This window comes from Primulina eburnea, chromosome 6, assembly GCF_022965805.1.
Source record: "Primulina eburnea isolate SZY01 chromosome 6, ASM2296580v1, whole genome shotgun sequence".
Lineage (NCBI taxonomy): Eukaryota > Viridiplantae > Streptophyta > Magnoliopsida > Lamiales > Gesneriaceae > Primulina > Primulina eburnea.
The window spans coordinates 33801810-33943234 of NC_133106.1; the positions used below are offsets into that span (position 1 = coordinate 33801810).

At 34.3% G+C, this 141425-nt stretch overlaps 16 protein-coding genes, 1 non-coding gene and 3 pseudogenes across 33 annotated transcripts; 11 read left to right on the plus strand and 9 right to left on the minus strand.

Moving 5' to 3' along the window:
* The first annotated feature begins 1806 nt into the window (after positions 1–1806).
* On the plus strand, positions 1807–8600 carry LOC140834526 (bZIP transcription factor 16-like). 6 transcript variants are annotated; one of them, XM_073199469.1, is made up of 14 exons: positions 1811–1975; positions 2090–2173; positions 2590–2692; positions 2786–2839; positions 2916–2990; positions 3948–4037; positions 4134–4193; positions 4304–4473; positions 4943–4997; positions 6330–6366; positions 6450–6715; positions 7552–7629; positions 7721–7846; positions 8131–8600. In XM_073199469.1, exons 3-14 carry the CDS (start codon positions 2621–2623, stop codon positions 8206–8208), a joined length of 1161 nt encoding a protein of 386 aa, XP_073055570.1. In that variant the 5' UTR covers positions 1811–1975; positions 2090–2173; positions 2590–2620; the 3' UTR covers positions 8209–8600. The 6 variants fall into 6 exon arrangements, with proteins under 6 accessions (XP_073055573.1, XP_073055574.1, XP_073055572.1 ...); XM_073199470.1 differs by having other exon boundaries at positions 2095–2173; XM_073199472.1 differs by having other exon boundaries at positions 1807–2173; positions 6450–6708; positions 7551–7629.
* Positions 8601–8910: 310 nt separating this feature from the next.
* Positions 8911–12113, minus strand: LOC140834528 (26S proteasome non-ATPase regulatory subunit 8 homolog A-like). The gene is made up of 6 exons (XM_073199474.1): positions 11879–12113; positions 11182–11260; positions 10972–11074; positions 10237–10500; positions 9453–9564; positions 8911–9255 (listed from the first exon to the last, which is right to left on the minus strand). Exons 1-6 carry the CDS (start codon positions 11981–11983, stop codon positions 9115–9117), a joined length of 804 nt encoding a protein of 267 aa, XP_073055575.1. The 5' UTR covers positions 11984–12113; the 3' UTR covers positions 8911–9114.
* Positions 12114–13176: 1063 nt separating this feature from the next.
* On the minus strand, positions 13177–17905 carry LOC140834529 (auxin response factor 9-like). Of its 2 annotated transcripts, XM_073199476.1 has the most exons (15): positions 17629–17905; positions 17333–17404; positions 17083–17201; positions 16812–16907; positions 16559–16615; positions 16296–16448; positions 16116–16200; positions 15834–15924; positions 15323–15487; positions 15121–15234; positions 14969–15041; positions 14725–14878; positions 14100–14638; positions 13778–13965; positions 13177–13681 (listed from the first exon to the last, which is right to left on the minus strand). In XM_073199476.1, the coding sequence occupies exons 2-15, from the start codon at positions 17382–17384 to the stop codon at positions 13573–13575; spliced, it is 1995 nt and encodes a 664-aa protein (XP_073055577.1). In that variant the 5' UTR covers positions 17385–17404; positions 17629–17905; the 3' UTR covers positions 13177–13572. The 2 variants fall into 2 exon arrangements, with proteins under 2 accessions (XP_073055577.1, XP_073055576.1); XM_073199475.1 differs by having other exon boundaries at positions 17333–17905.
* Positions 17906–26200: 8295 nt separating this feature from the next.
* Positions 26201–28743, minus strand: LOC140834530 (abscisic acid receptor PYL8-like). Its single transcript, XM_073199478.1, has 3 exons — positions 28468–28743; positions 28142–28357; positions 26201–26745 (listed from the first exon to the last, which is right to left on the minus strand). The coding sequence occupies exons 1-3, from the start codon at positions 28600–28602 to the stop codon at positions 26533–26535; spliced, it is 564 nt and encodes a 187-aa protein (XP_073055579.1). The 5' UTR covers positions 28603–28743; the 3' UTR covers positions 26201–26532.
* Positions 28744–31188: 2445 nt separating this feature from the next.
* Positions 31189–32430, minus strand: LOC140833517 (ethylene-responsive transcription factor ERF061-like; annotated as a pseudogene).
* A 2294-nt stretch (positions 32431–34724) lies between these two features.
* On the plus strand, positions 34725–38353 carry LOC140834532 (uncharacterized). 4 transcript variants are annotated; one of them, XM_073199479.1, is made up of 5 exons: positions 34725–34866; positions 34993–35098; positions 35198–35525; positions 36269–36396; positions 37644–38353. In XM_073199479.1, exons 1-5 carry the CDS (start codon positions 34844–34846, stop codon positions 38100–38102), a joined length of 1044 nt encoding a protein of 347 aa, XP_073055580.1. In that variant the 5' UTR covers positions 34725–34843; the 3' UTR covers positions 38103–38353. The 4 variants fall into 4 exon arrangements, with proteins under 4 accessions (XP_073055580.1, XP_073055581.1, XP_073055582.1 ...); XM_073199480.1 differs by having other exon boundaries at positions 34993–35095; positions 37644–38351; XM_073199481.1 differs by having other exon boundaries at positions 34728–34866; positions 34966–35098; positions 37644–38352.
* A 10756-nt stretch (positions 38354–49109) lies between these two features.
* On the plus strand, positions 49110–53646 carry LOC140834533 (endoglucanase 6-like). Its single transcript, XM_073199483.1, has 9 exons — positions 49110–49544; positions 49630–49842; positions 50091–50291; positions 51342–51431; positions 51519–51683; positions 51850–52134; positions 52219–52567; positions 52663–52725; positions 52834–53646. Exons 1-9 carry the CDS (start codon positions 49332–49334, stop codon positions 53127–53129), a joined length of 1875 nt encoding a protein of 624 aa, XP_073055584.1. The 5' UTR covers positions 49110–49331; the 3' UTR covers positions 53130–53646.
* A 1042-nt stretch (positions 53647–54688) lies between these two features.
* On the plus strand, positions 54689–58709 carry LOC140834534 (uncharacterized; annotated as a pseudogene).
* A 10331-nt stretch (positions 58710–69040) lies between these two features.
* TRNAA-CGC (transfer RNA alanine (anticodon CGC)) lies at positions 69041–69113 on the plus strand. The gene has a single exon. It is a non-coding gene; the product is annotated as a tRNA-Ala (tRNA).
* Positions 69114–69156: 43 nt separating this feature from the next.
* Positions 69157–74255, plus strand: LOC140834535 (uncharacterized). 2 transcript variants are annotated; one of them, XM_073199484.1, is made up of 12 exons: positions 69157–69697; positions 70308–70477; positions 70991–71068; positions 71872–71951; positions 72210–72294; positions 72402–72821; positions 73085–73192; positions 73402–73469; positions 73593–73680; positions 73768–73839; positions 73927–73980; positions 74071–74255. In XM_073199484.1, exons 1-12 carry the CDS (start codon positions 69289–69291, stop codon positions 74158–74160), a joined length of 1722 nt encoding a protein of 573 aa, XP_073055585.1. In that variant the 5' UTR covers positions 69157–69288; the 3' UTR covers positions 74161–74255. The 2 variants fall into 2 exon arrangements, with proteins under 2 accessions (XP_073055585.1, XP_073055586.1); XM_073199485.1 differs by lacking the exon at positions 71872–71951 and having other exon boundaries at positions 72187–72294.
* Positions 74256–75652: 1397 nt separating this feature from the next.
* On the plus strand, positions 75653–78972 carry LOC140833518 (UDP-glucose 4-epimerase GEPI48-like; annotated as a pseudogene).
* Positions 78973–81659: 2687 nt separating this feature from the next.
* On the minus strand, positions 81660–82636 carry LOC140833519 (uncharacterized). The gene has a single exon (XM_073197854.1). The coding sequence runs from the start codon at positions 82370–82372 to the stop codon at positions 81767–81769; it is 606 nt and encodes a 201-aa protein (XP_073053955.1). The 5' UTR covers positions 82373–82636; the 3' UTR covers positions 81660–81766.
* Positions 82637–82897: 261 nt separating this feature from the next.
* LOC140834537 (uncharacterized) lies at positions 82898–85888 on the minus strand. The gene is made up of 5 exons (XM_073199486.1): positions 85792–85888; positions 85496–85656; positions 85255–85410; positions 84155–84452; positions 82898–83868 (listed from the first exon to the last, which is right to left on the minus strand). Exons 2-5 carry the CDS (start codon positions 85643–85645, stop codon positions 83069–83071), a joined length of 1404 nt encoding a protein of 467 aa, XP_073055587.1. The 5' UTR covers positions 85646–85656; positions 85792–85888; the 3' UTR covers positions 82898–83068.
* An 847-nt stretch (positions 85889–86735) lies between these two features.
* LOC140834538 (calcineurin B-like protein 7) lies at positions 86736–90051 on the minus strand. 3 transcript variants are annotated; one of them, XM_073199490.1, is made up of 9 exons: positions 90005–90051; positions 88938–89058; positions 88740–88822; positions 88115–88174; positions 87906–88014; positions 87690–87742; positions 87523–87603; positions 87340–87452; positions 86736–87035 (listed from the first exon to the last, which is right to left on the minus strand). In XM_073199490.1, exons 2-9 carry the CDS (start codon positions 89026–89028, stop codon positions 86966–86968), a joined length of 660 nt encoding a protein of 219 aa, XP_073055591.1. In that variant the 5' UTR covers positions 89029–89058; positions 90005–90051; the 3' UTR covers positions 86736–86965. The 3 variants fall into 3 exon arrangements, with proteins under 3 accessions (XP_073055591.1, XP_073055589.1, XP_073055588.1); XM_073199488.1 differs by having other exon boundaries at positions 88938–89073; positions 90005–90022; XM_073199487.1 differs by lacking the exon at positions 90005–90051 and having other exon boundaries at positions 88938–89997.
* A 6767-nt stretch (positions 90052–96818) lies between these two features.
* On the plus strand, positions 96819–104651 carry LOC140834539 (probable inactive ATP-dependent zinc metalloprotease FTSHI 1, chloroplastic). Its single transcript, XM_073199491.1, has 15 exons — positions 96819–97734; positions 97833–97917; positions 99110–99544; positions 99631–99684; positions 99789–99854; positions 100279–100374; positions 100455–100583; positions 101110–101162; positions 101840–102035; positions 102156–102270; positions 102382–102656; positions 102772–102855; positions 102947–103059; positions 103142–103391; positions 104117–104651. The coding sequence occupies exons 1-15, from the start codon at positions 97037–97039 to the stop codon at positions 104291–104293; spliced, it is 2826 nt and encodes a 941-aa protein (XP_073055592.1). The 5' UTR covers positions 96819–97036; the 3' UTR covers positions 104294–104651.
* A 513-nt stretch (positions 104652–105164) lies between these two features.
* LOC140834540 (SUN domain-containing protein 5-like) lies at positions 105165–108171 on the plus strand. Its single transcript, XM_073199492.1, has 4 exons — positions 105165–105592; positions 106185–107533; positions 107610–107695; positions 107809–108171. Exons 1-4 carry the CDS (start codon positions 105403–105405, stop codon positions 108041–108043), a joined length of 1860 nt encoding a protein of 619 aa, XP_073055593.1. The 5' UTR covers positions 105165–105402; the 3' UTR covers positions 108044–108171.
* Positions 108172–108307: 136 nt separating this feature from the next.
* Positions 108308–116338, plus strand: LOC140834541 (F-box protein SKIP8-like). 5 transcript variants are annotated; one of them, XM_073199493.1, is made up of 4 exons: positions 108308–108561; positions 108819–109083; positions 114892–115073; positions 115892–116338. In XM_073199493.1, the coding sequence occupies exons 2-4, from the start codon at positions 108868–108870 to the stop codon at positions 116175–116177; spliced, it is 684 nt and encodes a 227-aa protein (XP_073055594.1). In that variant the 5' UTR covers positions 108308–108561; positions 108819–108867; the 3' UTR covers positions 116178–116338. The 5 variants fall into 5 exon arrangements, with proteins under 5 accessions (XP_073055594.1, XP_073055595.1, XP_073055597.1 ...); XM_073199494.1 differs by having other exon boundaries at positions 108837–109083; XM_073199496.1 differs by having other exon boundaries at positions 108841–109083.
* An 892-nt stretch (positions 116339–117230) lies between these two features.
* On the plus strand, positions 117231–119604 carry LOC140834542 (probable WRKY transcription factor 53). Its single transcript, XM_073199499.1, has 3 exons — positions 117231–117960; positions 118061–118189; positions 118425–119604. The coding sequence occupies exons 1-3, from the start codon at positions 117653–117655 to the stop codon at positions 119056–119058; spliced, it is 1071 nt and encodes a 356-aa protein (XP_073055600.1). The 5' UTR covers positions 117231–117652; the 3' UTR covers positions 119059–119604.
* A 12948-nt stretch (positions 119605–132552) lies between these two features.
* LOC140835498 (uncharacterized) lies at positions 132553–133059 on the minus strand. Its single transcript, XM_073200990.1, has one exon. The coding sequence runs from the start codon at positions 133057–133059 to the stop codon at positions 132553–132555; it is 507 nt and encodes a 168-aa protein (XP_073057091.1).
* Positions 133060–136685: 3626 nt separating this feature from the next.
* Positions 136686–140960, minus strand: LOC140834543 (probable GABA transporter 2). Its single transcript, XM_073199500.1, has 7 exons — positions 140726–140960; positions 140198–140428; positions 139266–139363; positions 138822–139008; positions 137967–138097; positions 137520–137756; positions 136686–137403 (listed from the first exon to the last, which is right to left on the minus strand). Exons 1-7 carry the CDS (start codon positions 140808–140810, stop codon positions 137014–137016), a joined length of 1359 nt encoding a protein of 452 aa, XP_073055601.1. The 5' UTR covers positions 140811–140960; the 3' UTR covers positions 136686–137013.
* Positions 140961–141425: the final 465 nt, after the last annotated feature.

The window sequence follows — 141425 nt, forward strand, 5'->3', positions numbered from 1 at the left end:
TTAATCAGTATTAAAGAATTATTAACAACCATTTTTAATTCAGTTGGACTTATATGTGTATAATACAATCCAGTAAGAAACATTGATAGTTTTTCAATTACATATTTCTTTCTTGATATATATGTGGTAAGACACATATATTTTTTTTTATTTCATTTATTGTCTGACTATCATACCTATGAGAATATATGTTATTAAAACTCAACAAAATTCTTTTCGATTGTGGTGAATACGAAACATCATTTATCTAACAAAAAATGTGCTTTACCATACCTTTTATCAAGTCTACAGGACCTGATATTGTATTCATCATTGTTTTTGTTGGTTTTAGTTCCAAAAAATATCTTTTATCTTGGAGAATACTAGAATAGTGTGCATTGTACCACTATCAGGTATAAAAACTTCTATGTGATTAGTTCCTTGTTTAGCTTTGTTCATAGCATTTTCCATATTTATACTTTAAAAAAAATGCAATGAAAGAAATTACTTACAATACATATGTAATAAAATTCATATCATAATTATACAATAAAACATTAGCATATGAGCACATGAATAATAAAATATTTTACATTTTATTCCACTAATATACTGATCATTTTCAGAGAAATCATTCAAAAAATTTGCAGCATCAAAAAATGAGTTGAATCACTCAAACGATCATTGTATTCAATGAATTTCATCTATTTTTCTTTATCCTTTACCGATTCTTTATAGAGCTTACAAAGTTATTCGGGGGATCGACAAATACGAGACCAATGTCCTGGAGTACTGCATCTAAAACAAGAGCTTTCAAATCGTTTTGAGTGATTTTCATCAACACTCATGTTCTCATGATGCTTTTTTAGTGGATGATTTGTGACGCTCTTTTGAGATGAGTTATAGAAGTAACTATCTCAATTGTTTTCAAAACCAGCCGCAACCACGACCACTTCCGCGTCCACGTCTACGACCTCGACCAAAATCTTGTCTTTAAATTTGATTTTGGTTTCCAAATTTAAATTCATTTTTACTTATAACATTTACTTCTGGAAATGCTGTTGATCCAGTGGTCGAGATTGATGATTTCTCATTAACAGCTCGTTGTTCTTTTCTGTCACAAGGAGACATGCGATAAATTCAGAATATCTCACAAATCCACACACTCATATTGCTATTGTACAATTATATTTGATGTGTGAAAAGTGGAAATTTTTTTCAAGCTTTTCCGATTCTGTAACTTCATGTTCGCAAAATTTTAATCGCGAGATTATTCGATATACCGTTGAATTGTAATCACTGACTTTCTTAAAATCTTGGAATCTCAACATATTTCATTTATCACGGGTATAGCTTCCTTTATATGTTCAAATATTCTTTAATCCTTTCCATAAAGCCATGCGATCTTTTTCAATGAGATAATTACATTTTAATCTTTCGTCAAGATGTCGATGCAAAAATATCATAACTTTTGTTTTTTCTTATGATGATGAGATACCATTTTCTTTAATGGTCTCATTTAGACCCAATGAATCAAGATGCATTTCTAAATCGAGAGTTCATGACATATAAATTTTTCCCGTAATGTTGAGCGCCACAAATTCGATATTTACCAAATTTAACATGGTGGTTACTATAAATATAACAATACATCATCACACACTAATTTTAAAATTTACAATTCTTATTTTAACAGATATTATATATTTGAATGACAGAAATCTCGTTTCAAATTTAAGATATATAAGTTTTAAATACAAATGCTCCGACCCATGAAGATAACCCGGAGACAGGAAGGCAGCATTACGTAACACAATCGCGGCCATTAAATATTCCACGCATACGATAGACATTCATCAAATCATCCAAATCCACGGTGGATACCACATCGGCATTCTCTCGCTGCAAATCTTCCGAAAGGGGCCAAGCATGTCCACGATCTCACAAAAGAAGCCCTAATTTCCTGAATTCCCCGATTTTTTTACCACTCTAATTAGTTACGACTCAAATCTTGAGGAATTCCGTGAAATTGAGTTTTTCATACCCCAATTTTTTCACAGGACGTAATATTTTTATTCTAAAGTTTTTGAATTTACTTCTATTGTTGAAGGAAAGAAGGATTGGGGTTTGAGCTTCCTCGCAGCTGTGCGGAGTTACCTGTTCAAGCTTGCCGAGTTAGGGTTCATTTTTTGTGGTAAGTCTTTCGAATTCGGAAATATTAATCGGCTTTTTGACTCAGTTTATTCACGTGAGTTTATGGTGAAATTTTTCCAGGTTTGTATCCCATGCTTGGGCGAGTTAATGCGTCATGTATATTTTCCTTGCATCTGGCGTCTGATTGTGATTTGTGTAGATTTAATGTATAATTATTCTACTTGACGATAACAGCCTTTTTGCTTTATAATTCTCATATGGGTATTGTAGGTCTTTTCATCATCCTCACAATTTTATGTTATTGTATACAGATAATTTACTTTTGAATTTCCGTGTAACGTGAAAGATTTTGATTTCCTGTGTGCCATTTTTTCAATCAAGATCTAGTCATGTTTTCATTTTTTTTAGCTTGTGCAAAGCATCTTGCTAAATGTGTATGTGCTGGGATGATTATAGTGATATTGGAGGAGGTGGTGTATTGTAAAACATGGGAAGTAGTGAAGTGGATAAATCTTCGAAGGAGGGGAAAGAAGCAAAGGAACCAAAAACTCCTTTACAGGTTATCCTGCTGGTGGATCTTGGTATCATGTACTCTTACGGTATTTTTTACTAGCTTATGATTTAAAATATTGCATTTTTGGGAAATTTCCAGGAACATACTCCAGCTGTTTCAGGCATGGTTGCTACCGATTGGTCTGGATTTCAGGTTGCTATTTTTCATCTGGTTGTACCTCATTGACTTTGAACTTTCTAGTTATATGGCATGGATTGTGATTGTGTAGGCATATTCTCCTATGCCTCCACCTGGGTTCTTGGCATCAAGTCCACAGGCCCACCCTTACATGTGGGGTGTTCAGGTATAATATTTCTTTGTTTTTTTGGTCCAGGAAAAGATAGCATGTATAGATTTTTGAAGTAATATCTCAGCTTATATGCTCATAGGGTTCTTGGAGACGAGAACTTAGCATAGAATCAAATCGTTAACAAATCTAAATTTCAATATATTACATTTGAAGACTACAATAACTTGATGTCGCTTTACCATACTTATAAGTTTCTGCTTAGCTGTTGTATATCCCCTCCGTAGTCATGATATGATCATTGATCAGACCCTGTAAAGAAATGAAACGTGGTTCTTTATAAATTTCACAAGTTGCATTGCTCCTAAATTCTATGGTTTATTGGAATAATGACCATATAGCATGCTTTGAGTGCTTCTAGTTCTACTAGTGAATTTTCAGAAATTGTAGTGCAATCTTCCAATGAGATGCCAACAGAAACATAGTCTTGCAGAGTGAACTTAAGATGCGTCCAACAAGCAAGTATTAAGCCATGTGACAAAACATTTCTGCATAGCTAACTTATCCCAGTATTGGTTCCTGACTAGCTTTTCTGTAGTTTCTGTTATTGAGAGAAGGTACTAACATAAAGAATTGGTGATTCAGGGATGGTAAAAGTTTGATTAACAAAGATGGTTCCGAATCAGATTTGCTAAAATTGTAGAAACTGTTCTTGAGCTAGGTATCTGTGGACAAGTGAAAATTTTGAGAAAGAAGAGATTTATATCCATATCATAAGCAGGAGAGAAAAAAACATAGTATGTTGTTATAATGGCTTGTGATAGATTTTTGACTTTTTGCGAAACATGTCGTGATTCATGACTAAGCAAGTTCATCCAGCACATGGCATCTAAAAATGCATTTATTCGTGAACTAATATTCCCTCAATTATTTCTAATTTTCAATTTTGTTTTGGGCCTTATTAAGTGAAAATATATCATACAATTACCTATATTGTGTTTATGTTACTTGCAGCAATTTATTCCACCATATGGCACCCCTCCACATCCATATGTTGCTATGTACCCTCATGGGGGTATATATGCACATCCAACTATGGCTCCGGTATATCCTCTTTAGTTTCTGTTGTTGCATGTTTGTGATCGAGCTCATCTCGATGCATCGGCTTTAATGTTTCTTGGCGTCTTCAATTTTGTTTAGGGATCTTATCCCTTTAGTCCTTTCACTATGCCTTCTCCAAACGGTGTTGCTGAAACCTCTGTGAGTCCACATGACACTTGCGATTTTTTCCCTCCATTCTTCTTTTAATGTGATGTACACTAATCTTTCCCATGAACTAATTGGAACATAATGTTTATATGTACATAAAGGCCAACTCTCCTAGCAACATGGAGGTGGATGGCAAGTCATTTGAAGGGAAGGAAAAGCTGCCAATCAAAAGATCCAAGGGAAGTTTGGTCAGTTTAAACATGATCACTGGGAAGAATAATGAACCTGGAAAAATGTCAGGTGCATCTGCAAATGGTTTGCATTCTAAAAGGTATTGGTGAATGTGTGAACCAACATAGTCAAGGGACATAAATACACATCATTGTTTATATATATTGTTAATATATGAAAGCTCACTCATCCACAAATTTGTTGCTTGATGGGGTGGGGGTTAGGTCCCGGAGATGGAAAGTGACTTTGGCATAGAATTTATGTTTTCAATTAATTGTTCAGTTTTGATATCAGCTCTTGCGACAGCATTATTTTTGTTGTCAGATAAAATTCCTCATCCTTTTCTTTTTGTCTTTTGTTATTTTCTCCTTGGTTTTGAGGATTATCACATATTGTAGTTTTTCATGTTTTCCTTCACATTCCTTATCTTTGTTTGCCGGTACCTGTACTATCATATTTAATTATGAGGACGAATTTGTGTTACCTATGTCTTTTCTTTAAATAATCTGTAGTTGCTGAACATTGTGTTAAATTTCTTAATCGAGCTGTTTGATTGACAAAATCTTCAGTGCTGAAAGTGCTAGTGAAGGTTCAAGTGAAGGAAGTGATGCTGATTCTGAAAACGTAAGTTTTATGGTTGCACTTTTACAAGTTGCTAAAAATTAAGAATCCCGTGCATAAACTTTTTGCAGTTCAGGGCATCAATCAATGAATAATGTTACGTTCCATTTAAACATACATCACCTGAAAAGTTTTTTTGATGTTTGATCCTCACATCTCGAGACACATTTTTGTCTGCTATTGTATTGTTTGGATTATTCTTGAATCAGATGTGGATCCATTGAGATTCAATCAAAAAGAGTAATACTTTCTGTTCGAGTAACAAACATAACGAATAATGTCTAAACACAATAGACCTAACTTATTAGGTGATGTACTCTGTATTCAGAAAAGTAATCCACACTAAATTGTACTGAGAATATATATTGGGATAAGACAATTGATCCCATAAGGACACCACGTAATCAATTACAAATATAGAATTTGTGCAAAATAACTCTCTAGCTCATCTAATAAAAAAATATTAGCCGTCTGGTTGTCCCATGAAATTTGCACCATTTTAAACACGAAGATACAATTTTCTCACTTGTTGCTATATCAAATATCTGTGATTATCTGTTGAATTTTGGTTTTGGCAAAGGAAAAATAGATAAAGAAAATTCTAATATCTTCATTAGTCCATCTTAATAATGAACATGAATGTCATATTTTCAGAATGGTTCAAGTGTTGTTGCAAAGCAGCAGTTTTCATATATTTCAAGCAGTCAAGTGTGACTTTGGTATTTACTTTGTACATTTGGGCCATGTAGTGACTGACGAAAATGAATTGACAGACCATAGGGAATTGTTTTTTTTTATGCGATTGGCTCTCTTTGCACTATTGGTGTTAGTAAAACTCCACTGTAAATACCCAACCCGGTTACATATTTTTATATATTTTTTATAACATTAATTTTTAATATGTATAAAAAGAAATTGAGGGAAATGAAAATTTAGAATTCTCTTTAAAATGTAAGGTAGCACGTATTTTTTATTACTAAAATATACAAAATAATATTTTGAAAAAGGTACTGATAAAAATTGAAAAGTGTATTTTTTAATTACTGGTGGGTACCCGGGCTGGTCTTGGTTGCTCGCATATGAAAAAAGCCACACAGTTATAAGTCGCATCAGGATTATGTTGTCATTTAAGGCCCAGTTAATGACCGGAATTAAGTGGATCAAGTTTAATAGGTCTTGTTTTCACCTGATCGGATAGGGTTTTTGGTTTTCCTGATTTCTGTTTTCACCCACCTGTTAGAAAATCCTATGATGAGATTGCAAATAACCATGTGTGTTAAAAGAATTAGATCACACTGGTTTCTCCTTATGAACTTTCTTCTATTATTTTTGCAGGAATTGCCCGAGAAGTCTGGTGGCCAGCAAGATTCAGGTACTATTCTTGTAGATTTTACTTCTACTGCTGTCTTAATCTAGTTTCTGGACATTGTCATGACTCATGTTATCTTGCTACAGCTGAACGCAATTCTCAGAATGGAGGGCTGGCCACGCCTCACCCTATGGTAAATCAAACAATGTCTATTGTGCCAATGCCAGCAGCAGGGGCAGTAGGTGGTATTCCTGGTCCCACAACTAACTTAAACATTGGAATGGATTATTGGGGTACTGCTCCAGCTTCTGCTATACCTCCCATGCGAGAAAAGGTACCTGCTTCTTCAGTTGTTGGAGGAATGGTTGCTTCTGTATCACGGGACAATGCTCAGTCACAGCCCTGGATACAGGTGCCAAAACAGATTTTGATATGACGAGGATTATTTAGTTCCTTAAAGATGGAGATTATTCTAGTCATATGAAGATAATTTTTCATTTTTTAAGATGAATCAGTTAGCGTATATGGTAGGCGGCCCAGAGCCTATGAATTGAGTCTCATTGGTCACCTGTTCAAACCAGTCGAATACCCTCTCCAGATATCAAGTCAAAGATTCCTTATTTAACTGAATACCTGAGTTAAGGAACATATAGAGCCGTTAAAAAGTTGCATCAACAATGGAAGCAGTCGTATTAACCTTGAGTCCATGACTCTTTAAACTTAAAGCAACAATGATACTTTTGTACCGTTGCTTTGTGTGCTCTTTTACCACTTTCATTTGCGGTGCATGCAATGATAGTTACTTTTCATGTGTTTTTATTACCAACTTATATTCATTTACATCATCAAAGATTGCAAATAACATCATGCTAAAAATAAAAGGTCGATTGAGCGTCTGAAGAAAAGCAGAAAGGAAAATGGATTGAAGAACATTGAACTGCAATAAAACAAGATAAAAAAACGAAGATTGTTGGAGATCTGATGACAAATTCTGATTGTTTTATGACTTGATTCACCATTTATCATCCTAATTTCACAAATCTTCACTTGATCGATATGGTGTCCATTTCTTAACGATCGAATATTGGTTTTTTATCGCGGAGAATTTTTCTAGATTACATACTAAGCTGCCTTGACAGGGTCTATGCTGTTTCCTTTTTAACTTTGTGAGTGATTAATATTATTTCCTCTGTACAGAGAAGATATTTTTGTGTTTTTCCATCTTGACCTTGTTCGCTGTGAGTCCAGGATGAAAGGGAGCTCAAAAGACAGAGAAGAAAGCAGTCAAACAGGGAATCTGCTCGTCGATCTAGATTACGCAAGCAGGTAACTGGTCAATACTTCCATTTTCTCATTTTATTTAATCAGGCCTCCATGATATCTGATTGTATTGCTTGTTTTTTGTTGCAAAATTCAGGCAGAATGCGATGAACTTGCCCAACGTGCAGAAGCAATGAAAGAAGAAAATGCATCGCTCAGGACAGAATTGGCTCGGATAAGGAATGAGTACGAGCAACTTCTTGCTCAGAATGCATCACTCAAGGTATTGTCTGTATTTTTGCATGGAATCTTACTATACTTGGAGCTACGTCTATCAAAGTCCCGATGCTCAATTGTTGTGTTGGCATGTGCTCCTCAGTTGTCACTTTAGAAGTTTGCACTCACGGAACATTATTGATCATTGGTGATTTTGGCAATACTTTGACCAAGTATCAAAATCATTTTATTCGAGAACTGTTCACTGGGGCTTTGAGGAAGCTGTATTGTTCATTTTATGGTACACTTCACATTTCTTGCAGTAATAATTCTCCAAATGTGGTTTTACAGGAGCGACTTGGTGAACTACCTGATCAAGAAGATCCAAGGTGCAGTCTGGATGATCAGCGGAGATCACATGCAGAGTGAGCGATAAATTTTCTCATGCAAATTGAGTTCAATGACTTAACCGCTAGTGACTGGGAAACCCCTTAAATTACGTGGTACGATGATATAGTGATATAGGTGAGAGCTTGGTTGTCATTTTAGTCTCAGTTCAGTACTTACATGTCTAATACTATTGATCGTATTTGTTTTGACCAAATCTCCTTTTAGTCTCACAACTTACATGTCTAATGCTATTGATCGTGTTTGTTTTGACCGATTTCTCGCGGTCGACAAACACGGGTTCATTGAGCTTATGACTGGTGCCCGTGGCTCAATGACTGGTGCCCGTACCCTCGACTCTGTTACCACGTTGTGTTGAATTGTATTTTTATGTTTGGAATAGGTTACGCAATAAAACACGCCCTTACTCATCATTTAGCTTGATGCTTTTTGTTGGTTAATAATATGATAAAAATTTGACGTGCCAATTCAACCATTGTGATACTTTTATAACCCTCTATGTTGTGATGAGATCAAATTATAGCTCTAAACCCGAAAACGTGATGAATATGTGGATAAAAATAACAAAATCTCATGGTGTAAAGTTATGAATTTAATCTCGTTCAACAAAATAAAAAATGTTAGTTTAGTCCATGCCTCTCTCCTTCGGGGAAAAAACTTGAACCTTCTTTTGAGCCCCAAATAGACTAAAAGATGAAAATTTCCAAAGTAAGCAAGAGTAGGTGAAATATGGAGAAAAAGGCAAAGTTCAACTACAATCACATTTTTTATGAAGTCATTACAAAAAAATAAAATGGAATGGGGAGCACAACGATCAGGTTATGAGGGGAAATGATCAATAAAATCAAAACATGGTAATACAATGGTAGTTAAAAAGTACAGTTTAAGCAAAGGATCAAATGTAAAATGGCAGCACGAGAAGTCTCCTCACACAATCCGCTCCAATTCCCTAGCATAACTGAGTGTCTGGTTGATCAGCTGCAAAGATGGAATCTCCTTGCAAGGCGTCGATTCTTTAGATCTTTGGAAAAATACAAATCCATTCTTGATCTCCCACTCGGGATGCTCCTGCATATTCCAACATCATATACCAAGTATCACTGGCTTCAATGCCAAATAAACTAGATAGAAAATATAGTCTGCGATATAGTAAATAGGCATTTTACGTGGTTATATTTAGAAGCCAAATTGAATGGTAACATGCTAGTGTGTATAGCAAAACCGGGGGAGGGGAGTTTGGAAAAAATACGGGCAACAATTTTTACCTCGTTGATGTATTCAGATAATTCTTGATCCGAAGAAAACAGCAGGATTTGCCTTGCATCTTTTATTGAAAGGGAATCATATGCCTTTTCACTGCATCCAGCTATCTCATCCCTACCACCGAAAATAAATCAAGTTCCGAAAAGTGGAAATTTGGTCTTAGCATAATGAAAAACGCATATAATCACATAAATGGATATAATATAAAATTGTGTCGTACGATATATATGTGTGCACACACACACACACACATATATATCGTACGACACAATTTTATATTATATCCATTTATGTGATTATATGCGATATATATATATAGAGCAATGATACCCTGCACACTCTTTTCCTGCACACCTGTGGGCGTCTGCCTACGTGGCACGCCCACAACCACACAAATTTTTTTGTTTTGTTTATTTAAAAAAAAGCTGACCAATCATGCACCGCCACGTAGGCGGTGCTCATGATACCCTGCACACCTGGTGTGCAGGGCAACAAATTCGTATATATATATATATATATATATATATATATATATATATATATAACAAACAGGAACTACAAGCATGGAGAGAGAAGCCTGTCTGAAAAGATGCCTATTGTGTACAAAATAGGATGAACAAGTGGAATAAAAAGGATAAAGGAAAACATCAGTATATCAAATTGCATGATAGGACCAAAATACAGAAATGCTTACACTACTAAATCAGCTCAATCTACCAAAAACACACACAATAGGTGAGTGCCTTTTTTATTGATGTTAACTCCTGCATGATCAGGAAACATTACCTGACTGTCTTTGCCAGTAAGTCCATGAAATAAACATATGTTTCATGAGGTACAGCTTGTCTAGCACTCAACACACGATTATAGGCTCCTTCCATGAAAGATTGCTCCAACTCAACGGCATGCTTGATGCAAGGATTCTCTAAAGCATTAGGAGGAAGTAATTCCAACTCAGTGTGGAATTCAGCGATTCTGTTTTGCACAAGGAGTCTCAAAAGGTTGAGACCCAAAATAGGATACTCCTGAGCTGATAGTGGGAGACGGCCTCTGTTACATTACATCCAAATGGCAAAAACAAATGCCTAAGAATGTAAATACACCACTTCAAAGTGCACAATAGTTTATATATAAAAGAGTTGTCGACATATAATTCATCATGAAAAAGTGAAAGCATGGAACAAAATCAGTTTGATTATCAAATAAGACGCAGGAAATTAAGAAGCAAAGAATATAAATTTTAGATATAGTCAAATCATCAATTACTAAATTAGTTTTGTTAGGAATCAATCTCTAAAATATTTGTAATTAATATTCAGTGCTTCAACACTTGTACTGATCCATCAATATTCTAATGAAAGAACAAACACGTCCATAAAAGCTTGTAACGTTCAGGTGAGCCAATTAAGAGGAGCATGGTTATATAATTTTCAGCAAATAAATAAAAAACCAATCTCTGATTCACTGCTATCCAAATAACATGCAATAAACTTTTGTGCCAGCAAGTAGAAACAAAGTTACCGGGCATCCGTATAGTATGGTTTCAATTGGAAAAAATCCCGCTCAAAAGCATCCTGATCCTCAGTTTTCACACTAAGAACAACTGCATATTCGTATATGTCCCCTGAAAAAAGGTCAAAGCAGAAGACATACAAAGTATTGAGAAAATCAATCTGAATGTGATGACAAACATCCCAAACATATGAGTAATAAATAAAAGGACAGCAATACTTGCTAGCGTCAATTCACGGATGTTATTTGGTGTTTCCTGAAATAATGGAGGCAGACTCTTAAATTCTGTTAATAGAACCTGCAATAAAATACAAGATACACCATTCATTAGCAATATCAACCTGAATCAATTCCAAATAAATGATAATTCACAATGTGCTAAATTAAGCATATTCCAAATTGAACTTGTAAGAAAATCATTTTCCTCTCGTTTCCCTTAGAAAACTATCTAAAAATAATCTGTTCCTTGACCAAACTTCTCCAAATCCAATATCCGATTTCAGGGGACATATACGAATATGCAGTTGTTCTTAGTGTCCATACTAGCTTAAATAGATATTCGTATTTCAGGGGACATATTCGTATATGTCCCCTGAAAAAAGGTCAAAGCAGAAGACTAGCTTAAATAGATATTCGTATATCGAATTTGTCCATACTAGCTTAAATAGATATTCAGATCTCACTTCGTGTACCGATTTCAGCCAAAAGTTCTAAATAGCAAAGTACGAACATTAATTACGAAAACTAAAGCTCTCTCTATCATTAGATAAAGTAAAATCACATTACTTTAACCGTAGCATATCTCACCCGAGACAAGAAAATACACATCCAGAACCTAAAAAGTTTATTTGAAACAAAGAGCGATACATGTTTACAAAAATAGTTGAATTCCGAACCAAAAAAAAGTAATATTTACCTTGAGCTGCGAGAGGAGTCTAGCACAAGTATCATAATCCTTCCGCACGAAAGCCGCTTGGAACCTCTCAAACATTTGGGAAACCTCGGTGATTTTCGGATCCATTTCTGTCTTCAGCAATTTTCTTCAGAGAAATTTTAGGGTTTTCGGAAGAACGTGAAAGGACCCGGCCTCTTCGTTCTGCAGAAGAAAGAAGTGTGCCGCAAATGGGTCTAACCGGTTCCTGTGAAAGAATCGGGGTCGACCCGACATTCATTGGCCCATATATTTTGGGCCACAACCCATAAGCCTATTTCTTGGTGGCCCAAACCTAACTCCAGAATTGAAAGTTCAAGCCCACAATACATCATTACTTGAAATTCCAAAGTAATGTAGTTGGGCAAGCAATGCTCCGGTTTTACTTAACTTTTTTTAGTTGGGTTAATGATTTGTTACAATTGTATTTCGAACTCGATATATCATCTCAAAATTTAGACCTAATTACCCGATAGACTATAAATCATCGACGATTTTTGAAAACTTCTTTAAATTTTTGCCCAATTTTTCATGCTATGTTACATCACTATATCAATAACATTCCAAAAATAAATTGACCGAATTAAATTATATCGGAACCAGGTGGCAGTCAATAAGCACATTGTAATTGATATGGTCCAAGATATGCACAAATTAACAAGTCCCAGCTTCATGATTAAGCATACGCTTTCTCTGTTCTTTTTTCGAGTCTCCAGCATTATGTATCCTTTCACGTAGCTAGCAACTTTTCTTACTTTCCTAAGTTCAATTATCGTCAAGAGCTTCGTTTCCGCACGTAGGAATTAATTAAATTTAGAGTTTCGAAATTAAAATTCGAAATATAAAACAGAAATACATTTTATTTTGCATCTTAGGAGTGCCTACTTCGTTGAGAATTAAACAAACAAGTGACAACATTCAATTCTTTATGACACCAACAAATAAAAAACCAAGGAAAAGAACTTGTTCCCAGGCACATAAATTTCAACAGAAACGGCATTAAATGACGTACACCCTTATTGGTGCAGTGACGTAAACTTGGGTTTCATCCGATTGATTTCATCCTACATGTAGGGACACTACCTCATGATAGAATCAAAAACCCAAATTTAACCACACATACATGAGGTCCACTAATTTTTTTAAAATCACATATGTGTGTGAATATTACTCATCCAAATCATGTGGGGACAGTGCCCCCACATATAGCATCGAAGCAACCAGTTTCATCCCGTCAAATTTCACACCCTTGTTGCATTTAAAAAAAACGAAAAGGAAATGGCATTAAAAGGCACCATTTTACTTGTTTTAAATAGAGACACAAGAAATGCCTGGAGTCCTCGATGCCAAAGTCCACACACATAATCTATTTACATATGATGTAGGATGGCTAAACATTTTTCTCATCCATTTTCATCACAAACACCCTCCCTAACTGCACATCTTCTAATCCTCTTTTAATCAGCTGCCCTGATACTAGTACAGTTTCGTCAATACCTAAATACGAGTCCAGATTCGACAAAACTGTGTCACTAACTAAGCTAGTTTAGTGCACGTTACATGGTTTGGTCCATCAGCAAGAGACATCCCCTCGTTTCTTGGAATACAAATATATAAATACATTTAAATGAAGCAGAAGGGTCAAAGGATCAGAAACAAACAAACGAGCGAATTGCACTTCAATCTTTGTATTCTGCAGATGGAGGTAAAGGGATCTTGGTTTCTTCCATTTTCTTCACGTCTTGGCTAGGACAGATGAAAATTCTTCGAACCATGTTGCAGAATTCTCTGCAAAAAAAATTTATGATTAAGCGAGCAAGCCTGTGAAAAGATGGGTTTGATGGTAGGAATATGCAGAAATTGACAAAGCATTGGCAAACTTACGGCCACGGATCATCACCCATCAGCATCATATCCCCTTCGTCATCTGTGAACACTATTTCCAGCTTCTTTCGGGATCTCAGCTCTCCCTTGATTTCAAACATCTCTTCTATTTCGGTTATAAGCTCTTCATATCCATTCAATGCCGTTAAATCCACAGCACGACCAACAGCAACCCCTTGCATTTGTACCTAATCATATTATTTTTTAAACAAAGCATATAATCTTGATTTAACCTATCGATGCAAAGATTGTTGCTTATTTGGTAATAACTCGATGTCAAAAGGTGTTTATTCGACACAATATTTGTTTGTTCATCGTATACCTTGGTGCGACTTCTAAGCGGATGATTCTGATTCTGTCCGCTCTGAATCTCCTTGGTTGGTACTTGAACCTGGTCTTGCTTCACGTCTTTCAAATCCTTGAAACCACCGGATTTCTGCTCCGAGTAACATGATAATACCATACTTGGAATGCGCACTTCACCACCATATTTTCGTGTGTCCAATGATTTGGGAGGGCAGTTCTCACAAAGGTTCACGAGGGAAGGACGTTTCAAATCAATCCCAAATAACCGACATGTTACAACAGTATCAAATTTCTTTCCGTCATTCTGGGAAGACAAAAGACTGTTGCTTTGTCTTCCCAAGCTTGATGCTGAAGGGTTCAAAATGATAGACCTAGCCGATGCACCTTTACTTTCTTCCATTTCTTCAGCAATCATATTAAAAGAAGTATTCAGACGGGGTGGTGTAGCTTGCGGAATAGCCATGTGGTTAGTCCCTTGTTCCTCAAGATTGCGATAAACTTGATAGGATTCGTGACCCAGATTCCAGGCAGTTGACACAGTTGAAGTTGGTGTTTCTAAAATATCAATTATAAGAAACGACGAGGTTATGATAAAAATGTTGTCGAGAAATAAGGATGAATACGGGGAAGGATAATCTCACCAGGAACCGGAATTTCAACATGTGATCGAAGCCTTTTATGCTTCATTGTCTGGGTCTGAATAATGCTTGTGGGTGTTGACACCACGGACGGTTCGATCTCCCATGGAGAAACCCTTTCAGGTCTCGGAATAGATGCATGTTCATCCCATTGAACCTGGAAAAATTAACAAAACTTTAGAGAATTTCAGTCTCAGGGTGTATGAAATTATGAAACAGAAGCCAGCATACCACCAACAACACGAACCTTGAGTGATCGCCATTTAGAATCTTCCCAATTGGAAGATTTATCCTCAACACCAACTATTGTACCCGAAAACCTAATTGCTTAGAAAAAGAAAATTTTTAATCATTGGAAACATGCAATTCAATACAAGGTAGTTTATTCTGAAAAATAACCTTCTCTCCGGAGAATCCTCCCCCTCAAAACGCATCTTGAATCTCATGCCAACTCCAAATTCATGGTTTACAGCTTCAAGATATTTGTTGAGGCCAATAATGAACTGACTTGTTCTAGAAAGTTTTTGAAACAGAAAAGGAAAATAAGGACATCATGAGCTAAACCACATAAGCATTGTTGCAGGTGAACTTAATACCAGACCTTGGCTTGTAGTAAATAACAAACGGTGTTCGAGTTGAAACAGCATGAGATGCCGTGGCAAGCACTCCGAGGTGCATGCTCTGACTTGAAATCAGCGACGATGGCATCGAGCTTTGTTGACGGGTATGGCGTCTGACCCCAACACGTAATTCTCCATTCTCTCCCCTGGAAAGAAAAGGCCAGAAAATGACTAACCATAGAGCAAAACTATGATGTTCAAAAAAATATCTGGTTGCCTACTCACGACCATTATTCTTTGGGGTGTGTTTTGATAATCAAATGTACAAAATTTTCGGAGGGCTTCAGTGATAGTAGACTTTGAAAAAGGAAAAAAAACAAAAAAACAAACAAAAAGCAGCAACATTGAAATTGCCATCATCTTTACTAGCTAACTAAGTTAGGAAAAAACATGTTGGATTTTCAGCGGTAAAAGCAAGAAAAATTGAATTTATGGATTTTCAGCGGTAAAAGCAAGAAAAACTGAATTTATCATAATAATATGCATCAGAACCTCAAAAATACAAAAGAATCCCCAGCAACTAATCTCTTAGAAGTAACAAAGGTACTCCATCCCGTCGTTAGCAAATGCCTTCGAGGTTGACCTGATGAGTTTACATAGAATATATTTCAGTGTTGAATCAGGAATATTGGATACACAATATTTATCATATATATTTGGACCATTTATTACATTCATGAATCAAACAACTTGCTCATGAGTGATAACAATAAAAATAAATATATACAAACGCCTAAAATCAAGGAGTGACCAGTAATTGGAATTAGAAATCACCTCTAAAAATATGCTTAAAATGCCATTCGACCTCATGCAAATCCTTGGCTATCAGTTCTTGTGTTGGTGTCTGTTGGGACATGTCCTGATCCGAGAGCAATAGCAGATCAATGTGAAAATTTCTTCCAAATAAACATACCAGGCATGAAACGACTAACCAGGAGAAACCGAAATAGTTACCAGCGGAGGCAGGCATTCATTAGCATGTTTTCGAAGGACAGAGAATCCACCATGGGTACTTGTATCTGACGCAGTCAAAACCTTGCAGAATGAGTGCACTGCAGGTCTAGGAGGCTCCTCCGGAGAGTTATCAAGGCTTCTTGGCTCAGTTTGCTGCAAATATGCAACCATAAAACTTATGTAAATTTCACAATTTAAACCTCACAGCATTTTGCTGAATATCACGTAAAAAATAAAATGAAAAAATCCAAACACATTATTACATCTGTTTCTGGCATCAATGTGATCTGTGCATAAACTTCATCAGTGTCTTTTTCAGCCTATAAATTACAAAATTCCATAAAATTAACAAACCATCACACCGTTAGAATTAACAAGTAAAGTCTTTCATTTGCTAATTCGGCAAAGTATTATAATTATAATTATGAAAAAGAGTGTGTCTAATTTTTGAACACTCGAATTTTCAACAAATAAAGGAGCATAACACACTAAGAAAAGCTAATGAGGGGACCATACCAACAGCTGAATGTTGAAAACACGGCAAAGGATCTTTGAGGGCAGATTAAACATTGGTATTCTTTCATTCAGTTCTTGATTTGTTGATACTTCTAACTGGGAAAAAAAAAAGCACAAATTTAAACGAAACCCAAGAAGAATGCCACAAAATAAGTGAAAAAACAATTTCATTTTTAAAGTCCGGTATTCCGCACAAGATCCTAAATTTAAAGACACCAAAATCAATTTTTCTTCCAAAAACGAAATGAACATAAATTCAAACACAACTTACTTGCTCCATGTGACCCTGTGGAAAATAGTAAACTTTTTCCCCAACATTCGGAACATCCACCAAAGGACCAGCGCAAGCCTTCCATAATTCTACGAACAGCGTATCCTTTACTACAGTCCCTGCAATTCACACAAAAAATAAAATAAATTAACCCAAAACATAAAGCCAAAAAACAACTCAGAAAACTGACTGTTTCAGGAAGGAAAAAAGAAAGAAGGTGTAAATTAACGAATCGTTTCAAAAAATTGACCTTCAACTGAATATCTGCTCTGCTGCTGACAAAATGATCCCGTATTTGCCATAAATTACACCAAGAATTTCCCTTTTAAACAAGAAACCAACCTCAAGATCCTCGATCGAGGCTCAGGACCCGAAAATTTAGATCATATCACAAAGCAAATGTATCCAATTCTAACACATCAGCACCAAACCCACGACATCAAACACTCGCAAACACAACCTTCAACACAATGTACAGCAGCAAAAAAACAAACCCAGTAGATTTATACCCCCCAAAACCTCAGTAGCAGTTGAATAAAAACTCACCCACTACATCAAACCAGAAAACCCTGTTCGCCTTCCTCGGGAAAACGAAAAAAGACCGTAAATGTAACGAAGTAAATAAACATGGGAGCACGAGCAGTAACAGAAACGACTCGAAACAATCCAAGAAACAGCTTAAAATAAGCCCTGATTGATTGCTTCTCTCCTGTTCAGAAGTTATTTAAAAAAATTTGTTCATTCATTTATTAACTGTGTGAGTAATTGAGTTGTGTGAGTTTCACAGAACGTGGTTTGGTTGTCTCCTTTTCCACTGCACACACACACACACACACACACATTGCGTGTGGTGTGTTAACGCCAAGGGATTTAACCGTGGTTAGGGGGCTGGGGTTCAACCGGGGTTAGCCGGTCCCGGTGACGACATTTTTTTGGCGGATAATAGTTTCGTGGGGTTAGTTTCTTGTGTTTGGACATATGTCGTAACTGTGAAACAAGAAAAAAGTTGGGGACTACACAATTAATATTTCTTATTTATTTATTTATTATTATATTATTATTATTATTACTTTTCCTTTTATGTGACGAAAATTTATTTTTTTGAAAAAAATAATAATCGTGTGTAATTCCCACTTTGTCGAATAATTTGTCAAATGATATTAATGATTTTTTTTTGTGATTTAAATTTTATTTTATTTAAAAAAATATTAATTTAAGTCCAATTTCAAGTCAACAATCAATAACTAGCAAAATGTAATGTTTGGGAATATTGACATATTTGTCAATATTTTATAGCTTTATTAAAAATAAATAAGTCGATAAATTTAAAAATACAAATTGTATTTAGTAAAAGTCGAGATGAATAGTAATATTCGACTCAATTAGTACATTTCCAACTATTGATAGCAAATTTTAAAATAACTATATTGGTATCTCAATCTATATAAAATTTTTCTTCCCCAAAATAAAATTTTCCACTTTATTATTATTTTTTTCAAAAACTTTTATGAAATCGTTTTATGAATCGATCTCTTATCTGACTCGATCAATAAAAAAATTATTTTTTATGACAAATATTATTTAATACTCTAAATATAACTGATCAGTCTCACATATAAAAAAACACTTCGAGACAATATCACATAATATTTTTATGTGTAAAAAATAAAATAATAAAAGTTGAGTTGTTAGACTTCAATTGCAGTAATAAAAAAATTAAATTAGAAGAGCGGAGGATGTCGGCATTTGATTGGCCGCCTGTTCCGAGGCAGACAACAAGGTTGGCTCCACCCCACCCGGCAGCCCACTCGATTTCTTCCAAATCCGACATTTCGGTAACAGCAACAATTAATTAATTCAAATCATCAAGGCAATTTATAGTTAATTACCTCACCCTATGGTCCTACTATTTATTATTATTATTATTATTATTATTATTATTATTTTGTCACACTACCCTCGTTTTTTCCAACTGATCCTTGCCTCGTGTCTTCTGCCTATTTTCAAAATATATTTTTAAATAAAAGCACAAAAAAATCTTTTTTTAAAATTTTTTGGAGGTATTATTATTACTGAGGTACGAACATAACGATGATGACCATGATGAAAAATCACCTAAAAAATCCATTACATTTTATATTATAATAACAAAAAAAAACCTAAAAATTAAAATCCATAATTTTTGTCTTTTAAAACAGACATAACTTGTATGTCCGTTATTTGTGTGGGTAAATAATATCATAATTATTTAAATATTATATTTAAATAATATAATGTTTGATTTGACTCATTAAATTTAAAACGAGATGTAAAATATAATTTTTGTTTTTCAATAATTAATTGATGAATATAAATAAAATATAAATGTTAATAATGTAGGTTTATTTTGATGATTTGATTGATGCAGTATAAATAATCTAACACATAAAATTGCAACCAAATATTTGATTGGATCTGATTGTTGGTCGTATCAAATGAATCAATAAAAGGTTTCTTTTGAGAAAATTCTACATTCATGAAGCTGGTCGACTCGATCAATATCTATCATGAAAAATAATATTTTTGACATAAAAGTAATATTTTATCATTATTTTGGTCAAATTTGATATTTATATCACAAATTTGATTCGGCTTACAAGAGTTTTTATGGCGAATCAAAACAAACTTAACTGAACCATTCAACAAATTGTGCCTTTTAAACCATTAACATGTATTCTAAATTTTAACGAATTGATCAATTAATTACAGTGTTTTTAATTTTATCATGGTAAATCTAAAAGTATGATTTTTTGTTATGATGTCCGATACATATAATAACACATAAAATTGAAGAGTGAGATATGGGAAGTGATTAGGGTGACAACGAGACATGAAAAATGCAAGTTTTCATCTCCATATCAGCTTCTTTAAGGCTCGAGGCATATAATAACACAAAATCGAAGAGAGGTGGGAAGCGATTAGGAATGACAACTGAGCATAGTAGTGATGGGTTTATCATCCTAATCTCCTTTAGTTTTTCATTCCTATATCAACTTCTTTAATGTTCGAGGCATATTATAACACATAAAACTGAAGAGAGGTGGGAAGAGACTAGCAATGACAACGAGATATGACAGAAACATGTTTATCATCCTCATCTCTTCTCCATACTTGATTCTTTCAGGTTATGAGAATCTTCGAATCTGAAATCATCTTCCCAAAAAATAGCAATAGGGTGGGGGCAAAGATGAGTTCGAGAAATCTAAGAAGCCGAACTTATAACTATTATTATCATGAATATTAGTATTAATATTATTATTATCGAAACGGATTCGAGATAGAATAATATTTTTCTAGATATCTCGAACTTTGTCGAAAGGTGTGGGTCCAACGTATTTCTTATAACATTTGCCTGTTAATGTCTGGTTGGACCACTCCATGTCGTACGAGGCCGCACATGTGACTTGACCTACCATTATGCTTATAAATTATGGTTAATACTCTTTTATTTTAAAAAAATATTATTTATATTTATTATGAAATTCATATCACCAATGAAGGGATGACATTATTTAATATTTTGATTAAAAAATCTAAGCTATTTATTTTAGTGGAACAGTAACAACTTCGAGAATATTCCAAATTTGTAGTACATTGGAAAATGGGAAACTTGAGACACTCATGCAAAAGGATTAGTAGATCTACGAGGTCAAATAGAAGTGGTTGGGTGTCTGAATCTTGTTTAGGTTCGTTGAACACAGTATTCTCCACAAGCAATTCCTGGATTAAATAATAATAATAATTGATTATACTTTGGTTATAATAATGAAATATAAAATGAGAAATTGTAGCTGAATTCGTTGTTGTTATTTTAATATATGAAATAATAATTATTATTATTTTTTTTTGGAAGATTGGAGGCTATTCTTTTCCTTTGTATCGGGGGTGGAAATGGGTAAGGAGTCGATTAGACATGGGGATTTGAAAATGATGTGACCCAGAAGTTTTTTAAGATTTTTTTAAATAATAATAATAAAAAAATACATGTGGATAAGTTAGTGAAGAATCAAAATTAAAATTCCTATTTTGAACCGTTTTAAGGTTGTCTAAGAAACGCAAACAATGTATCTGAATTGGAAAAGTTAATAAAGAGTATTTTAGGAATAAAATGATTACCAAGTTCTTCCCTTTTGGAATTTCAGCGTATGAAAATTATGGTGTAATAGGTTTATGGATAGATAAAACTCTTTTCGTACAAACTTGAGTTAACATTGAAAAATAATAATAATAAGAGAAAATTGTAATAATTATTTTTATATATTTTCTATTTACGATTTTTGTTCTTTATGTTATCATATTTCATTATTGATATGCTATCATTGTTATTTTTAAATTTTTTGTCGTTTTTCAAACGTGATGTTGATATGTCAATATACTTATGCGGACGTCTATGTGATTTCGACATAATGCTGATGTGTAAGTGTCACATTTGCATTTACAATACAAAAAAAAAAAAAACTAAAATTGTAAAAAATTGAAAGAGACGTGACTAAAACTGCATTTAGACAATATAGATGATCAATATCGTAAAACAAAAAATTAAACATATATGATCAAATGAAGTTTTCTCCAAGATAAATTGTGTCTACACATGTAAACAACAAATAAATTTTATCCATGTGTAGACACAATTTATATTAGAGAAAACTGCATTTTGATCAAACTATATACGGATAAAATTTATTTGTTTATAGTTAATTGATGGCTCTTTTATCCAGCAACCCTGTTTGAATTGATATATTGTCACATCTCAGGCTCAGGTTTGTTCATGTGCAACTGTATGATGTGTAATTACATAAACATTTTCGTATCTGTGTTCGTTTTACGAAAATTATCAGCTTAAGTTGTTCGAAGAATGATATCTAATATATGTTTCTGGATATATATAATAATAAACAAACTATTTGTAAAACCTCCATCATCCATTCATTATATCTCTAAGTGATAGGTCGCACCAAGCATAAGAAAATGGAGCAATTATTAGTCAAAAAGGTATTTTTCTATATAAAAATAGAATTATTATTTCTTAATGAAATGAATTAATGCCATAATTAAACGTTAATCAAGGCTTTCTTTCTTTCTTTTATACTGAAAACATACACAAAGAGTCCCGACAAACCAATTACATCACGATTATGTGATTGTCTCCCTGGATAATTAGGCAAACGATTAAATTATGGAGCAAAGTCGCTAACTTTAATAATTTATATACAATTGATACCATTTTAATTTGTAAAAAATTACGCTTGAATTTTTTTTTAATTTTTTTTAATGTGACCTTTTATCTCTTGAAGGGTTGAGATTCTAGGTTCCTATGTTTAAATAATAAATTAATTTATTTCTTACCGCATCATGATTCTCTTCGTACTTTTCCTCGTCTGAAAATTTATTAATAAAGATATATCAAATCTACACTCGTTTGTATTTATTAATGTGCATAGTTTTTTTTTTTTTTTTTGAAATCTTAGATATTCAAAAGTAACATGGTTTATTATAAAAATTAGAAGAAATAAGTGTTTTATAAATTTGAAAAAGGAGTTAGAAAATATCGAGGGTGGTTAGAATCACATTATAAAAACACACCAAGACAATCAAGACAAAAACTTACGTGAGACAGTCTCACATGTTGTATTTTGTGAGATGGATATCTTATTTGGGTCATTCATAAAAAAATATTACTTTTTATACTAAAAGTATTACTTTTATTTTGAATATCGGTAGCGTTAACCCGTCTCAAAGATAAAAATTCGTGAGACCGTCTCACAAGAGACCTACTCAGAGATTAAGATGGCTATTAATTATTATGTGATGCTCTTCCTTGATAACAGTAATAGATTAAGGTATTACGAGGGTGAGGTGGATCAGACTAAAAAAAAGTGATTAAGGACAAACTAATTGAGATTAGTACCATAATTATGCGTTCTAGCGCGCATGATGACAATTAATGGGACTGCGAGATAATAATTGCTCAAACCTTCTTGCTAGTTTATTTATTTATTTTTCTCGATTTTCTTGCAATTAAGCAGATTTAGGGGACATAAATTAAAAAAAAATCGATAGAAAGCAAAATAAATACAAAGAGTTTGGATATAATAAAACAAATGGCAAAAATATTTATTTTTTAAATTATTATTTAAAAAACCCCTTATATATTTGCATAACCATCAATAAGTGACGTTTATATGAGAAAAAAAGACAAAAATTTGTTTGAGACGGTCTCACATATCGTATTTTGTAAGACGAATATTTTATTTGGGTTATCCATGAAAAAATATTAATTTTTATGCTAAGAATATTATTTTTTAGTGTGAATATTGTTAAGATTGATCCGTCTTATAAATGAAAATTTGTAAAACCGTCTTATAAGAAACCTATTATAGAAAAGAAGGCTTTATATGGAAGTGTTGTCCCCGCATATTTAGGGTACTTACTTATATTATTTGTAAGAGTACTTTGTTATCATCACTTTAACGTTAAAGAGAACAATTTTCAATAGGACAAGTTCACGGCCAATAAAAAACTATACCTACTTGACCTAATTTGTATTATTTTAAAAGTGTATACTTTTGCATAAACTAATATAAAATGAAAAACAGTACGATGGAGATATTTAGAATTGCGTTTGTCCAACTCATTCCTTTTCTTAACCGCCTTTGTCAGGCAACGGAGATGAAGAGAGAAAGGATTGTCTGAACAGGATCCGGGTCATTGATTTTAAAAAAATTGATGGACCTCATGTATATGTGTATAAATCTGGATTTTTGATCTTTTCATAGAGACAGTGTCCCACAAGGTAAGGTGAAATCTTCCGATGAAGAAGATATGCATCAATCAAGCTAAATATAGGTCATTACAATTTTTACAACCTATAGAGATTGATCGAGTGAAGTCTAAAGTCCATATTTAAAGTTTAAATCTCATAAAAACTTTATTATTTTTTATTTTTTATGATTGCAATATTTTATAAGCTCCCCGATGCGTGGTTTGTGGCTATTGTACTTATACGATGTTTATCTAGTGTACACGTGAAATATAGTGATTGTTATCGCATGTATTTTTAATTTTTTACGAAATAAATTAAAACAAGTATTATTCTCAAGTCATGTTTTTGACTCTGTAATAGTGATGGTACCATTTCAGAGGAGTTGGAAAAATATGTCGGTCGCCGATTGTGGGGAGGGATTTAAAATTCAGTAATCAATTTCACCAAAAAGAGAAGCGTTCCCATTGAGCCATGTGATTTTTTTTTTAATGAAACATGAATTTCATTAAGAAGGTAAAAAGTTTCGAATATAAAAATGTTGGGTATTTTCAGGAGATAATAACATCATACACCGAAATTCTAACATATACAATGATCTACAATAAAACAGACACTGAGGTACATGTGTCATGTATGCAACAAAATGTGTGAATCTGGATCATTTGAACAATGCCAACGACAATCGGCTTATCATTTTCGAATATGACTCTGTTAGCAAGTTTCATACATGATGCACCGGGGCCCTCTGTAATTTTTCCGAAATGCTCTAAGAATAGCTGCCGAAGAATCCATGAGTTTCTTCATGTCTAGCCATCGGCGTACCCCTTCCCAATTGAGCCATGTGATGTTGCAGTGTTAAATGGACGTTGTAATGAGTCCAACGACCGGCTACTGAAAAGTGCAGACATCCCAATTTCAGGGCTGTTTTAGAAAATTGAAGGTCTTTGGTGAGAAATTTTATATAAATTTTTTTGTTATATATAAAAATATTATATACAAACTGATAATTAAATTTATATAATCATCATTAATATCCAATATACTACATAAATTTATTAAATTTTAAAAATGACGTATAATACTAAAAAAAAAATAATGAATTAACTATCTATGAATAATTTAATGAGTCAAGATGAACATATGAATAATACAAAAACAATCAAAGTCATCAAAATAAAGAAACATAAATAATCTTTTTTGTCACAAAACAAATAGAACAACATAAAAAAAAAGTTATATTTTTAATACTAACAAATGCAATTAATAATTATGATTTAGAAAAAAACAGTCGAAGAGTCAAAGAAGCAAATTACATGATATAGAATCTCGAAGACCAAAAACCAAATCAATTAAAAATAAAACATCAACCGCATCACATAATCAGACAAAAAAACATTCAATAAAAAGATGACGCGATATATAATTGACCGATTTGAGAAACCTAAATCACCTAGCAATTTAACAAAGAGATGGAGGTTTTTTAAGAACAAAGTTTTTTTTTTCACGTAAAGAAAGGAGCTAAATAACAAAAAATTGACCATCATTTTAAATTTTCAAAAAAATAAAAAATTGAAATAACCACTAATATTTTAAGTGAAAAACAAATCAATTTTATGGCTCACATATAGACTTTATTATAAGCTCGATCTAAAAGCTATAGTTATGCCAACCAAGAAAGACGTGGATTCTGAATCCATCTTAAATCAAAATTAGATCCCTTCATCACCCAACTAAGTAGTTGTAAATTGTACTAAAAAGAAGAAGCTATAGTTATTGTGATGGTGACAAAAGCTATGTATGAGATAATTGAATCCAAAACTTTATTATAAAGAAAGGGGAAAAATGTAATCCGTTCGTTCGCTCAACTTTGCTAGATTAAAGTAACTTCAAATATATATGCGCTCAAGTCGTGTGCGAACCGCTCTCTAGCCTAGCTGTGGGCTATTACGATATAAACCAGAAGAAACACACATGATTCCAACTTAAAAAATTTGAAGAACGTACGAACAGTAACTGTATCACTAACAATTGTCGTAGGATTCCCTAAAAAAATGTCGCAGAGGATGTTTATTATTTCATTGGTTTTTCAAAAAAAGATGTAGTTTTTTTCTATTTTATAACATCATGAGAGCGTATCAACTACGCAATTGCTAAAAACTAGGAAAATTACCGTAAGAGAAGACGACCGCCCTTGCTCACTCTCACGTAGCCTAGTTGAGAGGTTTATTCCAGAACTACGGGCGATCACTTGACTCCTGTATATTCGTAAACATGATTCATAAACCCCAACTGCCAATTTTTAATAGCAGACAGAAATTTCATGAAAGTGACCAACACATAAAAACAACCAAACACATCACCGTTTTACATCTCCAAGAGTAGAAATATATACAACCCATTCTCAGCACAGGGTCAATTACGACATACAAAACCGATCATTTCTTTGTCTAAGAGTAAAACATAAGACTTCGAGAAACTACAGGAAAATAAGCCCACATCGTGATACGTGGATAAAATTGGGAAGACATGGTACCAAGGAGGACTGGCCAGATTCTTCGTCTGCTCACAACTTCTTGCCGAGGGTGTCATTCTCATTCATGGAGCTGGTTGGATTACACATACTGCGTATCTCGATGATATACTCCAATTTAATTGACGGGTTCTGTCCGATCCTGCAAAGCAAGACGCTCGGACACATCAGCAAGTGATTTGAGGTTGCACTTTATCAGGGCCTCAACAAAGTAGCATGTTTCATCTTTAGTGTTCCCATCTGGCACATCCACTACAAATGACTCAATGGCCATGGTCCCTGGTCTCCCATCAATAATTTCGGGATGGACAGTGATGACAGAAGAATAGTTCTGCATAAATTTTCAAGCAAAATCGACTTTAATGTAACTTGATTAGATAAAATAAAATAACGATGAACGGGAAATTGCATTTTGGTTCTTTATGTTGTCAATTTTTAGTTCCTAACCATGTTTTCTTGGCAATTTTAGTTTGACAAATAGGAAATCTAGTTTCTTGACAAGGCAATTAACAGACACTTATATGTATTGTTTGTAAATGTCTTAAAAAAAGTGATACCTTAACAAAGGATCACACAAGTTGATTCAACCATATATATTTGCGACTCTTTTTCAACTAACTAAAATGGCCAGCCTAAATTATCCTAGGCGACGCCTCCATTATTAATAAAAGGGAAGTAAAATCCGATAAAACAAAAGATAGATCAAACTTAGAATAACTTCCATGCAAAAATTAGTACATCCAAATATAAGAGTAAACCCGTCTTATGTTGAAAAAAGCTAACATTCCAAGTTCAAAAATCTATACACGAAAAATCCCCAAGCAACAATTATGTTGACGGAAACATGCTCTCTTTATTCATCCAAGCGTGATGAACTTATCACTACATTATTGTTATCAAAGTCAAATATATCACTTAGAATGTAGTAAAAATACAAATATGATTATGTTTCTAACACAGTCTCTCTACCAAAGCATTTGAAACTTTCAGGATGCTTTAATCGATAAAGAAAATAGACATATTTATGTTTTTATTATGGTAAAATGGTGCTATCAATTACTCGACGATTGTAATTTTGGGGGCAATTACATGCAAAGGCTTAGAATAAACAGGCATACCACATCTTTTTTAATAAGGTGTTTTTAGCTCACTTACGTTTTTTAGCTCAAGATTGAATTTTTATAGAAAACTAAAACCTTCGACATCATATGGAAACAGAAGCCCATTTGGTTTATGAACACTTCATGACAAATAACAAATCATTTACCCCCAATTGAATGAATATGCAAATGCTTTAGCTTTAACTTTAACCATCTGAGAAGGTTTTTTTGTTGATCACAAATTCTTATCCAACTTTAATAATCAATCAACCAAATGCATGTGTTTATCGAAATAAATATGCAAATCTCCAATCGAAAATAAGAAAAGACAAGCGAGGTTGTTATTGCACAAAACAAATCATGAAAAGATGATTTAAATGGGAATCAACAATTAAAATACAACTCCGAGAAGTAACAGATTCACAAATAGTTTCTTGATTTACTCAATCTTAATCTTTTCAAATAAATTTTTCATTTACTCAGACGGAAGATTCAGAGATAAACGCATAGCCCTTTCGCGCATACATTCAATTCCAAACAATGGGCTACACAACAAAAGTAAGTGAAATCACTTAAAAAGTTTCGAATTTGATCACTGTGAAGATAAGATCAAAGAAATCTTAATACCTTGAGCCGATGATCACCGCCGACAATCCGCATACTGAAAATGTGCTCCTCATCGTCCAACAGCTCCAGCCTCTCCCTGCTCGTAGTAGCCGGAAGTCCCGACTTCACATTCACCTCTCTGACAGTTCCGATTTTCAAATCACCCTGCATTATACATCTACTCACAAACGGCTTGTAGCTCTGAGGCTGGTCAAATCTCCTCACCAGCGACCAAACCTAATAAACACACACAAATTCAACGCACAGAAGTACACCAATCAACATAACATTAATTGAAAAAAGAAGAAGCTAAAAATCAACAGAACACAGATCTGAGATGGACTCACGAGAGGCAGGGGAGCTTTGATGTGTTTGACCAAGGAGGAAGTACACTGGTCATCGCCTACTTCATGCTTGTGGTGTCGCTTGATGAACTCCTCCTTCCCAGCGGTGAGCGCATCGCCGTTAGCTGTGATGACCATGATCGAAATCGACTGACTGCCAGAACTTACCGGAAGTTCGTGGGTGGGAGTGGATATAGGGGAAGAGTAAAATAGAAGAGAAAGGGGAGTGAATGGGAATCAAAGTCAGAGGTCAGGAAAAATCACAAGTGGACAAAAGACACCGCCATCGTCACCTGCAAGTTGTGTGAATGGTCCAAATTCAATTTTATATGTTATTTCCCTCTCAAGGGCAACCACATCCATAACGACAAATATCGATAAAAACAACTAATTCTTCAATGTGCTCCCAGATAAAAGTCGTTTCTTCTCTATTTTACACTTTCTCGCTTCGACCCATACTTTTTTGAATTATTCTTAACGCAATTATATCAAATATATTCAAAATTCATTCATCTAAATACATCAAAAAGTCAAAAACAGTGATAATTGATTGGTGGATGGAGATTGTATTGAATGGATATTGTTGCCGACCAATCGACGAAGATACAGATAAGTTAACTAGTGGGTTCTACAAGAAGAAATAAATTAGCGAACCAAATATATATATATATATATATATATATATATATATATATATATATATATATATATATATATATATATATATATATATATATATATATATATATAAACAGGGGCGGAGCCAGGATTCAAAATACCTGGGGATGGCTCCGTCTCATATTATATTTAAATCTTCAATTTGAAAATATATTGTAGCTGTAAATACATTAAATCGATAGTGGTTTTCAACTGTAATTGAATCATTTTTTGACAAGAACGGCCTGTTCTAGATTTTAAAAACTAAAATCAAAATTCAAATTAAGCAAATTGATTTTTTAAATTAATCCTAGCTCGATAAGTTATTTGGGTTGAAATCGATATTTTGTTAACACATAGACTGAACTTGATGTATGGCATTATCTTAATTCCAAAAAAAGATTTTTCAAAATTTTTACTCTTAAGAATCATTGCGGTCAAAAGTCAAAGTCAGACACATCATTTTTTAAAACCAACGGTAAAAAAAATAATAATGATATTGACAAACATAAAAAATAATATGGATATTAATAAAAAAACAAAAAGCTTGATACATCATTTAAGTTATTATGCACAAAATTCAAATCATTGCTAAATCATATAAATATCATATACTATGATTCACATGAAAATTTTGCGTAATTTCTCAAAGTCATTACTTTATTTTATCAAAATCAATTCTTATAAACATACACTAGTTCATATTAAAAAAAATTAAAATTCTATAAAACTTTAGTATTGATAAAAATTAAATAGAGATATAATAAAATATGTAGTAACTGCATATTGTATTATCATATTAGCTAAATTTAATATATTTGTGTATTATTGTAAATATAGTCTAAAAATATAGTTAGAACTTAAAGCTAATTTTAAAAATCAACTTACATTAAGTTTTTCAACTTTTTGAGCAAAATACGAGTGAAAGTCAAATTTGATCATAGGTATTTACAGAAGATCATTTTAAAAAATTACTCATAATTAACAATAAAATTATAATTTGCATCAATAAAATAACGCAAAAACTTGTGTGAGACGGTCTCACGGATCTTATTTGTGAGACGGATCTCTTCTTTGGGTCACCCATGAAAAAGTATCATTTTTTATGCTAAGAGTATTACTTTTTATTGTGAATATGGGTAGGGTTGACCCGTCTCACAGATTATGATCCGTGAGACGGTCTCACATGAGACTCACTCATAAAATAAACTAACAAAACATAAAAATAAAGAAAAAAAATACAGAAAAAAAAAAATTGTAAATTTAGGTGGGGCTGGAGCCCACCCTAGCCCAAGGGTGGCTCCACCCCTATATATATATGGGATTCCGGCGAGGTGCACTTGTAGCATGAATATATATATATATATATATATATATATATATATATATATATATATATATATATATATATATGAAAATATATTATTGTTTAAATATGTGTACCAACAGAGACTGAAACTAATAATCGGAATTTGGGATTCCGGCGAGTATGTGCACGCATGTGCAATTCTAGCATGCAGTGGCGGAGCCACACTCCTTGCCATTTTAGTTTGAATGGTCCTAATTTTTTTTTAAAATTTATATGTATGATTTTGGATAAATTTGATATTAACTTAGGTAAATCAATTTAAAATATTAAAAGATTTTAAAATTTAAAATTCTAATTCAAATGAAGTCGTATTTCTGGTTCTGCTACCACTGACAGATGACCATAACCTAGTGTGTTACAAATGGAACCAAACGTACAACTATCTATATGTTTAAGGGCTCTATATATCTTGAACCGAGTGATGTAAGCAATTCTGGACCACAAAATTTTGCTGCATGGTTAATAACTTCTGACTGAAGATATCAAATAGTTTACTTATTTTTTACAAAAAATTCGGGTAAATATATGAAATTTTTCCTTTCAAATACGTGTTAAAAGGCCTATCATGAGAAAGCTTCGATTCTTGGCACCACACATTTGCATCCCATATATTATTATTATTATTATAATAACCATTTAAGAAAAGTACGTTTCATGCTAAAGTTTGTAAGAATTGAAATATTATGGAACAAGCATGGTGTCGAGAGTTTTCTTATCAACCATGCTACATGCACACTGCAAGAAGATATTAATTAGCAAGGACTTCCCATATCAACTCGGGGTCGTACGATGTCATCGGAGGAAGCGACCACCCTTCGGTCTCCAGTTCCACATGATTCGCCACTGCCGAGCGCCACTCATGCGACAACGAGCCCGGCGAGTCTTCGCCACCTCCTACCTACGCCTCTCCAGAACCCATCTTCTGAAACGCTAGCACTCCAACTCTCGGCATTCACTGCAGAGTTCGGAGACGAAACAGTCTTCTTCGCGGCGCCTTCGCTCTCACATTTGCTGCCGTCACTGATCTCCTTTTTATTCCCAATTTTTTTGACTTCTTTACCCTTTTTCACCTTCAGAAGAATGGATTCAATCTTTTTATCAACAGCATTCTTCAGAGCTTTGAGGCGGGCGCAGTCCCCTAATCCTAACCACGTAGGATCCCGCAGGTTCGGGAAATTCAGGCGGGCGTATTCGCCACGGAGCTTGGAAGCCGCCCTGTCCTAGGCGTAAGCAGCGGCCTCCGCCATGTGGAATGTTCCGAGCCAAACTCTCATCTTGTTCTGCGGAAGTCTAATTTCAACCACACATTGGCCCCAGTGCCTCTGCCTGACTGCCTCACTCCCCTGTAGGCTGTACAGCTTCTTCTTGCTCGGTTTGAAACAAGTTTTAACGTAACCGGCCGGTCCCGAAATAGGATTTAACAGAGAGTGATCTCTTGGAAACGAAGCGATCACTTGTCTTTCATTGGAGAATTTTCGGTGCATATCTCTCTGTATGATGTAAACAGAAGAGCCCAAGGGCCGGAAAACATGGCTGGAGACGGTGTCTGTTGTTTGGTAGAAGGAAAAGATTGAATCGAAGGCGCTGGAGTCACTAGTTATAGAATGAGCTGTGACAGAACACCTCCAATATTTGACTCGTTTACAAACGTAAGTGGAGGCTTATTTTCTTCGATTTTGTTCATTTTTACATGGTTGTGTTTAGGTTTCTTGACATCACAAAACAAAGGACAGAGAGAAATTACCCTTTCCTGAGTTTGAGGATGTCAGAACCAAGAAAGAAACACAGCCCAGATATCAAGAAATTTAGAGAGTTATGTATAAACAACAGAATGGAGTGATCTCATATAACATAAAAAAAAATGGATGAACAGATTAGGACCTTCACAAGTGAGAGCCCGATCATGAAAAGGTGGTTTGAATACAGCAGCTTTGTGAGGAAAAAATTGGTTCTGGGTTCTTGAAATATGTTGGTTTGGTTATACAATCAAGTAAATAATCTCTATTTTTCCTAAACCATGCTTAGCTATAATAATTTAACGTTTGGTATGTCTGTGAAATTTATTATAATTAAAAAATATTATAACTTTTATTTTAATACATATATATATATATATATATATATATATATATATATATATATATATATATATATATATATATATATAATATATATTTTTAAAAGTAATTGTTTCTATGGCTACCTTGGTTTTTGTGCTCACAGACTACATAACTGAATCGTGTGCGTGTGAAGTTAGACAGGTGTACTACTGTAAGAAAAATCGAAAACCTACTTTACGTATTTATCACTATAATATACGGGCCGTACACACTTTAAAACTTTATCAATATAGTAACCAAATTTTTTTTTTTTTTATCAATATTGACGTGCATGGATTATTGAAATTATAATATAGTTATTATCTGTTAAATTTTTAAGAAGTTATGCGTAGAATAAATAACATATATGACAGGAAAAAAACTTTATAATCGCTCAATATTTATTCCATTTTGAATATTATACGATAGTACCATTTGATGCAGATGTATAAGTTAAATTTTTTTTACGACAATGAACTATGCTAGCTAGGTAAACACTCGAATTAACACAATCGTGTGCAAACTACGTAAACTAGATAAACTACACTGGACAAATCTTATTTGTGACACACTTGCTCGAGAATGTGTGGTGGAGGTGTTAATATTGGAATTTGGACCTAACTCAATCCTAAAAACTAGTTCAAGGGAAGATGTTAAAGTTGGAATTTCGATCCTCATATCTTGTTTAGCTTTTACTCTTGAAATCAGCAGGCGGATTTCGCCTGATATTTGCTACAATACATCTAGTAATACAAAAATACATGTGAGACGGTCTCACGAGTTAATTTTATGAGATAAATATTCTATTTGCGTCATCCATAAAAAAATATTACCTTTTGTTCTAAATATAATTAATATTGATCTGTCTCTGAAAAAATATATGTGAAATCACCTCACAAGTCACAATAGACATAGTCATAAATAATATCTATAACCTTTTTATATTGGGAAAAATATTTAGAAATCACATGTACATGCCGAAATTAGCAAATGGGTAGATTAAGGATTCAGAAGGAAAGTAAAAAATTGGCGTTTTGTTAAACTTGGATGTACACCACCCAGAAAATGACACGTTACCGCCCAACCGCACACAAAAGCTAGCTAGCTAGCTAGCCGGCCTTCATTTTGTTCTCCAATTTCTCGTGACTACTTTTTAGTCGACACACAATTGAATCCATGATGTCACCGTGATCTGTCGATCATGTCATCAAAATTTTTTAGTTTATATATATATATATATATATATATATATATATATATATATATATATATATAGGTTATGAATTTTCATACATATAATGAGGTTTGACATATTTCGTGATAAACATGATATTAGTAGACATAATTGCATAACATAAAGTCGTGTATGACTTGTTACGTCTATTAGTCTCAGCCAATCCTTTTGGTTTCTCACAAAAGAAGGCGTGTAGTATTAGACCAAAGGCCGGTTTGACAACATTGTAACTCAGCCCTTGTAATGTACTTTTATTATTGGAGAATTATTAATTAAGATTATTAACGGTTGAGATATGGATGTCGTTGGTTGGTTGGTGGATGGAATTTAATTCCAAGTTAGAAATGTAATTAACATCCCCAAGCTATAGGGTCATTAATTAGATTTTATGAAAGCAAAAGAAGTAAAAAGTTTGTCAAATCTAATTAATCGAATTACTTCCGTAGTATTTGCGTATTTCAACTATTTTCATAAATTGATTATCAATTTTACAAATACCAATTAGATCGGTCGGTTAGGCTTGATTTTATTTTTTCTGTGTTCATCTGATTAAATCGATTGAATAAATCAAACTTAAAATGATGATAAAAAAATCTTATTATTGGGATTTTTATGCAATACATTTATCTCCTTCGTCCAAAAAAGTGTATAATTTAAGAACCGAGTTATAGATAAGATAATTGTGGTGATAAACATAATCATTAGAATTTAATTACGACTAATTACGCATTAATATTTAGAAAACTTGAAAAGCAAACGAGGATGAACACAATTTTACTGTCTAAACTGGGCCGGAATAGTCGATTGACTTAAAGGGCCTTTTAATTCTTAATATTTTTCAGCCCATGAAACTATCAGGCCCATTTAACAATTGGTTACTGCTGTTCGGCTCTCGCTGCAGCTTCTTTCCTGCACAAAGAAGCAGGGCCGCTAAAATTTGGTACTGATATTTTAAATGTAACAATCACGCCATATTGGACTGAACACAAGATTCTGACACAGGTTTGGAACTGTATATGTATGAAAATCTGCGGCGTCTCAAGGTCGGTTATCTTGCTTTGTGTTTTGTTTTACTTTGTCAAGTGTGATTTTCTATTTTCTTTTTTTTCCCCTCATTTTTTTGTTTGTGTTATTTTGTGTAGTGATTGAGTACTTCTCGATATCATAAGGTTTAGATCAATAATCTTTATGGGGATGAAGATAAATTATTGTCTTGTGCTGATTGTGCTTCTGGATTCGGTTGTTTTATATCGAGTTGCAGCGGAGTCAAAGGTAGTCGGACTTCAGATTTTTTGTGCTTATTGGTGGTTTTGCGTTGGAATTAGTTTAATTGTATGAATTATGTGGTTAATATGCTCGTTTTCTTGTTTTTAGGTTATTGATGGTACTTCTGATACAAAAGCAAAGGGCAACGGTAATGATAGTGTAACTGCGACAATCAATCCTGTAAAGAATGGTAAAGATGTTCATTCAAATGGGAGTGATTCGAGTAAACAACCTGAGTTGGCAGAAGGGGTGAATGATGAGCAAAAGAAGGCGAATGACACTGCTTCGAAAGATGAGCAGAAGCAGATCAAGGGGTCTGATTCGAAACCTGATAAGGGTACAGAAAAGGTTAAGCATCCGGTATGTGATTCATCGTCAAATAGATGCACTGATGATGATAAGACGCTGGTTGCTTGTCTGAGAGTTCCAGGGAATGGTATGTTTTTTAATTTTCTTGGTTGTTTTTTTTCTTCTTTTGGGTATTATTTATTGATCGGTGATTCCAGGTAGCAGGCGGTTTCAATTTGCAGTGATCTTTAAATCGATGAGTATCCATGTACTTGAAGTCACTATTGTGGGAATTTGCGTATAGTGAATTACGATATGTGATTCACATTTAAAACTATCATTTCTGTCAGTGAGATTAACTTTCTTGAGTTATGTATACAAGTTTCTATGTTAAGAGGTGCCTTTGTGCGGCCATTGATGACTGAAAAACAATGGTTAGTTCACATAGGCTATCGAAGTTGCTAGACAGTTCAGAAGTGTATTAAGAAAAATCTTGATGATTTGCTCACTCAGTCACATAGTGGTTTTATGTTTTGTGAACATTGGATCAAATAGTGGGTATTAGTCAAAGAAAACCTGTTGGATGAAAATCCTTCATCAATAAGTTCAAATTTCATTAATTGGGGGAAGAGATAGCATAAACAATCACATAGCAAAGCAGCCATTCTCATAGAACTCTTTGTTTAGTCCAATAATCTGCAGATTCAGCTTCTTATAACTTATTATAGATGATATATTTACCTAGAGCAAGTGGATTTATAATTACGTAGGTTTTGCATAGAGTGATTGAATCTGTTATGTCTTTGGATAGTAGCCGATTGAGTGTTATTGACGAAACTTGTTCAATTCCAAATGAACAAGCTAAAAGGGGTTTTACTCTTGATATCCCAGAATCTCCAGAACGTTCACTTTTGATTCAAAACAAGGGAAAAAGCCTCCTCAGTGTGACAATATCAGCACCCGATTTGGTTCATCTAGAGAAGAACAAGATTCAACTCCAAGAAGATGAAGTCACTGAGGTTTGCACTATTTTACCAGAATTTTCATCCCATAAGGAAGCACTGCCATATTGTTGGTCACAGCTACTTTTTCCACTAGAATGGCATCCATTACGGTTACATACTTGCTCGAAATTGATACTGTTAAATAATTCATCAGATAACAATGTTTGCAACATTTTCTTGTTTGTTTTTTACTTGATTTTGATATACCTAATTTTTGTTTTGCATGTGTAATCACGCATCATTACTTGTTTTTTTTCTTGGTTTTGCTACTCCTTTTGCTACAATCCTTAGTAGGATTGTAAGCTTACAGTTCTACATAGAAGCAGAATCTTGTTAAATGGGTTAAATCTTGATTATTGTGATAACAACCATTATGGCCTACTTCCAGACTCAAGAAATTGTCCTGCTGATTTATTGGTAAATTCCAAAGCTTCTATATTTCATTGTTTCTACACATACCAAAAGTGTCGTACAATTTATCATGTTGGGTATCTTTCGTTAAGTAACTATAATTGCACCTTAGGGAGTAACAGATGATCAATTTGGTGATCGATCGACACATCTGGCAGAAGTAGATATAAGTTGGACAGTTGGAGCATAATTTCTCTGTTTGCCATAGTGGCAGCTTTAAACAAGAATCCTCAGTTGGATATACTGGGTAAATTTCTTTTACCAAGATGATCGACCCCACTAATCTCTTCTCATAGAAGTACTAATAACTGTGGGCACTTGTTTTTATTGCCAAATGTTGAGAATGCTTGCAGGTTTAATTTTCCTCAGAATTATTACTATGAGCTAATTAATACGTTGTGTAAAACAAAACCTTGAGAGTCTTAGTAATAATCATTAATAACTGAAGACCAATTTTTTGATTAATCTGAAGATTTTGTAGTTTGCCATAATCAATTCCTTCTTTCTGAGAGTATACACATTGTTGTTGTGTATCGTGTTGACTTTCAGATGTCTCTTGCAATTGGAAGTAAATTTATTTTCTACATTAATCAATTTATATTATTTTATTTACATGAGTTTCCTCAGAGTGAGAAATCGGGAATGATGTTTTATTTCTGATTACACTTCATCCTTACTATTTTTCTTTTTAAAGTTCTGTATCATGAGATTTAATTTTCTCAATGATGCTTTGTTGTCATTATTTATGTCGTGCCATAACAAGTGCCCTTTGTTTTTCTTGTTTTTTGTCCATGGTTGGTCATGAAAAATGCCTCCATATGTATTTCAGTTATCAACGCTTTATCATGCAGCTCAATGTACCTGTCAAAGGTGTAGGATATGGTCAATTCATCGTGCTCACGGCGGGGCATGGTGATTGCCGTCTTGATATTAGTTATCAATCTATACATGGTAACAAAAAGCTTGGTGGTGACTCTGAGTCCACTTTCTTCAACCTCACTCGGCAAACTAACTTGATTGCAATCCTGTTTTTGGGTGCATTAGCAATGACAGCATCAGTTTTGATGTGTGTCTTCTTGAGGCGGCGTTTTGCAAAAAAAGCTCCCAAGTACCAAATGCTAGACATGGAGCTACCAGTTTCCCATGGCAGCAAACACGAGCCAGCTGCAAATGAGGGTTGGGACGACAGTTGGGGAGACAATTGGGATGATGAAGAAGCACCAATCACTCCATCATTTCCGGTAACTCCTAGCCACTCGACCAAAGGCATTGCCTCAAGAAAGCATAGCAATGTTGGTTGGAAAGATTAGCATCAAGAGGTCGCAAGACTCGGGATGTTAAGGTATGTTATTCAGATTAGATTGGAGTAGAAATGGACATAAACAACAGGTCCCCCGGCTGTGTCTAATGACTCGGGATGTTCATAGATTTTTGGGTCGCCAGACTGGTCAAGAGAGTGAATTTGAAAGAATGTTGGTGTCATGGTATACATTTTTGACATACAAATTAGAAGGGGAGATAAAGTTGCGTAAGTTTTCTAACTAATTTTTAATTAAAATGAGAAATTATTTTTGAAATTATATTTTAATAATTATTTATTTTGTTAAATTTATTAATTTTTGTCTAATATAAAAATAATTATTATTTTGTGCTCACAGTAAATAATAGCCCAAGAGAATACCGAATAATTAGGCATTGACGATATAAATTTTTTAAACGAGGAAAATAATATTTACCCTCGGAATTGTGGTTCGAATCGAACTATGGTTTGCCTATGTATTGATGCGGAGAAAGGTGAAAGCTGGGAGAACTGCAAATTAAATTATGTAAAAAAAATTATTTTTAGTTTTGGAAAAATTTATGTAAATAGCAGTGCTTCTACCAAACGATGGAAAAAAGAATTTTCATAGGGAATCTATCTTACATTTTGGGAAAAAATTATAGAAGACACTTCTCTATATAAAATCCAACAGTTTATTGTAAATATGAGTATGATCGACTCGCTTTGTGAATAATGATATATGAGATCATTTAATAAGAAACATGTTTTTTCTGTTTTATACTGAATTAAAATATGGAAAAATTGTTAAAAAATTCACCGTGATACTAAATACAGTGTTTATAGGCTATTCGTAGTTAATAATATGTTATGAGATGCTACGAATGTATGTGATAACAAAATCCAAAAAATAAAATTGTTGACATATTTGTCTATATAATTGCAAGAGCATTGGATAAAAATAATAATAAGTCATAAACCTTACAAAAAAAACATAGTCATGTGGACTTGCATTATTTAAATTTGTCTTCTACAAAAATGTAACAACCCAATTGAATTATTCTCCTTCTCCTCCAACTCTTCTATTCCAATTTCCATGTCATTGTTTTTTCTCTCAGTCCAATTTACAAATTCTAATTAATTCCACCATTACTTCTTTGTTATTTTATTTCTTTCTTTTCACAAAGAAATAAAATAGTTCTCGGACAAAACCCAGAAATTAAATCATCCATTATAACGTGCCACGTTTCAACTTCTGATTCGTGGAAATCAAAATTTTGAGGATAGCACATGGTTGGTCCCCCGTGGCCCATTTTCCTTGCACGAGCCTGCACATGTTCGAAGACACCGCACGTTACATGGGACTGTCTTTATATATATATATATATATATATATATATATATATAAAGCATATTTGAAAATTGAAATTCATATAAAAAATAATTATTTTATTTTAAGGAAAACTGCTCATATATTGATGTATATTGTTAATAGGCTAAATCTGATTCATCGAAATAATAAGCTAAAAACTTTTTCTTAATTTTCAATTGATAATTGTATCACACGCATGAAAGATATATGATTCACAATTGGAGATATGTTATACCTCATTGTCATTATGACTCAATTAAGTATGACTTTTGACTTTAAAATATTCTACAGAAGTCTATGTGATAATCTGCTAAGGATGCGAAATACTACGTGCTTTTCATTATTGTCTCATTTAAATCCCGAAGTAACACAACGGTTAAATTATACCCCTACTATCATGTCCCGAGTCCCGACTCAACGCAAAATGAAATCGCGGACCTTGCGATAATTTTTATAGTTTATCATATCGTATATTGGTTTATCATCTGTCATTTTTAGTAATCAGAACGTTAATTTTTTCCTACAAAATTATTTAATGGCTTAGAAATAAAAATTGATATTCCTAAATCATAATTATTTTAAGAATTGAACTGCATTTTTTAAATGGATAAAAATAATTTTTTTTCCTGGATCCAACAAATTTTATAGTTTTCATAAACCATAGAATGTGATACAACATCTTGTACAGAAAATTATAATTCGTAACTTATATCAACAATTCAACATGTAGATAAATATATTTTATATTTAATAAGCAGTCAAAAGAGAAACTGATATAAAATAATAAAAAGGAAATTATTTTTAAAAAAAGTTGAAATTTTATTTTATAATTACGTATATATTCTTATGAAGGATTAAGAAACATGGATTAACGCAATATAAAATAATACATCTATAAACTAATGAAATACTCTATTCAATCTCAAATATATATATCAATGTATATTTGTTTTTTCACCCAAATAAACATTCGTGAGAAAAAAAATTACGGATAAACTTTCTATATTTATTCATTTTTAAACATTTAATAAAATTCGCACATTTTTCAATAATTAGCTATAGGGATAAATTAGTAAAAACAAAAGAAAAATGATATTAAATGAAGAATCTGAACTGTATATTTGGAGTAATCGAAAAAAAAACATTTATAGTTGGATTGGAGTTAGTATAATTTAAATGTTTTTTGAAAAAAAAAATTAAATTAATGTAAAAAAACAATTGAAGACCTTTTTCCCAAAGGGCACAAGCTCTAGGAGACTGTGACAATGGACTGTTCTCCACTTTAATTTTTTCCTGGTCCATAAGTGCTGCCTCAAATTAAGCTAAAAAACAAATATTAAAAAAAGATGATGATACTTCATGAATGAGTCCATCAAGACCATGTTCGAACCAGATTGTAGACCCTCGGTCCAACCTTAGACAAAGTAGAAAGCTCATGTATCCTCCTATAAATATCAAGGTTTGAGTGTTCAATTCATTCATTCACTATATTGACTTTCAGTAGCACCTCTGCTCTCTCATTATATTCTCAATTTATGATTTGAGCGTCGGAGGGGCTACGTCGAGACACCCTCCAGGCCTCCTTCTAATGCTCTCTTTCGTGATTTCAGACCTAGAATAAATTCGAGATTTGCATTTGGACTAGCGTCACTTGTTGAAATCGGATTCTAAATTTTCAGTGAGTATCGTATGAAAATATCATATTTTATTTTATTTAATTGTTTCGTTGGAAAGCGACAATAGTCGAAAAGCTGATGTTTTCGTTGTAGCCAATTTTTGCAAGAAAATGGGACCAAAAATCAGTTACGGTTAGTGGGCACGTTCTTATCCGGTTAACTCGATCCTATCCCTAGCAGGCAATGTCCGCAAAGATCGATCCAACGACTCGGATTTTTTCGAGTCAATTTTTTATTTTATTTTTTTACATAGAGGTGGGCCCGAATCACTCATGTGGAGTGATCCGGGCCGTTCATTGCCCATGCAGACACTATCTACACAGACAGGTTGAAACAAACCTTCTTATCCTGGGATTCGGGTGTCGGCTTTTTTACTTTTTAATCCCATTTTATCTTTACGTGTTGTTTATTTTTTTTAAATCTCTTTTTATGCTTCATAATTTATCCCACTAATTGCTTTAAATATAATAAATTTTGAAGAAATCGTGTGAATTAAAGTGATGGTAGTTTGATTTTAACTATGTAATTACATTTATAGAAGGGTAGTTTAGTCGCGACATTTAAATGACCAAAACAATTTTTCTAAAGCTAGAGACATTAAAATATAATAAACTAAATATTTGAAATAAGTCGACTTCATCATTGTCGAGTTCGACATACCATTGCAATATTGCTCCAATTATGCGTTCAATCTAACAATCTATATTTATTTTTACATGTGATGACGTCTATGATTTTTGTTGGGTGTAATAATTGTCCTTGTTTGGTAGAGCGATCGAACCATGGTGTTTGATCTGTTGTGCTACTTAAAATATTTGAGTTGCACTATTACTACTAGCTATAGTTTTTGGTAAAACGACAAGCGTTCGGTCCTACAATTTTTCTATTGACTGAACACTTGAAAACGAAAAAAGATTATTGGATGCAATCTTACGTTAATACATTTATACTATTACATTCTTATTTTTTTTACTCACATAATATTAATATTAATGTCCTAATATGTTGATTTTTTTAGCACCTATTGGATTATACAATCTGTTAGTTGTATATATTCTGATTTCTAAGATTCAATATTTTTTGTAGCCATTGGAAAGGAACTACATGAAGTGTAACATGGTGGAAGATATATTCCATATTTATTTGTTGATTAAGAAATATTGAGGGACCATTATTCTTGTCTAGTTCTTCAGGTGCCCAAAAATTATAATTAACTATAATAATTATTCTACTGTATTGATTCTTTTTTGTACTATATCCATATCTAAAAGATTCTTTTCGTTTAAAAACAAAAATGTTTATATTTTATTAAGTAAATTATTAATTACAATTTTTTAATCAATATTTATTTACACACATTAAAAATAATATTAAATATTTTTTTCTCAAAAGAATATAATTTTTATAAATATAATTTTTTTATTTTTCAATAGTACAATTATTAAATTCTTTTTCATATATATATATATATATATATATATATATATATATATATATATATATATATATATATATATATATAAAAGCCGTGTATAACTACTTACACTAACACATATTATTATATCTTTTTGATATTTTGATAATAAAAAGATCTTATAATACCAAACACATTAAGAATTTTAATTTGTTTAAAATAAGTTCATCCAAACACTTTAACACATTATTTTAAAAATAAGATCTCACAACTTATAAGATCATAAAAAAACTTATAAAATGTAAGAGCTTATTTTTATTTTTACTTTTAATTAAATAGAAATGTTGCCAACTTTTTAGGGAAAATTAGAAAAAATTTAAGAAAAAATTAAATTTATTTTTACTTTTATTTGTTTTCTGAAATTGAACTTATAAGTTCATTTTAATATAGTATTTATATATATAAAAATATCAATTCTACATGGATGCAAAACACGCGCACAATGACACTAATCCTATTTAAGAATTTTCTATCACTTCCGACTCAATCATCATATTCACGTTGTTGATGAGCCAGTGGCGGAGCCACATTAAAGTCCGGGTTGCCCAAATCTTTTTTAAAAAAATTATACATGGATTTTGATAAATAAATTTAAAATATTCTAAAATTTAAAATTCTAGTCCGAATAGATATCTTCCTCGGCTCCGTAAGGGTTGATGAGGACCGAGCAAGTTATTCATTAACCTATTTTTTGGGAACAAATCTGCCGTACATCATGTCATATTATAAACACATAATTTAAACTATTTTAACCCCCCAAAAAAAGGTATTAAATTCGATTGTGACCCTTTTGCAAATTAAATAAACATTAATGAGAATTTACTGCGTAATTAATGATGTGTATAATCTTGTAGAATTAAAAAACATGAATCAGCTTTAATGAAACAGAGTGTCCACGCTTGTTTCTTTGCCTCGATTTATCAATGATTCCACCGGCTGTAGTAAAGTGGTCAAAGTCTACACTTATCAAGTGTGATTCTCAAGAATCATGTGAACAAGGAAACACCTGGACGAATCTTAAAATCATATTACAAAAACAATTTCATATTTTCTAATTTTGATTTTTTTATTACAAGAGACAAGTGATTGGAGTTTGATTGAATCGAGCTAGAGAAATTTAAAATACTCAAGCCCGAGCTCGAAAAAGTCGATTTCGGTTTTTAACGGTTGTATTTTCCGTTTTTAGAAGTTTTGGTTTGAAATGATTTGAACTTAACTTTATTAGTTTAAATTTAAAGCAATAAAATTATATTATAAAATTGTAGTATTGTGAAATTAATTTTTCAACATTTGCAATATAAAATAATATTTAGTTTTATTTTAGAAATAAATATAAATAAATGGTTAAATATAATTTATATAGATCAAATAGTTTAATGGCATAATTTAAAGTATCTATATATACTACAATTAAAATATTAATATTTAAGAATGATTTATGGTTTCGGTTCCTTATTTTTAGAAACCTGAACCGGACTGTAAGTCCAAAACTCCGTTCCTGCTTTTGAAAACCGAAAAAACCGTTTCGGTTTCGGTTTTCGATTTTCGATTTTGGTTTTCGATTTTGGTTTCGAGAGAAGTCTGATGGTCTAGTTTTCCTAAGAGAGTATGTTTTGTAAAATAGATGTCTGCAGACTACAGTGTACAAAACTTTTGAAAAGTTGACGAATTAGCTATGATAATCAAGAGAAACAAAAAGCGATAGGCGGGCGGGGCACACATTCCGCCGTGATCGGCTGAATGGCGACGGGCGAAAATTAACTCAATTGTCGCCCTTGATTGGCGCCAAGTCCATGCACGCCAATTTCTCCTCTCCCACCAAATAATTATGAACAATTTAATATTTCAATTCTAATTTTATTTCTAAAAATTATGTTTCTATAATATTTATAAAAGGGCCAAAAAAAAATTATACTATTCAAATTAATTTTAAAATTTAAAATAATTATAAATAATAAAGACTTCATATTTTGAGTTTGAGTTTTGTACAATATTTTTTATAATTCATTTGGATAATATTTAAATGAAAATTAAAATATAATTATAAGAAATAGTGATAGATCACACTGTAATTTTGTATATGAATTTAAAAAGTAAATAAAAAAGAGCAAATTAGAAATTGAACCCACGACTTGAAGTTTAGGAAACAAAAGCTCTATCATGCTAAGTTACATGTGATTTGCATTAAAGTTTTAACACTTTATTGATATATATATATATATAATTATTAAAACAGACCATGACACTAAAAGTTAATTATTCTAAATGTCTCACACTTAATAATGCAGTGCATATGTTATATCGTTACATATAATAATAATAACAAAAACAACTAATGTACAAATCATACATATATAATAAATATTTTTTTGTCAATCAATTGTGATAAAATTAATCATGTACGACAAACACTATTTAAAAAAAATTATAATAAAATCGATTTACAAGTAAAACCTATATATAACGACTTTTTTATATATAATTTTTAAAAATTACTTGGGACAAATTTTTGGATACGAAAATACTTGACTTAAAGCGTGATTTTTAATAGTAAGTGGGTGTCTTAACTTTTTTTAAAAAAATTATAAAAAAGAATGGAAGCAGTTTGGTATTCCGATTTCCCATACAATTGCGAATTTTTTTCAAAGAGAAGATGGAAGTAGGAGCCAGAAAAGCCGCATAATTTGGTTTCTGACTTTTTAAAAACTATTATCCACGCATATTTTTTTTTATCTTTTTTTGGCAAATGCACTTTCCTTGAAGCGGGGCTAAAAATTACATGTTCGCACCACAATATTATTTAATCCTGTAATTATTAATTTTCAGATATTTTAGTTCAATAACATATCGACATTTTCTAGTGTTACGTCAACAATTAAATCAAAATAATATAAATTAAAATGTTAGTATATCAAAACCAAACTTTGAAAACTTACTTGATCAAAACCCAGAATCGAACGAGTAAAATTGTTGGGCTGATATATACTGATTAGATGTGTGAAGTGTCGAGATTTTAATGGAGATCGATCTCAAAATGGATATTGGGTCCGATGAAAAATCTTGAAATCGGTTGTGTTACTGAAACTGGCGATGCATCTCATAGGCAGTAGGCACATCCTTCGCCTCCTTTGTAATTAGTAATCGTCGCATGCGAGGCTTTATGCCACATCCTTCTATGGCTAAGCAGCTAACTAATATTTTGTGTGCATCGAGATAATTTTAGTGCTACTTGTACTTATATTTATTTGGATATCAAAATGGTCGAGTTGAATGTGAGATAATAATTAATAAATAATAATATGTTTAGTTTTAATGATTAAGTTTGAGATAAAATGATAAATTATAAATGTTATCCTTTAATAATAAATAAAAAGTAAATGCAATAGACATAAATGATAATATTGTTGTTTTATATTTAATAATTTGATTGATGTACGATAAATAATTAGTTATTAAAATTGATGTAAGATATTTAATATAGGCATAAATGTATAACCAAACATTAGATGAGATTCCTATCGAGCAATTAAACACAACCTGTAGGAATATGTAATAAAGTATATAAAAGTATTAAAAAAATGATGACGTGATATATCGAGAAATAGTAATTGATAGCTAACTCCATGTTTGATATCATCGTATGAGTGGTTTGATCTTGAATTATTAACATAATTTGATTTCGAGATGAGATGAAATTATATTATATCGAAAGTTTTTCTCCCAGTTTAACTTGGGCCATGGATGTGCATTGTTTCCACGTAAAATCCATGTGGGGCATGTCATCCTGGTTTAACTTGGGTCGTTCATGACCAAGTCGGAAAAATTGATTTTGTTAAAGGGTGTATGTACCGTGTTTGAATTAGTCAAACATGAGTTTGTAATGTTTGATTGTGTTCCATGATCCAAAATCTTCCTAATTTTCCATGTGTGAGTCTCATGTGAGACCATCTCACGGATCATAATCTGTGAGACGGATCAACCTTACCCATATTCACAATAAAAAGTAATACTCTTAGCATAGAAAGTAATACTTTTTCATGAGTGATCCAAATAAGAGATCCGTCTAACAAATACGACCCGTGAGACCGTCTAACACAAGTTTTTGTAATTTTCCAGAATCTCACTTATAATATGGACTTATGGTAGGGGATTTCAAAATGCCGACTTAAACACGTAAAAAAAGAAGAAGTCAAAAGTGTGTAAAAAAAGTGTGGATGTATTTGTTTTGGGCGTTGATTGCGGTTGGGTATTGTATAATGAATGCTTCTAATCGATAGACGGGCGATATCTTTTTGCCATGGAAGTTGTTAAATGTCGTAAGCCTTGCTTGAACATTTGAAAGATGTTTTTGACGATTTGATATATTACATTAATTTTTTGGATTTATGTTCTAACTTACATACTCATTAATAGTTAAATAGATGCAGTCTCTCATGTCTATTTAATACGGAATACCGCCAGAGACGGATTTATGCATGGGCTGTACTGGGCTGTAGTCCCAGCCCACTTTTTTTTTAGCGACGGTTTTTCATAAACCGTCGCTAATGTTTGCGACGGTTTTAATTAAAATAGTCGCTATTAGCGACTGTTTTTCGAAAAACCGTTGCTAATAGCGACTGGTTGTTTCAAAAACCGTCGTACATCAATGTCTTAGTCCAATGAAGTCCCGTCCATTTACAAGGATGAGACCAAATTCATCCCATATCCTCTGATCCGCCCCACCTCAATTCTACAAAATTTCTCTCCCTAGTCTCAAGCCCTTTAGCGACAAAATAGAATTGTGGACTCCCGAAGAAATCGAATTGCTCATCGGCAAGGCAACAATCCAGGTAAGAATCGGCTATACATTTTTTATTTTGTTTTTTATAGCTTCTCTGTGCGTGATTTGTGGTTTCTTGATTGTTTGTTGTTGAGTTGTTGATTGAATATTACTTGTTTATTTGTTTAATAATTATTTTATTCTTGTTTAGGATTATAACTTGAACTTTTTCAAAATGGAACATTAATCTTGTTTTGACATTACCTGTGTTTACTGTCACTACTGAGCGGGCTTTTTCAGCAATGAAGCATGTGAAGACGACCCTTCGCAATTAAATGGAGGATGACTTTCTTGCCGATTGTTTGACACTCTATATTCAACGAGATTTACCTAAACATATTGATGTAAATTCTATTATTGATGAATTTTATGTTTTAAAATCTCGTAGAGCACAACTTCGTTGAACAATATAATGTAAATTTTTTTTAATAATATATAACTTATCATATTGAGTTCAAGCCCCCCCAACTTCTATTCCTGGATCCGTCCCTGAATACCGCGATATCATAATATAAGTAAAACAATTATAACTTTTGACATGATGATCTACAGATAGAAAATGAGTGTAATGAGGTAGCCACCGACTCAATAAAATTTGGAAGGAGACAAACTTATTACAAGATATTTTGTCCAAAGAGGACGATCATTCCACTAATAATATACAAACACATACACAGTATGAAGACATTCATGCCTATTACATGTGACAATCAGAATTTGTTGGTGACAAATCCCTTTTCAACTTTTAAATGCACGAAGTACATAAATCTCCTACAAGTTCCACTCAAGGTTCCCCCCATTTGGAACATGGACTTTCACCACATGATAACCCAATGATTAAATTCATGAACAAACTAAACCCGGTTCCGAACCACCGCACAAGACATAATGTGTCAGCTAGGAAAACAAGTGCATAGATCAACTGCTGAAATTCAAACAAAAAAACTTTAAAAAATTGAAACTCAAAGATGCTGATGACTGATGGCATGCGCAATTACTAGAGATCGGCTTGATTTTGTTGAAGATAAATCGTGTGTGCTTTGCAAAGGTGAGTTTAAATATATGGCCTATTTATTCTTTTCGTGCCCTTTAGCTAAAAAAAATTTGGAATGCAATTCCTGATTGGCTTGGTATCAAGAAATTGATGGGCTTGGCTACTGTAATCTTTCATGCTTTCAGACGCGTCTACCGTGGAGTCTATCCTTAACAAGTCGAGGCTATTGGCGTTTGCTGCTACTATTTATCAAATTTAGAACTTACGAAACCGAGTAATATTCGAGAATGAGACTACTTGTGTTGAAGACACTATTAAAAAGATTAAAATTATATGTCTTCGCTGCTTACCGAATGCGATTAATGTATTACAGTAATCTAGAGAGGTAGGTGATTTGAGTTATATATTTTGTATCTTTCCTGAAAATGTCCACTGTGGTTGTTTTTGTATTAACTTTTTACTCATTTAATAAAAACTTTTTTCATTAAAAAAAAAAAAAGAATGCGTGCAAAACTCCAAAGCCTCCCCCTTCTTCCTCCACAGGGTGCCAAACAAGAGCACATGCATCTTCCCCATCATCAAGAATGCATAAATTGCAGTAATTTTATCCCTTTTTAAAATAAGACACAAACCCATTATTAATTTATTTTATCTCATCCCATTTTTCTTTACCAATGGGCACTCCTTTCTCCATATATACCGCCCTTCGGCTCTTGCTTTTCTCACAAACCCCACTCCCCCTTTCCCTTTCCCTTCTCGTTGTCTGTCTCATTAGTTTAAGCTCGTAAATCCAATACTACATTATGCATTGTATGTAAACACGGAGGGAATTACTCTCTACACTAAATATATAGAAAAACAGATCTTTATACTACAAAATTTAATTTTTTTTTTCATCATTTTCTGAGTTCACAGTAAGATTATAATGGAGAAATCTGCTGGACTCTGTTTTTTAATGGCTCCCCTGTTTTTGGTACTCGGGGCTCTGCTTCCTCGGGCAATGGCTGCCCATGACTATGGCCAAGCTCTGACGAAGAGCATTCTCTTCTTCGAAGCTCAAAGATCTGGTTACTTACCCGAATCCCAGAGAGTGCAATGGAGGGGTAATTCTGGACTTAATGATGGGAAACTTAATGGGGTGTGTAGTTTAGCTCTTGGTTTTACTCCACGATTTTCTGTTCCGTTTCTTCATTCAGCTTGGCTAATTCTTGAAAATCTCACAGGTGGATCTAGTGGGAGGATACTACGACGCAGGGGACAATGTCAAGTTCGGCTTGCCCATGGCATTCACCATTACCATGATGTCATGGAGCGTGATAGAATACGGCGGGCAAATGGGTGGTAGTGGTGAACTTGGCCACGCCATTGATGCTATCAAATGGGGCACTGATTATCTCATTAAAGCTCATCCCCAACCTTACGTTCTCTATGGAGAGGTAAACACCTGCTCCCATCATTTACTGTCCATGAAACCACCCCTGATTTGTTATAAAATAAAATAAGTAGATTTTTAATTTACCTTAACCCACTGAAAGGAACTTAAATATTATACAAATCCTGAAGACAAATCTAGTATGAATTTCAAATATCGCTGTTTATAAGCTTGCAAATTAGGATTAGTTTATTATTATATTATTTGTGTTCAACCAACGAATTGATGTGGTTTTCATGGTTGAAATACTAGGTTGGAGATGGAAACACCGACCACTTCTGCTGGCAAAGGCCGGAGGACATGACCACCTCAAGGGCAGCTTACAGGATCGATCCCAGCCGTCCGGGATCCGACCTGGCGGGAGAGACCGCCGCCGCCATGGCGGCTGCATCCATCGTCTTCCGCCGCTACAATCCTTCCTACTCCGCGCTGCTGCTTAAACATGCGTACCAGGTTGGTTGTTCTTCTTCCGCCTTTTTTTTCGAGAGTGGCTCTTGGCGTATTTTAGTAAACGGTTGTGTGTGAAACGGTCGCAGTAAATTAGTTGGTTACGGGGAGCTCCGCTTTTAGTGAGTGAGGTCGTCGACGGTGCATCATAGAAGTGGGCGCCACGTTTATTACTAAATCTACTGTGATGTGATATGTGCCTGCGAAGCAATCTGCTTGTTGGCGCATTTTAGCACAATATATTTACACACACACATGAAAAACAGTAGATATACACTTAATAGATTTTGACTTACATTTTTCTTACTAATATAAAATTATACTAAAAATAAATAAATATCTTGTTAGTCAACAATAATTTTATAATTAATAAAAGAAAATGTAAATTAAGACATTTAATCCATGTTGAATTAATTATGAATATTATTTATTCATAGCTGAAACTAATGCAATAGTTCATTTTCATTCTACACTGCTACACAAGGTTCCATTATTCAATCCAGATATATTTAATTATTATTTTTTTTGACTTTTTTTACAATTTTCAACTGTGTACATTCAATCAAACTACGAGGAAATTTTAGTGACAAGTGAAATAAGCCATATTCGAACTCTAATTTTTTTGTCAAATAAGCTAGACTTGAACCTGAGATCTCTTGTAAAAATATGAAATTTTTGTGATAAAAAATAATATTCGGGTTGGGACGATCTCACATAAATTTTACGTCATTATAATATATTGAATTTAGTTGGTCGCCGCGTTGTTAATTTTTTTAATATAATGAAAAGAGATTAAATCTTACTACAATAAATAAAAGTTGATATAAATGCGGAGTAAAATTTTTCGGCGCATAAAACGGGTCATGTGCAAATCTGGCCGTATATCACGGGAATTGTCTATGACCGTACGTGTAGGGTGAGCTTTCAATCCCAGCCGTCCAATTAAACATTTCATTGCATCCTGACAACGCTGTCGGTGCAACGGAACACTTTTGGAACACCCATTCTGCCCTTACCTTGCTCGATCTAACATTTGGATCTTTTCCCTTGTTTCAGCTGTTCGATTTTGCGGACAAATACAGGGGCAAATACGACAATAGCATCACCATAGCACAGAAGTACTACCGATCTGTTAGTGGATATGCTGTACGTCATTCCACCATTATTTCTTGTATATCGATACACAAAAATTAATCCCTAAAGCTTGTTCTTGATTATTGAATTTTTGGTTAGGATGAATTGTTGTGGGCAGCTGCATGGCTGTACAAGGCTACGAATAATCAGTACTACTTGAATTACTTGGGGAACAATGGCGATTCGCTCGGAGGAACCGGCTGGGCTATGACCGAATTCGGTTGGGACGTTAAGTATGCTGGTGTTCAAACCCTCGTCGCTAAGGTACATTATTGACACATGGGATGTGATTGAGAAAAAAGAAAATTAAGAACATGTCTTCTTGTTTGAGACGTCGTACAAAAAAGTAATTGCAGCTTAAATTTGAGACAATCAGAGGGCATTTCAAGTATATTTACTGATTATTGGCCTTCCTTTTATCTTCTTGCAGTTCTTGATGGCAGGGAAAGGCGGTCGATATACATCAGTCTTTGAGGATTATAAAGAGAAGGCTGAGTTTTTCATGTGTTCATGTCTTGGAAAGGGGACGCGCAATGTTCAAAGAACTCCCGGAGGCCTCCTTTTCCGGCAGAGATGGAATAACATGCAGTTTGTCACCGGTGCTTCGTTCCTCATCACTGTATACTCTGATTATCTTTCTTCTGCTGGCCAGTCCCTTAAGTGTGCATCCGGCAATGTTTCACCTACTGAGCTTCTTTCATTTGCTAAATCTCAGGTGTTTTTACCGACAACGATTATATATAAGATGCAAAAGAACTTATGGTTACATGGAATTTAAACGAATTTTTATGATCCTTAGGCAGACTACATTCTCGGAGACAACCCGCGAGCCACGAGTTACATGGTTGGATATGGAAACAATTATCCAAGACAAGTTCACCATCGGGGTTCCTCTATTGTGTCATTTAAGGTAAACCCTTCATTTGTCAGCTGCAGGGGAGGATATGCCACTTGGTATAGCCGAAAGGGAAGCGACCCGAATCTTCTTACAGGTGCACTTGTGGGTGGACCTGATGCTTACGACAATTTTGCTGATGAACGAGACAATTATGAGCAAACTGAGCCAGCTACTTACAACAACGCTCCACTCATGGGCTTATTGGCGAGACTACATGGTGGTCACAGCGGCTATAATCAGCTCCTTCCGGGTTGGTTAAATATATTCAAATATGCATCTTCTTGCAAGTTTACATGCGGAGTTTCCTTCAAGAATTAACTCCTTTCTTTCCATTTGTGACCTCAGTGGAGCTACCTGCGCTTAAACCGATTAATAAGACTCCAAAGGAAGCTGCAAAGTCATCTTCAGGTACCATTAATCATCTCTTGTTTCTTGTTCAAGGCGTCTTTAACTCTCGGATGGAAGAAAATATTGATTCTTGGATTGCATATTTAACAGCAAATTTCTGTTTTGCAGCGACAAGAAACCCGATTTCTATTACTCAAAAGCTGACAGCTTCATGGGTTCAAAATGGGTCGACTTATTACAGATACTCAACAACAATCACCAATAAATCTTCGAAGAATCTGGAGAACTTGAAGCTCAACATTTCCAAACTATATGGTCCTATATGGGGTCTCACGAAGGCTGGTGATTCTTATTTGTTCCCATCATGGATCAACAATTTGGCTGCTGGAAGAAGCATGGAGTTTGTTTATATCCACTCATCTTCACCAGCAGAGGTCTCAGTATCAAGTTATACTCTTGTTTAAGCTGTTCATCACATCTGTTTTAGCTAGATGGTGATCAAGAATTCTGCAGCTACACGACAAGAAAATCGAAAATCTATATTTCCCTCTGTTTTTTTTTTCCAGTGACTATTAGTTTCAATTACCCGTTGATTTGCAATCTGAGTAGGGCTTTTACTTGAAGTCTTGGTGATAAGGTTTAAAATCGGGGAGAGAAAGGAGCGACGAGATGTTGAAAACAAGTGCTCGTCCTCTTTCTTCTCCACTTCACCAGTCATACGATAGATATAGGTAGTAAGTGTGAGAATAAGAAGTCTCAAGGTAATTTACTTCTCAGTATTACGTCTCTTTTTTTTTATTTGTTCTTCAGAAAAGGTGAGAGATTTCCCGTGTCGCCTTGTTCTGTAATTGATGTTTTAAACTTTACGATAGCTTATATTTTGCTATATAGTTTGAGCAAATCCCTTGATGTTTCTTGAGGTGTTCTTGTTTATTGTTTTCTATGATTCATATAAATACTTACCAAATCATATGTTTTTCATTTGAGAGTAGCTTGTTCCGTTCGTTTGATAACTCATGCAACCATAATCCTTATTGCGCATTATAAATAAGAAATAACTTTTATTCTTACTGAGAGACGTGGTTATTTTGGCCATGAAAATCCATTTTAAACTAGCACTTTTTGCAAAGATAATATTGCAAGATTTAAAAAAATTTATTCTTAGAGTTTTTTAAAAAAATATATCATCACAATTATATAGAGTAAGTCTCATGTGATATCGTCTCACGGATCTTAATCTGTGTGACGGGTCAACCCTATCATATTCACAATAACAAGTAATACTTTTAGCATAAAAAGTAATATTTTTTCGTGGATGACCCAAATAAGAGATTCGTCTCACAAATAAAACCCGTGAGACTGTCTCACACAAGTTTTTGCCCAATTATATAATAAAGGTAATCGTAATTTTAAATAAACATTCACTACATCAATTAAAAAATAATTAATGTTGATACCTCAACTTTAGTTATATAGTAGGATATACATAAACCGTGATCGAATCCTAATTTACATAGGAGATAAAGCAAAGGGGAAAGTGTGAATCAATAAAAAATAATAATCGACGAAGCATATGTAAACTGTTATTTCACATGCATCTTCAATGAATTGATCTTTTGTGAGATGTTTTTATGAATTTTTTCCGTGACATAAATAAGTTCGATTCATATTTAAAGTGAAAATCAATATTTTTAACATAAAATTTTTTTTTTCGTAAATCGGATCGGATTGGAGATCTATTTCACACAATTAACTCGTGATATTCAAAGTATCGTAATATGCTATTTGGAAAAATCGTCTCAGACGTATAACAACAATAATCTAAATTTTTTTATATAATTGAAAAATAAATGTTACTCAAATACGAAATACCTATATTATATTTTAGCAAAAGATTCTAGAAAAACTAATTTCCATATCTTAAATTAAATTTATGGTGTATAGGTCTAATTTATACAAAATTAGATGAAATAAACAATGGATAGGTCTACATATTCTTCAATCAATATCATATTTTACTGGACTATTAATTTTCCATAAAATTGCTGCAAAGTTCGTTTCATAGCTCCAATTGGCGGGAAATATCCATCCAGAGTGTTTTTTGCACCAAATAGTTCATGTCCTCGTGGTCGTACGTGGAGAACCCTAATTTAGTATCGCATCACTCGCTTTCGATACGAAGTAATAATCTCCGTGCGTTTCACTGCTGGATTTCACGCTCTGGAGAAAGTATAATTCCCGATTGTCTCTATCTCCCCTTGCTCTAGAAGATTGGGGTTTTTCTCTCTTTATAAAAATCGGTATTTTGTTACGTTTACTTGCCAAATAAATTGATTCTTTACTTTTCAGGTATCATAGGATTTCAATCTCGATAAACATAATAAATCAGTTTTTTTTAAAAAAATTATTTATTTATTTTGTTAAATTCTTAAGTGGATAGGGTTTGCTGAAAATGGCTAACGTGTTTGAAGATGAAGGTGATACGGAGCCCACGATTTCAATCGGAGACTACCTCAAGGCCGTTGAAGAAGAAGAGCTGGTCAGTAAATTCTGTGTTGTCTTGGTCGTTTATAGTTACAATTTAATTCGTTTTTTCCTGGTAAGATCTGATTTTGATAGATTGGTGTTTATTTCTTATGGAGATGTGGGGCATGTCAAGGTGGAAAATAACAGTAGACTAGCTTTACTACGGAATGCGGATGTCCACGTGTGTCTTTCGAGCTTCATTTGTAGTTGGTACCAGTTTTATTAAATCACAATAGGGCTATTTATGAGTCTGTGTGGCTGCTCGTTGGTTGGTAAGGAATTGTTGGTTACAAATTAGCGCCGATCAACCCAAAAATGGGAATTTATACATTCACTTAACCTGTCTCTACCTAAAAGCACATTCTTTTATTGTTTCGTAACAAACCACATGTTTGTTAGTTGTTAAAAGAACTTGCTTATTGTGTCAACTAATCATTTTAGAATGCGCCAATTCCAGATGTTTATTAGATGTCATTCGTTTAAACAGACTAATATTTAGCTACAATTGAGTAATGGATGGGTCTGCTTTTGGTTGGAAATCAGTTGGATTGATGACGAAATTGAATTAGAGAATCAAGAATCTATTTTATTGCATATTGTTTACCCCATTCTATTTTGTTAGTTCTTCCTTTTTTTCTTTGGAGGATATTGATTGGTGCTCTAAGTATCATTGGTCCTTTCCTTTTGCATAAATATGTTCTAAAGGAAGCAGATTTGGTTCTGGGAGGTGATGAGGGAAAGGAGTGCACCTACGGTAAAGGTTATATGAAGAGGCAGGCAATTTTCTCATGTTTGACCTGCACACCAGATGGAAATGCTGGAGTGTGTACAGCCTGTAGCTTGTCTTGCCATGATGGCAATGAGGTATATCTCGGATCATTTTCACTAATGTTCGTACATTTTTGTAAGTTTTTTAAAATGTATTAGTATAGGCAGTATTGTACTGAGTAGAGATTCGATTTGCAATATTTGTTGCAAAAAAATAGAATTTGCTGCTGATTACGCATATGAATGTTCCATATAAGTACTAAATTACTTCATCACGCTTCCAATGCTTTTACATGGAATGATTTCAATAGATATCTGTCTATGTTCTTTTCGCTTTTGATTACCCAAAGTTAATCTTTTGCTTCTCTCAAAGAGAAAAGGTTGTTCTATAACTCTACAACTTTTCAATTTATGTTCATTCTACCTGCTATTGAAAACGATCTCCATAACTCCCCTGCCTCAGATCAAAATTGGCAGGTTAAACTGATGTTAAGGCGACTCATTTTTTCTTTGGAGTTTGTTAATTTCAGATTCATAAAACGTTAACTAACAAATGGCTACACATACAAGTGCACTGTCTCTTGAACCTAGTTACATACAGATTGTTCGTGATATCCCGACCCAAATGGAAGTTTATGAATGATTGACTATTGTGCTTCCAAAGAGGATGTGACTTCTAAACGTATCAGTATCCGCCTTTTGGAATTTCAGTTGCTAGCTTTATGTTGGTTATATGTTTTTTATTTTATTATGGATGTTAAATTACTCTCCTTACTGTTTGAAAAAGATCGTGGAACTGTGGACAAAAAGGAATTTTAGGTGTGATTGTGGAAATTCGAAATTTGGGGAGTTCTTCTGCAAACTTTTAGCTAACAAAGAGGTGGAAAATTCAGAGAACATGTACAATCATAACTTCAGAGGCATTTACTGCACATGTGATCTGCCCTAACCCGATCCAAATGCTGAAGAACAAGTGGAGATGATTCAATGCTGTATATGCGAGGATTGGTTTCATGAGGAGCATGTTGGTCTTCAGGATGTTGATAAGGTTTGCAGCTTTTTTTATGACCATCTTTTACCAGGGACGTGATGGATGTTTGCGCTAACATGCTGAAGTGTTGATAGATTTCTATATTATTCACTTATCCTTTAGATTATAATACATACATGGTTTTTAGTGCAAATGCGGAAGGTCAAATTTGACATTTTGAGATATGTGACGGTGTTAAACGTGATTGTCACATAAAAGCAGCCAATTCTTGTATGATACATGTAAACAAAGTATGCTATCCCGAGCGTCCTTCCCTTTTCCTTAGGTGTGAAACGATCTTTGTAGATAAACTTATCGGGAAATCGTGTGCTTATTGAATGCAACAAATATTGCAAAAAACTTGGGTGGAATTTGAAAATTTGAACTGTTGCAGACATCATTAAGTGTGTGTACTCTTTATCACTATTCTTTCACTCCCGCATTTTGTTTAGTTCCTACTTCCTAGATATATCTTATCAAAACGCACTTGGGAATTGGTATGAAATCTTCACCATTTCCATTTTCTTTTCACTATCTTCATAAGTCGTTTTTGAAAATTTCTATATCGAAATGTTCATGAAACTGGCAAGAGGAAGCAGTGGAGACCCTTCCCTTCATGAAAATGTTCTTCACTATGCAAGACTTGTAAAGATGTGAAAATTGAAATTGGATTCATTGAACGCAATTGTCTCTTCAGAGCTTTGTTTCCATCATGCAGAAGTCCTTTCCGTCATTCTCGGGGAAAGCTTAAAATTGTTCCCCTGGGAAATACTAGTATGTCACGGGGAAAATATATCTTGACTGAAGTTTTTTTAATCAAGGTCGACAATGGCATTTGATCCCACTAGTTTCAATTGAGAGCATTGCACTCTGTATCACAAAAGTTTCTTATTTTTATCGTGCTCTAGAAGCGTAGGACCTAACAACATCCTTTTGTTTTCACAGATCCCAAAGGACGAAGAAGGCGAGCCTCAATACGAGGATTTCATCTGCCAGGCTTGTTCTGTTGTTTGCTCTTTTTTGACGTACTATCCCCAAACTCTTTCAGCATCAGATCCTTCAAAATCTTTGAAGAAAAAAGTAGTTCTGGAAACCGCTCCTGCTGTCATGACATCCAACGAGCTTGATAATGGAAGTTCTTCCCTTGGCTGTGCCACAAATAACGTTAATTCTGATACTGCACCTATTGAAGCTAATGCAGGAGATTCAGTTAATAGTCAAAATAGGAAATGTATTCTTGAAATAGACCTGGTTGAAAATTCGCCATCACTTGACAGAAGCAAGGCTATGTTTCTCTCCAAAGGCTGGAGAGACATCATCTGCAAGTGTAAAAAATGTGCAGACTTCTATGCCAAGAGACGAGTTGGTTATTTGCTCGACAAAGAGGACTCAATTGCTGAGTATGAGAGCATGGCTGAAACAGAAACGGGATGAAAATTTACAGAAACAGGAGGATGTTAAGATGAAATTTCTCGATGATCTTGGTCATGTGGAGAAAATGGAGATATTAAGTGGTATAGCTGATATGAAGAATGAGTTTCGAACCTTCCTGGTATGTCTGCTTCTAAATATATCCAAAAATTCTGCAATTCATATTTCAGGAAAAAAAACATCTGATTTTTTGTCAGCAGGAATCCTCGACCCCTCAAAGGCTGTTACACCTGCAGATGTCCAGCAGGTTTTCGAAAATCTTGCCAAGAAGAGAAAACGTATGCCGTGAGTCTTTGGAAACTAACTGCTCCTGCATATTTATCTGCACGTAGTTGGTGCATGTACTCTTGAATTCTCATCATATCTGGATTGCATAGTTTTTGGCTCTCCATATATGAAGAATTGACGGTCTTGATGTTTTGTTGTAAATTGTGAACCTTGGATTTCATGTAACTACTAGCAACTTTTTCGACCTCATATAGTTAAAACTGTGTTTTTATGTATTGCATGCATTTCGGGACCTTTCAAAGTTTCAGGGAGAAACATGGGTTCATGTTTTGTTATTTGCGCTTCTCTCAATCTCGTGTTTGGTTAATGGCTCATGGAAACAGTGTGGAGGCTTTATAATACCTAGCCATTGAGTCGCACTTTGCACATGTATAACACCAATAATAAATATTCTAATGTCATTATATAATAACAGGAGCAAACCTTGTGAATTTTTTTTTCTAATATATGAATTTAAAGGACAATGCTGTCAAATGATTTTTGGTATGAGCCTCTCGACCATGTGAAGGTGCTAAATTTCGAGCTTACGCCTTAAATTAGATATGTTGCCATTACTCCAAGGGACGAGTTAGTTTTGTTTCTGGAATGGGAGATTTGGATGCGTTGATTTTTTCTAATATTATATTTTGAACACAAAATTTAGATAAACTTCGTCGGCATGGCTCTTAAAATATAAGCCAACTAAAATGATGGTTGCCGTTCAGAATTGTTGTTGCTGTGTACTTGACGAGTATTCAACTTAAATTGGAAAATTGCATACAAATCTCTGTTAAATCTCAAAATAGCTGATAATCACTTGTGAAAAAATTAACAGGCTTAACTATTTATGCTTTTAAAAAAAAATAAATAAATAAATAATGAGAGGCCTTTGACCATGAGACCTCGCTCCAGCTTTTTTGCTTCAGAAACGATGATTCTTGGCGCGAATTAAAAGCTGAAATAACCTAAATTTTATAATTTTAGATGTACATGTTTTTGATACTTCCGACAATATGTAATTCACATTTTGTGTGTTTGAATGTACGAAATTTGTCATTAAAATCATATCACAAATTTTTTATAGTTAAAACGTAATGATTTTTGCAATTTGAAACTATAAATTATCAAAGAAATCAAATCAAAATACCGCTCATTCTACTAAAATATAAAATATAAAAAAAATAATGTGATTTATGTTCATCTGTATTGATTAGTTATATGCAGAAAAAAAAATGATACAAAATATTTTGTGCAAAACAAACAATGTTAGAATCATAATAATATTTTTTATAGAAGATTTATGACCATTTATTAAAAAAAATATGTTTATTTTTCATATGAGTTTATGAGCGCTTTTGATATTTTACAAAAGTAGAAATGTGTCGAAAAGTTTTTGTTTCTTGCTTTATGTTAACCAATAGATGGCTCCTGCACAATATTGAAGGAGAGTTTTAGTTAGAGTCGTCAAACAGACTGATCCACCAACTTGGCAGGTTGGGAAAACCCCAACCCGACACGACACAGGTACGGTTGGGGGTTAGCGAGCCACCTGCCAAAAAGTAAAAAATTACAAATTTTTATTGAAAATCATACATAAGGTATTATAAATAATTTTTTTTTTCAAAATCGTCATCCGATAATCATATATAAATTATTATAGTTAATATAAATATAAAAATTCATTTTATAAATAATATAAATAATTCAAAATTAAGTAATCATACATAAATAACTGAAATAATATAATAAAAAATTGTCAGGTCGGTCCAACTCGCCCCGCAACCCAAACGGGTTGGTTGGTCTAATCCCATTTACAAACAAGCCACTAAATTGATAATCAAACCAGCCTATTTTTATATGACAAAAACTTGTGTGAGACGGTCTCACGGATCGTATTTGTGAGACGAATATCTTATTTGGATTATCTATGAAAAAATATTACTTTTTATGCTAATAATATTACTTTTATTGTGAATATCTGTAGGATTGACCCGTCTCACGGATTAAGGTCTCACATGAGACCCAATCTTTTTATAGAGGAGTGGGTTTGTCCAACAGACTTGACTTGTTTTGACGACTCTAATTTTAGTGGTAATTAAACAAATTAACCAATCAGATCAAGCAGCACGACATTAGAATTTTGACGCAAGATAAATTTTTAAAAAATCACTCGTACCAGTAATATTTTCACACATGCATGCTTCCCTAACAAAAGTGTTAGTTGTTACGTGAAAAATTATTAAGTGATTAAAAATCTTTTAAATTAGTTGTTAAATAATCATAAAAATAATAAATTGTTTACCAAATGTCTCTCCCTAGATGATTGATGAAATAAATAAATAGTAAATATGACTTAATTAAAAGATAATTATAGCGGTAATTTGACTGTGAATGTGCGTTTGGTTTAATTTCCTGATATAGATGAAAATCAATTGTTCTATTAAAATACATCATTAATAATATCACGATCTTCATCTATTTTTTATTAATGTATAAAATTTATTATTATCGTATCTATATTCATTAACTTATTTGTGTAGAAAATTATTTCATTTTAAAATCAAGACAAAAACTTGTCTGAGACGGTCTCATATATCGTATTTTATGAGACGAATATATTATTTGGCTTATCCATGAAAAAATATTGTTTTTTATGTTAAAAGTATTATTTTTTATTGTGAATATCAGTAGGGTTGTTCTGTCTCATATATAAAGATCCGTGAGACCGTTTCACAAAAGACTTACTCTAAATCAATGTGCATATTAATTAGACTATTAAATGAGTAGTTAATAATATATGATTCATAATATTTCGTTTTTTCTCTTAAACTTTAATATTATTTTATAATCATATATTATTAACTAACCATTTAATTGTTTACTTAATATGCACATTGATTTTAAAATGAAATAACGATTCTACACAAATAAGTTAAAGAATATAGATATGATAACAATAAATTTATACATTAATATAGGTATATATGATAATTATAATATTAATAGCGATGAATTTTAATAGAACAACTGATTTTCATCTATTTTAGTAAAAGTATATGATAATCAAACACACATTCACGGTCAAATTACCACCATAATGATCATTTAATTAGGTAATATTTATTATTTATTTCTTTCATCAACCATAATTAGGGAGGGACATTTAGTAATTAGTTTATAATATTATTATAATTATTTAACAACTAATTTAAAATATTTTAATCAATTAATATTTTTCGACTTAACAACTAATACGTGTGTTTGGTTGAGTGGATTAAATAAGGATAGATTAATAGTCCAATATTTATCGTTACAATTTTAAGTTGTTTTAATAATCATTTTGATTCGGTTTAAGATCCAATTTTATGGATAACTATTTGATTAATAAAATTAGATCTTAAACCGGAATCAAAATGATTATTAAAACATCTTAAAATTTTAACGATATATATTTGAGTATTAATCTATCTTTATCTAATCCACTCAACCAAACACATCCTAAGTATTATTTTATATATAAATTATTTCGTGAGACGGTATCACGAATCTTTATTTGTGAGACGAGTCAACCCTACCGATATTCACGATAAAAAGTATTACTCTTAGCATAAAAAATAATATTTTTTAATGAATAATCCAAAAAGAGGACCCAACTCACAACATACGATCCGTGAGACCGTTTCACATCAGTTTTTGTCTCTATTGTATTACGGGAAAACAAATGCAGTATTATTTAAAAGAATATTTACATAGAATTAACGTTTGGATTTATTTGGTCAACAATGTATCTAATAGTCGGTCATACTTTTATATATTATTATATATATTATATTATATTATATTATTAGCTATTTTGCATACGCGGTACACTACACGTGTGTACAGTTTTTTTTATAATTATCTATAAACTAAAGTGAAATTTGACAAATTATCGAAGGATTAAAGTGCTATTTGAATAGTTGTAATTTAAAAGAAATATAAAAAATGATTTTTTGAAATTAAAAAAAATAAAAACAAAATTGTAATTGATATATAAAATAGAGTGAGTCTCATGTGAGACCGTCTCACGGATATTAATTTGTGAGACGGGTCAACCCTATCCATATTCACAATAAAAAGTAATACTCTTTGCATAAAAAATAATATTTTTTCATGTATGACCCAAATAAGAGTTCCGTCTCACAAATACGACCCGTGAGACCGTCTCGCACAAGTTTTTGCCTATAAAATAATGGCAAAATTGAGAAATCAAAAAACAGACAAATTTTTTTGTCTCTATTAAAGAGATTCTTAATGATAGTAATAGATACAAACAATAATTTTAATATTATCAAAATAAATACTACAAACATGATTAAAACTGAATATTATCTTAACATAAGATTACAAAATAAAATTATATCAATTTGAACTCTGAATCCGTGGCACTGCCACATAATTTAATTTTTTGAACAAAACAAATAAAAAATAGTAGGTCTCTTGTAAGACGGTCTGACAAATATGACAAAAACTTGTGTGAGACGGTCTCACGGATCGTATTTGTGAGACAGATCTCTTATTTGGGTCATCTATGAAAAAATATTACTTTTTATGCTAAGAATATTACTTTTTATTGTGAATATGGATAGTTTGATCCGTCTCACAGATTATGATCCGTGAGACGGTCTCACATGAGACCCACTCTACAAATATTTATCTGTGAGACTGGATCAGCCCTAGCGATATTCACAATAATAAGTAATACTCTTAGCATAAAAGGTAATATTTTTTCATGGATGACCCAAATAAGAGACCGTCTCACAAAATACGATCAGTGAAACCATCTCACACAAATTTTTACCATAAAAAATTATAATAAAATACCGACAATCAGGGAAACATTGCTGCGGATTCTGGAGTTATACTTTCATAAAGTTTTAAAATTTGCAATATAAAAAAATTATTTTTATATTATTTTTTGAAAAAATCCGCTGGATATATTAGCTGGTGTGGCAAGCGAATTGAAACGACTTCTAGCATAGTAAGCTACTATTTTTTTATATATATTTAAAAAAAAAATTAAGAAATGCTTACTAATCTGTTTTTAGATTTTATATGACAAATATTAGAATTATTTGTAGATTCTCTCGGAAGACAGACAGCTACGTTTGAAGAAAAATCGCGTTAGTGAGGACAAATTGAGATTAAAAATAATAATTATAATCTTGACCATGCATTTGTCATCAGCGATTACTCACAGCCTTCCGATCTAAATAAATAAAGAGTACTTTTTTTGTGTGTTTACGCGTTATATATCCATTTTTTTACTACGTCACATGCTGTCATGCTTACATCCGGAAAAAAACTGTATTTTTGAAAGCACTGTATAGAAGGCTCCATAATGTTTTTTTTTTAGAGTTAGAAGATAAATATGTTATGACTGCGTCTCAAACTCAAAATCTTGTCATAAATTTGATATTTTGGTGTCAAATATAAGTCATCCACCGAAGGCTCGATAATGTTACTCTTAAGAAAAATGTTGGATAAATGGAAAGCCGTGAATGAAATGAAGTGTGAGTTATCTCATATTGGAAAACATGACAAGAATAATCTTCATTATTAGATCCAAATTTGAGTTAAAATTTTGGGCTTCACGGGATACCAAAAGTTTTTGGAAAGAGAAAGACGTTGAAAAGCCGAATCTCGGTGAAACACTACGCGCGCTCACGGTCTGCCGGCCTAGCCCGACTCGGTCATGTGAGGTTGACCGTATTAATTTTTTTGGATAATATTTATTTGAAAAATAATTTTTTATTTTGGAAATAAAGACTACATCCATTTGGAACAGTGTGTCCCTTAGCCTATCACAAACTGTCTGTTATTGGACCAAACAGTGTGTCCGTTCAGAAGACTGCGTGTGATCAAGTGCGTCCTTTGACCTTTCACAAAAAAAATTGTGTTTGTATCCAGAAGATTGTGCTTATTCTACACAACTGGTGGACTACTTTAAATAATCCATCTATTTGCACTGTTCATACTTTTTTTCTTGCATCTTTGCTAGATTCCCTTCTCGTTCACTTTGTGTTTGAAAGTCTGTATATTTCGTTCGCTGTTATCAAGAGTTGTTGTGCTGCATTTTCTTGATTCGATTTTGTTGTATTTTAGAGACGATTGTTGTCAACGTAGAACAATGTTATACCACTGTTATACAGACAAATTCGTCTTACGGATAAAAGACTTAATTATCTTTGCCTCGACTTCTACTTCAGGTTGAATAATCACATAAAGTTCATGAACTTCATGAACCAAAACTGTTAATAAAAAGGAAAGAGTCGGCAAATAGATGAAAACATCAGGCTGTCGGTACATGTAAAGCTACAAAGAAAGCAAGATTCGATATCGTTTTCTAATAAATTTTGCGGGATCTCCTTTGGACCGATGCGACGTTATAATATTATGACAAATGATATTAACAACTAAGGCTGAAACGGTCCAAGTACTATATTTTATTTTATCCCCAAAATTCGAAGAGTTCACACTACAATTTCTTATTGTGCACCCTTGTTTTACAGTAAAAGTTGGTAAACTGCGTTGCCTAGGGATTAATTAATGATAATAATCCAATTATCGTGGGTCGAGATGTAAAGATTTGAACTTTAATTGACTAGGGTTTATATCTTTCTGGGCCGCGGGATATTAATTATTTCAATTTAGTTCAATATCCGTCGTTCATCGACCCTCGAGAAGGTATTTTGATTGTTTTGAATATGATATCTTGCACAGCACCACCGTTGGATCAAGTTGACCCCATGTGACGTCACATGATCCTTGCTTTAATTTGATGCATTCGGTCCAAAAGAGATCACACGAGTTGGGTCATATCTTTGATTTATGGTAATTTTAGTATTTTTCATTAGAATTTGCTGATGTTATATTACATACATCAATGCTGCATTGATATCACAACGTTATATCGGATAAATGACTAAAATTGCAGAAAACAAAAAGACAAACTAAAAAACAAAGATAATATACTAAAAATATATTATTTTTACATAGTTCAAACTATAATCTTACAAATTTGAATTTAAGAGCTTATATTCTTATAATCCAGCTTATATTCTTATAAATCCAGAGCAAAAATGATATACATAGCGCAAGAGGAGTGATTTGGATTGAATAATGTGGGAAATAAATTTATTACATTACGTGGCTTTTTTTTTTTAAAAAAAATAAGGATGTCTAGCTATATATATATGTCTGTTGACTCTCCTATTGACTACAGTCTACAGATTAGGTTTGGCTAGCTTTAGTGTCCTTACAATGGACATCCAATAATTATTCTCATATTTAAAAGGGTCAATTTGACAATTTTAAAAACTAATCTTTGCATACTAATTTGTTTTATTAAATTGATATTGATTTCAAAAAATTAAATATACCCATAAGCTCTATCATTCTTTTAAATTTAGATGACTTACTTATTAATTATATGCATTAAATGTGTAGGTATTTCTTGTGTTTTCAAGTTTGTTAATAAATAGATTCAGATTGCATGATATAGTGGATTTTATGTTACATCGGGCGAATTTCACCTTATGTAACTATTACATTTGGATTGGCGTGGTCCTTGTGTAGGATGGTTCAAAATCTATCGACGAAATTCACTCGACGTAGCATAGGATCAATTTTATCACATCGATTTATTTCCAACTACACCCACTATTTACATGAGAATTGAAATAGTGTATTTGTTTATATATCTATTTGTCTCTCTTTCTCTATACTAGGTACTTTGCACACTGCGGTGCGTGTGTACAGAGTTTTTTTAATTATTTATGGACTAAAATAAAATTTAAAAAATTATCGAGGGACTAAAATGTTATTTGAATAATTGTAATTTAAAAAAAAATTAAAAAATGTTTTTTGAAATTAAAAAATAAATAAAAACTAAAATGTAATTTGGATACCAAATGAGGGCAAAATTGGAAAAATAAAAAACAGACCAAATGTAAAGTTGGAAGATCTAAAAACATACCAAGCTATTTTGTCTCTATTAGAGAGATTTTTAATAATAGTAATAGATAATAGATATATTCATATCACACGTGTCCAAACAAAACAGGAACAATTTATTAATAAGAGTTGATTGATTATTGTGTTTAAAAATTATATATATATATAAAAGGGAGTATTGCCCCCACACTCACATGCACCATAACCACTCCTATCAACTCTACTCCATGACTGAATAAACAACTCATTCTTTGTTCGTACAACAAGACGAGCCCATATATCTTCTCCAAGAGGGATACAAAATCCCTCTAAAAAGAATGGGAAATTGCATGAATTCTTGCAAGAAAACCCCACAAAAAGAGAAGAAACCCCGTGAAAAGGAGCCGAATTCCGTTGAAAACGAGGCCAAGAAGAGTGGGAAAACCAGAGTAAAAATAGTGCTGACGAAGGATGAATTGGATTGGCTTTTGCTCGAGGTGAAAAATACAGGAGGGAAAAGGCTGGAGGATGTTTTGAAAGAGATACAAAGAAGTAGGGAAAATGGTTTGGGTTGGAGGCCTCGTTTGGATAGCATTGTTGAAGAAATGCAAGAGGATATGGACTAATGGAGACAGAGATACATCACATAGATAATTATAAGTTAAGTTATTTTAGTTATCTTATTAAATTTTTATTTCATATTTTTCTTTTCGTTTTGTGGGTTTGTATAAATTTTTTTGATGTGTTTCTTGATTATGTAGACATGAGACGTATTTGTAGTGGAGTTATTTTTTTTTTTTTTACTTAAAATGTATGATTTATTGGGTATTAATGTGGTCGATTAGTGTTGTGCATATCCTCCATTTTTTTTGCATCGATCTCTTATATAACTTGTGTAGTTTTGTTGATCCTTCTTCACTAAATCTCCGCTATTAATTTTGTCTATTTCATCTCGTTTTGAATTAAACATTTATGATCATATCCAAAACGTACGTAAATGTTTTTCATTAAATCTCATAAGATCAGATTGTGTTTGGATTGATGCATTTCAAATCTATGTATTTCAATTTTTTGTTTTGCTTGGATTAATCAAATTCAAGTAGATTTCGTATAAACGTCATCTCAAGTAATAAATAATAATTGTGATAGATTTCAAATACATTAAAATGAATAATCAAATTAAATCAAAAAAAATATTCAATTTTTTATATAATTTGTGTAGTTTTGATGATCTTTTTCATTAAATCCCCACTATTAATTTGGTCTATTTCATCTCGTTTTGAATTAAACCTTTGTGATCATATCCAAAACGGAAAATAATATATATTTTTTTCATTAAATCTCTTATACTCGATTCTGTTTGGATCGATGAATTTGAGATGATAAATTTCAAATCCGCAAGTGGGCGACCTACTGAAGCAACTAACGGCGGATTCTCCTGATTTCAAATTTTTATTTTGCTTGGATTAATAAAATTCCAGTTGATTTTGAATAAACTTCATCTAAAGCAATAAATAATAATTGTGATAGATTTTCAAATACACCCATATGAATATCCAAATTAAATCAAAAACATCAATTCAAATGCAACATTAAACTTAGTTTTTTTTTAAAAAAATAAAAATAAAAATGGGAGAAGCTAAGGAATAATTCCATCACCATCCCCTTACAAGATGAGAGTTTCATTTCGAAATAAGTTTAATTCATTATATTATTATCATTATACCTAGAAAAATGTACTTTTTTTAATTAAAAAACCTTGAAATTCATGATAAGATTGTTGAGCGAGTCAACCGTCTCACGGATCCTAATTTGTGAGACGGGTCAATCCTACCCATATTCATAATAAAAAGTAATACTCTTAGCATAAAAAATAATAATTTTTCATGGATGACCCAAATAAGAGATCCGTCTTATAATTATGACCCGTGAGATCGTCTCACATAAGTTTTTGCAAAAATTATTAAAAGGGCAAAAGTCACAATTGCAAGGGTGAGACCCGAATCCCACCACTGTGGTGAGATATTTAATTAATCACTCACCCCATTGCATTAAAAAACAAAGTTCACAATTCGTTAAAGTATGTCTTCCCAAAATAGATTAGATCACTTGTCATCAACATTTCATATCCACCCCCTTATTTGAACTAAATTAAACCAAACCAAATTAAATTAAATCAAATGATGATTTGATATGTGGTTTAGCTAAAGTCAATTCTCTACTTTGTTCATAAAATGCTTAACATGCATATATTACCTACTCATACTAAAAATTTATCCATAATGACAGGACTAAATTTTTTACTTCCTATAAGCTATAGGTGATCTTCATATTTGTTTCAAAGATTATATAAATTGTAAATCATAGAGCACATCATCAGGGGGTGTAGCTCATATGGTAGAGCGCTCGCTTCGCATGCGAGAGGCACGGGGTTCGATTCCCCGCACCTCCATTTTATACTTCGTTTAATTCTATTTTACGCCATTATTTTGGATTTTGCCTTCTCACGGCCTCACATTCCTCATCCACAATCTGCCTTCTCTTCTTGTTTTGCCCGTTCAACTCCCAAAATCCCACCATTTCTTTCTTCCGTATGCTCCAAATTTATATCCAGAAAACCAACGCACATGTCTCTTCAATTGTGCTGCTGCTTCTCCCTGTCACTCCCTCTTCCCACTTCCTACCCACCAAAACATCACCACTGTTGCTTTCTTTTTCCCACAAAGAACAGCCATCCGAATTCGTTTTCAAGTTTCCATCTTTCTAAGAACCTTGTTGTTGCAGCTACTAATTCGGTGTCGTCATCTGAGGGAGGGAAGTTGGTATCTGATCTGTTGGATGATGAGTTGTTGGGCCGGGTTTCTGCCGCCAAGGATGCGGATGAGGTGCTGGCTTTGATTGCGGAAGAGAGTCGGAAGAATGGGGGTGTTGTGAGTGCTTCTGATTGTCATTTGATTCTTTCTGCTGCGCTTGATCGTGGCAATGCTGAGTTGGCTCTCTCTGTTTTTTCCTCCATGCGCTCGAGTTTCGGCTCCGGTATAAATTTGCGTATGTGTATGTATTGGTGGGTGTGCTTTATGATATAGTTATGGGATTTGTGGAGTTGTGGTGAAGAATGTTTATTTGGCTTTTATGGAGTAATGAGGTTGATATATATAAAAAAGTTCGGGACTTCGATAAGCTCTTTTATGAATACTGTTTTCTTAAATGAAACTTTTTGGGAAATATCTTTGTTAATTAGTTTTTTCGCTCTATTTGTTGTAGAATGCATGTTTTTGTGATGATAGTTAGATGTATGCTGTCATGGCATCCTTGCATTCACGTGCTTTGTTTTATTTCTTTCGTAAGATTTTTCTTCGGATTCAAATTTCGTTCCCAGCAAGTTAGTGAACTTAAATAAGCAATCAGAGAGGACCTATGAGAATGCTTGCATCCAACAAACGAAAACCGTTCTGATTTCTGATAAAAACTACAGAATTGTCATAGTCTGATGCAATCAGATAAAGAATTGAAATGTCATTTCTTTGAAATGATTTTATCTATTCTCAGGCTTTTGAAGATTGAATTTTGCTTGTTGCAACCACTTATATCTTTCTCATTGTTGATTCTTCCCATGTGGACTTCACATCACGACTTTGGTTGTAAGGTGCAAGATGGGGTGAAAATGCTGCATCAGTTGAAAGATGGAGGTGGTCTAGGCCTGATGTAATTATTTATGCATTACTAGTCAAGGGTCTTGCTGCATTATTAAGGGTCTCAGATGCCCTAAGAATAATTGACTGTGTTTGCCGAGTGGGGGTGTCACCCGGTGAAGAGGTATCTTTTTCTATGAGATATAATCTGTTTGCTGAGACTGTTAGTTGTAGAGGGTGAATTAGCAGAAGCAACCAACTTGATACCTGTTGCAACTTTTTTGGATCTACATTCTGTTGTTGGTCATATTGATAAGTGAGAAATATGGTAGACTGGTCTCTGTTCTTGGATTGAATATAGTGTTTTCCTAGTGTACATTTTTACAACTTTATGTATTACCTTTCCATTTAGAGAAATGTAACGAGTGCTGATGATACAATGACATGTTTATATGTTATATCTAAAATTGTTACTTGTCTGTAGCTTTGACATTTTGAAACTTGGATCAATCTACAGATCTTCATTCTTCAATTAGTCATATGTTTGAAACCCACAAATGGCAGTTTATGTTAGATCATTTCGAAATATTTATCTTGTTGGTTGTAACGTTTTTGTGTTTTTTATGGAAGTAATTGCATGTTTCTGTTTGTAATTTTTAACCTTTTCTTATAAACAACATTGAGTATTAATATGCAGGTTCCTTTTGGAATGGTGGTTCGATGCCCAACTTGTATGATTGCTGCTGCTGTTGCTCAACCACAGCATGGTATTCAGGTACATATATTTAATTTGTCTGTATGCTAAATCATGCCATTATTCTAATACTCTTGAAATATCTAGATTCTTTTTGGATGTAACGCTACATAAAATCAGTGTTGAATTTTTGTTTGTCTGCTGATTTTAATGTTTGTGAAGGAGAAAAAAAAAAGTTTTTATTGCATTTCTTTAATTTCTATGGCTACATCAACAATATAATGGATCAAGATGATGATTGTGCTACTGTTTAGCAAAATAATGGTCTTTATTGAACTGTATGATCCTAATTTGCTAATTTGCCAGTTTTGTCTGGTTGCTTGTCCTTCAATTCCTGACGTAATTTAGATACTTTATGATTCAATTCACCGATAAGTCAGACGTGAATCGGTACTCTAAAGTATCTAAGTTTATTGAATATGTTGAATAAAGATTGGTTGTACCGTACCATTGAAATAATTTTTATCTATACTGATTTCCAGCATATAGCCTTCCCTTTATGGGCTTTTACCGTATGATTGATATAAATATTTTGGCAATTACCTTCCAAAAGAACTTCACCCCAATGCTTTTTGTGTCTCGTTTACAGTCACAGATGAATGGACATTGTAGTTCTTTTTGCCTTGAGAATTTAGAATGAGCATAAATTGCTTGTTATTCTGTGGAACTAGTTCACATAATAGGGTAATGCAAGTGTGATTATCTCTTATCATGATACGATATGTTAAGAGTCTTGTTTTATGCTCCAGATACTTTTATTTTTTGACTGAATGAAAATGTTTTTTGTCCCTATATGTAGTCACATTCACTCGAAATTTTTTCAGATTGTGTCTTGTTCAAAGTGCCGCTACCAGTATGAACTGGTTTCGGGAAACATCCTCACCATTGAATCTGAAGAAATCAGGTAGGTTACTTTTTGGTTTGTTTTCTTTCGTTTCATCAGCATGTTTTCCTCTACATACTTTCTCCTTGTCATCTTTACAATTTGAGATATCAATCATGCCCACAACCTGTTGAGTCGGTATATCAATTTTCAATTGACAGAAACTTATTTATTTATTTTTTTCTCCGGTTGGTAATAGAATAATCAGAATGTAAATACATATGGTGTTGATCCTGGGATATTCACTTTTTCTAAGGATTCTCCTCCTACCGAACGCAGCATGGATGTCCCTGCATGGAAACGAGGGCTACAATTCTTGCAGATACTAAAGCAAAACATTCCGGCTGCTGTTCATTCCATCGTGGTACATATTTTAATATTAAATATAATCACATTTTTGTTCTGATCATCTTTTTTTAGTTGATATTACAAGGTTCGATCCAAATAATGTACACTATTTCTTTTTTGCAGTTGGAAACTCCATCTGGATTGGGTCGAACTCACAGGTTTGCCACTGAAACAGTTGATTTACCCGCTCAGGAAGGTGAAAGAGTGACAATTGCCCTAGCGGCTCCATCAAGTGTTTACCGAGAATTTGGCCCATTGAAATTGAATTCAAGAGTGCCGAAATTCTACCCTGAGGAGCCTATGTGCCTGAAAAATCACAGGGATGGCCGAGAATCTCGACTGTTGAGAGCCCCACAAAAAGATTCAGGCCCATCCATATTTAATCCCTCTATATTATTTCCTGTTCTTGCGGTGCTGGCCACAGGAGATGCTGCCTCTGGAATAATAGACCCTAGCTTGCCTCAGTTGATATCAGTTGCCGCAATTTCTTCACTTGCAATTGGAGCAACTTTTAGTGGTTTGGTTCTTCCACAACTTAACAAGGCAGGTTCATATTGTAGTAGCGAGTTGGTGTAAGACCTTTTAGTCATTTTTAAAAAATATTGTTATAGTTTCATATCAAACAAGAGTTTGCTTTGGTCCTATCATCATTGTTGGGAGCAACTATGTCTTATGTGGCAAAATATTTGAAGATATGAAGTTTGAGCTACTATGCGATAATAATATTTGAGTTGCAATGTTATCTTCTATCAACAGAAAATGCTTGGTCCTATATTTATTAATTATTATATGTGTTGTGATTCCAGCTACCTCAAAGATCAGTTGAGATAACGGCCATTAGACAACAACTTCTGTCTCAGTACGATTTACTTCAGTCTCGGATTAGAGAGTTGAAGCAAGCTGTGGAAAATGAGGTACTATTCTCATTCTAACACTAACTCTGTTGCATCAATCATTTTCAGAATTTTGATTTACAATTCATAATAACCCAATTTTTTTTATTATTATATGGGTAATTTGAAGAGTCAACAAACTTTTTTGTGCGATAATCCTGTCATTATGCTGAATTTGAAATGGCCATTTGATTCTATGATGAAATTATTAAGTTTATAAATGTAAAAAGGTTTGGATGCTCGCTCGAATGTGCCAATTAGAGAACAAAATTTATGCTGTTGGAGAACCTTCTTATCGGTAAGCTCTAAATCTTTCACGTATCACTTCTTAACTTCAGTTAGTCAATACCATTTTTTTCCCTTTTTTATTACAGAAGCTACATTTTTGTTTGCTTAACTAGCTTTTGCCTTCTGCTTTTAGCGCTAGAAAAAGTAAAGTCAAAAGGGTACGCGAAGGATTGGAAAGTTCTCTCAAGAATCGAATTGAACTGATTGAAAGCTATGCTAGAGTACGTTATACATAAAAAAATCTAAATATTAAAAAATCACTCGAAAATGCATGCGCTTTACAGTTTTTTATGGTATTTTGTTTTCAGATTTCTTCAATGATAGAAATTGAAGTAGAACTGGATTCGGATGTTCTTGCTGCTGAAGCCGTCAGCAATGTGGTATGCACCGAATTAATAAATTACTGCACCATATTATTTAAAATTCTCTCACTGTTGACAAATATCCAAACCATCTATCATCTGCAGGAAAATGTCGCCGACCAGATAAAGCAAATTATGGAGATTGAGAATCTTGAAGAGGCAAGTCATATTATCTATTTACCAATATTATAACAAGCAAAAGTGCCCTCTTCCCTCTAACATTATCAATTTGTTTTTCTTTTAATGTAGAAATGGAGATTCCAAGCTGAGGCAAACGATGAAGCTGAAAAACTTCTTACGTCTGAACCTGTTTCTCCAGAACAGATTTTGGACCCATAGGCACTCAATTACTCGGGGGCATTGTACTGTTTTCCCATGAATTACGAACCCAAGTGGTGTTTGGCTTCTCGATCGAAATGCACTGGTTGTCAACTTAGACTCGGAAAAGTCATTCTCCATTGCGGCAGTCACGTTGCAGCCTTGTGAAGAAAAACGCAAAAAAGGTGCATGATTCTTGATGGAAAAATTAATTTGACTGCAACTTGAGCGGCTATTAAAATGATGTATACTTCTTTGTTGTTGTTAAGTTCTTCTGAATAGCATTCTTTTGTGAACTCTGCTGTTATGGAAAGTAAGTGATCATCTTGGTTAATGGAGTTCTCGAGTTTCCAAAGTCAACGACTGTGTACTTTTTCGCATTGTTTTTATAACCGAATGGATGATCGACTTAGAAATATCATATTGCATTGACATTTAACGATGACAGAGAAATAAAGCCTGATTTTTGAAAGAACGGAAAAGAGGAATAAAGCCGTCTCGGAATTTAACAATACTTTGCGTGTGGAATTTCAGTCTTATTCGAATCTTGATGCCTAATCGCAATAGAGAAGAATCGGTCGAGCAATTGTCTAATATTTATTTTTAGAAATATACTAAAACTTTATAACTAATCTTTCTCATTTTTTTCCCTACAAGAAAAGACTTTTTAGTATATTGTTTTATGATCTATTTTTCTTTGATAGAATGAATGAATATATTCATTCATTTGTAGATAATAAAGAAAAGAGTGATGTTATATATACAATCAAATTTGTATAATAATTCTTACGACACAAAAAATTCAATACAAAAATTTCATTAATCAAAATCTCATTAAAAATTCGATACAAAATATTTGATTACAAATTCTCACGATATATTTATTATAAATATATCTGTACTAAATATTTTTTGTATTCAGCATTATTCGAAAGAAAAATATGAACAAAGCAAGTAAAACTGTAAAAACAAGAAAAGTGAAGAATCCGAACCTCTATATGCGACAAACCGCCAAAAATGAAGGGAAGTCCCATATTTTTCTCCAACTAGACTGAAGTGTTCCAACGAAATAAAAAGATTGGATTTTTTTTAAGATAATATTGGAATTTGCATATTTTTCTCTATTATTGTTCATTTGATAACAAAGATTAATAATAAATTATATATTTCTTTCCATGTTCAAGATTCTTGACTCGAGGTTTCGCCAAGATTTTCCAGTTCACCCTTAAATAAAATCAATTTTGCCACATGCCACCAAACAAAATGTCCAATTTCTCATCTAAAAATTAACAAGAAATAAAATTATGAGCAAACACGACCAATATTTAAATTATTGTATATTTATCATGCATATTTTATGTTGACGTCAATGATGTGACGATCATCTATTAATTAATATTTTTTTTATTTTTCATCACATTTAAAAAATGAACCTTGGAGTTATATTTTTAGTTAATATCATCTTGATGTTATTGTATAATGTTCGAGATATCAAAATTATATATAAATATACACACACATGTGGTGTCGATGTATATATTCACAGTCTATGATCTAAGCTCAGTCTTGTCCAGACTCCTCAGTCTTGTGTGCCAATATCGCATTAAATTCTTGGATTTGATATTTCCATCCATAAGAAAAATGCCGTCCAGGATCTTAGTCACAGGGGGTGCCGGATATATAGGAAGTCACACTGTGTTGCAGTTACTGTTGGGAGGATACGAGGCGGTAGTGGTGGATAATTCGGACAATTCTTCCGAAATTGCCATCACCAGAGTCAAAGAGCTCGCCGCTGAACGTGGCTCCAATCTCACTTTTCACAAGGTCCGCTATTGTCATTATGCTCCATTTCATTTATTTGGATTTGGATTTCTACTGGTTTTTGTGAGTTTTGGTGGAAAGGAATGATCTGGAAATGTTCTTGGATGATGTTTGTTTTATTCATGTGTTGGATCTGTGGTTTCTACGTGATTTTTTTGGTATTTTGGTTCACGTGGAGAATGTTATATATGTTTAGATGTAGAGATTTGAGTTATGATAGATTTGAAGGGATATAAAATAGAGTTGACTGGCGCATGAAATGTGCGTATCTGGCACTATTTCTTATGGCAGAGACGGAGCCAAAGTGGTGGTGGGTGCGGTTGGCCCGGTTTTTTATTTTTATAGCGTAGGGTTTTTCTCCCCTTTCAATCTGTACTTGTCCTCCTAATTTTTAATATATTTTTTTCTACCTTAATTTCATTTTTCTGCTCTGTCCTGGTGTTGAATTTGGTCGTTGATCTACATTCCCCTTGTTGGAGTCAATCTCTGTTATATATAAGCGCGTTAGGTGTTTTAGCTGTTTGTGCATTGTGCTAGTCGTGGAATACTTGGCAATATTGGTTTGGTCTATGGGGTTGATCATCTTTTAAAATAATGTCCGGGTTATGTTGATATCTTTACGTGGAAATTGTTTTTAAGCACTTTCCGATGGGACATTGAATAGGGTGAACTAGAGGAATGGTGTTAAGATCGTAGGATTTTTAGCCAGTCTGCCTTGTTATGGAATTTCGGATAGACAAGGATAATTTTAACGTCCATTTTGATAATTTTTGTATTTGATGATTGCAGAATGATCTTCGGGATAGCCGGCACTTGAGAAGCTATTTGCTTCTGAAAAGTGAGTCTTCTTGAAGTCATGTTATGCAGTCATCCTTATATCTGAAAAAAAAAACAAAAAGTAATATGTTTAGAGTTGTGATTCGAATTGTTCGGTATCTCTTTTTTTTTTCTTTTTTTTATTAGGAGAACTGAACCAGAAATTCAGTGTCAAGATTCTTTTGCCTTGTAGTTCTTTCCATAATGATCACATTTCATTGTTATTCAGATTTTTGAATCGACAGATGAGCTAGATCCTTAAACACGACCCCGATGGTTTTTTATGTTCGCAGTGGTTAATAAATTATTTGAGGCATTTTGTGTTTCTATCTGGTCCTTCCAAAACAGCAAGTGTTGATTTCATATTTGTTTCTAATGCACTGACTGACTGAAGGTTTGAGGCCGTTATTCACTTTGCCGGATTAAAAGCTGTTGGAGAAAGTGTGCAGAAAGGGTGTGTTTGATTGACTGGATTAAATAAGGATAGATTAATAGTCAAATATTTATCGTTAGAATTTTAAGATGTTTTAATAATCATTTTGACCCGGTTTAAAATCCAATTTTATTAATCAAATAGTTATCCATAAAATTGGATCTTAAACCGGGTCAAAATGATTATTAAAACAACTTAAAATTTTAACGATAAATATTCCACTCAACTGCTGTACTATGACAATAACCTTATTGGGACCATTGTTCTACTAGAAGTTATGGCTGCAAATGGATGTAAAAAAGTACTTGTTGGATTTATATTTCAGCTTCATATTTTTCCTCATTTCCAGTTGATATCTTGTCATAACCGGGTTTTCTTGTATGTTCTTTTCAGCTTGTATTTTCATCATCAGCCACGGTATATGGTTGGCCCAAAGAGGTGCCATGCACAGAAGATTTCCCCATCAGCGCTACAAATCCTTATGGACGGACAAAGGTGACTTATTCAGACAATTCGATGTGAATGCTTTTAAAATAAAGATCGTATAGTGCTCAGCTTCAGAATAAATGAAAAACAGAACCATGGTTTTCTTTATCAGCTAACTCGCCTAACACTAACAATTCTTCCAGCTTTTCATTGAAGAGATATGCCGTGACATTTACCAATCTGACTCAACATGGAAAATCATATTGCTGAGGTACTTCAATCCAGTTGGTGCACATCCCACCGGCTATATTGGTGAAGACCCTCGAGGGATCCCAAACAATCTCATGCCTTTCGTTCAACAAGTAGCTGTTGGAAGGCGACCTGCGCTGACAGTTTTTGGAACTGACTATGGAACAAACGATGGGACAGGGGTAAGTAAGTTGTTTGGGGTTATATTTGGGATACTTTGCTAATTCTTTGTTTTCTGTTTTGGTATTCACTGCATGTCAATATTCGAGTACACTGGGTTGTTCTCAAATTCGTGGATAGTAATAATTGTTACTTGTTTAAGTTCTGATTATTTTGATATATGTGCCATGTTAACTTCTAAAAACATTGTGTACTGCAATGCACTTAATTAATTTAAACTCTGTGCACCATTTTACGCGATATCACATTTAAGTTGGGTTTACTTGCTTCCATATTGTCAGGTACGTGATTACATTCATGTTGTGGATTTAGCTGATGGCCATATTTCTGCTTTGAACAAGCTCTCTGACGCTTCTGTAGGTATGGATCTCCGAGTAGTAGCTTTTTTCTTTACTACGGTGTAGTGTTAGTTTTTTCCTTGGGACTCTCTCTAATAGTCAGGTTTATTGTTTAAATTGATAGAAGCTATTTGAATTTATATTTGCACTTGATTCCATATACGCCCTGATGTTTATTCTTTTGACCATAAAGACCAGCCTCCTACTCCCAATTAAAACATTATCCCACGTAATGTAGAATGCAGTTCTTTGTATTATAATCGAGACAGAGATGGATAATGCCTTGTGAGGCTTCCCCTTTGATAGGTTCTTTGTAATATTCAGTAGATGGTTTTTGCTAACTGATTGTGTTTTATTTTCTAACTTTATTTCAAAAAAGCAGTGGCCTTTTCAAGATTTAGTATTGATGAAATGTGTAAAACTGCAGGTTGCAAGGTATATAATTTGGGGACTGGGAAGGGTACATCTGTGCTGGAAATGGTAGCAGCTTTAGAGAAAGCGTCTGGGAAGGTAAACGTGCAGTAGTTGCGATCCAATAATTTAATGGCCAGTAAAGGAGCTATTTTCTTGGAAAAATGATGATTTAGTTCTACACATTGTCATTAGCACCTCTTTTTTTGTCTATTTCCATGCGTGATGTTAGTCTCATGTGAGACCGTCTCACGGATCTTAATAAGATCCGTGAGACGGGTCAACCCTACCCATATTTAAATAAAAAGTAATATTCTTAGCATAAAAAGTAATACTTTTTCATGGATGATCCAAATAAGGGATCCGTCTCACAAATACGACCCGTGAGACCGTCTCATACAAGTTTTTGCCTAGTTTGAAATGTAAAAACTTGTGAATAGGGAATTTTATGGATGTAAAACACTCCTACGTCACTCCTTCTTCCTCTGTAAAAAAGATTCCACTAAAAAACTTTGTCTTATATATATATAAATATATATATTTATAAGTGCGACTAAAATATTTAAACTTCTTATTATAGCTAACTATTTTAATTTTTCTATCAGATTCGGATTTTATGATATTATTAGTATATTAAAATTCATAATTATTGATATAAATTCTAATAAATAATTTATTAAATTCTTTACTTTCAATTCTTAGTTAAAAAATAATAAAATATATTAGTATTAAATTTCATATTATTATATTATTATATTATTATCATGTTATTGTACTATTGCATATATAATTATTTTTTCTTATATCTTCATGTGATACTATAATTTATTACTTAATTAGAAACTACACTAAAATATAATTACAAAATTGCATTAAAATAATAAAATAACATGTAGAAAGAAAATTAAAAGAATAAAATATTTAAACTTAGTATAAAGATGGATTATTTGAGAAAGTTAATTTAGGAATTACATTTTATTCTTGAAGTGATATAAATTATTACAATCAATGTATATTGTAGTGATAATTCATTAGCAATTGTTAGACTATTATTATATATGATGTGAATAATTAGGCTACTAATTAATTATATATTAGGTGGAATAAATAAAAAAATTGATATTTCCTTTTTACACTTACAACAATTAGAAATTTACAAATATATCTTTATTGAATTTTTGGATTTGTATTGATGAGGATGTCATTTTTATCTTTTGACAATTGAAAAAATTGTCAATTATCTACACTTACGTAGGTTTATAGATAAAAAAAAATATATTTTTATTATCAAACATATATTCATTTTTAATGCATAGATTTCCCATAAATTATGTAAAAATTTACATGCAATTAATCTAACAACACACAATTTAAGGGGATGGTAGAAAATTTACAAGGAAAATTTTGTTATTCTTTTTGTACTTTTATAAGTATAATAGTTAAATATATATTCTTTTTAATATTTTTTTGTAAGAATTATGTATGAAGAAAATATTATTTTTCTAATATATTTTTTATTATCGAATATCGATTCAATTTTTATGTAATATTATTTTCAAAATTTCTTATTTTACAATTTTCTATTAAAAAAATAAAAATACTATGATCCTCATGTCATGTGTTTAATGAGTTCAAAAAAAGAAATACCTCAATTAAATACATAATCAATACATTACAAATCCATTATCCCAAATTTGTCCCTAAATTTTATATATTTTTTCCACCAATGCCCATGCAATTAATACAAACAATGCATAGTTTTTGGGCAATGTAGTAAAATCACAATCAAAAAACTTTGCCCATCATCCACACTTTTATAAGTATATAGATATAGATTGTTTGCATTGATTATATAATTTCATTTAATTTCAATTACAAATTTGAGTTTTGTGTTATTTTATATATTTAGTTTTCATTACCCACTAAAATATTAAATAAAATATAATTTTTAAATAATAGTACGAAGAGCTGTAATCGTGAATTTTTGACATATTGATTATACATAATTTATATTGTTATAATGTATCTTAATTAGAACTTTATTATAAAAATTATACATATTTTTAACATGTTCTAAAAATAATTAACTTTTTCTAATCAAAATTCATTTATATAATAATGAAAAACTTGATTTTTTTAAATATGTATTTATTCTTTAAAATTTAATAGAAAAATAATATGTAATGTTTCAAATATGTTTTTGTAATTATTCCACTAAACCAATGAAAAAAATTTAATTTGAATGTGAATATTATAATATTCATTTGAACATTATTTCAAATAGTATAAATATTTTTGATATAATAATTTTTAAAACATTATTAAAATTTAAATACATTCATTACTCATTTTAAATATAAAATATATAAAATAATATTCATACATTTACTAGAGATTCCAGTTTTTTTTTTTTTTTTTTTTTAAAAAAAAACAAACCCTTTGTATCAGATCCCAAGGAGCGGGCACAAAATGGTTTCCTACTGTCCCAACTCCACTGAATCACAACACGTGAGTTGCACTACTGTAATTTCACCTTGTCTGTGTTAAAAGACTAAATTATACACCTTTTTTCCTTTACCGTATATATTTTAAGATCCAGCTACTGAATTCGTCAATATTGTTGCATTGCGACGGTGAATTTTAAATATATTTTTGTAGTTTCAGATAAACGAGATCATAAATCTTAAATTAATTATTGATTTGTTTATATAATGTTTTATAATTAATTATGATAGATTTCAAGTTGATTCAATAATAAATTATTTTAATTTATTTTATTTTGTGTAATTAACATATATTAAATAATATATAAATTTAAATTTGACATATTGTTTTATTTTTATCAATTAAATTATAATCGAAATTTATTGAGGAAAATAAGATCCCAAAATCCATGACATCACTCCAAAAGTGTCGTCAAATTTAATATTTTCTTAAGAAAAACTAGCACACATTAACAGTTGAAACCTAAGACAGATCCATCGGTAGCAGCAATGGCTACCCTACATTCGGCCCTGGCTTCCACATGGTGTGTGAAGAAGTGCAGAATTCGTACCCTGCCCGCCATCTCAATTCTGGTTTCTACTTCCATGCTCGACCGGAACGGGAACCCATTACGGCCGTCCGCCGCAGTGGGTACCACGCTTTCTTGCGGCCCAACAGAAAGCGGAAAGGACTTGACGACAAAAGTGGCGGCCATGTATCGAGTCCCACCTGCTTCGATCTTCCCGGCGGGTATGAACAGGTAGCCTACCTGATTTCCGGTGTAGAGAAGCTGCACCGAACTGCCGTAGTGGGTGAACACGACACGGTTGGGGTTGTGCATGGTGACGTATTGGGAGAAAGTGAAATTGACGGTGGAGTTGGCGGCAGAGAAGGCGGGGACTTGGATGGCATTGACTGAGAGTTTTGGGTCTTCGGGCCTGAAAATTGTGAAGTAGACGATGAATGCAGCGACGGCTAGGAAAATAAGAAAAATGGCGGCGACTATGCAGGAAGCGGAGTTAGAGCCGCCGCCATCGCCACTTGGTGGCATGTGGGGAGGACCAGACTTGCCCATTTCTTGATCAGATCTGTGCCTCCAAATTCCAGTTTAGTATGTTTGCAGACAGGGAAGTTCGTCCACTAGTAACGGATATACGAATTTACTTTTGTTGGAACGAGATAAATAAAGAAGCAAAATACTTTAATCAAAAAAGAAAGAAGAAGAAAATGACTTAAATTCAAATAATTGTTATTTATTATTATTATTATATTTTTAAAGATAGTTTCTGGATATATCAGATAACTAATAACAGTTGATTTAACAACTTAGGTACTAAAAATCTAACACGCTCTACCATTAGATTAATTGATTGGTTCATGTTAAATAAGCTCCTAACTAGTATTAACTGTCAAATAAAATATGTTAAATAATTAATTAGTATCATAAAACTAGAAGAACTACTTAATAGACACAGAGACTCAAACAAAATAATAAAATAAGAATCAGCATATATATAAAGATTGGCGGCTGTTCACTGAGAAATATAATATGAAGTTTGAAATAAACTGCAGGGAAGAATCCTCGACAGACACAGTAATATTTTAGGTAGAAGCAGGCATCTTGATAAGGATACAAATAGATGGCTCAAAGAACAGTTTTAGACAAATACATGCATAATAGATACATCAAAAGCCTACTCAATACATGTCCAGATTTCAGTTGTAAACTCCAAGAATCGACAACGATTCAAAACAAAAAATTAGCTCGAATTCATCTTCGAAGCAATGCTCTTGCCCTGTCGAATGCTGCCTTAGCAGCACTTTTCTCAACATCTTTTCGTTCCCGGAATTTCAAACGATCCTCCCATTCTTTAGATGCAATAAGAAACTTTTCCTTCAAAATCAGCTTCTTGTTAGATATTTCTACCAGCTGATTCTCCATATTCCACAACTCCGCCTTGCAACACATTATTTCGGCCTCAGCCCGGGAAATCCACTCCTTCATTGAAGAAAGTTCCTCCTGCAAAGCTATCAAACGCTTCCCCTTTTTATCAACACTACCCACAACTTTAGCATGTGCTTTATCAATCTCGCCTAGCTTTATTCTTTCGCGATGACAATGATCCATTAAACATTGATAAGAATCTTCGCCGGGAATGGATTTTTCAATCTCAGCTAATGAAACTGCAGAATGTATAAGCTCGTTCACACGTTCCTTCAAAGGTTGGTAATCATGAAACAGGCGATTTAGAGCAGCAAAAGTGGCTTCTGATGCATGAGTCATGGCTTCATGGTCTTTGAAATCCATCACCTCCAGACGAGTTATGAGGTCGTTCTGAAGGTGCTCAGCTGCCAGCGTGAATGACTTGGAAATTGCTTCTGTCATAACGTTGTTGGGTGTGGTTTCAGAGAAAAGTTCTGCACGTGATGGTGCATTAACAGCAACTTGGGTAGTTCTAGAGCATGAGAGCTCAGAATTGCATTCTGGAGTGAATTGGGAAGGGCTGTAACCTTCGTTTACTGAAAATTCTTCATTTGACTCAGAAATGGGATGTAACAGAGGGGAGAAGCCTGCATGATAAAGAGAAGAGCTGATAGAAGATACAGAAGCACTTAACTTGGGATTATACTTTATTAAGTACGACTCTTTTAATTGTTTTCTGAAAAAATAGAAGCCGATTTTAATTAGATATAACGGTGAAAATGATTTTCTTTCCTTTAAAAAAGAAACGAAGGTGAAGCACATAACTCTAAAATTCTAAAGGCTACAATCTTTTCCTCAACTATTTATCATACTGCCTCCGTTGCATTAACTGTTGCCATAAACTCAACAAAGAACCAAGGTTGGATTCGTTACTTTTTTTATCTCCAGCTGTAGATTCTTTGGAGGGTGTCCTCAATACATCATCTGATCTTTCTTCTTGACAATTCCTTTGCTCCATCTTCCCAATCGTCGTCACATCGGGACATGGGCTATTCATATTTATTGAAGTGTCGTTCAAATTTGACTCATTATCGGGCTCGTCGTCACTTATCAGGTTGAAATCCATGACCATATCAGCAGTTACAGGGCCAGTGTTATCACAGCTGACAAACGGAGTTGCATTTTCGTGTAGCTCGTCCTGCCAAACTTGAAACCCACAAGACCCTTGTCCCTGTGGAGGATTCAGTAAAAATATTTCTAGGATAATCAGTCTCGCATACCAAAAAGCATGAAACACTGGACTGCGACTGCATAGTTCGAAATAAAAACTACACAAAACATCGTCTTTAACTCCCATTTCCTACATGAGTATGTTTCCTCACTCTGCCAAAAAGGGATACACCTCCATGGACTTTGGCCATATTGTTAATCATTTCCTTACACCAGTCGCAGTCATATCATATTGATATCACCACTGAAAAATTAAAATTACTTGAACCAAGCTGCTAAATTAAGAACTCAAAAAACAAACATTTCCAAAGAAGTACTATTTTAGCCGACATTTTGCATTTTGGTGAAAAACAAACATTTCCAAAAAAGTACTATTTTATTTTCCACAAGGTGATGGGAGATGATCGCCCAGCTAACCACCTGCGCTCAGTTCCCATCAGATGCCTTAAGTGTGATCTTCATCTTGAAGTGCATGAAAAATGTAAACTTTTTCATATCTTAGTTACTGAACTCTTGTAAGTGCGAGAACAATTTGTCCAAGTGCAAGAGCCACTCCGGCAAACGATGACACCGAACGTACATAACAAATTTATGACTAATATTAAAATAAAATCAAATTATGCGTGAACTTTACAAGTAACCCATGTAATTCGCTTGTGTCTGTCTAATTGCTATCAAGTTTACCATAAATAAATATATAATGACTGATCAAAGCAAATACACGAAAAAGGAATCTATGCAACCTCAAACAAAGCCATGTTTTGGTATTTAGTGAAAAAAGAAGAAAGATGAAAAACTCTTACCTCCTTTACGCGGCACATGAACAAAATTCTACCGGCATTAGGTCCAGTCGTCACCTTAGTGAAGCGGCAAACGCCGGCCATACAGCCGCCACAGTACGGCACGTTAATGAGCTCATGTGGCTCTACCAAATCGGCCCACTTGAAGAATTCACATTTCTAAAAAATTTGCAGCAACATGAAGAAAATCAAGATTAAAAGCCCACGAAAGGACATGTGAGAAGAAAAGGAATAAGTGGAGTACTAATTGCTGCCGAGGACATTTATAGTATTGGCGACCCAGATGTTTCTGGGTGGAGGTTAAAAGGCGGCAGCTTCCGCCGTTGCAGGGGCATGGAAGGCACCGTTCAAAGCGTGCAGACGGGGGAGCTGCAGGTGGGTTCTCCGGTTCCATCTTACTAACAGCTGCGATCAAGACTATAATGGATCAGAGAGAACTTTCCATCTCACTCCATTTATCAGGTGTGGAATTCATGGGTGTCACTGTTGGAGAACAGGAAAGTGATTTGGAGCACTACTACTGGTGATGTAATTTCGTACCGTAGATGATGACAGCATCGATCGTTCATGTCCCAGTGACCCGAATTCTCTATTGAGTCTTCGTCGTCTTTGAGCGTCTTCTTTATAAAATAAAAAGATCTTTGGAAAAAATAATTCATGGGAATAATAATATATATATATATATATATATATATATATATATATATGAAAACGAGTAAATATTCAAAACCTTGTACTTTTAACTTTTTGATTCATCTATATTTTATATATATATATATATATATATATATATAAAAGCTCAAAATTTTGATGTAATTTACCATAGTTCAGTAAATAGAGTCTTTATTTTCTGATATTCTATTTTAACTTAAGTTTTTTTTTTATATATTTATTTTTTTAATTCATTTATCAATATGATACTGGTAGTGTCTTACTATTTTTTATAATTATATTTTAATGTTCATTTAGATATAAATGAAATAAATTATATAAAAACAATATACAAATACGTGATGCGTCAGTGAATTCACTAGCATATAATAAAATATTAAGAATATATCTTTTGACATATTATAAATCAATTTTTTGTTATTGTTTTTTAAAAAAAGTCTTGTTTCCGTGACACATTTTATTATAAAATATTGTCATTCGTACATGATTTTGGAGCCGTTGGACCTCTCCATTACTAGCGAGAAAAAATAAAAATAAAAATAAAAATATTTTTTCCACCAAATTATGAGCGAAGAGATTGAAGGTAATATTTTATTTAGTTTCTGAATCATCACGTGTTTTTTTGGGCATATGACAAACCTTTTTACTCTTTTAATAAACTAAACCACATATTTTTTTCCAAGTTTGTTTTCTAGCCTAAAATGCGGCTGTAATTGGGTCAAAGAGAAACTTTGGATCAATCCATTTTAGCTTCTAAAGTTATCATCCGATTTTCCTTAACCTTCCCATGATTTAAACTACATCTCTCACTTAAACTAATAATCAATTTACAGATTTCAGTGTATTTTCCCCCAAAATATGCTGTGAGGGCAGTAAATATGTGGTTACACTTGTTAAAAATGTCAAATAAAATACCCCAATAGACATTAAAAAAAAGGTCGAAATACGACCACAATACGTTTTTACACTTGTTTTTAGATACTTCTTCAACAATTAACACACCATTGACCAAACATGTGTGTTTCCTCCCGATCTTCCAATTTCAGCAGACAAGTTCTGAATCAGGAACTTCACTTTCCATCACAAAGTGTGGAAATGCCAGTGTAATTTCCCTGGAATTTGATCCAACCCATTAGATATCATCATCCAATTTATATATACATTGCATGCATTCGTTAACCTGTGACTGATCGAAAACTTCCGACAAAATTTGGAATGTTTGTTCGATGTAACCAAAGTGCAACACACTCACTTGGTGTGATATGTATCCAACATACTATGTAAAAGCAAAAGAATTTCGTGTACATCATTAAATATTTGATTTCAATCATTTTTTAAAACATTTGACACGTAAAACACAAAAACTGTTAACACTCGGCCTAAAATACTTATCAAAACTCTTCGTTATTGACAAACCTCAGGTATGGAAGAGTCATGTTCTTTAGAAGAGAAGGATTCTTAGCAACCAAATCCTTCCATTCTTCTTCATCTATCTTCCCATCACCTTTTAAATCTGCCTCCTGCAGAGCCTGCCCCGATAAACCATTACAAAGTTAATAGATTGCATGTTTCGAGTAAAATCGATAGGCGATTTAATACCTTGTCCACCATTGCTTCCACATCATCATTTGAAAGAGACAGGTCTAGCTCCCTCAGAGTAGCCAGAACCATTTCTTTCAACTGAAGAACACGCGAAAAGCCGATTAAAAAAGTCATTGGAACACGCATTAGATGAATGAATATTGAGAAGGTATTTATTTACTCACCCCTTCCCTTTCAATATAACCAGTATGTCTAAGGTCATACAGCCTGAATGCAACTGTAAAGGCAATTATCTTTCATCAAGAGGATTGGATCGATGTCTTGGCCAAACAATATTTACGTAATTATAAATGAAAGTAGCATAAATAACGTACTAAAATCACAGATACTTTCTATCTACAGAACAAAATATCATAGAAATAGCTATATTATTGGCTTACAGGCAATTTTTTCTGTTTCCGGAGCATCAGGGTGGAAGATGTGCAATGCCCGAACGAATTCTCCGAATTCTATCACCCCATTTCGCTTTACATCAAACAAATCAAATAGCTGCAAAGGCGATTGAATAAAATTTTATCCTAGTTTGAAATTTGTTGACAACTGCACGAACTCTTGAACTCAGTGGCTGATAACTGGGAAATGTACGTACCCTTTCTGAAAGGAGATTCTGCTCGCTGCTGCAGTTGAAAAGTGCAAGCAAGAAGTCTTCCTGAAACCAAAACACACCAACCATCTCAATATTCTATATCTAAAATAAATATGGAGTGAGCAGTGATAGAATAAAATGTGTTCTATGCTGTCCTGTGAGCTCACTTACAATAGTGATGGCAGAATTACTCTACATTACAGTTGGCCACAACTTTTGACATGGTATCAAACGCACAATTTGGTGTGTGGAAGCCAACTTAATAAGTGATTTGACCACTCGGGTAATTGGGTAGTAAAGACTCCAACTCTACTCGCATGTATATCAATTTACTCGAGCTTTTCCATTAAGTTCTTCACGGATAAGTGGATAACCAAGTTGACTGATGTTATACAGGCCAGCTGTTAAAACTGGTCCTTCATGCAATAAAGTCAAGATTGAACTACATGTGGTCATGTTCCGGCTCGAAAATGGTTCGAGTTTCTCAAACTATAACCCAGCAGTTATTTTACTACTCACAACTGGCTCAACTCACTCACCCCAGGCTTATTAATAAGACAGGACGCACCCAATGGTATTTGAGATTCGGTTGTTGATATCATTTGATTTTCCCTTAAACTGAAAGTACCTTGTGAATGAAACCATCATCAATTGCAGAACTACTTAATTGCTCAAACAGGATGTACAGAGCCTCAACTTCATTCACATTAACTGCAAATTAAATCAAAACAAAAAGTGTTTCAGACACTCAATTACGAACCCCGTAAGTCTACAGAAAAAATAGTTGAAGATTCAACTGCAAGATTGTAGTTCAGTTTCAACTCACATGTAGTCTCAGAAGCAAGTATGGCATGTTCCTCAAATTTTGGTGGATGTTTAGCTTTTGAGGAGCAAAAGCATCTGGCAAGGGAACGCATGATAATCTAGTCCAAGATTTACAATGCAAACTGCAGCACTTACAACTGTTAACAACTAGCATATGGTGATTGATTGATCATGGTAAAGGGGTGAACACTGATCGAATTCATTTAAGAACTGACGAAGAAGAGGTGAGGTTAAAAATCTAAAAAACCCACAAATTTTTCTCTTCGGTTTCTATGAAATAAACTACAAATGATGAATCTTTACAAAATGTATATAAAAGCTGACAGGTATATGCGATGGTGATGATGCAACGCAACACCGAGCGTATACTTTAAAATCTTTTTCCCAATAATATCAGATCTGCAGCCAATCCATGCCACTAATCTCTTGAATTTATCGTCCTAATCTGTTGTTTACGGTCATTTTCCAGCCATCTGGTCGCGATATACAGTTACCAGTTAATCTTTTAGTTTTTTCAAATCCTTGAATTTTACTATCCCAGAGCTTGAAGATTAACAACTTGAATATCCTAGAATTCTCGAGGATCAAACATGGGCTAGAAATATGGGAATTAAAGCTTTGACTCCATCAACAAACGAAAGAAAAATTGTTCGGTACAGAATCTATTCTTGCAACTTCATGTGCAGGACCCAAAAACAACAAGAAACTTGAGAAGGCCAAAATTTTCAAAGAAAATTTAAATGAAATCTACCTGATGTAAATGGTGCTTGTTCGTTAAAAATATGCTTAATAATTAATACACACATACATAGAACAAATATCACCCACGTAAATAATATACGTGTATTAAAACATTAACCATATTGCAGCTAAAAACATTCCAATATTGATAAAAGAAAAAATAAATGTGTCCATAAAAAAATTAAAACGAGTGTCCACATATCAACCACGCCTTCGCGATATGATCTTGGATTCAATAAAAATCTCGTAAGCTCAAGTAATACATGTTTTTGTGTATTTTTCACTCAACGGAAGGAGACACGAGAAAGATGAATTAAGTAGATTTACCAGTTCACTTGTACTTGTTCTGGCGAAGGTGCTAGCCAGAGTGACACGTTCATTCTTTATAAAAGATTCTTTATGTTCTTTTTCTGATTTAAATATTTAATTTAGTACTTGTTTATTCAATTATTAATCTGACTTTTAGCATCCTCCCGACATTGTTCATTTATTCTATTCAATATTCTAATGTTGAAGTTTGAAACTGTCGAATTTGCTGTTTAAAACAATGTATTGCTTGTGTTATGCTGGTGCCTGCTTAAAACTGTCAAATTTCCTGCTTACAACTATGTTAATAACATTTAATATTATTAGTTCTAATTATGTTAAAAGTTAATTGCATAGAACTGATGAATAAAAAACTGTGTGTTCTCGCCGATTACTTCTAATTCATTTGACATAAAAGTTTTAAGTTTGATACAAATATTTAAGTTCAAAACTCAATTATAACGTTCTCATCCCTCAACTACGGATTGAACCAGAAAATAGAAGTTGGTGGGGTAAAAAATTTTAAAAAAAAAAAATTGGGTCGATAAAATTAAAAAATTTGAGAGAGACGGGTTCTCCCTTCCTGTTCTTAACCTTATAGTCAAATACTTGGTTAAAATATTATTGATTATTGATTTTAATAATATTTTAATCAATACAATTTATACAAGTATATGTTTTTGCTTCGCTAGTAATTATTTTCTCGATAAACTTTGATTACCTATTTCTAAAGTGTGTCCACGCAAGTCACCAAGAAGCCACCTTTAAACCCAAGTATTCATGAAAATGAAGAGAAGTTCAAATATTTGAAGTGACATTATCGATTAAGGGATCATCGTTGAGCTACAATAGCTTGATTCTTGAAATATAGAACACTGATGAATTAAATCAGTGTATGGTTTTCAAATCAAGCAGAAAACACTGAAAATAATCATTCGTAGAAACCGATTAAACATTTTGTAAAACATGCAAGTTGAATGAGTACAAATATTTTGGTCGAAACATTTTATCAAACACTTGGTATGCAATGTTTTGGTATTTGAAGAACACATAAAATACTTCAACTATGCATCTTTAAAAACAATGAAAATGATAATTAAACGTAATAAATAAATAGTACCGAATTTTTTATGGATGTTCGGAGATTAACAACTCCTACGTCATCCTTTCTTCCTCTTGAGAATGATCCACTAGAATACTTTATACAACACTTTGTACAAACTCATTTCAACTTAGGATTTATATCTTGCCTAATTGAAACTTCTATCACACTCACGATTGTAGGCCGCAACCTCACAACCCGTGTAATGTTTAACGTCTTTTATGTCAATACTACAAACACAATCTTTCATTTCTTTGTGTGAAGATTCATTCAACTAAACTTTGAAGTTCAACTATCTTGTATATATGTGAGTGGTTGTGTGAGAAATTTATCCTTTACAGCGTATATCTCAAATGTATCCTTACACAAGAGCTTGTGCTCTCAACTAACATATTTCTTCATGTTAACTGCCATACTTTTAATCCCCTTAAAAGACTCTTGTTTGATATTCAAGATGTTGTATTTATATGTGTAGTGACCCGTTCCAGAATCACCTACTAATCAAGAACTAAGCATGCAACTTAACTTAATTAATAAAAATCAGAGATAACAGCGGAAATACCAACAAATGATAGTTATACAACCCAATCGAAATCAGAAGAACTCAAAGTATATTCGGTACAACCATATCGAAATAGAATAGTACTGAAAACTAAACCAACCAGATACTCACTGTCCTCCTCCTGCTCTTCCCGAGCTGCCCAACCTGAGGCATGCCCCGTGGGAATGGGGTGTCCAAGATAAACAAAAACCGAGGACGTGAGCGATAAGAACGCCCAGTACAAAAGCATGAGTATACAAACCTATATGAAATGCACATGCTATGATATGATACCAGGGTAGTCAAGAAACAGGAGTCACAAAAGATCTCAAAATGCTCAGTCTAGAGGCGCCAAGTGGATAGTGCCGCGCGGTCCAACCTCTGGGTCACTGCATCCACTGCAAGAACAGACGTGGACCTAAAATGTCCCGGATCACCGAAGCCCTCCCGACCCGTCGGCCACTGTGTACTCTCGGTGTCCATGCGTCCACAAGACAAGACAGGGCTGAGCGGCCCCACAAGATATAGCTTATCTCGAAAGAGATACAGCTCAACAGTAAAGGCTATCTCGAAGAAGATACGGCTCAACATGAAATGCAACGTGCAGTAATAAACGTGACATAATAGCATGCATCATATGACATATATCAATGCACCACATAATCATGCAACACATATAAGAATGTATACTCAACCAGGATATCTCGGATAGTATTTTCGTACCTCTATCACAGCAAGCCTAGCCTTACGCAGCACCGCTAATCAGGTCTAGAACAAGCCTACGCATCAAAAGCACCCAATGAACAATACTACCATGCTCAACTAGCAAAACCAGTACTCCCTAGTACTACCAAAGGTTTAGGGTTTACCTTCGTCCGTCGACAACCCTTTGATGTCGATTGCCTCGTAACTCAGGCGTCGCTACACTACCAATCCTGGCAGCTCTTGGCTATCGCTCGACCGGCAACTAACCCTAGAAACCTTCCAAATCTCTCAAATATGAGACACAACTCAAGGATTGTCAATACAAAATGAGGAAATCCGAGCACTATTTATAGGCTATGTTCGGATCCACCGAACCCACTTCGGAACGTCCGAACTCCTACGTGTCCATCAGCTCTTGACACCTCACGATCGGATCCACCGAACCTACACTTCGGAACGTCCGAACTACCACGTGTCCATCAGCTCTTGACACCTCATGATCGGATCCACCGAACCTACACTTCGGAACGTCCGAACTCCCACGTGTCGATCAACTCTTGACACCTCATGATCGGATCCACCGAACCCACTTCGGATCGTCCGAACTCTTCGGTGCTACCGAACCATCTTCGGTCCGTCCGATTATGACCACGGTCAAAATTACACATTAAACCTTCTTAATCACCATTAATCCGTTAATTACCCAATCTGGAACTCGGGCTACTACATTCTCCCCCCCTTAAAACGATTTCGTCCTCGAAATCAAGTTTAGAGGATGAACAAAACGAAAATAACAACATCGTTACCCTCAAAATCTAAAGGACAACCCATCACTAGACGCTTAGCTAACACCGAATGACCCATCGGAGTAGAAACGGAAAGAATGACGTCTACGATCGTCCTGGTCACCCCAACGACCTACACTCCCCTGACTACTCTCATCACCAAAGTGGTCAGCCATCGCTACAAGATAGAATAGGGAAAATGGTAAAATGGTCCACGAAAAATCCCAAAACAGAATCTATATCCCAAAATCGTAAGCATGCTCTGATACCATAAATGTAGTGACCCGTTCCAGAATCACCTACTAATCAAGAACTAAGCATGCAACTTAACTTAATTAATAAAAATCAGAGATAACAGCGGAAATACCAACAAATGATAGTTATACAACCCAATCGAAATCAGAAGAACTCAAAGTATATTCGGTACAACCATATCGAAATAGAATAGTACTGAAAACTAAACCAACCAGATACTCACTGTCCTCCTCCTGCTCTTCCCGAGCTGCCCAACCTGAGGCCTGCCCCGTGGGAATGGGGTGTCCAAGATAAACAAAAACCGAGGACGTGAGCGATAAGAACGCCCAGTACAAAAGCATGAGTATACAAACCTATATGAAATGCACATGCTATGATATGATACCAGGGTAGTCAAGAAACAGGAGTCACAAAAGATCTCAAAATGCTCAGTCTAGAGGCGCCAAGTGGATAGTGCCGCGCGGTCCAACCTCTGGGTCACTGCATCCACTGCAAGAACAGACGTGGACCTAAAATGTCCCGGATCACCGAAGCCCTCCCGACCCGTCGGCCACTGTGTACTCTCGGTGTCCATGCGTCCACAAGACAAGACAGGGCTGAGCGGCCCCACAAGATATAGCTTATCTCGAAAGAGATACAGCTCAACAGTAAAGGCTATCTCGAAGAAGATACGGCTCAACATGAAATGCAACGTGCAGTAATAAACGTGACATAATAGCATGCATCATATGACATATATCAATGCACCACATAATCATGCAACACATATAAGAATGTATACTCAACCAGGATATCTCGGATAGTACTTTCGTACCTCTATCACAGCAAGCCTAGCCTTACGCAGCACCGCTAATCAGGTCTAGAACAAGCCTACGCATCAAAAGCACCCAATGAACAATACTACCATGCTCAACTAGCAAAACCAGTACTCCCTAGTACTACCAAAGGTTTAGGGTTTACCTTCGTCCGTCGACAACCCTTTGATGTCGATTGCCTCGTAACTCAGGCGTCGCTACACTACCAATCCTGGCAGCTCTTGGCTATCGCTCGACCGGCAACTAACCCTAGAAACCTTCCAAATCTCTCAAATATGAGACACAACTCAAGGATTGTCAATACAAAATGAGGAAATCCGAGCACTATTTATAGGCTATGTTCGGATCCACCGAACCCACTTCGGAACGTCCGAACTCCTACGTGTCCATCAGCTCTTGACACCTCACGATCGGATCCACCGAACCTACACTTCGGAACGTCCGAACTACCACGTGTCCATCAGCTCTTGACACCTCATGATCGGATCCACCGAACCTACACTTCGGAACGTCCGAACTCCCACGTGTCGATCAACTCTTGACACCTCATGATCGGATCCACCGAACCCACTTCGGATCGTCCGAACTCTTCGGTGCTACCGAACCATCTTCGGTCCGTCCGATTATGACCACGGTCAAAATTACACATTAAACCTTCTTAATCACCATTAATCCGTTAATTACCCAATCTGGAACTCGGGCTACTACAATATGACCCAACAATTATATATACGTTAGATATAAGAATATGACCGTTTGAAAAGTTTCTGTACTGTTTCTGAAATTGCAACGGTCAAATTCGCCTTTCTGGACATTTTCCCGAGCCTAAACTGGTCAACTGGTTCAGTGCTACCGATCAGCAGTTCAACCGATCAACCGCTCAACTGGTGGCTGATTTCAGTTTGTGAAAAATCAGTAGTTTCATCGTTATTTATCAACATCTTAAGCTTCGATTCATACTTTGACTCTTGAAGATAATTTGTAGATCATCGTATTATCTTTCCAGTATATACTGAACCGCTTCATTCCAATAACCGAGCTGAGAGATATGACAAAAATTCTGCAACTGCTCATACCAAACTGATTGTTATTTTCGTGCAGTCAGTTTGGTCATTCAACGATCGGTTTAACCTAGATGACATCTGATTTTGCCCAACTGACGTGAATTACGACTTGTTTCAAATTGAGTTTTCTGATCAATAAGTTGGCGGATTGTCATTTAAATCATCCAGCTGAGATATATCATTAAAACACAGAAGCTCGTCAGAAATTCAGTTTCGGCTAAATTCAGTTTCAGTTTTCTTCTTGTGTTTGCAATTTTACTTGTGAGTAAATATATTAAAAATATAATAACAAATTTTGTTATCATCAAAATCAAGATAACGAACATAAAATTTTATATTTTGTAAAAAAAAAATTCGTCTCAAAATTAAGTAGTTGAACTTGAAGCCAAATAAATGTATATAAAATAACTCTGTTTGTTAGAGCTGCTACTGCCCTATCCATTTGGTCAGCTTGTACAGGGTTATGGTTGGCGTTATTCAATGTTCCTATGGTTGACATTTGTCATAGTCATTGAATGAGTGAGACGGATCAATCCTACCCATATTCACAATAAAAAGTAATATTTTTAGCATAAAAAAATATATTTTTTCATGGATGAACCAAATAAGAGATCCGTCTCACAAATTCGACCCGTGAGACCGTCTCACACAAGTTTTTACCTTTGGGAGAATGTTATATATTTTAAAAATTTCACATAGTCTTGTAGATTTATTTTGTATTATCTTCGTAAACATTTGTAAACCTTTTCCATAGAACTGTATGAATTTCGTAATTTGTTATTGTGATTTTTTTAACTAATAATTGAATATGAATAATTTCTATTTATTTAAAATATTTTTATATATATGAATATAAATATTATTTTTTTATTGATTTAAATAATAAAATATAATAAATAAGTCAATACTAGATTTATTATAATTTATTTAATTAACTAATATTTCGTAAAAATACATAACAAAAAATTTCAATATTAATAAATAATCAAAATTAAAAGTTTCATTTCAAATAAATATTTGAGTTTTAATCAAAATTAAGATATAAATTAACTAAAATAATAGAGAATATTAAACACTAAAGCTCATATAATAATTAATAAAAATTAATTGTATTTATTAAAAATAATAATTTTTTCAAATTTATGATTCAATAAAATATTATATTTTTTAATGCAGCGTGATAAATATTACTAAATATAGTGTTAATTTTTTTTTTGACATTTTATAATTGTTCTTTAAATTTTAATTTTTGTATTAATAGAATTTCATGGAGTTATTAAAAATATATTGACAATTTGAATATTTATAGATTTTGTAGAATTTTTAAAAATCAGGTTTGAATAACACATGTTTTTTTTATTTTTTTAAAACATTTATAATGAATACTGTTAAAATTTTATCTAGTATATAAAAATGTAATTTGAATACTTATAAATTTTATAAAATAATATTAAAAATATAGAACAAACACACCTCTCTTAATGGTGGTTAAAAAAAAATTTAATAAACGATATGGCAAAAGCGCAATCTTGCGAAAAGAGACAAAATCGCTATTTAATCTAACGATCTCTAGTTCTTCCTTTCTCATGTTATCCCATTCACCCCACGGTGCAAGATCACTCCAAATTCCGTTTCATGGTATCAGTCAGGCGCTGTTCCGGTTTTCTTAGTTAACATTTACGACTATTTTCAGTTCGATTCCGAGTTTAGTGGGATGCCAAGTTTTGATTTCAGTGAAATCCGCAGTTTGATCGAGCTCAATTTTTTTTAGCTGGGGAAAAAAATCATGAATTCGGCTTCAATGGGCACTGCTACAGCTTTAAATAATTTCCCTGGGATATTCCCATTTCAAAGAACACAAACAAAATTTATGTATTCAATCAGACGTCGCGAAAGACAGCACTTTTGTACCAATCCAAGAGTGTTTTCCCGGAGAGCTGGTTCAGATTCGAGTCCTTCAGTGAAATACGATGCTGAGAAGGATGATTTCGTAACTAGGGTTTTGAAGGAAAACCCTAGCCAAATTGAACCCAAATACTTGATTGGTGATAGATTGTATACATTGAAAGAGAAGGAGAGTCTGAGTAGAAAAGGTTTTAATGATAGGTTTGTGAAGATACTGAGGATATTAAATTTGAAGTCTCTGGTAGGGCAAAGTGATAAAGAGAGTGGCATGGGCAGTGATTTAGCAAACCCTCATGGAGAGGTTTATTTGAAGGATTTGTTGAGGGAGTACAAGGGGAAGCTTTATGTTCCAGAACAAGTATTTGGGGCCAATTTGTCTGAAGAAGAAGAGTTCGATAAGAAAGTAAAAGAGTTGCCTAAAATGAGCTATGAAGATTTTCAGAAGTACAGTCAGAGTGATAAGGTAAAGTTGGTGACTTATAAGGAGGGCCGTGTTTCTTATGGTAATGATGAGTATCGGGATTTTGTTGTTGATTTGAAAGAAATTCCAGGGGAAAAGAGGTTGCATAGAACTAACTGGTCTGTATTTTGGTCACATGAAATATTGTTGGCACTTTTTTATTGATAGTATGTATAGACTAAAGTTTGGTTGACTTTCTCTTGAATTGTAATAATAGGACTATGAGACTTGGCCTAGACCAAGTGAAAGATCTTTTGGAGACATACGAGGGACCTCGCAACGAAATAGAGAGGCAAATGATGGTATGAATTCTTTTTCTTATTTGTTTTTTGTATTTGCATTTTTCCATGTATTCATGAAAGTGTCAAAAAGTATGCTAATTGAGACAGATGCTGTTGTGACGAGTATAAGAAACCAAGTTAATGAAGCCATCCATCTGAAAATGAGGATTGCGGAATGGAAAAAATTTGATTTGAGAAAAGTATGCAAGTATCTTGCTCAATTTCATTGCTTTCATTCGGAGAAAAGTGCGAGAACCACTATGATCAACGTTCAAGATTTACAAGCACTCATTCCTCACAAAGTTCACTCTTATATCTCCTTCTATAAACTCTCACGAAGAAACTCTCTTAAACTTTCTTGTAGTGCTTCAGCTTCCTCTGGATGATGACTTCTCACGGTTATACGGATACACCTTTTGGGCACTCTCTTTTAGTCTGCAGTCAGTCACTCCACCCTTTTATACCCTCTGATTAACAAGTCAATTTCTTCAGTCACTTGTTACCAGTGAAGCGGCTTTATCAAGTGTTATTCCCAGTAACCAATTATAAGTCGTCAACCTTTAACATTCAGAAGTTCCACAGCTTGTCTTTGTGGTTACCTTAGATGGATATAGTGACACCATCTCACAAATATGATGTTTTATATTTGATTTATTTGAGAAAAAAACTAATAGTTGAAAACAAGGACAGAAGAGCAGATAAGGACAACTGAACAAGCGTTGATCATAGTGGTTTCTACCGTGGATGTAGATCCTTCTAGTGGCCGAACCACATAAATTTGTGCGCTCTTTCTTTCTGTCAATTTTATTTTTTCTTGTGTGTTGGGTTCTTGATCTAATTCTACAACATACTGCATGATTATTTATTACACTTCTGCAAGGCAAATCGTGAAATCGAGAACAACCTCTACAATATTCGTGGTATTTTGGCCAAAATTGTAGCAGGCAATTAAGTTACATGTAGTTTGATAGATGCGAGAAGGCCATATAAAACAAAATCAATTTACTATGAGATTGATTGTGCAAGTTCCCTAATTAGTTGGCTTAGTTAATTGTTTTAAATTGAGTTCTGAAATGCTCATGGCAGGTGAAATTATTTTATAGTTTTCCACATCTGGGGTACGAGAAGAATACTTTTGGTTAGAATTTGTTGTCATTTTATTTCTTTTCTCCTTTTACTCTTTCCTTTCTGACTGCTTGAACTTCCTGTGCAGTCCTTTGTAGGAAAATTACCAGAGTATCCTCATCCCATAGCATCAAACATATCAAGCAGAGTGATGGTTGAACTTGGAGTGTTAACTGCGGCAATGGCTGCAGCTGCAGTTGTTGTTGGTGGGTTTTTGGCTTCTGCAGTATTTGCTGTCACTAGCTTTGTCTTTGCAACGGCTGTCTATGTCATCTGGCCGGTGACAAAACCATTTATCAATCTATTTTTGGGTCTCATCTTTGGAATTTTGGAAAAGGTTTGGGAAAATCTTGCTGATTTCTTTGGTGATGGAGGAATTACGTCAAAATTGTATGAAGTTTACACTTTTGGTGGAGTGTCTGCCAGTATTGAAATGCTAAAACCAATCATGTTGGTCTTTTTAACAATGGTGCTACTTGTCCGTTTTACACTTTCTAGAAGACCTAAAAATTTTAGAAAATGGGTGAGCATCGGTTCCTTTTTCTTCTTATGGCAGGCTCACAATTAATATTTCACAAGCAGTTCACTCAACTTTTCTTCTGCATGTAGGATATATGGCAAGGCATTGAATTTTCTCAGTCAAAGCCACAAGCTCGTGTTGATGTTAGTTCAACTCCTTATTATCTCCCTGTATCTGTCTTTTAAGCTTTCCAAATTTGTCTTGTATAATGATCTTATCCATGTATAATGTACTTACCTCTCTTCAGGGTTCAACTGGAGTATTATTTAGTGATGTAGCAGGGATTGAGGAAGCTGTCGAGGAGCTTCAAGAGGTATCATATTACATTACATGAAGTGCCCTGTGCAATTTTGTACCTTAGCAAAAATGCAATTAGTTTTGCTCTTGTTTTTTGTTTGTTTTTAAGCGAGAGCTTTTCCGGGAACAACTTAAAAATGAAATACATATAAATTTTTTCTGAAGTAACCGCATTTGGGACAATTTCTGGTGATCACACTTACTTTTTAACGTTACTGTATAATCAAAACTTCTTCAATGTTCTTAATTGTGAGACGATCTACCATTTTCTTGGGTGACTTGTTTGCCACTGACAAATGTGTTGCCATATATTTGTTATATTATGATGTCTATATACTTGCATTTCTGATGCTGGCATTTACAAGAAGTGTCTACAGAGGCATCATAATTCCTGTATTCCTACCTTTTCTTTTTTCTGATCATTTTGGTGTCGTTATAAGTTGGTCAGGTACCTTAAGAATCCTGAACTATTTGATAAAATGGGGATAAAGCCTCCGCATGGAGTTCTTCTCGAGGGCCCTCCTGGATGTGGCAAGGTTTGGCTGGATTTCTCTATTATCTATACTAATTCTAATTGAAAGTTTACAAAATGATTTACGCAATAATTTGTCACCAGACACTAGTTGCAAAGGCCATAGCTGGTGAAGCCAGCGTTCCTTTTTACCAAATGGCTGGATCAGAATTTGTTGAAGTGTTGGTTGGTGTTGGTTCTGCTCGAATCAGGGATTTGTTCAAGAGAGCAAAGGTAATTGGCAGTTGATTTTGTTGTTTCTGAGACTTAAATACAAATTCAATTTCACACTTCTGATATTTTATAGAGCAAATATTTATGGGCATCAATAATGCTTAATGTGTTTTGACAGAAATGTTGTTTCATTTCGTGTATAACTTAAGCTTTAGCTTTCACTAGGGTGGATTGTTGGTGTTGAAATTTATGGTAAATTTTTTTTCATGCATCATCAGAATTAATGATACTCTTACTCTTATACCTAATCAATAGCTTCTCTTGGTTTTGAATTCAATTAATTGGTTTTACCGATACGAATGAGATAGTTCTTTTCCACTTGTTATCATTCAAAGATGCCCTCATTATTTGGCTGGTATAATGGAAATTGTTAATTAACCTCAGTAGGAAAAAATTATGGTACAAAAGTGATGTTCTCTGTTACTGATCATAATTACATTTATGGAGGGAATTACCTTTTCTTAACAATGTTTGGGTTTTCAGATTGTAGATTTGATAGCTGATGATTTATGATGTTATGTTACAGGTCAATAAACCATCAGTCATTTTTATTGATGAAATAGATGCTCTGGCTACAAGGTATGGATGTTTTAGCAGGCTTCTCGTTCTTTCCACTGATCGTCATTCAAACATTTGCTTGTAAAGGATTGAAAGCTGAAATTTTTTCTCTGTTTGAGTTGAATATAAACCTAAACCACTGAAGCTTTTCCTCTCTTCCTGTCCAACAAGGTATAGTTCGGGGATATCCACTTGTACATCGGTAATATCTTTCAAGAGTGAAATGAAATAATTTACTGTCGTATGCATACTCTGTTTGACAATAACAAGTGATAGAAAAATTTTCTCGAGAAATATATTTGTATGTCTTACTGTTAGATTCCTTGTTTATTCCCAAGGGATGAGGGATGTTATCTTGTTTGGATTGCCTTAAAATGTTCGTGTATTGGTTTTATTAGGTAAACTACATTTTTTTGCAGCATTATGTAATCATTTTTTTGTTTATTTGAGTCTGTCAATCCTATTTGGTTTTACAGTGAATGAAATAAATATTCCATACTCTGTTGGCATGAACTTTTTGGCTTTATTAGAGGATGAATAATAAAAGCTGATTAGTTCTATAACATTGTTGATTCAATCAGTTTGCTTTTTTATAGATGTCAAGTCAAAATTTGATCTGGTGTCTGTATAATGTTTTCCTGTATTTTGTACAATGAAATAAACATAACTGATTGATTTTGAATTATGTTGGTCTGTAGGCGGCAAGGGATATTTCGTGAATCAAAAGACCAGCTATATAATGCTGCAACTCAAGAAAGGGAGACGACTTTGAACCAGCTCTTGATAGAATTAGATGGGTTTGATACAGGTAAAGGCGTTATATTCTTGGGTGCCACTAATCGAATGGATTTACTGGATCCTGCCCTTCTCCGTCCTGGTCGATTTGATCGTAAGGTGTGCTCCTCTGAATGAAAGTAGTGGGCTATCAAAGGTTTTCTGTTAATTTAATAGCATATCAAATTGTTTGAGCATTATATAACCAATATTAATGATGATTATGTTTCTACAATGTAGATCAGAATCCGCCCTCCGAATTCAAAAGGAAGATTGGAAATCTTAAAAGTTCATGCTCGTAACGTGAAGTTGTCGGACACGGTTGATTTGTCTACTTATGCAAACAACTTGCCAGGTATGCCTTTGAATTTTGTTTTTTCACATCAAAATGTCAAACAGTTTTTTTATTTAAATTGTTAGAGATGCTTTCCTTATTGCTGTGCAACATCTGTATTATGTTGATCAGGATGGACAGGTGCAAAGCTAGCTCAACTTCTCCAAGAAGCTGCTCTCGTGGCTGTGCGGAAAGGCCATGCTGCAATTCTTCGGTCAGACATGGATGATGCTGTTGATCGTCTTACAGTGGGACCGAAGCGCGTTGGAATAGAGCTGAGTCAACAAGGACAATGTCGCAGAGCTACGGCAGAAGTGGGGACTGCTTTGATTTCTCATCTGCTTAGGCGTGTCGAGAATGCAAAAGTCGAGCGTTGTGATCGTGTATCAATTCATCCTCGTGGACAGGTTGGTTTGTTGAATTTCTTTGTTTTGTGTGTGGATTTTTTCCGTGCTACACGTTTAATGCTTTAAGAATAGCCTTTTCCTCATTTTTATGTTGTTGGTAAACTGCTTTATGCAGACTCTGTCTCAAGTTGTGTTTGATCGTCTTGATGATGAGTTCTATATGTTTGAGCGCAGACCTCAATTACTACACCGTCTTCAGGTGTGAACTTTGAGTTTCATTTGCCAAAGCTTTTCTATCAATCAGTTACAAATTGAGACATAAAATGGTTAAAATTTGTATTTATATAAAGGTGTTACTTGGAGGCAGAGCGGCAGAAGAGGTTATTTTTGGGCGGGATACTTCGAGAGCATCAGTCTTTTATCTTGCCGACGCATCTTGGCTTGCTCGAAAGATCATTACAGTGTAGGTCTTCTATCTGTCTGCATTTGGTTCGTTTTATGTTTTTTCTTATGTTGTCATTAATGTTATCTGTTTGGTTATCAAGATGGAATATGGAAAATCCAATGGTTGTGCATGGAGAACCTTCACCGTGGAGAAAGAAGGTTAAATTTGTTGGCCCCCGGCTCGACTTTGAGGGTTCCCTCTATGATGACTATGATTTGATTGAGCCACCTGTTAACTTCAAACTGGACGATGACGTTGCAAAAAGGACGGAAGAATTGATGCGTGATATGTATGGAAATACGGTTGCTTTGCTAAGACTCCACACTGCTGCTCTGCTTAAAATCGTCAAGGTATGCAGTGAGTTTTCAGATCAAGTATAGTGCCCTCTTTCCGTTTCTCTTTTGAATGCCTGGTGGTGAAATGAGCATAGGCTAACGAGTGTTCTTTTGCATTCCTTTATGAGTCGAAATTCGATGCTAAATGCTTGGATGGTTTTAACAATTTTGTGTCAACGTGGAGGGACCCCATTATGTTTGATTTGTAATCGCTAGAAAGAAAATGGAGAAGCTCTTTCAAACTAGGGGTGTATTTTTGTTTGGTTCAAAAGAAAATTCACGAGTGGAACTCCTATCGAGTTACTTGAGCTCAAATTTGATTCTAACAGACGTAAATCAATCTCAGACTCCTGTAGCTCTATTGGTACTGTTCTAAACTAGATCCATGCCTTAGCTACTCGAGGTCGACACAAGATCTGTGAAGACAGAGTTTGAACCGAGCCACTAGTGAGCATTAAGTAAGCAAGCAAGCGACTCCTCTTGCTTGCACCCCCAATATCTACTTTTCATCAAATATCCAAGTAGAAGTGAATTCGTTTTCGACTGCAACTTTGAACTGGCAATTAAAATGATATTGTAGAATACGTGTTTTAACCAGTCATCTACAATCAGGAACGCAACCCCCTCGGGAGCTGGTTTATCATATTTCCTGACTGGCTTAAATTTAAAGAGCATACAAAAAATAGCACGGGGTTTGTAAGTTTTCATATAAACCAATTATCCATTTTTTTATGCTGCAGGTTCTTCTTAGTCAGAAAGAGATAAGTGGGGACGAAATCGATTTTATCCTCGATAACTATCCCGCAGAGACACCCCCGAGTCTGGTATTGGAGGAGAGAAATCCAGGGAGCCTTCCATTCTTTGAAGACAATCAAGCACAGAAGAATGAATTGGAGTATACCATGTTAACTTCATGATTTACCTCCCAAGTTTAGCAGAAAACCGGGAAGCTATTACTGCTCGAATCGGATTCATTCAAGTTCAGGCCCAGGAAACGACTGTTTTTTTTTTTACTGCATTATGAGGTGAAAGATCATTGCATCGATGAGGTTGCTTGGTGAAATTCTGTTACACAAGTGAGCATAGCCAACATAAAAGTTATGGCAAGACTAGAATTTCCCACACTTGACGCTCTCCAAACTTGACAAGAGTGGATACAACAAGTTTGTGCTTAGCTACACGGTGCCTTGGGAAAGGATTTTCTCGGTTTCAGTTATTGTTTCGTTGCGACTCAAATTTATAGATATGAGCACTTTATGACGCTAACATATAATTTACCTATCATTCAACTATTTAAATATATTTGATAAATAACTGTTGCTTGATCTTTCAAACATTGTTCCAGAAGAATTTTATATTGCATTTGAATCATCTCAGATTGATTACATTAATTTGGCTCAAAATTATTGACTCAAAACTAAAAAGAATGATATGAAATCATTAGTGATGTTAAATATTTTTAATTTCAAATTCACTTGATTTGAAAATCTTTCAACAAATCCTTCGAAAATTAGGTTGCATTCAGCCAATAAGATTTGAGCCATTTCCAATTAAAGGAAATGACATTCAAATTCATACTTATTTATATTATATAATTGAATTTCCCTTGATTAAATTATATAAATATAGAAAATGAAAATGTATGTGAAATCATGAAATTCAAATTATTATCTATCCAAATGCAGAGTTAAATTTTAGTTTACTTTATTAAATGAAGTATTAAGAATTGAGTTAACGCACGTGTGGGCCTAATGGACCGAATCTTAGGCAGTTTATGATGGGTAGGTGGGGAAAAAGCGAAGAGCAATGATGTGCCTGCCGTGCCATGAATTACACACACCAACACGCAAGAACACACAGTGGTGAAAACAGATGAAGCAAGAAGAATAGTTACGATTCGAAATGACATATGTCTTGAATTATTCATCCATCTTCTACCTGAAAAATCAGCTGCTAAATGATCGCACGCTGCTGCATGAAAACGCCATGAAAAACCCGTGGAATTGAAAAGGAAAAACGATGAGAGATGAAGAAATCACGTTACGGTGAGCCAACAAAGACAAATCCTAAGTTTCGAAAAGACCGCGTGAAAAAAGTTGACGTTGCCAAGAAAATTAGGAGAAGCTATTGTGGGCTATCTGTTCCTCTGTTCTTCACGTTGTGGTGTGCTGTTATCTTGTTTCATGCTAAATTTGGTCTCACCCATGGAAACAAAGGTGATTCATTCACTTGTCATCTGTTTTTTCTCATTTTTGTTTTATTTCTTGTGTAATTTTTGCCTGCATTTTAATGCCCGCTTTCTTGTATTGTTTCTTGGTACACGCACTCTTTCCCTTTTCGTGAATATTTTGAATTTGTGTGCTCTGAGATTACTGTTCATCTTGGAATCCAATTCCGTGTATTTACTGGCCTTGATTTTTTCTTATCTTGGTAGTTTTAACTCTTTTTTTACTGGAATCAATTAATGTTTAGACTACAGATACTGTTTAAGGTAATTTTTTTGGTAATTTTGCTGAAGTCGCCTGGTTTTATTTTGAAGTTTGCATTCACACATGAAAAAACAAGAAATAATTAGTAGCTGCAGTTGTTTGTATGAATTTCCATGATGAGGCTAATCATTGTGAGTCCAAAAGTTTGAATTTGTAAAAGGCAGCCGGTCACTACTTCGAAGAATGCCATTGAATTAATAGTTAACAATTGTACTATTCGGTGCTTTAGAACTTAATATGTGTACTTTACTCTAACAAGTTTCACCAGATGGTTCCAACGATAATCATGTTTTGGCTCTTTTGAACGAAAAAATTGCAGGAGATGTCAATGCATATAATGAGAGCATGAATAACTCTGGTATTCATTATGGAAAGTTATCCAACAATATGGTTTCTGTTGTACAAAATGATAATGAGAACCAGGAAAATGCAGTCGTGTTGAAGTTGAATGTGTCTATGATTAGTAATGATCCAGATTCATTGGATAGTTATTCTAAATCCAAAGAGTCCTTCCAAGGTACAAGTCAATTAGAGGAATTAGTGTCTGTCGTTTTAGGCTATAATTCATTAAAGTGTCAAGTAGAACCACAAGAAGATGAGGAGCAAGGCACACGTGAACGACTGGAGGACTGGAAAACTCAGTTAACCTATCCCAATCTTGATGACTTTAAAAACATTCCGAGGAAAGAAAAAAGTGGGAGTTCACCACACCAGCTAGTAAACATCACCCAAAGGCTCGAGCCTGATGGGACAGCATATAATTATGCCTCCGAATCGAAGGGCGCGAAAGTGATTGCTCATAACAAGGAGGCAAAGGGAGCTAGAAATGTATTGGGAAAGGATCATGATAAGTATCTGAGGAACCCTTGTTCTGTGGAGGGAAAATTCTTTATCATCGAGCTTGCTGATGAAACATTGGTGGATGCGGTCAAAATTGCAAATTTTGAGCATTACTCTTCTAATTTTAAAGAATTTGAGTTATCTGGGAGCTTGGTATATCCGACCAATTCATGGTATAGTTTGGGGACATTTGTAGCGTCAAATGTAAAGCATACTCAATGCTTTAAGCTACCAGATCCAAAATGGGCTAGATATTTGAAAGTGGATTTACTTGGTCATTATGGGTCAGAGTTCTACTGTACACTTAGTGTTGTAGAGGTGTATGGCGTTGATGCAATAGAACAGATGCTTGAGGATCTTATTGTTACTTCGGAGGAGTTTTCTACGAATAGACTGATGAAGCCTAATACAACGGTGATGCATTTGAAACCACTGGAACAAGGTTCTAACAATCTTGAAGTAGATAGTGTGGCTCATAATGTGGTTGAGGCTGTTAGAGATGAGGTAGAAACTATACACGAGGGGAAAAAGATTGACTTGAATGTAATCAAGAAACCTACGACCTTGGGTAGCAATTTGGATCCTAAGGTGAAAACTCGGCAACATCAAAACAACAGATTACATGCCGATGCAGCACTTAAGGTATTGTTACAAAAGGTTAGATTGCTAGAGTTGAACTTATCTGTGCTTGAGGAGTACATAAAAGAGCTAAACAAAGGACAAGGAGATGTTTTTCCCAGACTTGATCGAGAACTATCGAAGTTTTCTGCTCTTATCGAAAAAAGAAAAATGGAGATAAACGATCTTTTGGAATGGAAAAAAACAATGGTATTTACTCTTAATTTTCGAACAATCACAAACTTGGTGCACACTCACTTTTTTCACTTGCTTTTCTTTTGCTTAGGAACAAGGAGTTTTTGATATTGAGTCCTGGAGAACTGCTGTCTCGAGTCAAATGGATCACTTGGCTGCAGAAAATAGCATGCTTAGGTTGGTAATAACATTTGTTGGTACCAGTTTGAGTGGTCTAATGCAACTTATAAATACTCTATCTCTTTGTTTGTGGTTCTTTTTGATGGGCTCAAACTCTTCATTGTCTGCAGATTAAAGGTCGAAAAAGTTTCAGATGATCAAGAAAGTCTGGAAAAGAAAGAGCTTGCGATGCTAACAGTGAGCTTTTGCTTCGCATGCATTGCGATTGTCAAGTTAACTTTAATCTGGATCCTGAAATTCTTCAGTGCGCCAATGCCTGCTGCTTCAGGTTTACAGCCTAGAGGATGGACTTTGATTCTCATCAGCTGTAGTTTGACAATGCTCATCCCATTGATTTATAGTTAGTTTTGTGCTAAGTGGGCCTATTGTGGTGAAGAATGCGACCAAGTAGCCCTATATTAGTGAAAATTGGCTTCTCGTCAAAACATCAATTCCAAACTCTTATGATATATAAGTGATTTACTGACCTTTTATTTGACTAATTTTTTAAAATATAATTTGTTTAATTTTTAACATTTATTTGTTATTTTCATGTGCATAAAGCTTAATTTTGAAGAATATCAAAAAACATACGTGACCCCTCAAATCAAAAAAATATTTGCCACAAATAGAACCCAAATCAGTTTTCAAATTTATTCCTAATCATACACGAGAGGAAGTGCAAATTAAGGATATCTAGAGGGGTAAAGACGAATTATGTTTAATTACTTTACCCCTTGCATCCGACCTGTTCCCCAACTCCCGGCTTGTGCAGTGTGCTTCTCTGTCTACTACAAATTGTTAGTTCCCCTCTCCATAACATATCAAACAAACCCCCCAATTACGGTTTCAGAGGTGATACAATTCAACTTTCGCTTAGGAAAGTAACATGATTTTGTTTTTATTTTTGGGAACTCCCGGTATTTTTTCGATAGTTTGATGAATTTTGTGAGAGTTAATGCGATCGTTTTTTATAGTATAGTGATTTCATGACTTACGATGGAGTTTATGATTTACAACGTTTACGTAATTCTTCGTGACTGTGGGAGCGCGGCATTTTTCTGTATCTTCTTCGCGAGTGTTTTATTAATCTTCCGGAAGGTGAAATTAAACTGTCTTTTTTTCAATTGTTTGAATATAGTGATTGCGTAATTGGAAGCTAGAAAAGTGAAATTGCTACTGGTGGGAGAATGATGGCGCTTTTGAATGGGAGTGAGAATGGGGAGATTGCGGTGGAGACTGGAGAGGCAGATTGGGGTGTCCATGATGGAGCAATAGTGCCAGAGATCACAAAGCATGCCATTAGTTACTTGGATTACCCGAGCCTCTGTAGGCTTTCCATGACGAATTCTCACATGCGGCAAGCTGCCAATGATGCTAATGCGTGGAAGGCCCTATATCATAAGGTTTGTGTTTTTTCTTATAAATTTTTAAACTTTTGTGCCACTATTTCTCTTAGACAATTCTTCTTTTCTTTTTTCCCCATGAAATTGGTTCGTGTATTATTGCGTTGTCGAGGATTCAGTTGTGTGCTTTTGTTGTTACAGTGTTTTAGTTTATAGCAAGTGTGTCAATTCGAGTGGGTTGGGTCGAGTTACAGTACTATTCAAAAATTGTTCAATCTGAATCGAACCCGAACCCGAATCAGTCCGATTTTGATTTTTTTAAAGAAAATTAAATAAAGTTAAAAAATATATATTTGTATATAGTGCAAGAAGGGAGAGATTGACATATTAGAAATTGAGACTTGATTACTTGAAGTTGTCGGCAGGAAACTCAAGTTGGAAGGGGGGACCAAATCAAAGAAAGCAGCTGGAATAAAAACGTGGGCTGCCAGTTTGATTGAATTTCGAGGAAAGTTTGAATACGCGTTTTTAACGCGTGTTCATACTGACAGGAGGCTCTATAAATAGAGCTCCCCCCTTTCATTCTGAAATCATCCCTTCTTCGAGTTTTCTCTCATCTTATAAGCATTTGAGTAGTTCTATAATATTTGTAAGGTGTTTTGTTCTCCTGTATTAAGAGAGTGTGTGTTCTCTTTGGAAACACAGTGAGTGAGTTGTACATCACAAAATATTATAGTGGAAATTCTTTTCATCTTGCCCGTGGTTTTTACCCTAATAATTTTTAGGGGTTTTCCACGTAAATCTCGGTGTCCAGTTTATTCTTTATTTTCGGGTTTTATTATCTCAAATTCCGCACGTTGGACCAACAAGTGGTATCAGAGCCTTGGTTTAAAATTTCTTAAAATTCTGAGTATGCTCTGTGGTTGCAGCCTAGACTGATCTTCCACATCAGAAAAGATTTTTTGAGATTTTTTAAGGCGGGATTATTTTGTCCAGTCTATAAAATTGTTGTAGACATAATGGCGGAAAGGTACGAGATAACAAAGTTCAATGGAAGTAATTTTCTGTTGTGGAAAATAAAGATGCAAGCAATTTTAAGAAAAGAAAATTGTTTGGCGGCTATTGGAGATAGACCGGAGGAAATGACGGACGATGTAAAGTGGAATGAGATGAGTGATAACGTTGTTGCCAATTTACACTTGGCTGTAGCAGACGAAGTTTTGTCAAGTATCTCTGAGATAAAAACAGCTAAAGTTATCTGGGATACTCTAACAAAGATGTACGAGGTCAAGTCGCTACACAATATGATTTTCCTAAAGAGAAGGCTTCATACTCTTCGGATGGCGGAATCCTCATCGATGACCGACCATATCAATACACTAAATACTCTATTTGCCCAACTCACTTCCATGGGGCATAAAATAGGGGAAAATGAACGTGCGGAGCTTCTACTTCAAAGTCTACCAGATTCATATGATCAACTTATCATCAACATTACCAACAATATTCTTATGGGCTTTCTAAGATTCGACGATGTCTTAACTGCAGTTCTCGGAGAAGAAAGCCGGCGCAAGAATAAGGAAGATAGGTTGGTATCCTCGAAGCAGGCAGAGGCGTTACCGATGATAAGAGGAAGATTCATGGACCGTGACTCCAGTGGGAGCCAAAGGCGAGGTAGATCAAAGTCGAGAAGTAAGAAGAAAAATATTTACTGCTTTAAATGTGGCGGTAAAGGGCACTTCAAGAAAGAGTGTACGAGTATCGAGAAGAGTTCTCAAGGAAATGTGGCCAGTACTTCAGGCAGTGGTGAAATATTATTCAGCGAAGCAGCAACAGTTGCAGAAGGCAGACACAAATTTTGTGACACATGGATTATGGATTCAGGAGCGACGTGGCATATGACGTCTCGGAGAGAATGGTTTGATCATTATGAACCAGTCTCAGGAGGATCTGTATTCATGGGAAATGATCATGCCTTGGAAATCGCTGGGGTCGGTACTATCAAAATTAAAATGTTTGATGGCACCATTCGCACCATACAGGAGGTACGACATGTGAAAGGACTGACGAAAAATCTTTTGTCCTTGGGACAATTGGATGAAATCGGGTGCAAAACTCGGATCGAGAACGGGATCATGAAAATTGTGAAGGGCGCGCTTGTGGTTATGAAGGCGGAAAAGGTTGCTGCAAATCTGTATGTACTTTTGGGAGAAACACACAAAGAGGCGGAGCTAGCTGTTGCATCAAATGGTTCAGGAGAAGAATTAACAGTGTTATGGCATAGAAAGCTCGGGCATATGTCAGAACGGGGTTTGAAAATTCTCTCAGAACGGAAGCTGCTGCCGGGACTTACAAAAGTGTCACTACCCTTTTGTGAGCATTGTGTTACCAGTAAACAACACAGATTAAAGTTTGGCACTTCCACTGCCAGGAGCAAAAGCATATTGGAGCTGATTCATTCAGATGTTTGGCAAGCACCGGTTGTATCCCTAGGAGGAGCGAGATACTTTGTCTCGTTCATTGATGATTTTTCTAGGAGATGTTGGGTGTATCTAATCAAGAAGAAATCAGATGTTTTCCAGATCTTCAAAGAATTCAAAGCGCGGGTTGAACTTGATTCTGAAAAGAAAATCAAGTGTTTGAGGACTGACAATGGAGGAGAATATACCAGTGACGAGTTTGATGCATTTTGTCAACATGAGGGCATCAAAAGACAGTTCACGACGGCTTACACACCTCAACAGAATGGAGTGGCGGAGCGGATGAACAGGACCTTGTTGGACAGAACAAGAGCTATGTTGAGGACTGCGGGTCTAGAAAAGTCATTTTGGGCGGAAGCAGTCAAAACCGCTTGTTATATTATCAATCGTTCTCCTTCAGTGGCGATTGATCTGAAGACTCCGATGGAGATGTGGACTGGGAAGCCGACAGATTATTCTCATTTGCATACATTTGGAAGTCCGGTGTACGTTCTGTACAATGAGCAAGAAAGATCGAAGTTGGATTCGAAATCCAGAAAATGTATCTTCTTGGGTTATGCTGATGGAGTAAAGGGGTTTCGCTTGTGGGATCCTACTGTTCACAAGCTTGTCATCAGCAGGGATGTTATCTTCGAGGAAGATAAAGTAAAGGGAGACAAAGGCACACAGAATTCAGAAACTACTATTTTTCAGGTAGAAAATAAGACAGACGAAGGTCAAGTTTCTTGTGAAGCAGTACCAGAGCACGAAGAACAAGTACAAGTTGAGTCTGAGGTTTCCAATGTGAGGCAGTCAACTCGAGACAGAAGACCACCAGGTTGGCTTTCAGATTATGTCACTGAAAGCAACATTGCATATTGTCTATTATCAGAAGATGGTGAGCCATCGAGTTTCCACGAGGCTACTCAAAGCTCGGATGTATCTTTGTGGATGATAGCAATGCAAGAAGAATTGGAGGCATTAGACAGGAATAAAACTTGGGATCTTGTTACACTACCACGAGGGAGGAAAGCCATCGGTAACAGATGGGTCTATAAGATCAAGCGAGATGGCAATAATCAAGTGGAACGGTATCGTGCTAGATTGGTAGTAAAAGGGTATGCTCAGAAAGAAGGTATTGACTTCAATGAGATATTTTCTCCTGTGGTTCGGCTTACAACAGTCAGAGTAGTGTTGGCATTGTGTGCGGTGTTTGACCTACATCTAGAACAGCTAGATGTAAAAACGGCGTTTCTTCATGGAGATCTTGAAGAAGAAATCTATATGCTCCAGCCAGAAGGTTTTGCGGAAAAAGGCAAAGAGAACTTGGTTTGCAGGTTGAAGAAATCTCTGTACGGTCTCAAACAGGCGCCGAGGTGTTGGTACAAGAGATTTGATTCCTATATCACGAGCCTTGGATACAACAGATTGAGTGCAGACCCTTGTACGTATTTCAAGAGGTCTGGTGATGATTATATTATTTTGCTGTTGTATGTGGACGACATGTTGGTAGCAGGCCCCAACAAAGATCAGGTCCAAGGATTGAAGGCACAGTTGGCTAGGGAATTTGATATGAAGGACTTGGGACCAGCAAACAAGATTCTAGGGATGCAAGTTCATCGAGACAGAAGTAACAGAAAGATTTGGCTTTCCCAGAAAAATTATTTGAAGAAAGTCTTGCAACGCTTCAACATGCAAGATAGTAAGCCAATTTCAACCCCTCTTCCTGTTAACTTCAAGTTATCCTCCGAAATGTGTCCTAGCAGTGAAGCAGAGAGGATGGAGATGTCTCGAGTACCGTATGCATCAGCAGTGGGAAGTTTGATGTTCGCTATGATCTGTACAAGACCGGACATTGCTCAAGCAGTGGGAGCAGTTAGTCGGTATATGGCGAATCCTGGACGAGAGCATTGGAGCACTGTTAAGAGGATCCTTCGATACATTAAGGGTACCTCGAATGCTGCATTATGTTATGGAGGATCAGATTTTACACTCAGGGGCTATGTCGATTCAGATTATGCAGGTGATCCTGATAAAAGGAAATCTACTACTGGTTATGTGTTTACACTTGCAGGAGGAGCAGTAAGCTGGGTTTCAAAACTGCAGACAGTTGTGGCGTTATCTACAACAGAGGCAGAATACATGGCAACTACTCAAGCTTGCAAGGAGGCAATATGGATTAAAAGGTTATTGGAGGAGATCGGGCACAAACAAGAGAACGTTCCTTTGTTTTGTGACAGCCAGAGTGCCTTGCACATCGCAAGGAATCCAGCCTTTCATTCCAGGACGAAACACATTGGAGTACAATTTCATTTTGTGCGGGAAGTAGTAGAGGAAGGAAGCGTGGATATGCAGAAGATCCATACGAAGGACAACATGGCTGATTTTCTGACCAAGCCAGTGAACATTGAAAAGTTTGAGTGGTGTAGATCCTCAAGTGGCCTAGCAGAAACGTAAGCAGCAGGGAATGGCAAGATTGAAAGGATGTGTGGAGATGTGTTTGATTCTCAATCAAATCTCCAAATGGGAGAAATGTCGGCAGGAAACTCAAGTTGGAAGGGGGGACCAAATCAAAGAAAGCAGCTGGAATAAAAACGTGGGCTGCCAGTTTGATTGAATTTCGAGGAAAGTTTGAATACGCGTTTTTAACGCGTGTTCATACTGACAGGAGGCTCTATAAATAGAGCTCCCCCCTTTCATTCTGAAATCATCCCTTCTTCGAGTTTTCTCTCATCTTATAAGCATTTGAGTAGTTCTATAATATTTGTGAGGTGTTTTGTTCTCCTGTATTAAGAGAGTGTGTGTTCTCTTTGGAAACACAGTGAGTGAGTTGTACATCACAAAATATTATAGTGGAAATTCTTTTCATCTTGCCCGTGGTTTTTACCCTAATAATTTTTAGGGGTTTTCCACGTAAATCTCGGTGTCCAGTTTATTCTTTATTTTCGGGTTTTATTATCTCAAATTCCGCACGTTGGACCAACAGAAGTCTCGTAGGGTAGCATCTGCATGTGATTGTTATGACTTACGTACTTGTAATCTGGGGGTGGCATTTCATTTTCATTGGAATGTATGTGAACCATCTCTGAGGGGACAGCAATTTAAAATGGTTTTAATTGCTTAAAAAGATGAATACTCGTTCAAATGGTACTTCTATTCCTGAATTATTTTCAATGATAAAAAGCATTTATGTTTTTTTCATGACTTCTTTGATCCATAATTCCTCTACTATGTCTTATACTAACATTATTTTTTCAATTTTAGGATTTCAATCTTATTTAACAATTAACATTGACCATTATGCTGATCTCGATAAAATATTGAATTTCTATTGGTCCATTTCTGAATTATTACGCACAGTCATGTTCTAAATTGTAAGATAATTCTGTTATTTTTTTTCCTTGTCTAGGATTTCACTTTAGAACATAATATAAGACCACCAAATGGATGGAAAGCTTATTGTGCAGCTACAAGAACCATAGTAAACACTAATACTGAGTTTTTTAGGATTGTTAGAGAAAGTTCACTTCCAGCAATGAGCCAGTTTTGGCTTAACGCAGATTATGTGAAGTGTTTTCATGCGACTGGCGAGTCATTGGGTATGTGGGTTCTACTCTTGCATGAAGTTTTTCATTTTCATGCTAATCACTAGCATTTGATTTATATTGCCATGTTTCCAAACAAAAATTTCGTTTGTCATGGTTTAGAATGTTCATGGAATTAATTATCTCTCCGTTCGTTGTTTCTGCCCTTCATGGAAATTCTTAGTTCGCTCCTGACTTTTCATCAAATGAGACTTCAACAGATGTATTTGGCTTATCACCGCGCTAGGGAATTATAAAATAAAGTATGCGACCTTTTGTTGTAACTTTTTGTTGATAATTATAATCTAGCATGAAGTTTGACCTTAGAGCCTCGGAAATTTCCAGTTACATAAATTCGAGTGTTGAAACATGAAGTATGGAAAATCAATAAAGAATTCGATTTTGATAGTGCATATACTTCTTTTGGATGTGTATATGATTTATATGCTATTGTCAAACAAAAGCTGTGGCTTTTTTTCTGCCATTCCCAGAATATATTCAGTTATCTTATCATGAAGATTATGACATGATTTATTATGTAAAAGGGGTTAAACAATGAAATCCTCTTGCTTTATGTTTATTTATCTTTGTTAGATTGTTCGATTCTTGTGGCTGTTGATCTCATAACTTTGTGGATACAAAGTCCCAAGATGATTATGCTTAGTTGATAGCTCGATCATATGCATGAATTGGATAAGATATGTTGTGGACAAATCAACACGTGATTCCTTCATTGAAACTATTTTGAATTGTGTTTCACTATGACTAATCACGTTGTACTGTTAGTATCTCATTGTTATAGATTTCCATGCCGGAATCCAGAAGCTTTATATATCCCTCTACTTTAGTTATGGAAAGCTGGCGGCTAGCATTTCGCTGGGACAATGTCGCAGATTTCCAAGGTCGAGATGTAAAAGCTCGGGTGCTGACACAGATGGCTTGGGTTACAATGAGTGCTTATATTGAAATGGAAAACGGTCCATTTAATGTGACTAATGTTTATGAATTCCAGAATGGGAGGTGTTATATGGTCCACCATCATACCTCGACATTTTTTTTGAATATAGGCATCGGACACCTACCTCTGCATGGACAAGTAGCTCCAGGCTAGGTCATGCGAAGTTTTAAACTATCTTATCAACGAAACTTGTGAGTGGTCTATTTTCTTTTCTTCTCTGTAGCTAGGAATGACGCTAAGAAACAGCAAAGCTTTCTTGGAAGATCTTATGTCGATTGAGGGACGTCAGTTAATGATAATTGATTTCGGTTACACTTCGTTGTTAAATGATATTAAGTTTGTTTTTTAGTATCCCTCGAGGATTACCTTTTATTTTCGGTAGCAATCAAATTAATGGAGATGGTCCACTCTTGTACATAAATCGAGAACATTTGGCTGTCTGAGGCACAAGTATTTTGTGTTGAAAAGGCAAATGTGAGTTTGTAGCAAGAAATTAAGTACTTTGCAATACTTTCTGTGCATGAACATGAGTAAAACATCGTATAAATCCCCAACTGATAGATTTTGCATTAGACTGATAATCAAAATTTCTCTCATTAAATAAAGTTCATGTAATAAAACGAAATACTAATAATATGATTCCTTTGTATTCTCTTGATTTTTCAAATGGAATATATCTCTTTCTCAATCATTACAAAAAAAAAACGCGTAGTTTGAAGATTGTGATGTGATCTATATTTTTAATAATTCGCGATTGTCCACCTATGAATTATTACCTCAACTTTCTTATTTAGAACTGAATTATTTTTTTATCCAAACAACATATGATTGGTTCTTTTGTAGGTTTGAATGGGTCACCAAGTGAAGCTTCCTTGACTTTTGCAGAAATTCCATCAATGGCAAAACATGTGCAGTTTAGATTGGTCACTCAAAATGAAGTGTAAAATGGGTCATGTCCAATAGTTAAATACAACACAACTACCGGATCGAATCCGATCAATTCATAATTCGGTTAATTATTTTTAAAATCAAATATTCATGTTTAAAAATATCGATTATTTTTCGTCGAAATCGAATGTTTTCTCAAATACAATATATCAAAGTTGGTGAAGAGTATTTTGCACCATGAAATTTAATCGTTAAAAATATTATTATTGAATTTGAACAATAGTTCACATGAAAATTAAAATACAAAAACAAAAAAAAAAGTCAGAAGTTTGGGCTAAAGAAAATACATGGATATCCCAATTTAGATTTTTTTATGTCAACTCGATATCGTGGGCTCGAAAAGAGTGAAACGTTTGTCCATGGACGAGGGAGAGGACACCTTGTAGAAGGTTTGAAATGGTCAGCTCATGGAATTACACACTAACAAACACGATTAAGACCACACTGTGATCCACTCGGTTTCTTAGTCAAAATTTCAACTCTGGTTTCTTTAAATTCAAACGCCCCCACTCTTCTTAATTCATCGTTCAGTTTTTCTTTTCCTCCCCTCCTTATATATTCTCACACACACAAGTTTGCACCACAATAAAGTTGAGTCAAGTTTCTGAATCAAATCCAATATTAAAGAAGTCTATACTTGTATGTATCTAGTATTGCTCTGAAGCCAGATAGCATTTGAAATGGAGAGTGCTGCGACCTGGCAATATAATGCACTTATCAACGAACTAACACAGGGGCTGGAGAAAACCAAGCAGCTTCGGATTCATTTGTGGTCGACGTCCCCTCCGGAAGCTCAGGACTTGATACTGCAGAAGATATTATCTTCATATGATAAGGCTTTATTGATCCTCAAGTGGGGTGGATCAAATGGAGCAGCAACATTGAGTACGCCAGAGAGTTCGGTATCTGTACATGGAAGTCTAAGAAGTGAAGATTTGAACAAGAATATAAAGGATAATCAGGATGATATTAATGCTTCAAAGAAACGGTAAATTTTCACGACGATGGATAACATTTTCTATGATTGATCCGGGAATCTTTTGCAAGGTGTTTTTTGTGCTAACTCTGTTTCTTGATTGGTTTAACAGAAAGATGCAGCACACATGGACAGAACAAGTGAAAATCGATTCTGAAAATGGACTCGAAGGGCCTACTGGTGATGGGTTTAGTTGGAGAAAATACGGGCAAAAATACATTTTGGGAGCTAAATATCCAAGGTAGACACTCTTTTCCGACATGGAAAGCAATAATATTTTAAAGACAATAACACAAACAAAAATGCAGACAAAATGAGGTGGAAAATACGGAGTCTGAAGAATAAAAAAATTTCACAAAAATAACGCGCCACAGTCCCTGTACTGTTTTTGTGTCTCTCTCACGTGTACAAGGACTAGTCTTGGATATAGACACTAGACCACAACGAAAATAACACGAGTTTGTCCACGTTTGCAGGAGCTATTACCGATGTACATACCGCCATGTTCGAAATTGCTGGGCAACAAAGCAAGTGCAGAGATCTGATGACGACCTGACCGTATTTGATCTCACATACAAAGGAAGGCATACTTGTAACCTGTCCTCCACTAATACAGTTCCACCGCCAGCAACTCCTGAAAAACAGGAACTGGAACTTAACTATGGTCATAGATTTCAAGGCCAACAGAGTCAAGCCCTTCCAAACTTTACAAATTCCCTCAGCGTCAGCACCGAGGACTTGGTTAATGTTGAAATGCCTGCCTACTTCTCCTTTCAATCAACATTAGCATTCCATGATGAAGAAAATCACTATTTCCCGATCCCTGCTCTTCTTGATGAAAACCAGCACCAGGAGGGCACAATTTCTCCGCAGTTAATATCTCCAGCCACATCAGAATCCAATTATTTCACGGCATCAACCTATGCGAGGACTCCTAATGCTCAGCATTCAGAGGCTGATGCCGCAGATATAATCTCAGCCCATGCGTCCACAACAAATTCTCCAATTGGAGGCATGGAGTTCTTAATTGATCCCACAAAGCTAAATCCAAATTTCGGATTCAACATGCCAGAATTTTTCACATATTCAGACTTTGAACATGGACAATAAGAGGAAAGTGTGGTTTTGCAACCCGATGATTGATCCTTGCGGTTTAAAATCAGATATAGATATTAGTTTCTGATAAAAAAAAACAGATATAGATAGATCTTGCAGAAATTAATCGATGTGTAAAGATGGTAGCCCGATATTTGTATAAGTTTTATGAGTAGAGCTTTTCAACTCTGTCATCCCATCGTGGAGTGATATTCAAGCTCAAACCAGAACAAACGTCTGAGTTACTAAATTGAGTTTAAGGGCAGATCATGTAGACGGAAATAACCCACAAACTTTAAGTTAAACTCAAGAAAATTCAATCACAGAAAAAAGGAGGATTAGTGTTGCAAATTATAATTTCTTAACAAACAAAATTACGCAATCTTGTCGCTCAGGTAAGATGATCTAGTCATCCAAGTAAAATTATTGTGAAAGGTAAAATGAACCAATGAAAATACAATCTTGAGGACAAAATCCAAGACAATGTATAAAATTTACAATTCCCAGCTTCATGTAAAAGTGCAAAAACATGGAGATTAAACCCATAGATACAAATTGGAATTCCCAAAGAGAACAAGAACCCTTCTGGCACAATCATGTGATATATACTCTTTATGATGCCAGTCATCACATGTACAGATTCTCTTGATAATTAATGAAATAATGCTCAAGCTGGAGTATTTTACCTTATGAACAGGACAGGACAGGACGGGACAGGGCAGGAGAAGAGCTTACAGATATTACAGCATTCATCAGAAAGAGAGAAAAAAAATATTAGAAGGTTCAGCATTATCTATCAACAGCAATTTCAAACCGAGCACTAATTCATAATTCAAATGAAAACAAGCAAATAGCTTACTTGTGGCACCAACAAAAGCAAGCAAGAAAGTCTTCGATTTGGTGATAAAATACAAGAAAAACAGGTATGGAAACAAAGAGAAGGCAAAAAGCTGTGAAGCTATGCTCTGAGAATTAATTCTGGGTGCCCATGGATCCACAGGAAACAAAAACCCCATGACAAATTATATGTATTCCATTTCTGTAAAACTATCTTTCTTCCCATTTCAGCTTCACCGCAGCAGTTGAATTCAAATATTTTGGGAGAAAAAAGTGTGTCTCTGCTGTAGCTCCAAGGCTTCACTTGCCAACCTTTACCCTTATACAGGATCGAAGAACCAGTTAACATGGGAGACTTCAACAGAGACTGAACTCGAATATATCCTTCCATTTTTTTCCAAGAATGATGAAGCACCAACACAGATTTGCTGCTTCGAGATTTTTTGAGGGTCCAATTGCGTAATGGGCCCATTAGTTGCATCGGGCTAAATAGGCCCATGAATCAATAAGAGGCAAGGCCCATCCTTCTTATTTAACGTCGTGATTGTAAGATTGGATTCTTGCGTCAGTCATAAAATTAGGCCCGTTAAAAAAACCAAATACAGGCCCATGATCAAAAAACACATGGTCCAACTCATAATATAATCTAGATTGTGAAAAGACATGGTCATAAATTACTCATAATATAATCTAGATTGCGAAAAGACATGGTCATAAAAATTCAAAACAACTTGTCATGTACGTTTTGGATTGGAATACATATTTTTTGCTGTTGTGGTTCTGCAGTTTTTTTAATATAGAGAGAATCACTCACAAGTAAAAAAACAATAAAAAGTTATTCATAAAAAGTTATTCATACAATAGAACCAAAATTTAAGTTGATATTAAAATCCTTTCAAAAAATGATATAAAATTATTAAATGAAGTTATAAATTTCTTTCAAATAACTAAATATAGTTCAAATTATAAAAAGTAAAATTAGATCAAACAATAATATAATACAAAGTAATGACAATAGCATGTCTCTTTGGAGACGGTCTTAAGAGTCTTTATTCATTAGATGAGTCAACCCTACCTATATTACAATTAAAAAATAAATTTTTGACATAAAAATAATGTTTTTCATTGGTGACTAAAATATAATATTCGTCTCACAAATGACAAAAACTTGTGTGAGTCGATCTCACGGGTCGTATCTGTGAGACGATCTCACGGGTCGTGTCTGTGATACGAATCTCTTATTTGGGTCTTCCACAAAAAAAGTATTACTTTTTATGCTAATAGTATTACTTTTTATTTTGAATATCGGTAGGGTTGACCCGTCTCACAGATTAAGATCCGTGAGATGGTCTCACATGAGACCTCACAAATTTACTTATAAAATCGTCTCACCTGAGTTGTTGTACGATACCAATTGTTCTGAGATCCTTGGTTTTTTTTTTTTTTTTTTTGATAAACTGAGATCCTTGGTTGTTTTAAGTTAAATGGAAAATGAGTAATGTACAACCATATCATAAAGGATAAAATCTAATTATTCTAATCGGTGAAGTTGTTCCATTCAAATCGCCATCACATCATTATATTCGTTGCGGTTTGAACTTTGGGTTAATTGAGATTCAGTACATTTTAAAAATGGAATTGGGTTTTAGTACATAGAAAGAGAAATTTTCTTCTAAATTGCCAAATTTGCCCTTTTGCCCTATTTAAGTTTAATTGATCCCCGCGCTTTCGAAAATGGTATCAGAGCATGGTTAATTTATTTCAAACACAAAAATTTTATTATTACTAGTAACTAAATGTATGAGAAGGAGAATTTCGAAAAAATTATGAATCCGAACTTTAGTTCGAGAAGAATAATTTACAAGAACTATTCCAATATTTTGGAAAATACACAAGTATATCTAACTATTGTTAGATATCAGAAACAGGAGAACAAAGGTATGTTCCAATGGTGACCACCAAGTTATGGTATAGATCTGATGGAAACATCAGACATATGACGGTATATGTCATCTATCAAGAAATGAAAGGATTTAGGTATCCCCGAAATCATTTCAATCTCTATTCCAGAAACATTAGTTTCCGAATAGAGCTATTCAGATGTTCTATAAAGCATCTGAAACAACTCATTGAATCAGGGAATTTATCTCCTGATGAAAGACAGCAGTGTTTGCAAAACCTTGCATACACAAAAGGTAGACTCTTACAGGCCGAAAAGACCAGATCTTCAATGATCTGTTAAATATGCCAGGAACTACCATCCAGTTCGAAATTGAACTTATTTCCCTGGAAATAATTCAATTAGAACAAGAATTACAGCGAAGTACATGCTTCACTGAACTCGGAACGAAAGGTATGCGTTTACAAGGTCTAAAGAACCGTAAAAACATACTTCAAAATCTACTCAGAAGAAATTCTTCAGAGAACAACGGATCTGTATAGACAGAAGATCTACGAAGGGAAGCAACAGCACCCTCAGGTAAGAATTTATGATTCAGAATAATAAATTTCTGGAAATAGTACCAGACTCCTCTAAGCTCTCTCTGGATCTTAGAGAAATACAGAAAACGGTACAAAATTATGGCAATGTGCTATATTATGTACCTCAAAGGGTTGAAAAGGTCCTAGAGAAACAAGAAGAAATTCTTGAGATCTTAAAGGATATTCAAACAAGAATACAGAAACTAGAACAACAACCAAGTTCTAGTAGAAGATCTTCAGGAGGTTGGTTACCACCATCCTTTGGTACCGAACCTTTGTTACATCAACAAGGGAAGTCCAGAGTGGTGTCAAAACCTTTAACTGAAGAAGAAAAGATGATCAATCTAATCAAGTCTGTCTCAGAAAAGAAATTGATCTGATGACAACTCTAGAAAGGATTGGTTTGGAGGATCTACAAGAACTTGCGGAGTCTTTCGCAAATCTCAAAGTAGTAGATCTAAAGATGAATACAGCAGTAGGTGAAACATTACCTGCAATAACCTGGTCATCTTCTCAGGAACCACCAAGGGAAAGTATGGGATCTCATAATGTAAATATGAGAAAATCTCAGACTGATTTCCATACTGGTGGAGGATCACACCCAGCGGGAACAAGGGCAAGGAGAGCTCAAATTCCTTTGTACCAAACACCCTATGGAAAAACTGTTTTAGATCCTATACATCCTTACGGGGTTATGCTTAACCTTGATGTATTGGACTTCAAAAACAGAGAAGATCTCATAGACGATTGGACATCTGCTATGAGGATTGCAGCAGGAACACTTGATCTCAACAAAGAAGGATTCATTAAACTTTTGGAAATGAGTCTTATGGGATCAGTAAAAATTGCTTGGGACATGACTTCAGCAGACATGAAAGAGTCAGTCCTAGTTGGGGAATCTCTTAGTGAGATCGCTGGAAAGATGGCTACCCTATTCAAAGCACACTTTATAGGGGTAGACTATTTCAATAGTCAAGATACGGAGAAGAAGAAAAAATATACTCAAGCTCTGTATAGTCTTGAATTACATGATATATGTTTGGTAGATGAATACATTATGTTATTCACCAAATATAGATGGAATTCAGGAGTCGAAGAAGATATAGCTATGCAGCTTTTCTTCGCAAAAATGCCAAGTCCTTGGAGAGAAATGCTCATAAGGGAATACGTACCTGGTAATCCAGATACATTGGCAAGAAGAGCCTCTTTCCTTAAAGGAAAATTGGCAGAATGGTGTCATATGGCAGCGTTACAAAAGAATTACAAACGCCTAAGGGGTATCAACAAAAGAACTCCTTTGTGTTGTAAGGAAAATGATCTTCCAACTATTATTGGAAGTAAACCACAGAAGCATAAAAGGAGAAGTTTTAGGACTCATCCCTATGCACGAAGTGGAAGAAGTTCTTGGAAACCAAGATCTGTTTGGTCCAGACAGAAAGCCAGATCTTATAAATCTGGACAGAGAAGTGGACCATCAAGAAGTAGGATATCGTCCCAGGCATCGAGTTCATCTCGAAGCACAGGAAGAACACCTACAAAGAAAACTTTCAGAAGAGCTCATACGCGAGCCAATGAAAGTTTCAAGGATTGTAATTGCTGGACATGTGGAGCAAGAGGTCATATCTCGACCAACTGCCCAGAAAATGAGAAAAGAGGCATTAAACGCTTCGATCCTACTCCGGATATAGAAGATGCGGTTTATTACCAAGATCTCATTCAAGTATACCGATTTGAGGACATTGCCTCAGATGAGAGTATATATGAAGAAGAAGAAGTCTTAAGTCAGGAAGAATCTGATGGAACAGAATCGGAATCTGACTGAAGACGAGGTGTTTCGACACGAAACACATGAAGATCTGTCTGGGTTTTTTAGCCAGACAACAATATCTCATAACATGGTTCAAAGAATCATGAGAGAAAATCCAAGTCTACAGAGATACCAAGGTTTCTCTGCAGGACAGGTAGAAAAGTTCTTAGGAAGTCTTGGCCTAAGAAACAGAAAGCATCACCTAATCTATAAAGTTTCTAGAAGGGAAATGGCAATCCCGATGGAACTTACAGGAAATAGAATGGAGATGCAGTTAATTCCTTCCGAAGAAATTAAGGAGGAATTACAAAAACTCAAGATAGAAGTAGCAAGGACTATGTCCTGGATTCATATCGGAGCAATCCAAATTATGATAAAGGCTACTTTCAAAGAAGGAATAGATTCACCTATCGATATTGCTATTTGCGATAAAAGAATGGGGAATCTACAAGATTCAGTACTGGGAACAATCTCAGGAAACCTCTGTGCAGGAAAAATTGTAGGGGTAATCTATCCAAGGATAGCCTACAACCTGGCAGATCGAGATTTCAGCCGAGCCTTGACACTACATCAGAACTTCAAGGAAAAAAGGTTGATGAAAGAAGGCAATAGGCCATATTCTATTACCTATCAAATTTCATATGCTCTATCTAATACACATCATTCTGAATTGTTTATTAGAAACGAGTTTATTGAAATCCCTGAAATATTCGGAAAGGTTGCTCAGGCAATTTATCCAGAAAGAGTTGAGTTTCCTTTAATACAGGAAACAGATATCCAGATCCAAGACAAACCGATTCTACAGAGGAATCAAAGTCTTAGATTGGAATCAAGAAGACTATCTTTTCAAGGAGATAGAATTACAAGTTACAGATGGGATAAAAGGCCTGTCATAGAAACCCAACAGGAGCTGAAAAGATTTTCTACAATAGGAAAACTTAGATGCCCAGAAGGGTGGAAGGAAGTAGAAATAGTATTTGACATTACAAAGCAAAGGAATCAATTTCCTTGTAATTCAATATACTATTTGGAACAACCGATGATAGGAACTTACCAAGGACTGATTAATATCGGAGAATTGGAGGTTCATATTCAAGGAACTTCAGGAAAAGAATCAGATCGACTGATTCTTGGACTAGAGTTTCTCGAGGAACATAAACCTTGGAAACGTCTAGAGTATGGAATGGAGTTTATGGCAGATGATAAAATGTGGAAAATCCAATGACCACAAGTCCATTCTCCATATACATTCCAGTAGGAATGTTGTATGAACAATATAAGGCAGAATACTTTGCTGCATATATTGATTCAGGTGCTGGAATATGTACAGCAAAACGAGGAGTTTTCCAAATAATTTGGAAGAAGAGTTACCCAAGATTGCTGGAAGAGATTTTTCCAGAAGAATCTTAATCTTATGTAAAGGAATTAAGATGACTGAAATCATGATTGGCGGTGCTGGACAAACACCTTGGTACAAGGTAAAGACACCACCAATTTATTTTCATGATACAGGAGCTGACATATTGTTAGGAAATAATTTCCTACAAATGTTCAAGTCCTATACACAAGAAAATGAGACTAGAAGATTAGTGTTCACAACACCATGTGCTCACAAAATCATAGTCCAGAGACTTAGGGAGGCATTTTACAGAAAATTGCCAATCCAGTTTCGCAGCAAGCGTGGTGATTCAGGAAAACTTCTGAACCCAAAAATGAAGGATTCAAGACGGTTTGGAGAAACAATGCTCCAGTTAAGAGCAGATAAGGAACTCCAACCAGAAGATATAGAATGCCTTAAGATAACTCTACATACAAATGAAGTAGAGTTTGAATCTAAGGTATCACTGGAAGATGTCAAGAAAAGGATCAAAGAAAATTACAATGAAGATCCCTTGGCATGGTGGGACAGAAATCAACTCAGAGCTTGCCTTAAGATTAAGGAAGGCAAAGAGTATGAATTTGTCCGTTGTAAACCCATCCCAATGAACATCATTGATCAGAGGGATATGCAGATTATAATCAAGGAACATTTGGACCTTGGATTAATCAAAGCAGGTATGTCACCATATAGCAGTCCAGGTTTTCTGGTAAGAAATCATGGTGAGATTAAACGAGGAAAACCCAGATTGGTTATTAATTATCAAGAAATTAATAAGATTCTGGAGTTTGATGGGTATTTTATACCTAGTAGAGAACACTTGATTAGTTGCATTCGCAATGCCAAGATATTCTCTAAATTTGATTGCAAGTCTGGATTCTATCAAATACGGATGCAGGAAGAAAGCAAGAAATTCACAGCTTTCTCCACACCTCAAGGACATTATATTTGGGAAGTATTACCAATGAGATTGGCTAACTCACCCCAAATATTTCAAAGAAAGATGGATAATCTTTTCAAAGATTATTTCAAGTTTATGTTTGTTTACATCGACGATGTTTTAATAGCATCCAAAGATATGAATGAACATGTTAAACATTTGGAGATTTTCTCTAAAGTTTGCAAGAAAGAAGGACTGGTTTTATCTGAAAAGAAAGCAGTCATTGCTACAAGAAAGATTGAATTCCTCGGAATTGAAATCGATGAGTCAGGAATAATTCTGCAAGAACACATAGTCGAAAAAGTGCAGAATTTTCCAGAAAGTCTCAAAGACAAGAAGCAACTTCAAAGTTTCTTAGGAGTTGTTAATTTTGCTGGGATGTTTATAAAAAACCTAGCAAAACACAGGAAAGTGTTCAGTCCATTGTTGAAAAAAGATGCTAGATTTATATGGACAGACGAACACACAAAAGGACTTATCCATTTAAAGAAGGTTTGCAAAAACCTTCCAAAGATGGCTATTCCTCAAGACGAGGATGATCTGGTATTGTATACCGATGCCAGTGATCATTGGTGGGCTGCAGTATTAACAAAGCTCACACCAGATGGAGAACAACCATGCAGATATTGTAGTGGGTTATTCTCAGATGCAGAAGCCATAAGATGGCATATCAACGAAAAAGAATTTTATGCAGTAAAGAGGGCTTTTGAAAAATGGCCGTTATTTTTACTTGCAAAGAAATTCACTTTGAAAGTTGATAACACTCAAGTTAAAGCCTTTTTAAGGAATAAAATTGAGTCTAAACCTGAGAAGGCTAGATTATTACGATGGCAAGCTTTGTGTCAAAATTATATTTTTGATATTATGATAATAAAATCTCATGAAAATATTCTTGCAGATTTTTTAACAAGAGATGGACAGCATTGACATTGATGCTATTATCAAGATGCAGAGGCATTTAAGGGAACACCTTGAAATGCTTCAAACCGAGTTCAACAAGTTAGCTGTTAACGCAGAAGTTGCGGGAAGGCTACAACAAGCTGATAAGAGAATTGTCTCTGATCGAATTACAGGATGTTTACAGGCATATACTCAGTTATGGTCTGTAATGCAAAGGCCTATCCTCCAGGGCATTGAGAGACCACTGGTTTCTCAAATGGAGAGTTTTCGAGTACAGGGCTCTATACCTGTAGCAGGGGATTCAAATACCCCTTGCACAAGTGTTAAGTCGGGATCATCACGAGATGAGTCGGCTGAAACAAAAATTGAGACTCCTGATCCTTATCTTGAGTCCTCAAGTCAACCCTTCACCTCGGGGACTGAAGAGGGAGAGATCAACCTTAGGCCTCGTATTGACAAAGGCAAAGCTAAGGTTGGTACTAATGAAGGTGTAATTTCTCCAATTCAGGATTATCAGCAGAAATGGGAGAAATTAAAAACACGTATGAGCATTAACCCAGCTACAAATAGGGTTGATGTTTCAGGAAAATATCCAAGGGTATGGATGAAACCTAATTCATATCCCAAGGAGGTTAAAGCTTGGTATGAATTTGGGGCTCTTGCCTCAGTTTATACTACGTCACCCAGCTTTCCGGAGATTTCATGTTTACCAAAATGGATCCAGGAAGCTGTTCACGAAACTTGGGCGAATAATGATTATTTGTCCAGAGGAGATATTCTGGAGTTGTATTTTTTCAGTGCAGCACCAGAACCAGCAGGGAAAGGCACACATGAAGCCTTTCATTTCATCAAGCTAAGGAGGCCAGATTTAAACGTCCAGAAATTCATCAAGGACCCTCCGGCAGAAGAAACACCCCTGGTGTCTTCGATTAACGAAGATGATATTTCTACCAGAAGAGCTTGGGGTATTTGGGTCTGTCTCACTGAGATGGACAAAGTTAAGTTTCCGTTCAAATTCTACAATCATTCAGTGAACGGATCATTCCTGTTAAATACCATGACAGGAAAAACAACAAGTTTTGCAGAAGATCTATTTGAGAAGAAAAGAAATCTTTTGTGGAACAGCAAGCTACCGGCAAGCAAAGAGACTCGCCGAAAGTTCTGCAATATGGCACACATAGGAAGATGGTCGGAGAACATCTGTCCTGAATGCCAAATTCAGAAAGAACCAGAGTTCGGTAAAGGTTTCAAACCGAGATCTGATCGGAAACATTTTACCGAAGCAAGGACAAATAAAGAAGGACCACATGCACATTTTCCTCGAGGATACAAAAAACCAAAGATTCCTCGACAAACTTAAAAGGGACATGTGACCCTCCATTACAAAAAGCAGGACCACTATCATGTGAGTGATAGAACCAAGACAACCACTAATTAGTGGTAAAAGACAAATGGACCACCAATAACAAATGGTGGATGACTCAGCAAGCATTGGATACCAATCTAAAAGGAATCCAATGAAAATTTAACTGGTCCCGAAAAATTCATCCATAAATAAGGACAGAATGAAAACCAGCTAACATACGAGAATCAAAACTTAAAAATGTATCGAGTATATTTGAAAGTTTTGAAAAGAAGGTTAACATACAAGAGGAAAGAGGCAGAAGCTCTTAAATGGTTAGTAAATCATTTTAAAGAGTATAAAAAAGACGAAATTACTGCCGATATCCTGGAAACTCATCGTCAATGGTACCTGAAAGAGATAAAAGAGGATGAGAAGTTGATGTCCAGATTAATAATCTAGACAGGGACCCTTCAACCACTACATGGTCCCCAAGCAAGCTGTAAAGGCTAATGAAGATTTGAAATCCGAGTTTCAAATCCGAAAAAGCCTTCTATAAATAAGGCAGGAAGAAGGAAGTGAAGATCATCAAATATTTTCTCCATTTCTTTCATACAAGGTTGTAATATTTTCTTTCAAGTTTTATGTGTGTGAAGAATTCAGCTACGATAAGTAGCTAAAACAAGTTTCTCCTCCTCTACAGGAGGTTACTATGTAATATATAAATGTTTGTGTTTGAATAAAAGAGATCTTTTGCTCTAGCCCCTCTCATGTATTATTTTCAAAATTTCATCTTATACTGTACACCTTAAGGTAGGAAACGAATTAAGGTTGTGCCAAGTGCTGCTGAAGGAATCTATGTCAGTAACCATAGGTTGCGATCGCGTGGTTAGACTGTGAGGAGCAGTCTGTAAAATACGGTGGATATAACCCGGTGGCACTCCGGTCAAAGAGGTATAAGATTTAATTTATTTTACGGAAGCATGATGGGCCGTTATTTTAAAAAGAAAACTCAATTATTTAAAAAGGGATAGGAAGGGTATTTTAGGAATTTGGGTACCAAAACCAAAGTTTATAAAAAATGGGTACTGATACACAAGTTGCCCTTGAACTTTTCTGTTTCAATCACGGTTTGTTCAGTGAATTGGTGCCACAATTTTCTCTGTTTTTTTCATACACGTACAAAGTAATCCTGGCCGATTATTTGGAATATAGTAAAAAAATATATTTTTGGTTGCCATAAAAAAAATAACTTGTGAACGACTTGAACTTAGAGAGACCATTTTATATAATGAAATAAGGTTCCTCACCTCTGGCGTCGTGGAGTGTCCAAGTCGATGGAGATTTTGAAGAAGAAGGTTAACTCTATCTGAAAATGTTCCGTCCCTGAAATAAATTAAGAGTAAGATATTCGATGTATTCGAGAGTTTTATGATTTTATTCAATACCATTAAGCCAATTCAGAGTATTTCATAATAATATTCTATGTATTCTAGTATCTATCTTGTCTCGACGGTAGTCTTGTAACATATCCAACAGAAATAGCTCCCGAATGATGAGCTACACAACACACATCATTGTAACATATAACACTTATATTAATAAATTAAAATATAACTAAAATCATTACATGAATACTACATTTTGTCGTTTCTGGACAACGGCTAATATCATAATCACAATATCCACCAACGTCGCTCCTCTGTTAGCGTGACAGACAACATCAACAATATGATGTTCCTCTACTACCGCGACAAAAAACGATACGTTGCTTCCTTACTACCACAACAACACAGATAATATTAAATCGTTTACTCCCGCTGATTTATCATCGTTCAACATAATAATATTCATCAATACTAAACAATAACAATATATGTATGTACGTCAACATGTACTTAATGATCGAGTATGTTTAAAATCTGACCATTTTTTTGATCCCGAGACTTGTAGTGTATCTAAATAATTCAACAATAATAATTACATCATTGTCATCGTATCAACACAATCATAACATTATCAACATATAACACCAAATAGCTCAACAACAATTAATTCAACAAAATATAAAATTCGATTATAAATTTTCACGTTCAACAATTAATATTCCGGTGTATTTAATTCATGATATCAGCATCAAATACACCCAAAATAATTAATTTCAAATAATAAGTTATATCAAAACATGTGTTTCGTAGCAAAAGATATCATGTATTTCGTAAACTCTGAATATGTAAATTTATTTAATAACAACCAACATACAATGTCACAATTCCAATCAAACAATTAATTTTTTTTGTTATAATAAATAGAGAATAATTCGAAATAACTCAACAACAATATTGTGTTACACGTTAAAATCATACCATTTCCAACCATATTCAATTTCATTATGATTAACAATCTATAAGAGTTATTCAAAAAAGTGACTAATTTTAAATATCACCATAAATATTAAATTTATATCTTCAATTGAAGATCTCGTGTTAATGATCTCAAAACTGAATTCGTTTTGTTGGTCGATTTCATTGATTAGAAAAATCGATAAATCTAAGAGTGGGTCTCATGTGAGACCGTCTCACATATCTTAATCAGTGAGACAGGTCAACTCTATCGATATTCACAATAAAAAATAATATTCCTAGTAGAAAATATAATACTTTTTCATAGATGACTCAAATAATAGATCTGTCTCACAAATACGATATGTGAGACCGTCTCACACAAATTTTTGTCGAAATTTAAAATCAGAAAGAAAATGGCAAACTATATCCACTTGTCTTTCTCTCTCCTCTATGTTTTTTTCCTCTCTCCTCTATGTTGTTTCTGTACGTCTATTGTGAATTCATTAACTTAACTTTTATTTTTATTATAATATTATATATATATTTATTATAACCCGAAGATTTCCATTATCACCCACAGGTATAATCATGCTGCTGGAGACTATATAAAATTTCCCTTGAATCTTGATCAATAATATCATATGCAATTTATTATTTATTAAACTATCGATAATTTGTAAATATGCTAGCGTTTCGATTTATTATGTTATTTATCCATAAATATTATATATATATATATATATATATATATATATATATATATATATATATATATATATATATATATATAGTGTATCGTATGTGGACAAATTTAAAGAGAATACTGCCGTCGGTATGATACACACTCCTTTTGCTGTGTCCGAGTGTGGATCGACTGGCTCTACGCACAAGTTGGGCTAACTTACAATAAGCGAGCAATTAATGAAACCACCAAATGCATAAGATGTGTCCCTATTGATGACAAAGATCCAAAATTCCATTGCATTTGTAATTACAACCTTTTCTTGCTAACCAAATCTTGAATCCCGTTTACTCCCAACAATTTTCGGTCAAAAATACAAATTTTGAATAGGACCATATATGATATGCCAAAATTAAAATTCACAACAACCAATAATTCTAAGCAATTTTGTATGCACGCAACACGAACTAAGAGATTACTTAAATTTTGAAGTCTGTGAATATATGGATGTTTCTAATTCTAAGTTTTCGTTGCCTCTGATAACCTCCTCAACGAAATTTTAGATAGATTCATTCAAAGCGAATTGCCGTAGTTTCTAATCGTAAAATCAAAATAAAAAGAAGGTGACCAAAATTAATGTAAGTTGAACACGCGTAGTAAATTGAACTGTAATTTTTATACAAGTCGTTACATGTATGCATAGCTAATCCAAATATACATCGAGAAGAGATTTCAACAGTATTTTGGGAGAAGATGTGCATGTGGACTGGGGATGGATCAAACTTATCTGTAACCAATCACATACAATAGATGCCCACAGATTTAGTAACAGTAACAGCGCTACTCAATCTATGGGACTTACTTCTTCTGACCAGAGATTTGATTTCCGGCGAGAATCCTTCACGTTCGGGAACTTCTGGGATCGTGGAAAGTGCGCCAAACTTGTCGTATATCACATAGAACCCTTCTTGAGGACCGAATCCTGGGGAAAATGGGTCGTTTTCGCTGTTATTGATCTTGCTGCTGAGATTGGGTTTGAAAACTGACCGCATAAGCTTATGGACGGAGCACATGATTTTAGATGTGGGTCTCTTTTTTGTCGGCGGTGGAGGAGGTGGAGGAGGAGGAGGGAGTCGGTGGCCGTCGGTTAAGTGGGGCATGGAGAGACTTCTGGAAGCTATGGCGGAACTGAGCTGCTGTTCTAATGATCTCAACTCGAACGAATCGTAGAGAGAGCTGCCACAGTCCCACACCAAATGCTTCGACGCCGGTTGATCTTGCTTTGTTTTCGTTATTTTGTCCATCTTTTTTTTTTCAAGGATCGAGAAGATTTCGATCAGTTGGGGAAGATGGAATTGAAGCTTGTGCTAGACGGGTGAAGTTTAATAATGGTGGGTGGAGTGTGAAAATAACTAGGCTACGAGACTGCAAAAATTCAGCTCTCCCTGTTCATTGCTCGGATGCTTATACAAGTTTTTATCAACTTTAAAAATTTATTAAAATTAAATTGTATATTTTAAAATATATAATATTCATATTAAATTTATATTTTCATACTAATAAATAAATTTATTAATATTTTTCATAAATAAAATATAAAATTTTTAAGTTAAATATCAAGATTATTATTTTTCATCTAGAACGAATAGTATATCTCTTGTGCGACAGCCTCACGAATCTTAATCTGTGAGACAGGTCAACTCAATCGATATTCACAATAAAAAGTAATAATCTTAGCATAAAAAATAATATTTTTTCATAGATGACTCAAATAAGAGATCTTCACAAATACGACTCATGAGACCGTCTCACACAAGTTTTTTTACCAAGAACGGATTCATGACTCTGCTAACAAAACTTAATCACGGACTAACTAACGGAAATATTATAAAATTTAAATTTGATTAATTTATCTTAATAGATTTCATTAAACAAGCTTCAAACGAAGCTTTTAAGTTTTATCAAATTGAATTTTGAATCGCTATTTGTTGAGTTTCTGTCGGTAAGCTTCACCGGGTAAAATTTGCATTAATGTCTAATGAGATGCTGATATAGTACAAGGTGGAGGTATTATTATTTTTATATTTTTATATATTTATATTGCATTTTAATTTGTTATTTCTTATTCATTAAATCTACAAAATGTTACTTAAAAACATATATGTGTGCGTGTGTGTTAGAATCAAATTCAGCAAATATTATTGCATCGGTCATACAAAATGTGAAGAAAGATGATGAATGGTGTTAACAACATACAAATAAATAGTCGAACGATATTCTCGCGTATCAAACCACTAATTGATTTTCTTGTAAATTTTTGTAAGAAAATCTCACAAACCAAATTTTATAAAATAAATTTTTATGTTAATCATAAAAAAAATATTTTTTTTATGTAAAATTAATTTAACCGATAAGATGGATATGCACTGCAGGTGTGACGTGCAGCGCAAGGGCTCATTAAAGAAGTAATATTGATCAAGTAATTAGAAATTTTACATTATTTTAATTATGAAGCAAATTATTCCTGCATTGATGGTTTAATATGGCCGACCACTCAAATCGCATCAATATATTTATTGTAAGATTTGGACCAGACGTTTTGTAATAAAAGTAAGAAGCACTTGTCTATTTTTTGGCAATAAATTATTAAAAAGTCCAATAGAATTTTAGTTTTTCATTGATTTTTAATTTCGAATTAATCTGATATGATTACTGATATGATATTAAATATATCAATAATTTCATCTCATTTTAATAATTAATGATATTTTGTTAATATTTTTCGATTTCATATCAATATATTCAATATATATCAATGTCACATTAATATATTCATTAAATTAATTTGCATTTATCACAAGTAAAGGGTTCTAAGCAAACTAAACAAGTCGACAGTTTGCTTCATTTTCCGAAAAAATAATTTTGAGACCAATTAATGCACCACTTGATCAAACATGTGGCTTCTTTTTATTTATATATATTGTCAGATATATTATTTATTTTGATTTTGGTACACCATATTCGGACTATTACCGAAAGGGTCGATTGGAAAAAAAATGTGCCGATAAATGATATCTTGACTTGGGACAAATTTGGTACGGCGAAGAAAAAAATAATTTGATCCCTATACTGATCTTTGTTTTTATATATTTTAAAAATGCAAAATATTGCAAGACAAAAACTTGGATGAAACGGTCTCACAGGTCGTATTTTGTGAGACAGATCTCTTATTTGGGACATCCATGAAAAAGTATTACTTTTTTATGTTAAGAGTATTATTTTTTTTGGTGAATATCGGTAGGGTTGACCCCTCTCATAGATAAAGATTTGTGAGACCATCTCACAAGAAGAAACCTACTGATATCGCAACCAGTACTAAATTTCTAAACAATAGTTGATTACAAATGTAAATCAAGTCAAAAATATAATTTAAATTGAAAATCAATATATCTTGAACTTGTTTGCTCTATCTATAGTAAGACTTTGAACAGGCTTGTAACGTTCGAGTTTTTGTTTGAGTTTCGAATTGAGATATGTTGTCCCACAAGTCAACTGATATGGATGGAATTTTAAAATGATTTCAAATAAATATATTTCTAGCTAACTTGAGGTTTCAGAAAGTCGTCACTGCCCATAGAATTTGGTTGAGCACTTTGGTCAGCTAATTTTGAATCATTTGTAGGATCAAGATTTAATTAATAAAATAGAATTTTACACGAAAAGTTTAAGGAAATGAGATATTGTTCTTGAGAAATTCTTTTTAACTTTCACATTCCACTACCAAATGGAAGAAAAGTTCTCATCTGGATAATTAGCTTTACAAAACAGTGTATAGTTTATCTGTTAGGCTAAGTAGAGAGAGCCTTGTTCCATTTCGTAGGATTCTTAAAAGGTCGGCTCCATTAGCCACATAGTATCTAGCTATCCTCTTCTCTTGTTACGCTAGGCAGTAACCAACGTAAACTTAGTTGGTAAGACTTTCGGGTGTAATGTACAGATTTTACTGAAAATGCTGATGAAAATTCATCTTAGTAGTGTATTTAATTACAGATATATATATATATATATTAGTATATGTGGAGTTCACTGTTTCTTCAATGAGCAATAGAAATGTCCACCTAAGGCGAAATTTCCGGAAAATTTGGACGGGATAGCAAAGATTGTGGGAGCATCTTTTCTTTTATGGGAAGCATCTTTTGCTTACGAAATTTGAATAACAGACTCGCCTGTATGCTGAATATGAACAGCTGTTTGAATACGTAGCTTTTGTCCTTTTTCCATAATCCAACTGAAATTAAAACCCTAACAAACAGATTTGCTTACCCTCAATATTCCCCTTCATATTGTACCAGACAAAGTTCATCCAAATTGTCGCATGATACAAGTGTAATACTTAGTTTTTTTTACGATTTGACATTTTTCTCCTCACAAATTTGTCCTGAACAGAACACAACCAACAGTAGGTCCACACCTCCTTCAAATAATCGAATATGTTTTTCAAATGATTGTGGAGAACACTCTATTATTGACTGAATAATGTTTGTGGTCCCTGGAATTTTTTGTGTTATTAATTTTTTTTTTCCGAAATAGTTGTCAAATGCCTTATTCACATTCTTTATTTTGAGGATTTATTTCACTATATTCTTGAGGTGATATCCAAATATTTAATTCAATAATAAATATATATAAAAAATATGTGTATTTTCACGTTTCTCGTATACGTCCAAAAAGTCCCCAAGTCTGCTCGCTGTTATGGCCACCGCTTCTCGTATACGTCCAAATACTATTGTACCAAAAATATCCCACAAAGTTTAATAAAAAAGAGTCGATCATTTTAAAATTACAAAAAATGAAAGAACAACATATATTCTTCAAAAGTGCATGTCTTTCATAAATGTTGTTTTTTTTTAGTAGAAAATCTTTCATAAAATTTAAGTCACCGATTAAAGTAAGTGTATATAATTATACAAATAATATTCCACTCTTGTCTGTACGATCGTTATTAACTTTGTTACAAATCTATAGATTGGATCAAACTTTGCATAAACATATCATGTACTTCGGCCATCGAGACCATGAAGATCGACCGCAACCACGTTGGGACAAAAAGGCTCACATTATCCCCACGTTGCTTGCTATTTCATCGACAAAATGACACGTACAGAAGGTTATTATCATCATTGACAACAAATTTCTGCGTAAAACAGAGCACATATCTTCTGTGTTAAGAGTAAGATAGCAATCACCTCCATTTTTACTCAATCAACGACGTCATCGCTGAAAAGTTCGAACTCTTGGGCGTCCAAGACCAGCTTTCTTATAGAAGAAAACGAGCCCAGTAAGCCAACACATGTGAAAATGATGATAATTGAGTTGTTGATCCAATATGCAGGGGACGATTTTGTGGGTTTGTAAGTCATGTTGTAAAGAAGCATCGGTAGGACAAAATCGAGGGGGATGAAGCCGATGGCCCCTACGACAGCATTGATGTCACCAAAGAAAGGTAGCATAGCTGCGAAAAACCCACAAAATATCACATAGAGGGAGCGAAGAATTATCCTCGGGATCAAGTTTCTTTTGGAGAATATTGCCTGGTTCACGTCAGCTGATTTCCTTTCCATTATCTCATAAGCTACTTGAGAATATACCTGAGTAGGGCCATAACATAAAAGCTAAAATCATAACATAGCTTGGGGTTTTCAATTCTCTGATGATGAAAGACTTTGATAAAGAAAATAGAATTGAAGATAACTGGTGAACTTACAAGGCCGATGGCAAGAAGTTGAAGGAGAACAAATATAATTGCGAGACCTAAAAGCCAAACCGGAGCCAAGGCAAGTCCCTCATCCGGCATTAAGCTTTTGAGAATGTTTGAGTTAGATTTATTCCCAAAAACCCAGTATCCGGAAACTGCGGCAGAGTAGAAGGTCAGGAAAATCACAGTATAACACATTATTAGGCCTTTCGTCATCTTCCCTGTGGCTGGTGGAGCCAGTGTTGCCTGTATTTGTTTAAAAGGTGATATTCCAAAAAATGGTAATTATCATTTAATGGAACTTGAGCGTTGTATTTTTTAAAGATGCTACGTTTTCTGCTGGGCCTCATTCATCCTCTCCAAATGCTATTGGACTTGCCTTTGTATGGTTGTTTCAAACAAGAGTCAAGAAGAAAATTCATAAGTTATTCAAATCTAAAGCTAAATAAATGTTACCTGTATCTCAGGTAGTATACCGTTTCCGAATATGGCGGCCATTATGGATATAGAAGTGAACGCACTGAAAACCCTCGACAATTCTGAGGATTCTAAAGAATAGTCCCTTGGAGGGGCATTCTTAGAGGTGCCTGCATCATATCCGAAACAGTAAAATCACAAGCATGATCCAGATATGTTCATTTAAAAGTTAGCCGCGACATGTAATTCTATCATGAAAAGCTATTTTTAATGCATCTATTCATTCCAGTTTTAATCAGAGTGGCAGCTCTGGGTCAACATGACACATGTCCAAGAACTTTTTCAAATAACTAATCCATCCTTTGAATTGATCAGAGTTTTCAAGAAATTAGACTGAGATCCAATATAGCAATTCAAGAAAACAATGGCTATTTAATCTTATATCCTTGGTTATTGTTAGTTGTCCCACATCGGTTGGATAAAATATCTGAGAGTTGTATATATGGTCTTGGACAATCTTCTCCCGCTAGTTTTTGGGGTTGAGTTAGGTCCAATATCCAATCTTAACATGATATCAGAGCTCAGGTTCTACCGCTATGTGTTGGACTACCCATAGTTGGGTCACTCGTTCGACCCATAATTGGGTCATTTCTAAATTTCACGCTCCATATGTTCATTCCTGGGCGTGAGGGGGTGTGTTAGTTGTCCCACATCAGTTGAATAAAATACCCGAGAGTTGTATATATAGTCTTGGACAATCCTCCTCCTTGAGCTAACTATTGGGGTTGAGTTAGGTCCAAGTTTCAATCTTAGCAGTTACATTTGCAACATTTCTCGTAAAAAATAAGCTACATTCTTGAAATCAAGAAAGAACAAAGCATAAAAAGAGTTCACCTGCATTAATACAAGCACCCACCACGAGAAAAGTATAGCCAAAGCTAAGAAGCAGTGATCCCAGGTTGATATGCCTCAGAGAATGAAAACTTGGAAATTGAGACAAGAGTATCATAACTACTGTAACCATTGCTATAAAATGATATAATTTCAGCGGCCCATTAGGAGAGAGGTTTGAATACATGATCTGCACTGCCCAGCAGTAGATAAAATATGTAAATATCAATAAAATAAAACTGAAAATAACATTTTATATAAAATTTAAATTATGAAGCTATAAAAAGAATAGATATGCATGATTTTTTAACTTAAATTCCCCATGTATGCGCAAACAATTGCAGTATCAGTTCCAGCATAAATATGTTTTTATAAGCTATGGAGTATAATAAAGAATTTGCTGTTATATGCCTCATATAAAGCAAATAGACACCTGCATTTCTATACCTGAAGGCATTCCCCAGAAAGAAGGATAGATCCAATACTGATGCCCGTATTAATTGCTGTCTGAATGAAAATCACAAAATAGAACATCCATCCAGATCCTAAAAGAAATCAAGGCACAAACATGTGATTGTCATGTGGAAAAAAAAAACATTATAGAAAATTGGGCCTCCTACTTTATTCAGTATAGGAACTGTGTTGTGAAGATGCGATCTAGGTACAATCTCTCTCACCACCAGAAAACAAACAATTCAGCATACTTCTTTCTATCTTCATAGAATTTTCTTAAGATATTCCCAATTACTTTATCCATTGATAATTCAACAGAAGATTTTACATTACTCAAATCCCAGGACAACGTGATAGGGTAAATGGCTCTTTCCTAAACAAAAAATAAGTGTGTCGGCGATCTCTACCACATCCAAATAAATAATTCTAGATTTTTGGAATTTTGTCATCTCGAAAGTCAAACAAAGTGCTTTGATATGTAGCAAATGATAATATTTTGGCATCTTCCTTCCTCCACAAAAATTTCAAGCAGCAATTAAAATCTTCTACCTATAAATTTTCTTCATTGACACCTTGCAACAAAAAAACCCACAACTTTCCATGATTATGATATGATTTTTTTTTTATATTGAAAAAAAAAAAAATCAGTTTTAATCTTATAATTGTCGTCCAACTATCGATTTTAAAAATTGCCGCCTAAATGTCTGAATACAAAAAAAAATTTGTAAGGAAATTAGGATATTTTTGGACTGAATGAATAAATTTAATAGCTGGTGATCGTGCTGTTGACTCTTGTTGGGTTTGATCAAACATTTCTAAACAAATATCTTCTCGTATTTGAATGTTCATTTTTTTTTTCCTAAAATGAAGTTTGATCAAGGCCGACTCTTGTACTGGTACCACAAAATTGCAAATGGAAATCTAACCTAATACATCTGCAGCCAGTTCCCGGAATCGTATGTGGCGGCGCCCCGCCTTCTCACAGTGATCAAGCACCGAAGACATGAGATAATAGGAATAGAAAGTAACCACCCCCATGGCCGTCAAGCACAGGAATCCCAACCCCCATCCGAGCCCCCGGAATGCATATGGCAGAGTCAGTATCGTGGGACCCACTATCGCCGTCGTTAAATGAAACCCCGCATGCCACCATTCCCCTGTTCACCATCATACAATTAATCATTCAATCCCCAGGTCCTGGTTTCAAATCGAGTCACAACATCTCGAATAATACCAACAATTCACTCATAATACTACGCAGCGATAATATTATACTTCGCTGGCATAAAAAAATGAAACCACGACTTCCCCCATTCCCCTGTTTAATATCATACAATTTCAATCATTCAAATCCTAATCGACCCACATATTTTCGAACAACACCCCGTTATCCATTCGTTAAATCAATTTGCACAGAGAAATGTACAGCGGGCATTGGAAAAAACTGATATTACCCTTGGATTCTAATACAAAAGCAGCTCCCGCGTCGTCTTCCCGGCGGATTTCATGAAATGGGTCATTCGGCCCAACCTCTTCCATTGAAATACACTTTCAGAAAATGTGACAACGAGTTACTGAGGCTTAAAGGAAGAATCCTGTCGGCCAAATTATGCGTGGGGGGAGCGGAGATAAATACATGCATCTAAACACTGCAAGCTGAAGAAATCCGGGTGGAAAAAATTACAAGTTTATCCTTCGTGAATCGTGTGTAACTAAAATTTGAAATTTTAAAGAGGGAATATTTAATATATTTGAATTTTTATTAATAACATAATAATAAAATAAAATCGAATCGGCATTTTGTAAAGACAAAAATTTATGTGAGATAGTTTCACGAGTTGTATTTTGTGAGATATATCTCTTATTTAGGTTATCCATAAAAAATATTACTTTTTATGCTAAGAGTACTATTTTTTTATCGTGAATATTGGTATTCTTGACTCATCGCACAAATAAAAACTCGTGAGACCGTCTCACAAGAGATCTAATCTTTTGTAAATTGTATTTTCCAAAGGCAATTATTTGTCTGAGACGGTCTCACGGGTCGTAATTGTGAGACGATCTCTTATTTGGATAATCAATGAAAAAGTATTACTTTTTATGCTAAGAATATTACTTTTTATTGTAAATATCTGTAAGATTGACCCGTCTCAC

Coding starts and splice junctions, on each gene's coding strand:
- LOC140834542 (XM_073199499.1), top strand. CDS start 117,653: ATGGAGAGTGCTGCGACCTGGCAATATAATGCACTTATCAACGAACTA. Junction 117,961..118,060: donor ATTAATGCTTCAAAGAAACG/GTAAATTTTCAC, acceptor TTGGTTTAACAG/AAAGATGCAGCACACATGGA. Junction 118,190..118,424: donor TTGGGAGCTAAATATCCAAG/GTAGACACTCTT, acceptor CCACGTTTGCAG/GAGCTATTACCGATGTACAT.
- LOC140833519 (XM_073197854.1), bottom strand. CDS start 82,372: ATGGGCAAGTCTGGTCCTCCCCACATGCCACCAAGTGGCGATGGCGGC.
- LOC140834526 (XM_073199471.1), top strand. CDS start 2,621: ATGGGAAGTAGTGAAGTGGATAAATCTTCGAAGGAGGGGAAAGAAGCA. Junction 4,038..4,133: donor CACATCCAACTATGGCTCCG/GTATATCCTCTT, acceptor AATTTTGTTTAG/GGATCTTATCCCTTTAGTCC. Junction 6,367..6,449: donor TGGTGGCCAGCAAGATTCAG/GTACTATTCTTG, acceptor ATCTTGCTACAG/CTGAACGCAATTCTCAGAAT.
- LOC140834533 (XM_073199483.1), top strand. CDS start 49,332: ATGGAGAAATCTGCTGGACTCTGTTTTTTAATGGCTCCCCTGTTTTTG. Junction 52,135..52,218: donor TTTCATTTGCTAAATCTCAG/GTGTTTTTACCG, acceptor TATGATCCTTAG/GCAGACTACATTCTCGGAGA. Junction 52,726..52,833: donor AGCTGCAAAGTCATCTTCAG/GTACCATTAATC, acceptor TCTGTTTTGCAG/CGACAAGAAACCCGATTTCT.
- LOC140834538 (XM_073199490.1), bottom strand. CDS start 89,028: ATGCGTTCCCTTGCCAGATGCTTTTGCTCCTCAAAAGCTAAACATCCA. Junction 87,743..87,905: donor GGAAACAGAAAAAATTGCCT/GTAAGCCAATAA, acceptor TTGCCTTTACAG/TTGCATTCAGGCTGTATGAC. Junction 87,604..87,689: donor GTTATATTGAAAGGGAAGGG/GTGAGTAAATAA, acceptor CGTGTTCTTCAG/TTGAAAGAAATGGTTCTGGC.
- LOC140834535 (XM_073199484.1), top strand. CDS start 69,289: ATGTCTCTTCAATTGTGCTGCTGCTTCTCCCTGTCACTCCCTCTTCCC. Junction 73,470..73,592: donor GTTGGAGAACCTTCTTATCG/GTAAGCTCTAAA, acceptor TTCTGCTTTTAG/CGCTAGAAAAAGTAAAGTCA. Junction 73,840..73,926: donor CTGAAGCCGTCAGCAATGTG/GTATGCACCGAA, acceptor TATCATCTGCAG/GAAAATGTCGCCGACCAGAT.
- LOC140834528 (XM_073199474.1), bottom strand. CDS start 11,983: ATGGATCCGAAAATCACCGAGGTTTCCCAAATGTTTGAGAGGTTCCAA. Junction 11,075..11,181: donor CCGTGAATTGACGCTAGCAA/GTATTGCTGTCC, acceptor ACCTTTTTTCAG/GGGACATATACGAATATGCA. Junction 9,565..10,236: donor TTACTGGCAAAGACAGTCAG/GTAATGTTTCCT, acceptor TTTCGGTGGTAG/GGATGAGATAGCTGGATGCA.
- LOC140834539 (XM_073199491.1), top strand. CDS start 97,037: ATGAATTCGGCTTCAATGGGCACTGCTACAGCTTTAAATAATTTCCCT. Junction 99,855..100,278: donor CTGTCGAGGAGCTTCAAGAG/GTATCATATTAC, acceptor TGTCGTTATAAG/TTGGTCAGGTACCTTAAGAA. Junction 102,271..102,381: donor TTATGCAAACAACTTGCCAG/GTATGCCTTTGA, acceptor TATGTTGATCAG/GATGGACAGGTGCAAAGCTA.
- LOC140834543 (XM_073199500.1), bottom strand. CDS start 140,810: ATGGAAGAGGTTGGGCCGAATGACCCATTTCATGAAATCCGCCGGGAA. Junction 138,098..138,821: donor GGGTGCTTGTATTAATGCAG/GTGAACTCTTTT, acceptor GATATGATGCAG/GCACCTCTAAGAATGCCCCT. Junction 137,757..137,966: donor GTATACTACCTGAGATACAG/GTAACATTTATT, acceptor AAACAAATACAG/GCAACACTGGCTCCACCAGC.
- LOC140834537 (XM_073199486.1), bottom strand. CDS start 85,645: ATGGAACCGGAGAACCCACCTGCAGCTCCCCCGTCTGCACGCTTTGAA. Junction 84,453..85,254: donor TCATGTGCCGCGTAAAGGAG/GTAAGAGTTTTT, acceptor AATCCTCCACAG/GGACAAGGGTCTTGTGGGTT. Junction 83,869..84,154: donor TACAGCTGGAGATAAAAAAA/GTAACGAATCCA, acceptor TTTATCATGCAG/GCTTCTCCCCTCTGTTACAT.
- LOC140834532 (XM_073199479.1), top strand. CDS start 34,844: ATGAAAATCTGCGGCGTCTCAAG. Junction 35,526..36,268: donor TCTGAGAGTTCCAGGGAATG/GTATGTTTTTTA, acceptor TTGATATCCCAG/AATCTCCAGAACGTTCACTT. Junction 36,397..37,643: donor AAGAAGATGAAGTCACTGAG/GTTTGCACTATT, acceptor TTTATCATGCAG/CTCAATGTACCTGTCAAAGG.
- LOC140834530 (XM_073199478.1), bottom strand. CDS start 28,602: ATGGTCATCACAGCTAACGGCGATGCGCTCACCGCTGGGAAGGAGGAG. Junction 28,358..28,467: donor TCAAAGCTCCCCTGCCTCTC/GTGAGTCCATCT, acceptor TGTGTTTATTAG/GTTTGGTCGCTGGTGAGGAG. Junction 26,746..28,141: donor GCGGTGATCATCGGCTCAAG/GTATTAAGATTT, acceptor AAATTTATGCAG/AACTATTCTTCTGTCATCAC.
- LOC140834540 (XM_073199492.1), top strand. CDS start 105,403: ATGAAGAAATCACGTTACGGTGAGCCAACAAAGACAAATCCTAAGTTT. Junction 105,593..106,184: donor TCTCACCCATGGAAACAAAG/GTGATTCATTCA, acceptor AAAAAATTGCAG/GAGATGTCAATGCATATAAT. Junction 107,696..107,808: donor GCAGAAAATAGCATGCTTAG/GTTGGTAATAAC, acceptor CATTGTCTGCAG/ATTAAAGGTCGAAAAAGTTT.
- LOC140835498 (XM_073200990.1), bottom strand. CDS start 133,059: ATGGACAAAATAACGAAAACAAAGCAAGATCAACCGGCGTCGAAGCAT.
- LOC140834529 (XM_073199476.1), bottom strand. CDS start 17,384: ATGGCAAATACGGGATCATTTTGTCAGCAGCAGAGCAGATATTCAGTT. Junction 15,235..15,322: donor GTTATTTACTACAAGCCAAG/GTCTGGTATTAA, acceptor AAAACTTTCTAG/AACAAGTCAGTTCATTATTG. Junction 14,879..14,968: donor CTAAATGGCGATCACTCAAG/GTTCGTGTTGTT, acceptor TAATTTTTCCAG/GTTCAATGGGATGAACATGC.
- LOC140834541 (XM_073199493.1), top strand. CDS start 108,868: ATGATGGCGCTTTTGAATGGGAGTGAGAATGGGGAGATTGCGGTGGAG. Junction 109,084..114,891: donor GGAAGGCCCTATATCATAAG/GTTTGTGTTTTT, acceptor TTCCTTGTCTAG/GATTTCACTTTAGAACATAA. Junction 115,074..115,891: donor TGTTTTCATGCGACTGGCGA/GTCATTGGGTAT, acceptor GGAATCCAGAAG/CTTTATATATCCCTCTACTT.